This window comes from Spea bombifrons, chromosome 3 (assembly GCF_027358695.1).
Source record: "Spea bombifrons isolate aSpeBom1 chromosome 3, aSpeBom1.2.pri, whole genome shotgun sequence".
Taxonomy (NCBI): domain Eukaryota; kingdom Metazoa; phylum Chordata; class Amphibia; order Anura; family Pelobatidae; genus Spea; species Spea bombifrons.
Genome location: NC_071089.1, coordinates 122,329,918 through 122,453,939, shown reverse-complemented (window position 1 = coordinate 122,453,939; position 124,022 = coordinate 122,329,918). Strand labels below are relative to the sequence as shown.

The 124,022-nt window shown below is 48.8% G+C and overlaps 7 protein-coding genes and 1 long non-coding RNA gene across 10 annotated transcripts in view; 4 read left to right on the top strand and 4 right to left on the bottom strand.

The window, feature by feature from the left end:
* The first annotated feature begins 26,990 nt into the window (after window positions 1-26,990).
* On the top strand, window positions 26,991-41,899 carry FNDC4 (fibronectin type III domain containing 4). Its single transcript, XM_053460104.1, has 7 exons — window positions 26,991-27,527; window positions 33,237-33,541; window positions 36,505-36,620; window positions 36,904-37,108; window positions 37,357-37,446; window positions 41,215-41,345; window positions 41,435-41,899. Exons 2-7 carry the CDS (start codon window positions 33,400-33,402, stop codon window positions 41,468-41,470), a joined length of 720 nt encoding a protein of 239 aa, XP_053316079.1. The 5' UTR covers window positions 26,991-27,527; window positions 33,237-33,399; the 3' UTR covers window positions 41,471-41,899.
* A 5,155-nt stretch (window positions 41,900-47,054) lies between these two features.
* Window positions 47,055-50,840, bottom strand: LOC128483727 (low density lipoprotein receptor adapter protein 1-like). Its single transcript, XM_053460001.1, has 9 exons — window positions 50,719-50,840; window positions 50,053-50,195; window positions 49,709-49,821; window positions 49,340-49,454; window positions 49,133-49,205; window positions 49,000-49,062; window positions 48,844-48,908; window positions 48,185-48,228; window positions 47,055-47,520 (listed from the first exon to the last, which is right to left on the bottom strand). Exons 1-9 carry the CDS (start codon window positions 50,798-50,800, stop codon window positions 47,430-47,432), a joined length of 789 nt encoding a protein of 262 aa, XP_053315976.1. The 5' UTR covers window positions 50,801-50,840; the 3' UTR covers window positions 47,055-47,429.
* On the top strand, window positions 48,243-48,748 carry LOC128483728 (uncharacterized). The gene is made up of 3 exons (XR_008351099.1): window positions 48,243-48,322; window positions 48,364-48,543; window positions 48,665-48,748. It is a non-coding gene; the product is annotated as an uncharacterized LOC128483728 (long non-coding RNA).
* Window positions 50,841-51,160: 320 nt separating the features above from the next.
* Window positions 51,161-77,797, top strand: IFT172 (intraflagellar transport 172). The gene is made up of 48 exons (XM_053460608.1): window positions 51,161-51,274; window positions 51,545-51,688; window positions 52,426-52,538; window positions 52,630-52,669; window positions 53,038-53,103; window positions 53,195-53,274; window positions 56,543-56,630; window positions 56,850-57,064; window positions 57,684-57,807; window positions 58,444-58,539; window positions 59,144-59,305; window positions 59,475-59,528; window positions 60,418-60,521; window positions 60,599-60,675; window positions 61,162-61,274; window positions 61,980-62,147; window positions 62,334-62,470; window positions 62,754-62,861; window positions 63,314-63,398; window positions 63,786-63,878; window positions 64,577-64,654; window positions 64,750-64,998; window positions 66,447-66,525; window positions 66,603-66,723; window positions 67,214-67,358; window positions 67,547-67,636; window positions 67,927-68,024; window positions 68,164-68,299; window positions 68,757-68,873; window positions 68,961-69,103; window positions 70,438-70,531; window positions 70,862-70,926; window positions 71,019-71,199; window positions 71,291-71,400; window positions 71,487-71,616; window positions 72,540-72,638; window positions 72,859-72,968; window positions 73,393-73,456; window positions 73,557-73,643; window positions 73,758-73,874; window positions 74,338-74,448; window positions 74,841-74,960; window positions 75,053-75,148; window positions 75,309-75,368; window positions 75,911-76,009; window positions 76,790-76,943; window positions 77,287-77,378; window positions 77,642-77,797. Exons 1-48 carry the CDS (start codon window positions 51,236-51,238, stop codon window positions 77,729-77,731), a joined length of 5,241 nt encoding a protein of 1,746 aa, XP_053316583.1. The 5' UTR covers window positions 51,161-51,235; the 3' UTR covers window positions 77,732-77,797.
* A 963-nt stretch (window positions 77,798-78,760) lies between these two features.
* Window positions 78,761-85,384, bottom strand: KRTCAP3 (keratinocyte associated protein 3). Of its 2 annotated transcripts, none has more exons than XM_053459562.1 (7): window positions 85,275-85,384; window positions 83,296-83,480; window positions 82,457-82,516; window positions 81,551-81,751; window positions 81,174-81,308; window positions 80,605-80,690; window positions 78,761-79,043 (listed from the first exon to the last, which is right to left on the bottom strand). In XM_053459562.1, the coding sequence occupies exons 1-6, from the start codon at window positions 85,357-85,359 to the stop codon at window positions 80,607-80,609; spliced, it is 750 nt and encodes a 249-aa protein (XP_053315537.1). In that variant the 5' UTR covers window positions 85,360-85,384; the 3' UTR covers window positions 78,761-79,043; window positions 80,605-80,606. The 2 variants fall into 2 exon arrangements, with proteins under 2 accessions (XP_053315537.1, XP_053315538.1); XM_053459563.1 differs by having other exon boundaries at window positions 80,605-80,684.
* An 828-nt stretch (window positions 85,385-86,212) lies between these two features.
* LOC128484229 (coiled-coil domain-containing protein 166-like) lies at window positions 86,213-87,049 on the bottom strand. The gene has a single exon (XM_053460552.1). The coding sequence runs from the start codon at window positions 87,047-87,049 to the stop codon at window positions 86,213-86,215; it is 837 nt and encodes a 278-aa protein (XP_053316527.1).
* A 4,002-nt stretch (window positions 87,050-91,051) lies between these two features.
* Window positions 91,052-101,819, bottom strand: NRBP1 (nuclear receptor binding protein 1). Of its 2 annotated transcripts, none has more exons than XM_053459052.1 (18): window positions 101,716-101,819; window positions 99,925-100,146; window positions 99,056-99,178; window positions 98,879-98,980; window positions 98,658-98,747; window positions 98,500-98,540; window positions 97,752-97,846; window positions 93,793-93,876; window positions 93,659-93,717; window positions 93,411-93,509; window positions 93,198-93,330; window positions 92,958-93,060; window positions 92,623-92,673; window positions 92,389-92,524; window positions 92,206-92,259; window positions 91,715-91,778; window positions 91,530-91,585; window positions 91,052-91,389 (listed from the first exon to the last, which is right to left on the bottom strand). In XM_053459052.1, exons 2-18 carry the CDS (start codon window positions 100,114-100,116, stop codon window positions 91,291-91,293), a joined length of 1,581 nt encoding a protein of 526 aa, XP_053315027.1. In that variant the 5' UTR covers window positions 100,117-100,146; window positions 101,716-101,819; the 3' UTR covers window positions 91,052-91,290. The 2 variants fall into 2 exon arrangements, with proteins under 2 accessions (XP_053315027.1, XP_053315026.1); XM_053459051.1 differs by having other exon boundaries at window positions 101,676-101,802.
* A 14,289-nt stretch (window positions 101,820-116,108) lies between these two features.
* PPM1G (protein phosphatase, Mg2+/Mn2+ dependent 1G) overlaps window positions 116,109-124,022 on the top strand; it is a 12,430-nt gene continuing 4,516 nt past the window's right edge. Inside the window, exons 1-5 of the mRNA XM_053459434.1 lie at window positions 116,109-116,279; window positions 117,031-117,100; window positions 117,401-117,486; window positions 117,614-117,749; window positions 118,310-118,758. Of these exons, the coding sequence (XP_053315409.1) occupies window positions 116,169-116,279; window positions 117,031-117,100; window positions 117,401-117,486; window positions 117,614-117,749; window positions 118,310-118,758 (852 nt within the window). The 5' untranslated portion in view covers window positions 116,109-116,168. The remainder of the gene's footprint in view (window positions 116,280-117,030; window positions 117,101-117,400; window positions 117,487-117,613; window positions 117,750-118,309; window positions 118,759-124,022) is intronic.

Below are 124,022 nucleotides of genomic sequence, written 5' to 3'. Positions count from 1 at the left end.
CTGAGCGTACTGAGCCAAAAGACTGGGGCTAGCACATACAAAAATAAAAAGTGCATGGAGGGATCCAAGGTGCAAAAGGTGCTTACCGGTAGCACCAAGGCTTACTCCAATTTTTTTTCTATTTAAGTTTATTGATACAAAACTGTTTATGGTAAAACAAACATTTTGTGCCTTTTTTGACAAAATTTCGTTAGTTCAGACAGTCGATAAGCAGCACTGCGGCGCGGCGCAGGGCAATACACGTTACAGCAGGGCTTGACAAATTTGTTGTGAATCTCGGCGCCAGGTAAAAAAGTTAGGAGCCAGGATTTTTTTAAACTAACAGTTGGTCGGGAGTGATCCGATCATCATCAGCCCACTTACTAAACTCACAGCATTTGACCTGGAAGCACCTTGGACTTTCAGGTCAGTGCTGGTTTTTGTTTTTTTTATTTTTTTTTTTAACCCTTTCAATGCTGATGTTCCATTGGAGCACAGCATTGACTGATATTTAGTCCCCACAAGCTTGTGGGGACAAATGTTAACCCCTGCAATGCCACGAATGCTCTCATGGAGCGATCAGGCAGCAGGAGGGGGGTTGTGTCAGGTCCCCACACTCATGTGGAGACCAAAGAACCCTCTCCCCCTGTCCCTGAAGCTGCCTCTGGCAGCTGGGACGCAATTGCTGGTCTATAGACCAGCCATTGCAGGGGGGAGTCTTTGATGACTGCTGTAGGCTTCCATGCCTACAGGAATCATCAAAGGGCTTGCGGGGGCTCGTTTTTGCTGTTGCTGGTGGTCTGCCTGGGCTTCCAGGCAGACCACCAGCAGCAGAGCCCCGTAAAAACGGGAATTAACCCCTAAATGCCGCGATCGCGGCATTGAAGGGGTTAACGCTGCACTGTCGCTCTCATGGAGCGATCAGGCAGCTGGGGGGGTGTTGTGTCAGGTAACCACACTTGTGTGGGGACCCAATCAACACACAACTCCCTTCCCTGAAGCTGCCTGTGGCAGCTGAAAACGCGATTGCTGGTTTTGCAGCAACCGCGTTTTCAGCCTACATGCTCACTCCGTGGGAGTAATCTCAGGCTCGGGGGCGGGCTCGGAGTGGCTGTGCTGTCTGCCCAGACTCCTGGGAAGACAGCAGCAGCAGCAGCGCCCCCCGTGTGGTGACTCAGCCTCTAACATCCACAATTTTTTCTGGATGTAAGAGGCTGACAAAACCTAGGCGCCAGGACAAAATTCTCTGTCGCCATGGCGACCTGGCGCCTGGGATTTGTCGAGCCCTGCGTTACAGTAGGACTTCAGTTACGGAAAGCTCAGTAATATGCAGAAGAAGCAGAGTACAATTACATTCCCAGCTATGGCACATATGGTTAGCACATTAATGGAAACAGCCTGGAGAAATGAGGGAATGGAGTGGTCGGGGTGGGTGAGGGGGAGAGTAAAGGGGGCCGAGGAGAGTGGGGCTAGTCTTCAGCCTCTAGACTGTCCTTGAGAGAGTAGTCTCTCAGCAGGCTGTGGATAAGCCTGTGGCAGTCACGGACTGTGACCTGCTCCCTCCTCAGCACCAGGCGGTTCCTGGCAAACCATAGAGCATCCTTTACACAGCACATGAGACACTAAGCATCCTCAATGGCACTCTCCGTGTGTGTCCCTGGGAAAAGTCCGTAAAGTACAGAGTGGTAGGACAGGTACTTTCTCTCGATAGAGTCCTTGAGATCCAGCTCCAGGGCTCTGAGCAAAGCCTGTGCAAACAGGCACTGCCAGAACAAGTCAAGGAAAGTCTCCTCCTCCACAATGCACTGTGGGCAGTGTCTATATCTGCACAGCCCCCTGGCATGCATAAATGTCCTTAGGTGGAGGCCTCACTGAATGGCAATCCATGCAATGTCTTTATGGCTGCTGGTTAGCCTGCTCAATGCCACATAAGCCCAAACAGTCCTGGCTGTGGAAGCAGGGAGCTCTGGCTCACTCCAATAACAAAACAAAACTCACAGTGAGATAAAACAGGAACTGACTTTATAGAGGAAACAATGACCACCAGTCTCCAAGAGCCTTTCAACAGACTGGCGGTGAGTTATGACCAGCATGCATCACACCATATGTAACACAATATGCAGATCATATGCAAATTATACAACCAACACCAACTAACACAACCCTGCCATCAGAACCAATAATATTGGTCAGACAGGCAGGAGAAAAGGGGAAAACTGGGATCTAGAGAACTCTGGCTCTTTTACTGTTGCCCCCCCCCCTTTAGTTACCCCTAGTCAGGTACAGGGTGACTTAAACATAAACCCAAGCAAAGGGAACCATATAATGCGCTGTAATTAACGTCCGCTGTCGTCTGCTGGAAGTATGTAATTGCCACGGAAGCCTCTGTGCTATGGGCTCCTGGAGGGGACTGAGTGCCAGCCTCCTTTCTACAGTGTATGGGCCTTGGTACGGAGTGCCACGTTTCTCAAAGTACAAGAGACTCTAAAGACTGTGGAGCTTGGACAGATTTGGGGTTGCTGCATTTTGGGAGGGGGATTTAATAGCTACCTAACTTTCCCGGACAGCCCCAGGCCGACCTGCTGAGGATCTAGCCAGGTCTGCCGGACAGTGGGTCAGGGGGGTAGTTGTCACAACCCTTGGTTGCAGCGATCCGTTTGTTTTAATTGTTGATTTATGGTTCTTGTTTGCCCTGTTGTATCACATGCCCTTTTGCCTGACTGGGTCCTGGCCATAATCCTTCCAGGAGAGCGGGGGTCAGCCGGTGCGGTTACAGAACACATGCCCGGCTATGTCGCACTCCGTCCCAGGGAAACTTTAAAATGCTACCGCTCGGCGTCCCCACAGTGGGTCGTGTCTCTTTTTGGACAGAATATTCTAAGGACCTCAAGCTATCCATCGGTACCCCGGGATCCCCCCCCCGAGAACATCGGTTTGGGGTTATGCTGACATTGCGGGGCTTGGTGGCCTGAGTGTGGCGCCGGGCTGTCTGGGCAGGGAGTGGATATGTTAATGTGATTTATGACCCTTTCGTTGTTGGACTGTATATAAGGCTGTGTGTTTTCCCAATAAACTGAGTCCTGTTTTCACCTCAACATGAGTGTTGTCTGATGCTTGGGGTGGGCTGCTATGATCCTTTATTGTCCTTTTCATGACAATAGCCACACTGTGTAGCTAAGCTTCGGATAGCCACAGTGCCAACGCAGCTCCGGTGCAGCGACGTCCCTTCTATTTACAATACTGGTTCTACCTGGCACTGAAGGGGTTAATTGTTGGTGTCCCGGCAGGAAGAAGCAATGTTTGGTCGGTCCCATCACAGTAATGCAATCTAGGGGTCCACCGTCTATAATGGGAAATACAGCCTCCAGGCACCCCCCAAGTCCAAAAGGCTTCTGTGATATGCCCCTCCTCCATATATAGGAACCTCTCACCCTGTAATTCCCTCAACAGTCACATAAAACAAGACCCAGCACCCGGAATATGCCCCTTTTCCTGTAAATAGGAACCACTCACCCTGTAATTCTCTCAACAGTCACGTGAAACTCATCCAGTACTAAATACTTTGGCCTTTGTAGGGGCACATACCTTGTTGCAGGTATCTGAGGTGAAGACATAGAGACTTTGTGACAAGAAACTACTCTGCCGTTCTAACCAGGCCCTGGGCCCAGACTGCTGCATGAATCTCCCCCTACATACAGGCAGGGCAGATCCTGACAGGGTTACATACAGGCAGGGCAGATCCTGACAGGGCTACATACAGGCAGGGCAGATCCTAACAGGGTTACATACAGGCAGGGCAGATCCTGACAGGGTTACATACAGGCAGGGCAGATCCTGGCAGGGCTACATACAGGCAGGGCAGATCCTGACAGGGTTACATACAGGCAGGGTAGATACTAACAGGGCCAGACACGGCAGATCCTGACAGGGTTACATACAGACAGGGCAGATCCTGACAGGGTTACATACAGGCAGGGTAGATCCTGACAGGGTTACATACAGGCAGGGTAGATACTAACAGGGCCAGACACGGCAGATCCTGACAGGGTTACATACAGACAGGGCAGATCCTGACAGGGTTACATACAGGCAGTGCAGATCCTGACAGGTAAATGCCTTAAACACAGAGCTCCCTGCAGGAACCGGGCCCCGGGGCCACACACAGACAGTTCACTCTGTTCCCGCTTAGAAAACTATTGAGCTCTGATTGGCTGGAGTTGTCTCCTTGGGAACAGTCCTCCAAGGGGCAAAGAGTTCCCTTGGATGAGAATATATTCCAACTACACAAGGTAAGTCACAAGGTGTGGGTCTGCCTGATGGGCACTACAGGGGCGGCCCTTTTGTGTGTTCAGATGCCGAGGAGTGCGAAGGGAAGAAGGGGGGTTAATACTGGGGAAAATGTCCAAGGGCCCCTGATGGTAAAGGGCCCCCACTTGCTGCAGTTCGTGTGTGTGTCTGCTCAGCATGCATACAGTGCTGGGTGATGCGGAGCCCGGGTGAGGACCAACTTCCCCGGCCACAGGACTGTTTGCAGAGACAGACTCCATTATAGACATCAGTGATGGCACAGTCAGCGTCTTACTAACTGTCATGTGACATAATCAGCCTGTAAGCGCTAGGGGGTAACAGTATCCTGCCCTGGAGGTTATTATTGTATACAGCGCTGGGGGCTTTTACTGTATACAGCACTAGGGGGGTATATTACTGTATACAGCGCTGGGGGTTATATTACTGTATACAGCGCTAGGGGTTATTACTGTATACAGCGCCAGGGGGTTATATTACTGTATACAGTCCTAGGGGGTTATATTACTGTATACAGTGCTGGGCTGGGCAGGGGGGCAATTGCCCGAAATCGAATCTAAACGGCTGCCGGGTGCTGATGCCGCCGGCCGGCGCTACTTTAATACTTTTTTTTTTAAATTTAATATGGCAAGCCGGATCGGCTATTAAATGAAAAAAAAAGTATTAAAGCAGCGCCGGCCGGCGGCATCAGCACCCAGCGGCCGTATGCGATGGCCGCCAAGTGATTGGAGCAGCGTGAGGGGTGAAAGCTCCGCCCCCTCGCACTCACCTTTCACCCCTCACGCTGCTCCCATCACTATGCGGCCATCAGACTGCTGGAAATCTAATCTAAACGGCCGCTGGGTGCTGATGCTGCCGGCCGGCGCTACTTTAATACTTTATTTATTTTTAATATTGCAAGCCGATCCGGCGTATTAAATAAATAAAAAAAGGATTAAAGTAGCTCCGGCCGGTGGCATCAGCACCCAGCGGCCGTTCAGATAAGTTTTCCAGCAGTCTGATGGCCGCATAGTGATGGGAGCAGCGTGAGGGGTGAAAGGTGAGTGCGAGGGAGCGGAGCCACTTCACTTGACTTGCCCCCCAGGCCTTAGGCTGCCAGCCCTCCCCTGGTGCTGGGGGCTATTACTGTATACAGCGCTGGGGCTTATATTACTGTATACAGCACTGGGGTTATATTACTGTATACAGCACTGGGGGGTTATATTACTGTATATAGCGCTGAGGGGTCTATTACTGTATACAGTGCCAGGGGGTTATATTACTGTATACAGCGCTGGGGTTATATTACTGTATACAGCACTGGGGGGTTATATTACTGTATATAGCGCTGAGGGGTCTATTACTGTATACAGTGCCAGGGGGTTATATTACTGTATGCAGTGCTGGGGGCTATTACTGTATACAGCGCTGGGTGTTATATTACTGTATACAGCGCTGGGGTTATATTACTGTATACAGCACTGGGGGGTTATATTACTGTATATAGCGCTGAGGGGTCTATTACTGTATACAGTGCCAGGGGGTTATATTACTGTATGCAGTGCTGGGGGCTATTACTGTATACAGCGCTGGGTGTTATATTACTGTATACAGCGCTGGGGGGGTTGTATTACTGTATACAGCGCTGGGGGTGATATTACTGTATACAGCGCTGGGGGTTATATTACTGTATACAGCACTGTGGGTATATTACTGTATACAGCGCTGGGGGTTATATTACTGTATACAGCGCTGGGGAGTTATATTACTGAATACAGCGCTGGGGGTTATATTACTGTATACAGCGATGGGGGTTATATTACTGTATACAGCGCTGGGGGTTATATTACTGTATACAGTGCTGGGGGTTATATTACTGTATACAGCGCTGGGGGGGTTATATTACTGTATACAGCGCTGGGGGTTATATTACTGTATACAGCGCTGGGGGTTATATTACTGTATACAGCGATGGGGGTTATATTACTGTATACAGCGATGGGGGTTATATTACTGTATACAGCGATGGGGGTTATATTACTGTATACAGCGCTGGGGGTTATATTACTGTATACAGCGCTGGGGGTTATATTACTGTATACAGCGCTGGGGGTTATATTACTGTATACAGCGCTGGGGGTTATATTACTGTATACAGCGCTGGGGGTTATATTACTGTATACAGCGCTGGGGGATATATTACTGTATACAGCACTGGGGGTTATATTACTGTATACAGCGCTGGGGGTTATATTACTGTATACAGCGCTGGGGGGTTATATTACTGTATACAGCGCTGGGGGTTATATTACTGTATACAGCGCTGGGGGTATATTACTGTATACAGCGCTGGGGGTTATATTACTGTATACAGCGCTGGGGGTTATATTACTGTATACAGCGCTGGGGGTTATATTACTGTATACAGCACTGGGGGTATATTACTGTATACAGCGCTGGGGGGTTATATTACTGTATACAGCGATGGGGGTTATATTACTGTATACAGCGCTGGGGGTTATATTACTGTATACAGCGCTGGGGGATACATTACTGTATACCAAAGAATGTGTTGTTGGAGAGTGGAGAAGGGCTGAATGTGTGGCTGGCCATGGGTAGAATATGCGCCCAGTGCGGGGCAGAATGTATGGCCGGCAGGGTTTGGGGTTATTTGAGTGGAAACGTGAATATGATGACGATGTCTGCGATTAGCGGGGGATGGGAGGAGCTGCAATCAGAGCATTGAAAGTAACAGGACACGCAGGGGCAAGCGTGGGAGGAAGAAAGCGCGTGGAACCTACGCAGAGTCCCGGGGAGCGATCAAGTGCCTGGGCAGGAGCCGCAACGTTTAACCCTTTACTGTGCGGCATGCCTGGCACTACCACCAAACACAGGGGCAGCATGCCTGACGCTTTCACCCCACACAGGGGCAGCATGCCTGACGCTTTCACCCCACACGGGGGCAGCATGCCTGGCACTAACACCCCACACAGGGGCAGCATGCCTGACGCTTTCACCCCGCACAGGGGCAGCATGCCTGACGCTTTCACTCCGCACAGGGGCAGCATGCCTGACACTTTCACCCCGCACAGGGGCAGCATGCCTGACGCTTTCACCCCGCACAGGGGCAGCATGCCTGATGCTTTCCCCCCGCACAGGGGCAGCATGCCTGGCGCTGTCACCCCGCACAGGGGCAGCATGCCTGGCGTTTTCACTAATTTAACTGCTTACATTTTTTGAAGAGGCTTTTTGCCCCTGTGCTGAGATTTGGCTGATAAAACACAACTGCCCTTAATACCCCTTCCTACACGCAGGAGCATTTCATTAAAGGAGCTGCAGCCGTTATTCACTGTAAAGCATGCAATGGCTGAGAGGTGGATTTTCCGGAAACACCTTTGTAAATGTATGAGGGGTTAATTCAGAAACAGCCCCCCATGTGCATTTGGCCTTTCCCCACCCACCAAATCAGCGATTTGTTCAGACCCCTGAACACCTGTGTGGGGCATTTTCCTGCTAGTGAGGAGCCCACGGAGGAGGAGGGCAGCTTCAGGGTCAGGTAACTGTCTACTACTTACTTTTGAAGCATACATATTGCAGTCACTCACAGAGACTTTAATATATAGTTGGGTCTCGGGGGCATTAGACTGTCTCTTTAATACACATTGTGCTATAGTGGGGTGTGGGGGGCATTAGACTGTCTCATTAGTACGCATTGTGCTATAGTGGGAGGCATTAGACTGTTTCATTAGTATGCATTGTGCTGTAGTAGGGTGTCAGGGGCATTAGACTCTCTTTAGTAAGCATTATGATATAGTGGATAGTTGGGGCATTAGACTGTCTCTTTAGTATGCATTGTGCTATAGTGGGGTGTCGGGGGCATTAGACTGTCATTAGTATGCGTTGTGCTATAGTGGGGTGTTGGGGGGGCATTAGACTGTCTCATTAGTATCCATTGGGCTATAGTGGGGTGTCGGGGCATTAGACTGTCTCTTTAGTATGCATTGTGCTATAGTGGGGTTTCGGGGGCATTAGACTGTCATTAGTATGCGTTGTGCTATAGTGGGGTGTCGGGGGCATTAGACTGTCATTAGTATGCGTTGTGCTATAGTGGGGTGTCGGGGCATTAGACTGTCTCATTAGTACGCATTGTGCTATAGTGGTGTGTCTGGGCATTAGACTGTCTCATTAGTACGTATTGTGCTATAGTGGTGTGTCTGGGCATTAGACTGTCTCTTTAGTATGCATTGTGCTATAGTGGGGTGTCGGGGGCATTAGACTGTCATTAGTATGCGTTGTGCTATAGTGGGGTGTCGGGGCATTAGACTGTCTCATTAGTACGTATTGTGCTATAGTGGGGTGTCGGGGCATTAGACTGTCTCTTTAGTATGCATTGTGCTATAGTGGTGTGTCGGGGCATTAGACTGTCTCTTTAGTATGCATTGTGCTATAGTGGTGTGTCGGGGCATTAGACTGTCTCATTAGTACGTATTGTGCTATAGTGGGGTGTCGGGGGATTAGACTGTCTCTTTAGTATGCATTGTGCTATAGTGGGGTGTCGGGGGCATTAGACTGTCATTAGTATGCGTTGTGCTATAGTGGGGTGTCGGGGCATTAGACTGTCTCTTTAGTATGCATTGTGCTATAGTGGTGTGTCGGGGCATTAGACTGTCTCTTTAGTATGCATTGTGCTATAGTGGTGTGTCGGGGCATTAGACTGTCTCATTAGTACGTATTGTGCTATAGTGGGGTGTCGGGGGATTAGACTGTCTCTTTAGTATGCATTGTGCTATACTTGGGTGTCGGGGCATTAGACTGTCTCATTAAAAGCTAACCATCTCCCCCGGCTTGTTCATATTTTACTTTATTGTTATCTTTCTGAATTACCGAAGGAGAAACCGTCGGGGCCCCAAATGCCTCCCAAGAAACGCTGTCATGCACAGACACACCACACAAATGAGGATTTCTTACTGCCCTTCCCTTAGATCCAGATAGGCGATATATTACCCCTTCCTGGCATATTATTTGTTTATGGATATTCAGATAGGCGATATCTACTGTCCTTCACTGGGGTATTATTTTAGTTACCCCGTAAAATAAATAAAGTTTGTTTGGTGCGATCTCCTGCAGTAAACCCAGAGCTGCTTCTGATCTTACAAACCATTTCCATCCAGATATTTAACAATCCTCTCCTTTAACTCAGTTTCCATTAACTTCCCAGGTTACTTACTGGTCTGTAGTAACTGGGATAAGACTTACTGGTCTGTAGTAACTGTGGTAAGACTTACTGGTATGTGCTTACAGTTATTGTTGTTATTAGTAGCAGTATTATTACAGTTATTGTTCTTCTTAGTAGGAGGATTATTACAGTTATTGTTAGTAGTATTACAATTATTGTTATTATTAGTAGCAGTATTGTTATTAGTAGTAGTAGTATTACAATGATTGTTAGTAGTAGTATTATTAGTAGCAGTATTATTACAGTTAGTAGTAGTATTATTACACTTATTGTTATTATTACTAGTAGTAGCAGTATTGTTATTGTTAGTAGTAGTAGCAGTATTATTAAAGTTATTGTTATTATTAGCAGTAGTAATAGTAGCAGTATTATTACAGTTATTGTTATTATTAGTAGTAATAGTGGCAGTATTACAGTTATTATTATTATTAATAGTAGTAGCAGCAGTATTATTACAGTTATTGTTATTATTATTATTAGTAGTAATAGTAGCAGTATTACAGTTAGTAATAGTAGTAGCAGTATTATTACAGTCAATGTTAGTAGCAATATTATTATTGTTAGCAGTAGTTGCAGTATTTTTAGTTATTAGTAGTAATAGTAGAAACAGCAGTATTTTTACAGTTATTGTTATTATTAGTAGTAGCAGCATTATTACTGTTATTGTTAGTAGTAGTAGCAGTATTACAGTTATTGTTATTATTAGTAGTAGTAGTATTAGTAGCAATATAATTAGTTATTATTAATATTATTAGTAGTAGCGGTATTATTACAGTTATTGTTACTAGTAGTAGTAGCAATATTATTGCAGTTATTGTTAGCAGAAGTTGCAGTATTTTTACAGTTATTAGTAGCAATAGTAGTAGCAGCAGTATTATCACAGTTCTTATTAGTAGTAGTATTAGTAGCAGTATTATTACAGTTATTGTTAGTAGTAGTATTAGTAGCAGTATTATTACAGTTATTGTTAGTAGTAGTAGTAGCAGTATTACAGTTATTATTATTATTAGTAGCAATATTATTACAGTTATTGTTAGTAGTAGTAGTAGCAGTATTATTACAGTTATTGTTAGTAGTAGCAGTATTACAGTTATTATTATTATTAGTAGCAATATTATTACAGTTATTGTTAGTAGTAGTAGTAGTAGCAGTATTATTACAGTTATTGTTAGTAGAAGTAGCAGTATTATTACAGTTGTTGTTGTTATTATTAGTAGTAGCAGTATTATTAGTTATTGTTAGTAGTAATATTAGTAGCAGTATTATTATTAGTAGTAGTAGTAGTAATAGTGCCTTTTTTCTACAGTTATTGTTAGTAGTTGCAGTATTATTAGTTATTGTTATTAGTAGTAGTAGCAGTATTATTATTGTTATTAGTAGTAATGTTAGTAGCAGTATTATTACTGTTATTATTAGTAGTAGTAGTAGTAGTACCTTTTTTCTACAGTTATTGTTAGTAGTTGCAGTATTATTAGTTATTGTTATTAGTAGTAGTAGCAGTATTATTATTGTTATTAGTAGTAATGTTAGTAGCAGTATTATTACTGTTATTATTATTAGTAGTAGTAGTAGTACCTTTTTTCTACAGTTATTGTTAGTAGTTGCAGTATTAGTTATTGTTATTATTAGTAGTAGCAGTATTACAGTTATTAGTAGTTGCAGCATTATTGGTTATTATTAGTAGTAGTAGCAATATTAGAGTAATTGTTATTAGTAACAGTATTATTACAGTTGTTATTATTATTAGTAGTAGTAGCAGCAGTATTATTACAGTTATTGTTAGTAGTAGTAATAGTAGCAGCATTATTACTGTTATTATTAGTAGTACCTTTTTATTAGTTAGTAGTTGCAGTATTATTAGTTATTATTAGTAATTGTTATTAGAGTAATTGTTATTAGTGACAGTATTATTAGTTATTAGTAACAGTATTATTACAGTTATTAGTAACAGTATTATTACAATTATTATTAGTAGTATTATTACAGTTATTGTTAGTAGTTGCAGTACTATTGTTATTATTAGCAGTAGCAGTATTAGAGTAATTGTTATTAGTAATAGTATTATTACAGTTATTATTAGTAACAGTATTATTACAGTTATTGTTATTAGTAGTAGTATTATTACAGTTATTATTAGTAACAGTGTTATTATAGTTATTGTTATTAGTAGTAGTATAATTATAGTTATTATTAGTAACAGTGTTATTACAGTTATTGTTATTAGTAGTAGTATTATTACAGTTATTATTAGTAACAGTGTTATTACAGTTATTGTTATTAGTAGTAGTATTACAGTTGTTATTAGTAGTAGTATTATTACAGTTATTATTAGTAACAGTGTTATTACAGTTATTGTTATTAGTAGTAGTATTATTACAGTTATTATTAGTAACAGTGTTATTACAGTTATTATTAGTAGTAGTATTACAGTTGTTATTAGTAGTAGTATTATTACAGTTATTATTAGTAACAGTGTTATTACAGTTATTGTTATTAGTAGTAGTATTATTACAGTTATTATTAGTAACAGTGTTATTACAGTTATTGTTATTAGTAGTAGTATTACAGTTGTTATTAGTAGTAGTATTATTACAGTTATTAGTAACAGTGTTATTACAGTTATTGTTATTAGTAGTATTATTACAGTTATTAGTAACAGTGTTATTACAGTTATTGTTATTAGTAGTAGTATTATTACAGTTATTATTAGTAACAGTGTTATTACAGTTATTGTTATTAGTAGTAGTATTACAGTTGTTATTAGTAGTAGTATTATTACAGTTATTATTAGTAACAGTGTTATTACAGTTATTGTTATTAGTAGTAGTATTACAGTTGTTATTAGTAGTAGTATTATTACAGTTATTATTAGTAACAGTGTTATTACAGTTATTGTTATTAGTAGTAGTATTATTACAGTTATTATTAGTAACAGTGTTATTATAGTTATTGTTATTAGTAGTAGTATTATTGTAGTTATTAGTAACAGTGTTATTACAGTTATTGTTATTAGTAGTAGTATTATTACAGTTATTATTAGTAACAGTATTATTACAGTTATTAGTAGTAGTATTATTACAGTTATTATTAGTAACAGTGTTATTACAGTTATTGTTATTAGTAGTAGTATTATTACAGTTATTATTAGTAACAGTGTTATTATAGTTATTGTTATTAGTAGTAGTATTATTGTAGCTATTAGTAACAGTGTTATTACAGTTATTGTTATTAGTAGTAGTATTACAGTTGTTATTAGTAGTAGTATTACAGTTATTATTAGTAACAGTATTATTACAGTTATTGTTATTAGTAGTAGTATTATTACAGTTATTAGTAACAGTGTTATTACAGTTATTGTTATTAGTAGTAGTATTATTACAGTTATTAGTAACAGTGTTATTACAGTTATTGTTATTAGTAGTAGTATTATTACAGTTATTAGTAACAGTGTTATTATAGTTATTGTTATTAGTAGTAGTATTATTATAGTTATTATTAGTAACAGTGTTATTACAGTTATTGTTATTAGTAGTAGTATTATTATAGTTATTATTAGTAACAGTGTTATTACAGTTATTGTTATTAGTAGTAGTATTATTACAGTTATTAGTAACAGTGTTATTACAGTTATTGTTATTAGTAGTAGTATTATTACAGTTATTATTAGTAACAGTGTTATTACAGTTATTGTTATTAGTAGTAGTATTACAGTTGTTATTAGTAGTAGTATTATTACAGTTATTATTAGTAACAGTGTTATTATAGTTGTTATTAGTAGTAGTATAATTATAGTTATTATTAGTAACAGTGTTATTACAGTTATTGTTATTAGTAATAGTATTATTACAGTTGTTATTAGTAACAGTGTTATTACAGTTATTGTTATTAGTAGTAGTATTACAGTTGTTACTAGTAGTAGTATTATTACAGTTATTAGTAACAGTGTTATTATAGTTATTGTTATTAGTAGTAGTATTATTATAGTTATTATTAGTAACAGTGTTATTACAGTTATTGTTATTAGTAGTAGTATTATTATAGTTATTAGTAACAGTGTTATTACAGTTATTGTTATTAGTAGTAGTATTACAGTTGTTATTAGTAGTAGTATTATTACAGTTATTATTAGTAACAGTGTTATTACAGTTATTGTTATTAGTAGTAGTATTATTATAGTTATTATTAGTAACAGTGTTATTATAGTTATTGTTATTAGTAGTAGTATTACAGTTGTTATTAGTAGTAGTATTATTACAGTTATTATTAGTAACAGTGTTATTACAGTTATTGTTATTAGTAGTAGTATTATTATAGTTATTATTAGTAACAGTGTTATTATAGTTATTGTTACTAGTAGTAGTATTATTACAGTTATTATTAGTAACAGTGTTATTACAGTTATTGTTATTAGTAGTAGTATTATTACAGTTATTATTAGTAACAGTGTTATTACAGTTATTGTTATTAGTAGTAGTATTATTACAGTTATTAGTAACAGTGTTATTACAGTTATTGTTATTAGTAGTAGTATTACAGTTGTTATTAGTAGTAGTATTATTACAGTTGTTATTAGTAACAGTGTTATTACAGTTATTGTTATTAGTAGTAGTATTATTACAGTTATTATTAGTAACAGTATTATTACAGTTATTGTTATTAGTAGTAGTATTATTACAGTTGTTATTAGTAAGTGTTATTACAGTTATTGTTATTAGTAGTAGTATTACAGTTGTTACTAGTAGTAGTATTATTACAGTTATTAGTAACAGTGTTATTACAGTTATTGTTATTAGTAGTAGTATTATTACAGTTATTATTAGTAACAGTGTTATTATAGTTATTGTTATTAGTAGTAGTATTATTACAGTTATTATTAGTAACAGTGTTATTATAGTTATTGTTATTAGTAGTAGTATTATTACAGTTATTAGTAACAGTGTTATTACAGTTATTGTTATTAGTAGTAGTATTATTACAGTTATTATTAGTAACAGTGTTATTACAGTTATTGTTATTAGTAGTAGTATTACAGTTGTTATTAGTAGTAGTATTATTACAGTTATTATTAGTAACAGTGTTATTACAGTTATTGTTATTAGTAGTAGTATTATTACAGTTATTATTAGTAACAGTGTTATTACAGTTATTATTAGTAGTAGTATTACAGTTGTTATTAGTAGTAGTATTATTACAGTTATTATTAGTAACAGTGTTATTACAGTTATTGTTATTAGTAGTAGTATTATTACAGTTATTATTAGTAACAGTGTTATTACCGTTATTGTTATTAGTAGTAGTATTACAGTTGTTATTAGTAGTAGTATTATTACAGTTATTAGTAACAGTGTTATTACAGTTATTGTTATTAGTAGTATTATTACAGTTATTAGTAACAGTGTTATTACAGTTATTGTTATTAGTAGTAGTATTATTACAGTTATTAGTAACAGTGTTATTACAGTTATTGTTATTAGTAGTAGTATTACAGTTGTTATTAGTAGTAGTATTATTACAGTTGTTATTAGTAACAGTGTTATTACAGTTATTGTTATTAGTAGTAGTATTATTACAGTTATTATTAGTAACAGTATTATTACAGTTATTGTTATTAGTAGTAGTATTATTACAGTTGTTATTAGTAAGTGTTATTACAGTTATTGTTATTAGTAGTAGTATTACAGAAGTTGCAGTATTTTTACAGTTATTAGTAGCAATAGTAGTAGCAGCAGTATTATCACAGTTCTTATTAGTAGTAGTATTAGTAGCAGTATTATTACAGTTATTGTTAGTAGTAGTATTAGTAGCAGTATTATTACAGTTATTGTTAGTAGTAGTAGTAGCAGTATTACAGTTATTATTATTATTAGTAGCAATATTATTACAGTTATTGTTAGTAGTAGTAGTAGCAGTATTATTACAGTTATTGTTAGTAGTAGCAGTATTACAGTTATTATTATTATTAGTAGCAATATTATTACAGTTATTGTTAGTAGTAGTAGTAGTAGCAGTATTATTACAGTTATTGTTAGTAGAAGTAGCAGTATTATTACAGTTGTTGTTGTTATTATTAGTAGTAGCAGTATTATTAGTTATTGTTAGTAGTAATATTAGTAGCAGTATTATTATTAGTAGTAGTAGTAGTAATAGTGCCTTTTTTCTACAGTTATTGTTAGTAGTTGCAGTATTATTAGTTATTGTTATTAGTAGTAGTAGCAGTATTATTATTGTTATTAGTAGTAATGTTAGTAGCAGTATTATTACTGTTATTATTAGTAGTAGTAGTAGTAGTACCTTTTTTCTACAGTTATTGTTAGTAGTTGCAGTATTATTAGTTATTGTTATTAGTAGTAGTAGCAGTATTATTATTGTTATTAGTAGTAATGTTAGTAGCAGTATTATTACTGTTATTATTATTAGTAGTAGTAGTAGTACCTTTTTTCTACAGTTATTGTTAGTAGTTGCAGTATTAGTTATTGTTATTATTAGTAGTAGCAGTATTACAGTTATTAGTAGTTGCAGCATTATTGGTTATTATTAGTAGTAGTAGCAATATTAGAGTAATTGTTATTAGTAACAGTATTATTACAGTTGTTATTATTATTAGTAGTAGTAGCAGCAGTATTATTACAGTTATTGTTAGTAGTAGTAATAGTAGCAGCATTATTACTGTTATTATTAGTAGTACCTTTTTATTAGTTAGTAGTTGCAGTATTATTAGTTATTATTAGTAATTGTTATTAGAGTAATTGTTATTAGTGACAGTATTATTAGTTATTAGTAACAGTATTATTACAGTTATTAGTAACAGTATTATTACAATTATTATTAGTAGTATTATTACAGTTATTGTTAGTAGTTGCAGTACTATTGTTATTATTAGCAGTAGCAGTATTAGAGTAATTGTTATTAGTAATAGTATTATTACAGTTATTATTAGTAACAGTATTATTACAGTTATTGTTATTAGTAGTAGTATTATTACAGTTATTATTAGTAACAGTGTTATTATAGTTATTGTTATTAGTAGTAGTATAATTATAGTTATTATTAGTAACAGTGTTATTACAGTTATTGTTATTAGTAGTAGTATTATTACAGTTATTATTAGTAACAGTGTTATTACAGTTATTGTTATTAGTAGTAGTATTACAGTTGTTATTAGTAGTAGTATTATTACAGTTATTATTAGTAACAGTGTTATTACAGTTATTGTTATTAGTAGTAGTATTATTACAGTTATTATTAGTAACAGTGTTATTACAGTTATTATTAGTAGTAGTATTACAGTTGTTATTAGTAGTAGTATTATTACAGTTATTATTAGTAACAGTGTTATTACAGTTATTGTTATTAGTAGTAGTATTATTACAGTTATTATTAGTAACAGTGTTATTACAGTTATTGTTATTAGTAGTAGTATTACAGTTGTTATTAGTAGTAGTATTATTACAGTTATTAGTAACAGTGTTATTACAGTTATTGTTATTAGTAGTATTATTACAGTTATTAGTAACAGTGTTATTACAGTTATTGTTATTAGTAGTAGTATTATTACAGTTATTATTAGTAACAGTGTTATTACAGTTATTGTTATTAGTAGTAGTATTACAGTTGTTATTAGTAGTAGTATTATTACAGTTATTATTAGTAACAGTGTTATTACAGTTATTGTTATTAGTAGTAGTATTACAGTTGTTATTAGTAGTAGTATTATTACAGTTATTATTAGTAACAGTGTTATTACAGTTATTGTTATTAGTAGTAGTATTATTACAGTTATTATTAGTAACAGTGTTATTATAGTTATTGTTATTAGTAGTAGTATTATTGTAGTTATTAGTAACAGTGTTATTACAGTTATTGTTATTAGTAGTAGTATTATTACAGTTATTATTAGTAACAGTATTATTACAGTTATTAGTAGTAGTATTATTACAGTTATTATTAGTAACAGTGTTATTACAGTTATTGTTATTAGTAGTAGTATTATTACAGTTATTATTAGTAACAGTGTTATTATAGTTATTGTTATTAGTAGTAGTATTATTGTAGCTATTAGTAACAGTGTTATTACAGTTATTGTTATTAGTAGTAGTATTACAGTTGTTATTAGTAGTAGTATTACAGTTATTATTAGTAACAGTATTATTACAGTTATTGTTATTAGTAGTAGTATTATTACAGTTATTAGTAACAGTGTTATTACAGTTATTGTTATTAGTAGTAGTATTATTACAGTTATTAGTAACAGTGTTATTACAGTTATTGTTATTAGTAGTAGTATTATTACAGTTATTAGTAACAGTGTTATTATAGTTATTGTTATTAGTAGTAGTATTATTATAGTTATTATTAGTAACAGTGTTATTACAGTTATTGTTATTAGTAGTAGTATTATTATAGTTATTATTAGTAACAGTGTTATTACAGTTATTGTTATTAGTAGTAGTATTATTACAGTTATTAGTAACAGTGTTATTACAGTTATTGTTATTAGTAGTAGTATTATTACAGTTATTATTAGTAACAGTGTTATTACAGTTATTGTTATTAGTAGTAGTATTACAGTTGTTATTAGTAGTAGTATTATTACAGTTATTATTAGTAACAGTGTTATTATAGTTGTTATTAGTAGTAGTATAATTATAGTTATTATTAGTAACAGTGTTATTACAGTTATTGTTATTAGTAATAGTATTATTACAGTTGTTATTAGTAACAGTGTTATTACAGTTATTGTTATTAGTAGTAGTATTACAGTTGTTACTAGTAGTAGTATTATTACAGTTATTAGTAACAGTGTTATTATAGTTATTGTTATTAGTAGTAGTATTATTATAGTTATTATTAGTAACAGTGTTATTACAGTTATTGTTATTAGTAGTAGTATTATTATAGTTATTAGTAACAGTGTTATTACAGTTATTGTTATTAGTAGTAGTATTACAGTTGTTATTAGTAGTAGTATTATTACAGTTATTATTAGTAACAGTGTTATTACAGTTATTGTTATTAGTAGTAGTATTATTATAGTTATTATTAGTAACAGTGTTATTATAGTTATTGTTATTAGTAGTAGTATTACAGTTGTTATTAGTAGTAGTATTATTACAGTTATTATTAGTAACAGTGTTATTACAGTTATTGTTATTAGTAGTAGTATTATTATAGTTATTATTAGTAACAGTGTTATTATAGTTATTGTTACTAGTAGTAGTATTATTACAGTTATTATTAGTAACAGTGTTATTACAGTTATTGTTATTAGTAGTAGTATTATTACAGTTATTATTAGTAACAGTGTTATTACAGTTATTGTTATTAGTAGTAGTATTATTACAGTTATTAGTAACAGTGTTATTACAGTTATTGTTATTAGTAGTAGTATTACAGTTGTTATTAGTAGTAGTATTATTACAGTTGTTATTAGTAACAGTGTTATTACAGTTATTGTTATTAGTAGTAGTATTATTACAGTTATTATTAGTAACAGTATTATTACAGTTATTGTTATTAGTAGTAGTATTATTACAGTTGTTATTAGTAAGTGTTATTACAGTTATTGTTATTAGTAGTAGTATTACAGTTGTTACTAGTAGTAGTATTATTACAGTTATTAGTAACAGTGTTATTACAGTTATTGTTATTAGTAGTAGTATTATTACAGTTATTATTAGTAACAGTGTTATTATAGTTATTGTTATTAGTAGTAGTATTATTACAGTTATTATTAGTAACAGTGTTATTATAGTTATTGTTATTAGTAGTAGTATTATTACAGTTATTAGTAACAGTGTTATTACAGTTATTGTTATTAGTAGTAGTATTATTACAGTTATTATTAGTAACAGTGTTATTACAGTTATTGTTATTAGTAGTAGTATTACAGTTGTTATTAGTAGTAGTATTATTACAGTTATTATTAGTAACAGTGTTATTACAGTTATTGTTATTAGTAGTAGTATTATTACAGTTATTATTAGTAACAGTGTTATTACAGTTATTATTAGTAGTAGTATTACAGTTGTTATTAGTAGTAGTATTATTACAGTTATTATTAGTAACAGTGTTATTACAGTTATTGTTATTAGTAGTAGTATTATTACAGTTATTATTAGTAACAGTGTTATTACCGTTATTGTTATTAGTAGTAGTATTACAGTTGTTATTAGTAGTAGTATTATTACAGTTATTAGTAACAGTGTTATTACAGTTATTGTTATTAGTAGTATTATTACAGTTATTAGTAACAGTGTTATTACAGTTATTGTTATTAGTAGTAGTATTATTACAGTTATTAGTAACAGTGTTATTACAGTTATTGTTATTAGTAGTAGTATTACAGTTGTTATTAGTAGTAGTATTATTACAGTTGTTATTAGTAACAGTGTTATTACAGTTATTGTTATTAGTAGTAGTATTATTACAGTTATTATTAGTAACAGTATTATTACAGTTATTGTTATTAGTAGTAGTATTATTACAGTTGTTATTAGTAAGTGTTATTACAGTTATTGTTATTAGTAGTAGTATTACAGTTGTTACTAGTAGTAGTATTATTACAGTTATTAGTAACAGTGTTATTACAGTTATTGTTATTAGTAGTAGTATTATTACAGTTATTATTAGTAACAGTGTTATTATAGTTATTGTTATTAGTAGTAGTATTATTACAGTTATTATTAGTAACAGTGTTATTATAGTTATTGTTATTAGTAGTAGTATTATTACAGTTATTAGTAACAGTGTTATTACAGTTATTGTTATTAGTAGTAGTATTATTATAGTTATTAGTAACAGTGTTATTACAGTTATTGTTATTAGTAGTAGTAGTATTATTACAGTTATTATTAGTAACAGTGTTATTACAGTTATTGTTATTAGTAGTAGTATTATTACAGTTATTAGTAACAGTGTTATTATAGTTATTGTTATTAGTAGTAGTATTATTATAGTTGTTATTAGTAACAGTGTTATTACAGTTATTGTTATTAGTAGTAGTATTATTACAGTTATTATTAGTAACAGTGTTATTACAGTTATTGTTATTAGTAGTAGTATTATTACAGTTATTATTAGTAACAGTGTTATTACAGTTATTGTTATTAGTAGTAGTATTATTACAGTTATTATTAGTAACAGTGTTATTACAGTTATTGTTATTAGTAGTAGTATTATTACAGTTATTATTAGTAACAGTGTTATTACAGTTATTGTTATTAGTAGTAGTATTATTACAGTTATTATTAGTAACAGTGTTATTACAGTTATTGTTATTAGTAGTAGTATTATTACAGTTATTATTAGTAACAGTGTTATTACAGTTATTGTTATTAGTAGTAGTATTATTATAGTTATTATTAGTAACAGTGTTATTATAGTTATTGTTATTAGTAGTAGTATTATTACAGTTATTATTAGTAACAGTGTTATTACAGTTATTGTTATTAGTAGTAGTATTACAGTTGTTATTAGTAGTAGTATTATTACAGTTATTATTAGTAACAGTGTTATTACAGTTATTGTTATTAGTAGTAGTATTATTACAGTTATTATTAGTAACAGTGTTATTACAGTTATTGTTATTAGTAGTAGTATTATTACAGTTATTATTAGTAACAGTGTTATTACAGTTATTGTTATTAGTAGTAGTATTATTACAGTTATTATTAGTAACAGTGTTATTACAGTTATTGTTATTAGTAGTAGTATTATTATAGTTATTGTTGTTAACAACTCTAGATAGGGGCAAAGAAGGGGTGACTTTTCTGGTGGGAGGGGTAAGTGCTGTTTGGGCCACAATTTATTTTTATTATTATGAATCTTTTTTTGACTGGAGATCCCTGTGAGCTCTTTAAATACCTACATGATCTCTCTTGGAATGGGATGGTACCGCTTGCGATGTCATGGTGACATCATTGCAGTTGGTTTAATTCATTTTATTTTTATTTTGCTTAACTGTTTCATTTTATCAAGAAATGTTTTAAAATATTTTTTACTTGGATCTGTACTGCCGCTGATCACACGGTGAACCGCACTGCCGCTGATCACACGGTGAACCGCACTGCCGCTGATTTGTATAGCGCCAGCAGAATCCGTAGCGTTCCGTAGTGTCTGATGGTTGGAGAAACTGTATAAGATTTATTTTCGTGAAGACGCTCGGCCCACAATTCAGCTGCTAATTAATGAGATTTCCTCCCCGACTCCCACAGAATAATTACTGATCCAGACCCTCAATTACTGAAAAAACCTGCTAAGGCTGGTGTTAACCCTGCGCGGGGCCGTGGGCTGCTTATACGGCTGGTGCCAACCCTGCGTGGGGCCGTGGGCTGCTTATACGGCCGGTGTTAACCCTGTGTGGGGCCGCAGGCTGCTTATACGGCCGGTGTTAACCCTGCGTGGGGCCGTGGGCTGCTTATACGGCCGGTGTTAACCCTGTGTGGGGCCGCAGGCTGCTTATACGGCCGGTGTTAACCCTGCGTGGGGCCGTGGGCTGCTTATACGGCCGGTGTTAACCCTGTGTGGGGCCGCAGGCTGCTTATACGGCCGGTGTTAACCCTGTGTGGGGCCGCAGGCTGCTTATACGGCCGATGTTGACCCTGTGTGGGGCCGCAGGCTGCTTATATGACTGATGTTAACCCTGCGTGGGCCCGGTAGCTGAAAATCAGTGACAGGCCTCTCCTGGTTTGGCTCTACTCACCCTGGGGTAACCCAGTCAGGTGGGAAACCCATCAACCATTTCTAGATGAACATTTCTTTGGCCAAGAGTGATAGGAGTGTGTGCAGAATTAATCACATTCATTTTGCTTAAACAGAACCGGCAGAGATGGCAACATCCTCCAGACTACCTCTAGGACATGTGCCCAGATGCCCAGTCAATCAGGGAAAACTTTTAGAGGGCCCCGTTCTGGTAGAGGGAATACCTGAGAATAAAATGCCCCTTACGGGCCGGGACATCGCCACGTCCCCAATACGACAGTATCGCTGCGCATGCCAAAGGGCCACACATGGGGAGCCGCGATATCATTCACCACTTTTCAAGCCTTATCCCCCCGGGGCCGCCTTATCCCCCCGGGCCGCGTTATCCTGAGAGGTTCTAGGGATGCAGCCGCAGAGTGTATCACCTGCCTTTGTTTATTAGACTTTGGGGGGCGCGCAATGGAGCACGGCTGCTTCTTGGGGAAGAAATCGGGGGCCCTTAAGGGGCCGCTGTTTTATGTGGGCGTATAGGGCATTGTATTAGGGATTCGCACAGGATGCCAGACGGCCCCAGGGCCAGCCCAGATAGCAGGACTGAAAGAGAGGGAGAAGAAATGAATGAGACAGAGAGAGAGCGCGTTAGAGATCGGCCAAGATCTATATCTGCATTATGAGATCATCAGTTTATTCAATGGTGAGAGGGATCCTGGCATGAGCACAAACTGCAGGAAAGGGCCACGGTGCCAGCGTTATCTGCAAATGGCACCAAATATTACGTGCGTAAACACAACGTTTCTCCGAGACTCACTTCCTCATCCAGCAGCCCCCCAAAACACAAGGTGCCACTTAAACACCACCCAGGAGAGAGCCAGACCCCCAAAACACAATGCAGGAGAGATCCAGACCCCTAAAACACCACCCGGGAGAGGAATGCACCACCCAGGAGAGAGCCAGACCCCCAAACACCACCCAGGAGAGAGCCAAAACACAATGCAGGAGAGAAACGCACCACCCAGGAGAGAGAGCCAGACCCCCGAAACACCACCCAGGAGAGAGCCAGACCCCCAAACACCACCCAGGAGAGAGCCAAAACACAATGCAGGAGAGAAACGCACCACCCAGGAGAGAGAGCCAGACCCCCGAAACACCACCCAGGAGAGAGCCAGACCCCCGAAACACCACCCAGGAGAGAGCCAGACCCCCAAACACCACCCAGGAGAGAGCCAAAACACAATGCAGGAGAGAAACGCACCACCCAGGAGTGAGCCAGACCCCAAACACCGCCCAGGAGAGAGCCAGACCCCCAAAACACAATGCAGGAGATAAACGCACCACCCAGGAGAGAGAGCCAGACCCCCGAAACACCACCCAGGAGAGAGCCAGACCCCCGAAACACAATGCAGGAGAGAAATGCACCACCCAGGAAAGAGCCAGACCCCCGAAACACAATGCAGGAGATAAACGCACCACCCAGGAAAGAGCCAGACCCCCGAAACACCATCCGGGAGAGAAATGCTCCGGCCCCAGGAGAGAAACACGCCATTCAGATGATTTACGCGTCATCTTGCGGCCCTGCTGGCAGCACCCCCTGAGAGGTGGTCTCGGTACGCATGGCTTTGCCTGAATCCAGACATGAGGAGGGTTTGGCTGATTGCGGGGCTCGCTGGGACATACATCTTGCCGGGGGGGTCCCTCATGTCCCTTGTTGGTTGATTATTCCGATAATTGGACGTTATGACAGCAAACCGTGTTCATTATTGATTTGCTGCCAATATTATGAATCCCTCCAGATTGTAAGCTTGCGAGCCGGGCCCTCTCCACCTAATGTATTGGTTTACAAAGCTGACTTTGCTCCCAGAGCAGAGCTTTGCGGGGGTTAAACACGCCTGGTAAGCCGTCCACGTGTTGCCTCACGGATGACGGCGGCCGCTCGCTGTTTGCCTGCACTGCTGGTGCTTTGATGAGCCGCAAGACGGATCAATGACGCACTCCGGCATTCATAAGGTGCAGCGCTGTACAGCACTACAGCGTCTGCTGGTGCCATAGAGATGAAAGTGGCGCTTCTCCTGCGTGATGAGGAGCCATCGCATGCTAAAAGAACAACTCAACCAGGCAGCCGCTTAATACCCTGCCCCACGGTGTGCACCCAAAAGGCAAGACAAATTACCCCCGCACGAGGGAACCAACAACCCGGAACATACGTTTCAGCCTCCGTGGGCCTCGTCCGCGGGGTCCGGTTGGGATCCCTCCACGCACATCTGGACTCTCCCTTACACTTGTGAACTCTGAGAGATTGCCGAAGATCAACTCAACTGAGAACAGACAGCAGCCTCCTACTGACGAGGCCCATGGAGGCCAAAACGTACGACCCTCTGTAACAGCTGTGCTGTAGGCGAGCGGCCTAGGTGGGTCCCGCCACCCTCACCTGCGGCCTCCTGGGAAATGACGAGGCTTCTCAAGCTACATTAACCAGCCAATTGTGAAAATGATGGCCTATCGTTACAGCTCAATATGTTCAATAGTAATAATTAATCTCAGTGCCCCATCGCGTCAGCAGATCAATAAGCCACTGGGCCAAACCATCAATCACCCGCTGCGGCCGGAACACAGGCAGAAAAAGTTTCTATATATAGGCCTGGTTCAGATTAGTTTCATGTTCTATGACTCTTTGGTGTGATGTCATTAACTGCATCGGTAGCATTATGATGATGTCATTGGCATGAGTTTCAGATGTTATCATACCCCTTTCTGCACGTGGTTCATAACTGATAAAGCCTGGTGGGTCATACGTGGGTAAGACCCCCATCTGCTTCCTCTCACCTCCCAGCGTCTCCGACGGCTTGTATAAACCCTTATGGCAATGCTTGGCCCTCTTCAGTCTGGGCTCCGCTCTGGACCCTCTTACTAAACCCGCGGAGCACGAGCTTCACACTCTTAGGCTCCGTGACTCGCTCTCTCCTGGTTCTCATCCCCTCTCCCTTCCCAGTAACGCTCCCTCTCCCCGCTCAGTCTGGTTACCCCAAGGGCCCTGTCTGTTCTCTCTTTATGTGACCTCCCTCATCCTTTGGATTTCAGTACCAACTGGCTGCCGATGGCAGCCATCACCCCGTCCCCACGAGCTCACTGCCTCAGTGTCACCCCTTAACCCCCCCCCATTCAGACTGTTTCCAAAAATCTTATTGTTCATGGATAGGGCCGCTGGGTAGACTGGGGTTGGGCCAGTGGGTAGACTGTGGATGGGTAAATGGCAGACTAGGGGTGTGGTTGTTGGTTAAACTGGGGATGGGTAGATTGCAGACTGGGGGTGGTGGGTAGATGGCAGACTGGGGGTGGGGTGGTGTGCAGACTGGGAATGGGTAGAAGGCAGACTGGGGGTGGGTAGACTTGGGGTGGGTAGATGGCAGACTGGTGGTGGGTAGACTGGGAATGGGTAGAAGGCAGACTGGGGGTGGGCAGACTAGATGGGTCTAATGTTTATTATCTGCCGTCAAATTGATGTTGAGTGCTGTGATGCGCTACTTGTTATATCTTGCCACCCTTTGTACAGCGCCACAGAATATGATGGCGCTCCTAGAAAGGAGAGACATCAGAAATGAAAGAGAGACACATAGATATGGGGCCATAGAGGGACTGGTCAAATTAAACAGGGACACTTGGAAGTCATGAAACATTAGATACCCGTTGATTAGTTAGGCTTTTTTTATTCATATTTTTAGCTTTTGATGCAGTTTTGGGGATTAGAAGATAAATGTTGTGAATTGTAAAGCGATTTGGGGCGTCGGACCAGCAGGAAGCGTTTTAAGTGGATACAATGTGTCCGGCTTTTGGATTTTTGGCGCATGTCCCGAGCCGCAGCGCCCGGAGTAGGTGCAGCAACTTCAGAAACTGGAGGAAGAGCTGCGAACAATCTGTGGTCCTTAATGTGCGAGAAACCCCAAAAAGGAACTGGCCCTAATCCCGGCCACCATGGCAAACCACGGGGAGCAATGCCCTATAAATTATGTCCATGTTCCCCGCAGTGGTCCGGGTCCGCTTTCCCAGAAGTGATCCACGTTCCCGGCAGTGGTCCGAATCCACGTTCCCGGCAGTGGTCCGAATCCACGTTCCCGGCAGTGGTCCGAATCCACGTTCCCGGCAGTGGTCCGAATCCACGTTCCCGGCAGTGGTCCGAATCCACTTTCCCGGCAGTGGTCCGAATCCAGGTTCCTGGCAGTGGTCCATATTTCTTGCAGTGGCCCGGGTCCACATTCCCTGTAGTGGTCCATGTTCCACATTCCCTGCAGTGGTCCATGTTCCACACTTCCGGCAGTGGTCCATGTTCCCCGGCTGTGGTCCATGTTCCCGGCTGTGGTCCATGTTCCCGGCTGTGGTCCATGTTCCCAGCAGTGGTCCAGGTCCACGTTCCCGGCAGTGCTCCGGGTCCATGTTCCTGGCACTGGCCTGGGATGTGGATCTCGGGAACAGGCGCGTCAACAACTTCAGGGGCTTTAGTCTCCCCCAAACACGCCAGCCCCATGCATGTGCGCCTCTGGGGCCCTCAGGTGGTTGGGGGTCCCCACGCAGGAAAAGTCACAGCAAAAGCTGCAGCGAGCCGGAATCTCTCACGTTATAGCAGAGGATTTAATTCCCCGGTGTGTCAGGCTACAGACAGTAAAGGGTTAAGGATTCCATAGTCCCGCCCACTCCAGGTAGTGACATCAGACTGACTGGCAGAGCATTGTATGCGCTGATAGCAGCTGCAGAGCATCCACGCTGCACGGGGATACGGGCTGCAGAGCATCTACACTGCACTGGGATACAGGCTGCAGAGCATCCACACTGCACAGGAATACAGGCTGCAGAGCATCCACACTGCACAGGAATACAGGCTGCAGAGCATCCACACTGCACAGGAATACAGGCTGCAGAGCATCTACACTGCACGGGAATACAGGCTGCAGAGCATCTACACTGCACAGGGATACAGGCGGCAGAGCGTCTACACTGCACAGGGATACAGGCTGCAGAGCATCCACACTGCACAGGGATACAGGCTGCAGAGCATCAACACTGCACAGGGATACAGGCGGCAGAGCATCCACACTGCACAGGGATACAGGCTGCAGAGCATCCACACTGCACAGGGTACAGAGCATCCCATCAGCCTCAGGAGCAGAGCATCCACCCCCAGGGAGCAAACCACCCGCATCCAGGAGCAGAGCGTGTGTCTGGACCAGCTGGCTCTGCACAGAGGATGCTGAGTTTGTTCCTGCCCTCCATAGCTGGGGGGGTCCTGTCAGCACATGGGATGCAGCCCTGGGGGGCTGTGTGACCCCCAAACACAACACAGGTCAGTGCTTAGAGACAGACTGGGAGCTGTGTGTTTAACTGGGTGAACTGGACAGAATCCATCCAGGAAACAGGGGGTGTCTATCTACATCCCCTAGTGTTTGTATTGGAGAATGTACTGGGGAGGGTTTGCAAAGGTGGCTTTAGGGTAGGGGGTAATTGCACTCCAGGGCATTTAAAGATTTCAGGCCACGACCTACAGCGTTTTCATGTGTTTTACTTGAAGTTCCACTTGTATCCACAGGGGGCAGAGCGTAACATTGGCTCCAGGCAACATTTGCTCGATCACTGGATCCTTTCTGGGCTCATGTCATGGCTGTGCTGTCTCTTTTTGTAAATGTGTCTTCTATGCTCCTGGACCATGTGCGTGCAGCTTGTTCTCTGACAGATGAGTCGTGCGTCCCCACTGGTTCGCCGACCTTTGTGTGTAGGAGACCCAGTATAACAAATGTTTCCTGGGCTGCTGGGCGATTTTCTCCCCCCCTCCCCCATAGCAGTCGCACTCACAGTATATAACCCAGTAACATAGTAACTTATGTTCAAAAAAGCCCAGTCCCAATATGTCCCTCTGTGGGGCAGCTAATACAGAGGAGGCAAAACCCCCAAATTCCTTCTCACCGAATCAACAACCTGTAACTAATCCTGTCCTTATAACCCGTTATATTCCTCATATTGTATATTATATACTCTCCGACCCGTATAACTTATCCCGTCCTTATAACCCGTTATATCCTGTATATTCATCATATTACATATTATATACTCTCCCACCGTATAACTAATCCCGTCCTTATAACCCGTTATATCCTGTATATTCCTCATATTATATATTATATACTCTCCCCCGTATAACTAATCCCGTCCTTATATCCCGTTATATCCTGTATATTCATCATATTACATATTATATACTCTCCGGCCGTATAACTAATCCCGTCCTTATAACCCGTTATATCCTGTATATTCCTCATATTATATATTATATACTCTCCGGCCGTATAACTAATCCTGTCCTTATAACCCGTTATATCCTGTATATTCCTCATATTATATATTATATACTCTCCGGCCGTATAACTAATCCCGTCCTTATAACCCGTTATATCCGTGTATATTCCTCATATTATATATTATATACTCTCCCCCCCGTATAACTAATCCCGTCCTTATAACCCGTTATATCCTGTATATTCCTCATATTATATATTGTATACTCTCCGACCCGTATGACTAATCCCGTCCATATAACTCGTTATATCCTGTATATTCCTCATATTATATATTATATACTCTCCGGCCGTATAACTAATCCCGTCCTTATAACCCGTTATATCCTGTATATTCCTCATATTATATATTATATACTCTCTGGCCATATAACTAATCCCGTCCTTATATCCCGTTATATCCCTGTATATTCCTCATATTATATATTGTATACTCTCCGACCCGTATGACTAATCCCGTCCATATAACTCGTTATATCCTGTATATTCCTCATATTATATATTATATACTCTCCGGCCGTATAACTAATCCCGTCCTTATAACCCGTTATATCCTGTATATTCCTCATATTATATATTATATACTCTCTGGCCATATAACTAATCCCGTCCTTATATCCCGTTATATCCCTGTATATTCCTCATATTATATATTATATACTCTCCGACCGTATAACTAATCCCGTCCTTATAACCCGTTATATCCTGTATATTCCTCATATTATATATTATATGTTCTCCGGCCGTATAACTAATCCCGTCCTTATAACCCGTTATATCCCTGTATATTCCTCATATTATATATTATATACTCTCCCCCGTATAACTAATCCCGTCCTTATAACCCGTTATATCCTGTATATTCCTCATATTATATATTATATACTCTCCGGCCATATAACTAACCCCGTCCTTATAACCCGTTATATCCCTGTATATTCCTCATATTATATATTATATACTCTCCGGCCGTATAACTAGTCCCGTCCTCATAACCCGTTATATCCCTGTATATTCCTCATATTACATATTATACACTCTCCCCCCGTATAACTAACCCCGTCCTTATAACCCGTTATACCCTGTACATTCCTCATATTATATATTATATACTCTCCCCCCGTATAACTAACCCCGTCCTTATAACCCGTTATACCCTGTATATTCCTTATATTATATATTATATACTCTCCGGCCGTATAACTAATCCCGTCCTTATAACCCGTTATGTCCTGTATATTTCTCATATTATATATTATATACTCTCCGGCCATATAACTAACCCCGTCCTTATAACCTGTTATATTCTGTATATTCCTCATATTATATATTATATACTCTCTGGCCGTATAACTAATCCCATCCTTATAACCCGTTACATCCCTGTATATTCCTCATATTATATATTATATACTCTCCCCCCGTATAACTAATCCCGTCCTTATAACCCGTTATATCCTGTATATTCCTCATATTATATATTATATACTCTCCGTCCCGTATAACTAATCCTGTCCTTATAACCCGTTATATCCTGTATATTCCTCATATTATATATTATATACTCTCCGGCCGTATAACTAATCCCGTCCTTATAACCCGTTATATCCCTGTATATTCCTCATATTATATATTATATACTCTCCGACCGTATAACTAATCCCTTCCATATAACCCGTTATATCCCTGTATATTCCTCATATTATATATTATATACTCTCCGGCCGTATAACTAATCCCTTCCATATAACCCGTTATATCCTGTATATTCCTCATATTATATATTATATACTCTCCGGCCGTATAACTAATCCCGTCCTTATAACCCGTTATATCCTGTATATTCCTCATATTATATATTATATACTCTCCGGCCGTATAACTAATCCCATCCTTATAACCCGTTATATATCCCTGTATATTCCTCATATTATATATTATATACTCTCCGGCCGTATAACTAATCCCGTCCTTATAACCCGTTCTATCCCTGTATATTCCTCATATTATATATTATATACTCTCCGGCCGTATAACTAATCCCGTCCTTATAACCCGTTATATCCTGTATATTCCTCATATTATATATTATATACTCTTCGGCCGTATAACTAATCCCGTCCTTATAACCCGTTAAAACCATGTATATTCCTCATATTATATATTATATACTCTCCGGCCGTATAACTAATCCCATCCTTATAACCCGTTATATATCCCTGTATATTCCTCATATTATATATTATATACTCTCCGGCCGTATAACTAATCCCGTCCTTATAACCGGTTATATCCTGTATATTCCTCATATTATATATTATATACTCTCCCCCTGTATAACTAATCCCGTCCTTATAACCCGTTATATCCCTGTATATTCCTCATATTATATATTATATACTCTCCGGCTGTATAACTAATCCCGTCCTTATAACCCATTATATCCTGTATATTACTCATATTATATATTATATACTCTCCCCCGTATAACTAATCCCGTCCTTATAACCCGTTATATCCAGTATATTCCTCATATTATATATTATATACTCTACAGCCCATCATTAAGGCACCTGTTGGATATGATAGCACAGTTTCTGTGAGAAGTGGATTACACATTTTTACTGATCGTACTGCAAAGAACAATTTTTGCTGCTTTAGGTGAAAATTTGTTTCTATGAGTCTGAACGGAAGGCGTCTTGTCCTATCAATGAACAGATCATCAGAAAGAGTCTGGTGTTGTCCCCCACACGCAGTCCTATAAAGACATCATAGTTTCTTCAAAACCTTCATTTTGTTTCCTCTGAGTTCAGACGTGGACTCGCTTGTTTGCTTCAGATCATCGTCCTGCTCTAGAACCATCTGCACGGGAGCTTTAGATCACAAACTGAGGGCCGGACGTTCTCCTCCATGATTTTCTGGTGGATCAGACTTCATGATTCCATCAGCTATGGCGTTGCCAGGTCCAGAAGCAGCAAAGCCTCCTCCGCGTGTGAGTGTGAGTGTGTGCGATGATGATGTTATTTGGAACGCTGCGTTATCTTTACCCCAGATGTAACGGGACCCACTACTTCCACAAAGTTCCACTTCTGACTCATCAGTCCACAGATTATTATCCCAAAAGTTTTGGGGCTCATCAAGATGTTTTTGGGTAAATGCGAGAGGAGGCTTTGTGTGCTTTTTGGTCAGCGGTGGTCCTCGGCTTGGAACTCAGCCATGGATGAGATTTTTGCGCAGTCTTCCTTATCGTGGAATCGAGAACACAGGTTTTACCTGAGGAAGTGAGACCGGCCGTTCTTTACGTGTTAGTCCGGGTCCTTCTATGGCCTCCTGGATGAGCGGTCGAGGAGGTCTTGGGGGAATTTTTGTGTTTAGATCCGACAGGGCCGGCAGTAATCACGCCTGGGTGGGTCTAGTGAAACCGAAACCAATTATCAATTCATTTTGGTTAATTGGTTGAATTAGTAACAAAGCGGGCAATTACTTTTTCACACAGGGGCAGGAAGGGTGGGAAGTTTTTTCCTCCCATACATAAAACAGCATTGTGTGTTACTCGGGTTATCTTTGTCTAATATTAAAATGACTCGTATGATCCGAAACATTTAAATGTGACAAATATGCAAATATAGAAGAAATCGGGAAGGGGCCAAATACTTTTCACAGCGCTGTATTTATCTATAGATACATATACAATATATATATATATATATACACAGAGGCGTGTCTACTGAAAATAGCGCCTATGGCAAGCACTGAAATTGCGCCCCTGTCCAAATATCTAAAACCCATTTATCAGCCCCTGTGATCTCAGCACTGAAGGTATATATCAAATAAACAGAATCAGACATACAATAATAATATATGAAACGTAGCATCGCAGGTATAGATCAAATAAATACATGGAAACCGCATTGCAGGTATTAATCAACTGAATAAGACATATTAACCCTGTATTTGCAGGTGTACATAGCAGATATGGATCTACAGAATAACACAAAAACTCAGCTTTGCAGGTATAGATCAATTGGAATTCACATAAAAACTCTGCATTAAAGGTATATTTAAAACCCCCTAAATTACAGGCATAGATCACAGGTTGCACACCCCAACCACACTGCCCACATAGAACCTGGCCAGCACTCAGATAACACACATAAGATTTGCCATCTTTGTCCCCAAATAGCCCAGCACAATTCAACTTTGTCCCCAAACAGTCCGGCCTGTGCCATCTTTGTCTCATATGCACCCTGCCTGTGCCATCTTGGTCCCCAAGGCTCAAATCTCCTGATAGTGCCATCTTTGCCCTTCCACAATTATACATCTATGATACACACACACACTTTTACAGTCACTCACTAATTGCTAGGCGCCCCTCTCTCTCCTCCGCATAAAAAAAAAAAGACAGCGTTTGAAAGCCGCTCACTGGCGCCCCCCTTTCAAATGGCGCCTATGGCATGAGCCATAGGTGCCATACCCTAGATACGCCTCTGTATATATATATAGCGCTGTATTTATCTATAGATACATATACAATATATATAGAGTCTGCCTTTAGTCTGTGGGGTGTCAGACACCAGCTGCTGCGCGGTCACTTGATGCACATCGGCGTGTGACGTTACGGCGTCACAGTGACCAGGGTGAGGCTGCATCTTACATATAACGTGAGAGCGTCACGGAGTAATGTCTGTCTCTTCCTCCTGCAGGATCCATCAGCGCGGAGCCAGGGTCACAGGAGACGTCACCGGTGGGCTGGGATTTTGGGTCTTCTCCGCTGCCAGGAATGGACGCTCATGCTAAGCTGCCTAACGTCACACTTTGGGGGCATTAAGGAACCCGTGGTGGAGTTTCTCCAGACTCGACGTGCCAATGACTTGTGCCTCTTTTCTGATCCTGCGATCCAGAGGCGCTGTGTGGGCCCTGAGCGCGGCGGAAATGGCTCATATCCCCATGTACCTCAACCCGGCGATGCTGGTCCTGTTCAGCTGTGACCTCTGCCTGGTGAGAGGAAGTAAGTGCCAGGGATACGTGTATCACGGGGAGGGCGGGGATTCTGGGATACGGGCATCATGGGGTGGGCGGGGATTCTGGGATACGGGCATCACGGGTTGGGTGAGGATTCTGGATACAGGCATCACGGGGGGGCGGGGATTCTGGATACAGGCATCACGGGGGGCGGGGATTCTGGATACAGGCATCACGGGGGGGCGGGGATTCTGGATACAGGCATCACGGGGGGGGGCGGGGATTCGGGATACAGACTAGACGGGCCGGATGGGGCCGATTTGCTGCCGGGTTCTGGGTTTTTAAGGATATCCTCAAATTATCCTGGTCTGGTCCAGAGTACTGGGTGCCGTGTAATCCCTGGAACAGTGTGTTCGGCGCTGTGCTGAGTGTCTGGGACACAGCTATAAGGGCAGTGTTTTCAGCGACAAGAAGTGAGGGGTGACGCTCTAACTCCGCAGCCAGGAACACCCCGGTAGTCCCCCATCAGAAGCCCCATGATGTGACGTGTTAATGGGACAGTCCCATGTAAAGTGACCTAATGACCGTGACGTGTTAATGGGACAGTCCCATGTAAAGTGACCTAATGACCGTGACGTGTTAATGGGACAGTCCCGTGTAAAGTGACCTAATGACCGTGACGTGTTAATGGGACAGTTCCGTGTAGCATAATATGTGTGTAAACCCCATACTCTGGGCATTTAATTCCTGGGCCTGGTGTCTGCGAGGCTTGTAGCTCTTGTGGTATACATGTACCAGGGCTGTGGGCCCTGTGTGCTGTGTTTACCCCCCATGGGGCATTTCATTGTTGCACTTTTAACCCTTTCAGTACACTGAAGGAATGGCTCTATGTCTTGCCTAATGCCCGTTTATCATTTGGTGTGAAATCTCCCTGAATAGGTTAAAGTCATCCCTTGGGTTCCAGCTTCCTGCTGACGTCCCCACTCACGCTCAAGGTCACTCCCCCCCCATCTCACCATCTCTTCAAGGCCTGTTTCCCGTGACGTGGGTTTCTGTCACGTGCTCTGCATTGCGATGGCATCCGCAGTATATGCGGCCTGCTGCAGCAATTTATAGACAGAGCGCATCCGGGGACTGTCCCTCCACACGCATGTCTCATAACCTGTGTGCTGCGGCTGTCTCTGCAGTCCCTCCACACGCATGTCTCGTAACCTGTGTGCTGCGGCTGTCTCTGCAGTCCCTCCACACGCATGTCTCGTAACCTGTGTGCTGCGGCTGTCTCTGCAGTCCCTCCACACGCATGTCTCGTAACCTGTGTGCTGGAGCTGTCTCTGCAGTCCCTCCACGCATCTGTCTCGTAACCTGTGTGCTGGAGCTGTCTCTGCAGTCCCTCCACGCGTCTGTCTCATAATCTGTGTGCTGGAGTCGTCTCTGCGGTCCCTCCACGAGTCTGTCTCATAACCTGTGTGCTGGGGCTGTCTCTGCAGTCCCTCTGATGTGCAGATTCTGTAGCGCTATACAATGATATCATACATGAAACAGCAGGGTGTGTGACCTCTAGAGCTTACAATCTACCCCAGCAGGATGTCCCGTCTCTCGTACGCTAATCCGAGGGTCTGTCGAGGAGCAGAAACTGCCTCCCGTATATTATCACTGTACAGCGCGGTGATGTCACCCGTATATTATCACTGTACAGCGCGGTGATGTCACCGGTATATTATCACTGTACAGCGCGGTGATGTCACCGGTATATTATCACTGTACAGCGCGGTGATGTCACCGGTATATTATCACTGTACAGCGCGGTGATGTCACCGGTATATTATCACTGTACAGCGCGGTGATGTCACCGGTATATTATCACTGTACTGCGCGGTGATGTCATCGGTATATTATCACTGTACTGTGCGGTGATGTCACCAGTATATTATCACTGTACAGCGCGGTGATGTCACCGGTATATTATCACTGTACTGCGCGGTGATGTCATCGGTATATTATCACTTTACTGCGCGGTGATGTCACCGGTATTATCATTGTACAGCGCTGTGATGTCACCGGTATATTATCACTGTACAGCGCGGTGATGTCACCGGTATATTATCACTGTACTGTGCGGTGATGTCACCGGTATATTATCACTGTACAGCGCGGTGATGTCACCGGTATATTATCACTGTACTGTGCGGTGATGTCACCGGTATATTATCACTGTACAGCGCGGTGATGTCACCGGTATATTATCACTGTACTGCGCGGTGATGTCATCGGTATATTATCACTGTACTGTGCGGTGATGTCACCAGTATATTATCACTGTACAGCGCGGTGATGTCACCGGTATATTATCACTGTACTGCGCGGTGATGTCATCGGTATATTATCACTTTACTGCGCGGTGATGTCACCGGTATTATCATTGTACAGCGCTGTGATGTCACCCGTATTATCACCACGCGGTGTCAAATTGCTGTCATCTGCTTGTTGCGTGTAACCTGCCGGCAGATGGCGGCGTCCTCGCCAAGGTCTCCCACGTCTCTGCTGCCGTTCTGGGATCTTGCCAGCTGAGAGCAGCCATCTGTCAGAGCGAAGCACCGGGGGCCGCAGGACACGCTAGTACATGCTAAATCCCCCACCTCAGGGGCCGCAGGACACGCTAGTACATGCTAAATCCCTCACCTCAGGGGCCGCAGGACACGCTAGTACATGCTAAATCCCCCACCTCAGATACTGCAGGACACGCTAGCACATGGTAATCCTCCACCTCAGGGGCCGCAGGACACACCAGCACATGCTAATTCCTCCCTGGGGGCCGCAGGATACGCCGGCGGATGCTAATCCCCTCCCCACGCCGAGCCCGTGCAGCTGGTCTCTGGCAATACATGTGACAAACATGAGATGGCTGTGAATGGTGTGAGTGCCCCGGAGCTGGCGTTACTCCCCCGTGGGGTGCGGGGGCCGAGACATCGCCCCGTTTCCTCACTCGGATTCTGTGTTCTGTCTCCTCAGACCGACCACCATCTCCAGTCAATGTGACGGTGACTCAACTCAAAGCCAACTCTGCCACGGTGTCCTGGGACGTCCCCGAAGGAGATGTCATCATTGGATATGCAATATCCCAACAGGTACTGTCGCCCTGCACTGGGAGGGGCAGACTGTCCTACAGCTCCCTCCTGTCTGTGTCGCCCTGCAGGGGTCAACTTCGTGTCCCATATCTCCCTCCTGTCTGTGTTGCCCCGCAGTGGGAGGGGCAGACTCCGTCTCCCATATCTCCCTCCTGTCTGTGTTGCCCCGCAGTGGGAGGGGCAGACTCCGTCTCCCATATCTCCCTCCTGTCTGTGTTGCCCCGCAGTGGGAGGGGCAGAATGGTCTTTACCCCCGTGTGAGGTGGGTTCTCTTTCTCTCCAGAGGCAGGATGGGCAGATCCACAGGTTTATCCGGGAAGTTAACACCACGAACCGCGCCTGCGTCCTCTGGGACCTGGAGGAAGACACGGACTACATCATCCAGGTCCAGTCCATCGGCCTTTACAGCGAGAGTCAGGCAAGCAAGAGAATCCATTTCCGCACCTTAAAGGAGACCGACCGGCTGCCATCCAACAGCTCCAACCAAGGTACTGGCTACCCCTGCATCACATGCGCTGCTGCTGCTGGGGAACATGCGCTGCTGCTGCTGGGGAACATGCGCTGCTGGGGAACATGCGCTGCTGCTCTGGAACATGCGCTGCTGCTCTGGAACATGCGCTGCTCAAGACATGCGCTGCCGGGAAACATGCACTGCTTGGGACAGGCGCTGCTCGGTACATACGCTGCCGCCTGCGTTGCTCTCCTCGGTGGCTGTTAGCAGCTGTTTTCCCTGCAGGAGAGATCACGGTGCAGGGAGTGGACAAGGAGCGCCAGCTGGAGACCGGAGAGATCATCATCATAGTCGCGGTCCTGCTAATGTGGGCAGGTGAGTGAAGAGAGGGGGTCCGCGAACATTGCACCCCGCAACCAGCATGCCACATACACAGAGACGGGGTCCCCAAACACTGCACCCCGCAACCAGCATGCCACATATACATAAGGATGGGATGAGTTATACGACCTGAGAGTATATAATTTGAGGAATATACAGGATATAACGGGTTATAAGGACGGGATTAGTTATACGGGGGGAGAGTATATAATATATAATATGAGGAATATACAGGATATAACGGGTTATAAGGACGGGATTAGTTATACGGCCAGAGAGTATATAATATATAATATGAGGAATATACCGGATATAACGGGTTATAAGGACGGGATTAGTTATACGGGGGGAGAGTATATAACATATAATATGAGGAATATACAGGATATAACGGGTTATAAGGACGGGATTAGTTATACGGTATGGAGAGTATATAATATATAATATGAGGAATATACAGGATATAACGGGTTATAAGGACGGATTAGTTATATGGCCGGAGAGTATATAATATATAATATGAGGAATATACAGGATATAACGGGTTATAAGGACGGGATTAGTTATACGGCCGGAGAGTATATAATATATAATATGAGGATATACAGGGATATAACGGGTTATAAGGACGGGATTAGTTATACGGCCGGAGAGTATATAATATATAATATGAGGAATATACAGGATATAACGGGTTATAAGGACGGGATTAGTTATACGGTATGGAGAGTATATAATATATAATATGAGGAATATACAGGGATATAACGGGTTATAAGGACGGGATTAGTTATACGGCCAGAGAGTATATAATATATAATATGAGGAATATACAGGATATAACGGGTTATAAGGACGGGATTAGTTATACGGGGGGGAGAGTATATAATATATAATTTGAGGAATATACAGGATATAATGGGTTATAAGGACGGGATTAGTTATACGGGGGGAGAGTATATAATATGAGGAATATACAGGGATATAACGGGTTATAAGGATGGGATTAGTTATACGGGGGAGAGTATATGATATATAATATGAGGAATATACAGGGATATAACGGGTTATAAGGACGGGATTAGTTATACGGCCGGGGAGTATATAATATATAATATGAGGAATATACAGGGATATAACGGGATATAAGGACGGGGTTAGTTATATGGCCGGAGAGTGTATAATATATAATATGAGGAATATACAGGATATAACGGGTTATAAGGATGGGATTAGTTATGCGGGGGGAGAGTATATAATATATAATATGAGGAATATACAGGGATATAACGGGTTATAAGGACGGGATTAGTTATACGGGGGGGAGAGTATATAATATATAATATGAGGAATATACAGGATATAACGGGTTATAAGGACGGGATTAGTTATACGGCCGGAGAGTATATAATATATAATATGAGGAATATACAGGGATATAACGGGTTATAAGGACGGGATTAGTTATACGGGGGAGAGTATATAATATATAAAATGAGGAATATACAGGATATAACGGGTTATAAGGATGGGATTAGTTATACGGCCGGAGAGTATATAATATGAGGAATATACAGGATATAACGGGTTATAAGGACGGGATTAGTTATACGGCCGGAGAGTATATAATATATAATATGAGGAATATACAGGATATAACGGGTTATAAGGACGGATTAGTTATACGGCCGGAGAGTATATGATATATAATATGAGGAATATACAGGGATATAACGGGTTATAAGGACGGATTAGTTATACGGCCGGAGAGTATATAATATATGATATGAGGAATATACAGGGATATAACGGGTTATAAGGACGGGATTAGTTATACGGGGGGAGAGTATATAATATATAATATGAGGAATATACAGGGATATAACGGGTTATAAGGACGGGATTAGTTATACGGGGGGAGAGTATATAATATATAAAATGAGGAATATACAGGATATAACGGGTTATAAGGATGGGATTAGTTATACGGCCGGAGAGTATATAATATGAGGAATATACAGGATATAACGGGTTATAAGGACGGGATTAGTTATACGGCCGGAGAGTATATAATATATAATATGAGGAATATACAGGATATAACGGGTTATAAGGACGGATTAGTTATACGGCCGGAGAGTATATGATATATAATATGAGGAATATACAGGGATATAACGGGTTATAAGGACGGATTAGTTATACGGCCGGAGAGTATATAATATATGATATGAGGAATATACAGGGATATAACGGGTTATAAGGACGGATTAGTTATACGGCCGGAGAGTATATGATATATAATATGAGGAATATACAGGGATATAACGGGTTATAAGGACGGATTAGTTATACGGCCGGAGAGTATATAATATATAATATGAGGAATATACAGGGATATATTGGGTTATAAGGACGGGATTAGTTATACGGCCAGAGAGTATGTAATATATAATATGAGGAATATACAGGGATATAACGGGTTATAAGGACGGGATTAGTTATACGGGGGTAGAGTATATAATATATAATATGAGGAATATACAGGGATATAACGGGTTATAAGGACGGGATTAGTTATACGGGGGTAGAGTATATAATATATAATATGAGGAATATACAGGGATATAACGGGTTATAAGGACGGGATTAGTTATACGGGGGTAGAGTATATAATATATAATATGAGGAATATACAGGATATAACGGGTTATAAGGACGGGATTAGTTATACGGGGGGAGAGTATATAATATATAATATGAGGAATATACAGGATATAACGGGTTATAAGGACAGGATTAGTTATACGGGGGGAGAGTATATAATATGAGGAATATACATGGATATAACGGGTTATAAGGACGGGATTAGTTATACGGCCGGGGAGTATATAATATATAATATGAGGAATATACAGGGATATAACGGGATATAAGGACGGGGTTAGTTATATGGCCGGAGAGTATATAATATATAATATGAGGAATATACAGGATATAACGGGTTATAAGGACGGGATTAGTTATACGGCCGGAGAGTATGTAATATATAATATGAGGAATATACAGGATATACCGGGTTATAAGGACGGGATTAGTTATACAGGGGGAGAGTATATAATATATAATATGAGGAATATACAGGATATAACGGGATATAAGGACGGGATTAGTTATACGGGGGGAGAGTATATAATATATAATATGAGGAATATACAGGATATAACGGGTTATAAGGATGGGATTAGTTATGCGGGGGGAGAGTATATAATATATAATATGAGGAATATACAGGGATATAACGGGTTATAAGGACGGGATTAGTTATACGGGCCGGCGAGTATATAATATATAATATGAGGAATATACAGGATATAACGGGTTATAAGGACGGGGTTAGTTATACGGGGGGAGAGTATATAATATATAATATGAGGAATATACAGGATATAACGGGTTATAAAGATGGGGTTAGAGTATATAATAGATAATTGTTTCCATTTTTGACGCACAGTTGGAAATCACTTCATTGTGGGGTTTTTGCTTCTTCTGGATCTGGGGGGAATGTGATGGATTCGATTCATTCGATGAGAAATGAGTACCCACTCCATGCCACAGAGAGCCCCCAAACATCCCATGGCTAGGATTGCAGCCCTTTCTCTCCATATCTGGTTTTCATGTTTCCCTCCGTACGTTTTTTCTTTCTTCCATGAATTTCACCCGATTCCGATGTGTTTTTTCTGAACTATCTTTTTCCAACAGCGGTCATCGCCCTATTCTGCCGACAGTATGACATCATCAAGGACAATGACTCCAATAACAATAAGGAGAAAGTGAAAGCGTCTTCGGAGCAGAGCACGCCGGAGCGGCAGACGGGCGGGTTGCTGCGCAAGGTGAGGGCAAGAAGTTCCGTGGATTTGAGATGCAGGTTACAGGGTTGTGAATAATTCTACCTTTTAATATTGTTCTCTTTTCTGCCTAGAAGAAGACACCGTCTGTCAACATCATAGAAGTGTAAGGCAGGGGTGTCCACGGCCACGAGGCCACGTTCACAAAATACCAAGGAGCACCAAGGACTGGAGACTTCTTATAGCAATACCACAAAGAACTCTGCCGCCGGCGGAGGACGTTCAAGGGCTCACCCTGTCCACTGTAACCACCACAGAGACCGTGCCAGCTGTGGCAATACTGTGGACTCCCAACCCACCCCAAGGCGGAGGCATCATTCATTCCACGAGAACGCACGGCACCTGCCCGGGGGCGATGGACTTGGCCGTCCTGCCGGTGTGCGGTGTTCCTTTGCTTCACCACCTCACCCAAATAATCCCGCGCTGTATGGGGTTAGTGTGCCTGCGCGTGTTAGGGCCACGGGGAAGCTCCCCCGCTGAATGTTCTTCACATGTTTTCAGGGCTTAAGTGTCATAGAAACACGTTCATGCTTCTGGTATAGGATGCACCTGTTTTTGACTCTCTTTGAGTTACTCATTTAGCCGATAGGACCGGCGTCGGAAAGATCCTCCGGGCCTCGTCAGAGTTTCTCTTCTTTGAGGCAGTTTGGGTTAAACATCAAGGGCAGCTTTAAAAATAACCATTTCTATACTTTGTAGTGTTTTTGGTCTTTACCACCACTGCTGGGGGGCAGTAAATATACCAGACAAATGGACTTCTGAGTGGAGACCCAAGGGAAGGAACTTGGGGTGGGTGAGGAGTCTGTGTGTGTGGGGGGGGGGAGTCTGTGTGCGGGGGGGGTGAGGAGTCTGTGTGCGGGGGGGGTGAGGAGTCTGTGTGCGGGGGGGGGTGAGGAGTCTGTGTGCGGGGGGGGGTGAGGAGTCTGTGTGCGGGGGGGGCGGGTGAGGAGTCTGTGTGCGGGGGGGGAGGGTGAGGAGTCTGTGTGCGGGGGGGGGTGAGGAGTCTGTGTGCGGGGGGGGGTGAGGAGTCTGGGTGCGGGGGGGCGGGGTGAGGAGTCTGTGTGCGGGGGGGGGTGAGGAGCTTGTGTGCGGGGGGGGGGGTGAGGAGCCTGTGTGCGGGGGGGGGTGAGGGGCCTGTGTGAGGGGGGGGTGAGGAGTCTGTGTGCGGTGGGGGGGTGAGGAGTCTGTGTGCAGGGGGGGTGAGGAGCCTGTCTGCAGGGGTTTCCGCTTGAGCCGCCAGTGAACCGCTGATAAAGGAACATAAATGTGTTAGGGATTCCAGTGCAAAGTTTGCCAAGTCGCATAATCACCGTAGAAACCAATGAAATGGCCTGCTAATTGGACCAACCTTTCTATTGGTTTCTATAGCAATAAGAAAGCATTTCAAACTTTGAGCCAGAATCAGAACACGCCGTCCGCCCTTTTACCCCCAGTCTCTGCCCCCCCCTGCAGGAGCGGTCGTGTATTACACGCCGCCCGCCCTTTTACCCCCAGTCTCTGCCCCCCCTGCAGGAGCGGTCGTGTATTACACGCCGTCCGCCCTTTTACCCCCAGTCTCTGCCCCCCCTGCAGGAGCGGTCGTGTATTACACGCTGTCCGCCCTTTTACCCCCAGTCTCTGCCCCCCCCTGCAGGAGCGGTCGTGTATTACACGCCGTCAGCCCTTTTACCCCCAGTCTCTGCCCCCCCCTGCAGGAGCGGTCGTGTATTACACGACGTCAGCCCTTTTACCCCCAGTCTCTGCCCCCCCCTGCAGGAGCGGTCGTGTATTACACACCGTCAGCCCTTTTACCCCCAGTCTCTGGCCCCCCCCCTGCAGGAGCGGTCGTGTATTACACGACGTCAGCCCTTTTACCCCCAGTCTCTGCCCCCCCCTGCAGGAGCGGTCGTGTATTACACGCCGTCAGCCCTTTTACCCCCAGTCTCTCCCCCCCTTCAGGAGCGGTCGTGTTTTACACACCGTCCGCCCTTTTACCCCCAGTCTCTGCCCCCCCCTGCAGGAGCAGTCGTGTATTACACGCCGTCCGCCCTTTTACCCCCAGTCTCTGCCCCCCCCTGCAGGAGCGGTCGTGTATTACACGCCGCCCGCCCTTTTACCCCCAGTCTCTGCCCCCCCCTGCAGGAGCGGTCGTGTATTACACCCCGTCAGCCCTTTTACCCCTAGTCTCTCCCCCCCCTCCAGGAGCGGTCGTGTATTACACACCGTCCGCCCTTTTACCCCCAGTCTCTGCCCTCCCTGCAGGAGCGGTCGTGTATTACACGCCGTCCGCCCTTTTACCCCCAGTCTCTGCCCCCCCTGCAGGAGCAGTCGTGTATTACACGCCGTCCGCCCTTTTACCCCCAGTCTCTGCCCCCCCCTGCAGGAGCGGTCGGGTATTACACGCCGTCAGCCCTTTTACCCCCAGTCTCTGCCCCCCCCTGCAGGAGCGGTCGTGTTTTACACGCCGTCAGCCCTTTTACCAGATTACGCCTCAAATTGTCCACATTTTGGCTTCTTGCCGATAGATTGTGTGTGGCGGGAAGTCAGGGTCGTTCTGGGAGTTGTAGGAGTTGCTCGCAGAAGATCCACGTGGACTCGCTTTAAAACTCGCTTGTGGCCTCGTCCTGTGTTTACAAAACCGCCGCTTCGTGATAATAAACCAGGAGTTTCACCCCGTTTTTCCGATGCAGTTAATGCCGGACTTCGGCGCTCCCTGAACCGCTGGGTGCCGAATCCTGCCGGCGATCAACCGATGTAACTAATCTGCCGTTTACCGCGCGGCGCCCCCTGTGCCGTGATTACACGCCGCGCCACGTCGTGCATCTGTAAATAACATACATGTCCTCCGTTAACCCCTTCAGTGCCAGCGAGGCATTGCTCTGCTGCGCCACAGGGTGTGATCTGCACGTCTATGTAAATGAGAAGCATGTGACTGCGCTGTACATACTGTGTATGCTGTATATTCCTGTATAGCCACGTGTGACACTGTATATAGGGGACTCCTATATCCTATACTATTGCACCATAACAATCGCAAGTCTTCCAATCACTGAGCAGAGTGCCGGGGTACTCGAAATCCCTGTGTAAGCGTGTGCTGGTGTACCCCCGGCTGCGTGTGAGCACGTGTGCCGGTGTACCCCCCCCAGCTGCGTGTAGGCACGTGTGTCTGTGTACCCTTCCAGGCCGCGTGTAGGCACGTGTACCCCGGCCGCGTGTAGGCATGATGCTAATCTCATTGGTAGTGAAATGTTCTTATCGTGTCACATGGTACTCTGTCCCCTCTGCTCTCAGCCTGATCTCTCTACGCTTCCCACTTATTCTTATAACCCCAGTGGTCCTCTGACACCACGTCCAGTCCTTCGCTGCACCTTCATAACCCTCCTAATTCCCGGACCTTCTCACCCCCGACCATGACTATGATGTCCCCTCCACTTCCCTTCTCAGTCCTGTTCCATCGTACACCGGGCCTTTCTCACCCCTGACCTTGGGCCCCAAGTCCTCTCCGCTCTCCCTTTATTCTCGCTCTTCTCGCCCTTGACCGTGGGTGTGAAGTCCCGTCCACAGAGCTCTCCACTAACATCGATACTCTGCTGTCATGGATATCCAACAATCGCAACACAACACAGGTTCGTCCAAAAAAAAAAAACGGTGAAATATATGCGTGGGGCACGATAACTGGGGTCCTTTTAGTGGATAGTTTGTGTTTTCTCCCTTTTCTGAGGTAACGTACCCTGTAATGCCTGATGAGGTTGGAGAATCTGAGACGGTTCCTCCACCTCTCCAGATCCTTCACATTTCGAGGTCGACGCTGGTGGACTCTCCCCACAGGTTTTCTATGGGGTTCAGTCAGGGGACTGGGTGGCCACGGCAGGACCTCGATTTTATGGTCAGTTCACCATTTTTGTGTTGATTTTGATGTATGTTTTGGATCATTGTCCTGCTGGAAGATCCGAGGCCTGTTCTGCTTTCTCGCAGAGGCGGTGCGGGTTTCAGTTAATATCGGTTGAGATTCGGTAGAGTCCATGATGCCGTGTATCCTAACAGTATATCCCCTGTCAGAAAAACAGCCCCAAAACATTAAAGAGCCACCACCATATTTATCTGTGGGCATGAGGTAAATCTCCATATGGCTTCCTCTCTGTGCGCCAAACCCACCTCTGCTGTTTGTTCCCAAAAAACTCTATTGTGGTTTCATCTGACCGTAGAACCAGAACCCAATCCGACGTCACCTTCATCATCACTCGTGGGGATGTAGGTGATGTCCGATTGTAGTTTTGGGGACTTTCTCACCCGAAGACGCAACCAACGTCTGCGATTCTCCAGCTGCGGTCCTCGGAGATTTGTTTGGCCTCTTTGCAGTGCATTGAGACAATATAGACACACTATGGACACGCTATGGACACACTATGGACACGCGTCCTCTCCCAGGTTCCTTCATGACGTGGGATCTTCTTAATTATCGCTCTCATGGTGGAAATGGGCATTTTGTGAAGCTCCACAGCCGTTTGCCGCTCGTCCCAGCGATATTCCTTGGGTGAATGACTAAGGGAATGCGGCCCATGTGACACGGTCAAACTATTTCCTGTTCCTAGTCACCCAGTGTACTAAAAAAAAAAAAAAAAGTAAAATATTACTGGGGATAAACTTCAAATATATTTTCCCGAACCCAGATATATTGCACAGCTTTTACTTTTGCGCTGCGATTGTTGGATATCCACGAGATCCGAGTATTTTGTTTATTGTTTGAAGAAAATATCAAAAGGTTAAACAATAAAGACAATTTTTCACAGCCTTCTTTCCTCGTGTTTACCGAGGGGGCCGATATGAGGGGGGGCTCTGTAATATCACCCCCCCTCTCCCCTCATTCATGGACCTGGACCTGGTGCTCCTCACCACCGACCGACTCGACTGACCTTCATCGCTGTTTGTTAATTTCAGGTTATTCGCTTTTCACCGTCTCCTGACGGCTGTCACCGTCTCCTGCCAGCTGTCACCGCCGGGCCCCGGCTGTCACCGTCTCCTGCCGGCTGTCACCATCTCCTGCCGGCTGTCACCTCCCCATCGGCCTCGTCTCATTCTCAGGTTCTTTTTCCACCTCCGAGGTCTCGTGGCCGAATACTCAGCCGGATCTGGGTGGAAAGTGTCTTTTTATTTGTCATTGTTGGTTGTTTTCTGTGCGGTAAGTGTTGTCTCGTGTCCGGCAGGGAAGTCCTGCCGGTGCCACAGAGCCGCCGCTGTTTCCCGTTTAACCCAAATCTGTCTGTTTCTTTGTATTCCGCTTCTTGTTTTCTGCATCGTTACCCTGTCTGTCGGTTTTATATAAATACAGATATAAGCAGCACTCGCCCGTCTCTGTGTCATCTACGGCCACGAGCGGCAGCCACCGCCGATTCTCACGAGCAGGGGGTGGTTCGCACATTACCCCACCGCCCCTACACAAACTAAGCTACAAGCGAGGCATGCGCAACTCGCAAGGAGCCCGAATGCTGATACAAGAGCCACGGCCACCCTGCGGGTATAGAGCGCCAACAGCTACCGACGCATTCCCGCCCGACACCAATCACCAAACAGCCCCGCTTAACAAATACCAGCAAAACCATTTCTTTATTAGTGATACAAAGCAGCCTCGTGGAGGGGGAGGGAAACGCGGCCGCTGGTCCGCGGCGGGGGAAGGGAACGTGGCCGCTGGTCTGCGGCGGGGGAAGGGAACGTGGCCGCTGGTCCGCGGCGGGGGAAGGGAACGTGGCCGCTGGCCCGTGGTGGGCCTGGGAAGACATTGGCCCAAGCCGGGCGTAAGAGGTTGAACGGTCCGTGGCCCCGATTTGCTGGATGTTCAGATCTTTCGTGGGGCTGAACTTTAAAGGTCCAAAAGCACATCAGGCGCCCTCAGTGCAGGGCAGTCCACCTTCAACAAAGTACCCCAGTAGGGTCAATATGGAAGCGGCCATCCGTGGAGCGCGGTGGCCCCAGCTCCAATGAAGGAGCGAAGCGGAGCGTCTACGGCGGTGACCACAGGCCACGTCCCAGGAGACCCTTTAAAGGCAGCTTCTCCCCAGCGCAGGATCATCACCGGGAATCCAGGTAAACCATTCATCCACCACGGCTCCGGGGCCCCGCGCACCACCGCAGGAGATCTGATGTCACTTCCGTGCGTGGCACGTACCGGCCAGACTCAACGACCCTGAAAACCAGAAATCACAGAATTATCTGAATTCAAGCAAAAAAAACCCCAGGGCGGCACGGCATGGCACGACACTCTACAGCACAGCACGGCGGTACTCTACAGGGTGGCACGGCACAGTGCGACACTCTACAGCACTGGGCGACGCGGCACAGCTCGACCCGGCACTCTACAGCACGACACAGCCGGACCCGGCACTCTACAGCACAATGCGACACAGCTGGACCCGGCACTCTACAGCACGGAACGCGTCACAGCGCGGCACCGAGGAGCCTCGCACACCAGCGATAAGATCTCACCCGCGGCATCGCCTCCTTCAGGAGCAAAGCAGCTTGGAGGGGAGAAAAGCCATTAGAAATAATCAGAGGCACACAGGAGAGGAGAGCGGCCACAAAGAGGAGAGGGTGAGGGGGAGGAGAGCGGCCACAAAGAGGAGAGGGCGACGGGGAGGAGAGCAGCCACAAAGAGGAGAGGGCGACGGGGAGGAGAGCAGCCACAAAGTGGGTGAGAGACATGTGTGACGGGGAGGAGAGGAGCTACAAAGTGGGAGAGGGACACGGGAGAGGGACACGGGGAAGGGAAGAGCCACAAAGTGGGAGAGGTATATGGGCCATTAGAAATAATCAGAGGAGAGGAGCGGAGGGTGTGATCCCCCGACACTCACCTGGAAAAGGCTTCATCCAAATCCTCGAACTCGTCCTCTTCTTCCTGCCAGAAACAGACCCTGACCCAATCAGTGTCCAGAACCAGAACCACACGCTGACCCAATCAGTGTCCAGAACCACACGCTGACCCAATCAGTGTCCAGAACCAGAACCACACGCTGATCCAATCAGTGTCCAGAACCAGAACCACACGCTGACCCAATCAGTGTCCAGAACCACACGCTGAACCAATCAGTGTCCAGAACCACACCCTGACCCAATCAGTGTCCAGAACCAGAACCACACGCTGACCCAATCAGTGTCCAGGACCACACGCTGACCCAATCAGTGTCCAGAACCACACACTGACCCAATCAGTGTCCAGAACCAGAACCACACGCTGACCCAATCAGTGTCCAGAACCACAGGCTGACCCAATCAGTGTCCAGAACTGACCCAATCAGTGTCCAGAACCACACGCTGACCAAATCAGTGTCCAGAACCAGAACCACACGCTGACCCAATCAGTGTCCAGGACCACATGCCGACCCAATCAGTGTCCAGAACCACACCCTGACCCAATCATAGTCCAGAACCACACCCTGACATCATCACCCACAAGATCATTACCTGTAAGAGGTAATAGAAGTAATAACAGCCCCAGCCGCTGCATACTTACAGCCACGTGACGTACGTGTCCTGCAGCCCCCGCGCAGCCGTCAGTCACCTGATCGCCGACACAACCTGGAGGGGAAGCACCGAACGGCGGCAATCATCTGGATCCGGCCAGGGGCAGCAACCCTACAGCCCCACGGAGGCGTTAAATCCTGCTTACCTGCCGGGGAGTCAGATGTGGGAGCCAGACGTGTCCCGCTGCATGCGCACGGCTCCGTTTTACCTGCGGGGACACGGATCGGTGAGCTGGGGGTCCTCCACGGAGCGGCCGTGGCCCCTGAAACCGCTCTTACCTTCCTTGGCAGATTCCCACAAATCCAGAGCTACTTGAAACGCCTGCGCGACCGTCAGCGTCACCGCCCGAGCCTGAAAGGCAAGCAAACGGTCTGAGATCCCGCGTCTGATCCGGGATGTACCATAACCACCCAGAGAGGGGAACGTGTCCCTCCAGCCCCCCCCCCGGTTAGAAGTGCCAGCCTCCTTCCCGCCCCGGCGATTACCATCTTCTTCTTGGGAGACAGGAACGCGTGGCACTCGAGGGCCTCGTTGGTCTGGTTCTGGGCCACGTAGGCAAACACTTTATTCTGGACTTTATCGGTGGAGCAGTAAGAAATCCTACGAGAACAACACGGGAGCGTTAGAGAGAGCGGGGACGGGTCCGCAGGGGCGGGTCCATGGGGCAGGGGCGGGGTAGTCTTTATCAGCCCCCTTTCTGAGGTAGTACGAGTCAATACAATCCAATACCCAGCCTGACCACCACCCCCGGCCGCCCCTGGCCCATACACCACTGCCCCCGGCCGCCCCGTACACCACTGCCCCCGGCCCGTAGGCTCCCGTTATGCTCCCGTTTCAGAGGGGCTCGTACCGACCTGTAAATGGACACGAATTCGATGAGATGGCCGTCCTCCGAGTCCTGCAACGAGATCCCGCGTGGCGTCACCGTCAGCGTCACCTTCTGGAACTTCTTCGCACCGACGCGGGCCTGGGGGGCGAGAGACACGGAGACCAAAACGAGATTATCGGGGTGGAATAACAGAACCGGCTCCTGTCGCCAGGTAACCCTAACGCGATGTAACGTCACAGGATAAAGCTGCCTGGGCCCTCAACGAGTCAAACAATCTCCAGCGACAGACCAATCGGAAGAAACCACGAGCGGCAGCCCCGGCCGTGGACCCACGCGCCCATACGTTACCGCGGTATAAAGCGCCGTTACCATGGTAATAATCCTGCGGATGGCGGCGGCGGCCATATCCTCTCCTTTCGGCTTCTCCACCAAAGTCATTCCCAGATACTTGAGGCGGAAAACCATCCCGTCCAGCAGACTCTCCTTCACGTCGCTCCAGCTCTCCGCCAGCTCTACAAGACACACAGTCACAACGCGGGGCGGGGCCACGGGAGGTACCGCAGGGGCCAGAACTAACTGGGAGGTACAACAGGGACCAGGGCCACTGGGAGGTACCGGAGGGGCCGGGGCACACACTGGGAGGTACCGAGGTACCGCAGGGGCCGGGACACACACCAGGAGGTAACGCAGGAGCCAGAACTAGCCGGGAGATACCGCAGGGGCCGGGACACACACCGAGAGGTACCGCAGGGGCTGGGACGCACACCGGGAGGTACCGCAGGGGCCGGAACTAACAGGCGGTACCGCAGGGGTGGGGGGCCTCACTTACTGGGGCGTTACACAGGGGTGGGGGCGTCACTAACCGGGACGTTGCCCAGGGGGGCGGAACTAAACGGGATGTACTGCGGGGTGGGGGGGGTATGGAGCCGAGCTAACCTGCCTGTACCTGTATATACCCCCCGTACCTGCCTATACCCCCCAACGTACCTGCCCCATAAACCCCGTACCGCCCCTAGCTGCATTCCCTGCACTCACTCTGGTGCCGGGGGTCCCGCGGGGGTCTCCCGAGGCTCGGGCTCCTTAGAATCGCTTTACCGGCAGATCTCAGAGCGTCCATGACACCGAAGGCGGAGACACTGTGGACACACCCACCGGGGAGGGACACTGTCTGTAAAAGCGTCAAACCGAGGGAAACACCCCGAGGAAAGATCCGCCCACGGAGAGAGGAACCATCTGCCCACATTAAACATGGCGACCAGCGAACTTACTAGATACGTTACCTTGGATTCCGCGCGATGACGTCATTTTCCAGCGCCGCCTTCGTTGTCAAAGTTGTTGCCAGAGCAACCAGAAGAGTGCGTCTGCCGAGTGTGTTGGCGACGGCAAGCATCAAGCGGAGAATAAACCCGGTTCTACGGGACACCGGGGAGAGAATAAACCCGGATCTACGGGGCACCGGGGACATTATACCCGAATTTACGGGGCACCTGTTGGCAGAGACCCTTCCTGGGGACACCTCCCAGCCAGAAGAAGATCACCTGAAGCCTCCATCATGCAGCTGAAACATATGAGAAGTCTGCTGACCCCTCAGGTAATCAGCGTTACAGCTTCCCCAGTGTGCGGGGGGGGGGGCTACCGGATCCCCAGTGTGCCGGGGGGGGGGCTACCGGATCCCCAGTGTGCCGGGGGGGGCTACCGGATCCCCAGCGTGCGGGGGGCACACTTATTGATTTGCTCAATTCCAGTAGATTCTGTTTCGTGTGGGCTGGCCTCTGGTGGATCCCCTCTTTTCTTGGGTTGATCACCGGGTATTGCCGGTGGGTACGGTGATCCCGTAACGGTCCGTGTTTTGCCGTTACAGGAAGGGGCTGCGAAAGTCACCTGCATGACCTGGTCTCAGAACAACGCCAAATTTGCCGTGTGCACCGTGGACCGCGTGGTCCTTTTATACGATGAACACGGGGAGAGGCGGGACAAGTTCTCCACCAAACCGGCAGACGCCAAGGTAAGCGAGACCCTGCGGGGAATCTACCCTCAGATCCCCGGCCCGGGCATGATCTTCTCTGACGTCACGTTCCCCTCTAATAGATCTCCGATCCAGCCCGGGCATGATCTTCTCTGACGTCACGTTCCCCTCTAATAGATCCCTGATCCAGCCCAGGCATGATCTTCTCTGATGTCACGTTCCCCTCTAATAGATCCCTGATCCAGCCCGGGCATGATCTTCTCTGATGTCACGTTCCCCTCTAATAGATCCCTGATCCAGCCCGGGCATGATCTTCTCTGACGTCACGTTCCCCTCTAATAGATCCCTGATCCGGCCTGGGCATGATCTTCTCTGATGTCACGTTCCCCTCTAATAGATCCCTGATCCGGCCCGGGCATGATCTTCTCTGACGTCACGTTACCCTCTAATAGATCCCCGGCCCGGGCATGATCTTGTCTGACGTCACGTTTACGTTCCCCTCTAATAGATCCCCGGCCCGGGCATGATCTTCTCTGACGTCACGTTTACGTTCCCAATAGATCACATCCATAGTAGATCCATAAACTACCTAGAGCACATCCACAGTAGATCCCAAGCCTGTGAGAACATCAGATTCCGCAGGGGTGCTGTTCTTCTAGATCCCAGGTGTCTGGCTGTGATGGGGTTAATATCTGGTGATGGGGGGGCGCGGGGGGACGCAGGTGGAAGAGGATCTCGTGTATCCCCGTTAACCCTTCATGTGCCGCACTACTCAGTACGGAAAGAAGAGCTACGCGGTGAAAGGGCTGGCGTTCTCCCCGGACTCCTCGAAGATCGCGGTCGGACAGACGGACAACATCATCTACGTCTACAGGATCGGCGACGATTGGTGAGCGAGCGCAGGCTCCGCCTCCCGGACGCCGCTTTAACCCCGTGAGGCCCCCGGCACTCACTGCGGCTCTTCTTTCTTCTCTCCGCAGGGGTGATAAGAAGGTGATCTGCAACAAGTTTATCCAGACGGTGAGTGCGGGGCTGGGGGGTGCAGGGGCTGGGGGTGCAGGAGCTGGGGGCCCCGGCTGGGTAAATTTACGGAGCCGCATTCACGACATTAAAATGACTTCTGCCCCAATTCTATAGAACCCCATCGTACTCCCCAGAGGGTGGTGGATGCATGGAAATGCCTTCCAGCAGTAGGACAGAGCAGCCTCACGTTACCCCCCCACACCTCACCACTGACCCCCTGATACCTCCGCTGCCTCTTATTCTGCCCGCGTTATCTCGTGCCCCCGACCCGCATTCTGCCCGCGTTATCTCGGGTCCCCGACCCGCATTCTGCCCGGTATTATCTCAGTAAGCCCCTTTTACCTTTTGCCTCTTGTGCCCCGCAGAGCGCCGTGACGTGTCTGCTGTGGCCTGCAGAGAATGCCATCGTGTTTGGCCTGGCGGAGGGGAAGGTACAGTATGACCCCCGGGGGGCGCAGTACCCGAGGCGCAGTACCGTATACACTGCTTACTGCTTATGGTCTTCTTTTTTTTGCTTTCCAGGTTCGTTTGGCAAATACCAAAACCAACAAGTCGTCCACCATCTACAACACGGACTCGTACGTCGTCTCGCTGACCTCCAAGTGAGTGAGCGGGTGAATGTGCTGCGCATGGAGCGGAGTAGGGCTTTTGCCCCCGCCCCACTTAGATGCCCCCTCGTTAGTCACGGTGTTGGGTGAATTAATGGTTGAATTCTCCTCAGAAAGAGTTGTTTATTCAGATCATGCGCAGAATCGAGACGAGGCACACAACACACATCGACGCGTTGTCTGAATATATGTTAATATTATATGGTTTATCCAGCATAGGATACGGTTTATACAGCATAGTATACGGTTTATATAGCATAGTATACGGTTTATATAGCATAGGATACGGTTTATATAGCATAGGATACGGTTTATAGAGCATAGGATACGGTTTATATAGCATAGGATAAGGTTTATAGAGCATAGTATACGGTTTATACAGCATAGGATACGGTTTATACAGCATAGTATACGGTTTATACAGCATAGTATACGGTTTATATAGCATAGGATACGGTTTATATAGCATAGGATAAGGTTTATAGAGCATAGTATACGGTTTATACAGCATAGGATACGGTTTATACAGCATAGGATACGGTTTATATAGCATAGTATACGGTTTATACAGCATAGTATACGATTTATATAGCATAGGATACGGTTTATATAGCATAGGATACGGTTTATATAGCATAGGATACGGTTGATATAGCATAGGATAAGGTTTATAGAGCATAGGATACGGTTTATATAGCATAGTATACGGTTTATACAGCGTAGTATACGGTTTATACAGCGTAGTATACGGTTTATACAGCATAGTATACGGTTTATACAGCGTAGTATACGGTTTATACAGCATAGGATACGGTTTATACAGCGTAGTATACGGTTTATATAGCATAGGATAAGGTTTATAGAGCATAGGATACGGTTTATATAGCATAGGATAAGGTTTATACAGCATAGGATACGGTTTATACAGCATAGGATACGGTTTATACAGCGTAGTATACGGTTTATACAGCGTAGTATACGGTTTATATAGCATAGGATACGGTTTATACAGCATAGGATACGGTTTATACAGCATAGGATACGGTTTATACAGCATAGGATACGGTTTATACAGCATAGGATACGGTTTATACAGCATAGGATACGGTTTATACAGCATAGGATACGGTTTATACAGCATAGTATACGGTTTATACAGCATAGGATACGGTTTATACAGCATAGGATACGGTTTATACAGCATAGGATACTGTTTATATAGCATAGTATACGGTTTATACAGCATAGTATACGGTTTATATAGCATAGGATACGGTTTATATAGCATAGGATACGGTTTATATAGCATAGGATAAGGTTTATACAGCATAGGATACGGTTTATACAGCATAGTATACGGTTTATACAGCATAGTATACGGTTTATACAGCGTAGTATACGGTTTATATAGCATAGGATACGGTTTATACAGCATAGGATACGGTTTATACAGCATAGTATACGGTTTATACAGCATAGGATACGGTTTATATAGCATAGGATACGGTTTATATAGCATAGTATACGGTTTATATAGCATAGGATACGGTTTATACAGCGTAGGATACGGTTTATACAGCGTAGGATACGGTTTATACAGCGTAGGATACGGTTTATACAGCATAGGATACGGTTTATATAGCATAGTATACGGTTTATACAGCATAGTATACGGTTTATACAGCATAGTATACGGTTTATACAGCATAGGATACGGTTTATACAGCATAGGATACGGTTTATACAGCATAGGATACGGTTTATACAGCATAGGATACGGTTTATACAGCATAGGATACGGTTTATATAGCATAGTATACGGTTTATACAGCATAGTATACGGTTTATATAGCATAGGATACGGTTTATATAGCATAGGATACGGTTGATATAGCATAGGATAAGGTTTATAGAGCATAGGATACGGTTTATATAGCATAGGATAAGGTTTATAGAGCATAGTATACAGTTTATAGAGCATAGGATACGGTTTATACAGCATAGTATACGGTTTATACAGCATAGTATACGGTTTATATAGCATAGGATACGGTTTATATAGCATAGTATACGGTTTATACAGCATAGGATACGGTTTATACAGCATAGTATACGGTTTATATAGCATAGGATAAGGTTTATATAGCATAGGATACGGTTTATACAGCATAGGATACGGTTTATACAGCATAGGATACGGTTTATACAGCATAGTATACGGTTTATACAGCATAGTATACGGTTTATACAGCATAGGATACGGTTTATACAGCATAGGATACGGTTTATATAGCATAGGATACGGTTTATATAGCATAGGATACGGTTTATATAGCATAGGATAAGGTTTATAGAGCATAGTATACGGTTTATACAGCATAGGATACGGTTTATACAGCATAGTATACGGTTTATACAGCATAGTATACGGTTTATATAGCATAGTATACGGTTTATACAGCATAGTATACGGTTTATACAGCATAGGATACGGTTTATACAGCATAGTATACGGTTTATACAGCATAGGATACGGTTTATACAGCATAGGATACGGTTTATACAGCATAGGATACGGTTTATACAGCATAGTATACGGTTTATATAGCATAGGATACGGTTTATATAGCATAGGATACGGTTTATACAGCATAGGATACGGTTTATACAGCATAGGATACGGTTTATATAGCATAGTATACGGTTTATACAGCATAGTATACGGTTTATACAGCATAGTATACGGTTTATACAGCATAGTATACGGTTTATACAGCATAGTATACGGTTTATACAGCATAGGATACGGTTTATACAGCATAGTATACGGTTTATACAGCATAGTATACGGTTTATGCAGCATAGTATACGGTTTATATAGCATATTATCTATTCCTAGCGATATATTCTGATTGGTCCATTTCAAGCACCTCTTGGCACAACCTCAGGAAAAGCAGGGTCCTGACCTCGCACAGTTTGAGAGAAGCAGGTTTTGGACGTTTTGGCGCGATTTCTGATAACATAAGCATTTCTAACACACAGTATAGGACCTATAGAACCCCCCCCCCCCGCGTCCTTGGCCGCCAGTCTCATCCTGTCCATGTTTTTGAGAAGCACCCATCAGGGGTAAATCCCGCATGGAGACGCCAGTTGTTGCCCCGGTGTTTATTTAATGTTGTGGGGCAGTTCCCGGTGGGCTGCTCTGCGTGGGGGGGCTTCGCTCCTCCCGCGCCCCTTTACACATCGTGTGACTTCTTTGCAGCGTCTCTGGGAAGGGAATCCTCTCCGGTCACGCCGACGGCACCATCGTTAGATATTTCTTCGATGACGAAGGCTCTGGGGAATCCCAGGTATAGGGGTGCATGTGACTGCGGGGGGCCGTGTGCTGGGGTATAGGGGTGCATGTGACTGTGTGTGGGGTGTAGGGGTACATGTGACGTTGTGTAGGGGTACACGTGACTATGTTTGAGGGTACACGTGACGGTGTGTGGGGGTACACGTGACGTTGTGTAGGGGTACACGTGACGGTGTGTGGGGGTTGACATTTTGCCCCCTCTCTGTGCCCGCAGGGTAAGTTAGTCACACACCCGTGCCCCCCGTACGCCCTGGCGTGGGCTGCCGGCGGTATTGTTGCCGGGGGCTGTGATAAGAAGCTGGTGGCGTACGGCAGGGAGGGGCTCGTCGTCCAGACGTTCGACTTCAGCCGGGACCCCAGTGAGAAGGAGCTGTCCACGGCGGCCACCAGTCCCAGCGGGCAGTCTGTGGTGATTGGCAGCTATGACCGGTACTGTACCCCGACGATGCCTTACCTGCGCGTTATCTGCCCCGCGCTTCTGGCTCGTTTTCTGCCCCCCCCCGCCCCACGCTTCTGGCTCGTTTTCTGCCCCCCGCCCCGTGCTTCTGGCTCGTTTTCTGCCCCACGCCCCATGCTTCTGGCTCGTTTTCTGCCCCACGCCCCATGCTTCTGGCTCGTTTTCTGCCCCCCGCCCCGTGCTTCTGGCTCGTTTTCTGCCCCCCGCCCCGTGCTTCTGGCTCGTTTTCTGCCCCACGCCCCATGCTTCTGGCTCGTTTTCTGCCCCACGCCCCATGCTTCTGGCTCGTTTTCTGCCCCCCGCCCCATGCTTCTGGCTCGTTTTCTGCCCCGCGTCCTGTAACTTGTCTTGTAATATGTAACACGTTATCTGCCCTGCGTCCTGTAACGTGTAATATGTAACGTGTTATTTGCCCCTCTTACTGCAACATGTGTAATATGTAACATGTTATCTGCCCCACGTCCTGTAACATGTTGTGTAATGTTTAACACGTTATCTGCCCTGCGTCCTGTAACATGTGTAATATGTAGCGTGTTATCTGCCCTGCGTCCTTTAACATGTTGTGTAATACGTAACGTGTTATCTGTCCAGGCTGCGGGTCCTGAACTGGAGTTCACGGAAATCTGCGTGGGAGGAATCCCGGCCCAAAGACATCCCCAACCTGTACATGATCACAGCGTTGGCATGGAAACGCGACGGCTCCCGGCTGTGTGCGGTGAGCCTGACTAACCTTTATATGGGGCAGGTCCCCGCCGACGACTGGCCGGAACCACCGATCAATCACAGGCCGGTGTGTGGGCGGGCACTAACCTTTATATGGGGCAGGTCCCCGCCGACGACTGGCCGCAACCACCGATGAATCACAGGCCGGTGTGTGGGCGGGCACTAACCTTTATATGGGGCAGGTCCCCGCCGGCAACTGGCCGCAACCACTGATCAATCACAGGCCGGTGTGGGCGGGCGCTAACCTTTATATGGGGCAGGCCCTCGCCGGCGACTGGCCGGAACCACTGATCAATCACAGGCCGGTGGGGGCGGGCACTAGCCTTTATATGGGGCAGATCCTCGTCGGCGACTGGCCGCAACCACTGATCAATCACAGGCCGGTGGGGGCGGGCACTAGCCTTTATATGGGGGCGGGCACTAGCCTTTATATGGGGCGGGCACTAGCCTTTATATGGGGCGGGCACTAGCCTTTATATGGGGGCGGGCACTAGCCTTTAAATAGGGGCAGCTTCTCACTGCGATCAGAACGCGCAGTGCTAAGCGGACGATTCGGTCAGTGTCGGCACCTCTTATAATGCGCATGCACATGGCGTTTATGGGGAGGAATAATGTGTATTTCTCGCAGGGCACGCTCTGCGGAGGGGTGGAGCTGTTTGATTGCTGTCTGCGCAGGATGATATATAAGAATAAGTTTGAGATGACGTACGTCGGGCCGAGTCAGGTGAGGCACAAGTCACAGCACAGGATCATCACGTGTGTCCGTGTATGTACTCGCGTGTGTGTGTGTAGCCAGGTGTGAGAGTAGGGGATCATCGTGTGTGTGTGCGCGTGTATGTACCCGCATGTATGTGTGTAGCCACGTGTGAGAGCAGAGGATCATCACGTGTGTCCGTGTATGTACCCGCGTGTATGTGTGTAGCCAGGTGTGAGAGCAGGGGATCATCACGTGTGTGCGTGTATGTACCCGCGTGTATGTGTGCAGCCAGGTGTGAGAGCAGGGGATCATCGTGTATGTGTGCGCGTGTATGTACCCGCATGTATGTGTGTAGCCACGTGTGAGAGCAGAGGATCATCACGTGTGTGCGTGTATGTAGCCGCATGTATGTGTGTAGCCACGTGTGAGAGCAGGGGATCATCACGTGTCTGCGGTGAGATTTTATCGGGGGCGGGGAGGGCAGACTAAGAGCTGCGCATGTACACGAGAGAGCCCACAGAGCCGCCTGTAAAAAATCAGAAAGGACCTTGTGTCTTGTGTGCGTGTCTCAGACACACATGTCCTACTTTGCCCGCCGCACACATGAGTGATCCGTGTAATTCCCGTCCAGGTCATTGTGAAGAACCTGTCCACCGGGACACGCGTGGTGCTGAAGTCCCACTACGGGTACGAAGTGGACGAAGTGAAGATTATGGGCAAGGAGCGCTTCCTGGTGGCTCACACCTCGGACACGCTCTTACTGGGAGACCTGAGGACCAACCGGCTGAGCGAGGTACGGTCACATGACGGGCGCCTGTCCAATCACATGGCGGAGGTGCGACAGGGAGCTATGTGGCAGAATCACACCGTAGCCACAGAGCGTTCCTCGGCGAGCGGCCCCTTTGTAGGGATAATAAAGATGGCCGCTCGGCCTGGGGCTTCACACTGTGACTGCTTTTCAGGTGGCCTGGCAGGGATCCGGAGGGAACGAGAAATTCTTCTTCGAGAACGAGAATGTAAGTTCCTCGCGCCCCCTCTCTCGCCGCGTGCCTCCCTCTCTCGCCGCGTGCCTCCCTCTCGCCCCCTCTCTCGCCGCGTGCCTCCCTCTCGCCCCCTCTCTCGCCGCGTGCCTCCCTCTCGCCCCCTCTCTCGCCGCGTGCCTCCCTCGCGCCCCCTCTCTCGCCGCGTGCCTCCCTCGCGCCCCCTCTCTCGCCGCGTGCCTCCCTCGCGCCCCCTCTCTCGCCGCGTGCCTCCCTCGCGCCCCCTCTCTCGCCGCGTGCCTCTGTTAGAAAAATGTTTATGTTATCGTAAATATTATTGCTGACAAAGACATCAGAAAGCAGGGAATGTCTAGTCTATGATATATGCACGAGTTCCCGCCAACACGCCTACTCTATGTTGTTCTATATATATGTGCAAAGGGTCAAGTCTAGGCCATTCTTAATTATGCAGCTTAAAGAGGTGTAACCTGCTTGAAAAGTAACCAATCAGAATGATGCATGCTATTAGAAGTAGATAAGAGGTTATATAAACCATGTAATCCAAACATGTAATCAGACAACGCGTCGATGTATGTGTGTTGTGTGCCTTGTCTCGATTCTGCGCATGATCTAAATAAAGGAAAACTCCTTCTGAGGAGAATTCGACCATTAATTCAACCAACAGCCTCCCTCGCGCCCCCTCTCTCGCCGCGTGCCTCCCTCGCGCCCCCTCTCTCGCCGCGTGCCTCCCTCGCGCCCCCTCTCTCGCCGCGTGCCTCCCTCGCGCCCCCTCTCTCGCCGCGTGCCTCCCTCGCGCCCCCTCTCTCGCCGCGTGCCTCCCTCGCGCCCCCTCTCTCGCCGCGTGCCTCCCGCGCGTCCCCTCTCTCGCCGCGTGTCTCTGTGCTGAGTTGTGTTCTTGGGGCAGGTGTGCATGATCTTCAACGCGGGGGAGCTGACGCTCGTGGAGTACGGAAGCAACGAGATTCTGGGCACGGTGCGCACCGAATTTATGAACCCGCATCTAATCAGGTGAGAACCCCGTCCGGTACACAGAGTGAGCCGACGCAGGGTTAATCCCGGCCTCACCGAGTCTGTATCCGTTACAGCGTCCGACTCAACGAGAGGAGGGATGCAGACGGCAAGAAGCTGGCCTACCTCGTGGACAGGAAGACCATCGCTATAGGTGTCCTCACATTATCCAGACAGCCCCCAGTACCTGCCGGGTCCCTGCCGAACCCGCGCCGTGTGCCCCGCCCCGGTCCCTGCCGAACCCGCGCCGTGTGCCCCGCCCCGGTCCCTGCCGAACCCGCGCCGTGTGCCAATCCCCCTCCCGGTCCCTGCCGAACCCGCGCCGTGTGCCCCGCCCCGGTCCCTGCCGAACCAGCGCCGTGTGCCAATCCCCCCCGGTCCCTGCCGAACCCGCGCCGTGTGCCAATCCCCCCCGGTCCCTGACGAACCAGCGCCGTGTGCCAATCCCCCCCGGTCCCTGACGAACCAGCGCCGTGTGCCAATCCCCCCTGGTCCCTGCTGAATTTGTGGCGTGTGTCCCCTGGTCCCTGCCGAACTCACGCCGCGTGCCTCCCTGGTCCCAGCCAATCCCATTCCGTGTGCCCCCGGTACCTGCCAAAGCCCTCCCCACGGTAAATGAATCATTTTCTCCCCTCCGCAGTGGATCTCGTGGCCGGTTACAATGTGGGGACGGTTGTCCATGACGCCAAGATTGACTGGATCGAAATGAATGAAACCGGCCATAAAATGCTGTTTAGAGACAAGAAGCTGCGGGTGAGTGTCCACTCCACGCTGCCCAAACACCAGGCTCTGCACTAACTACTATTACAAAAATAACACACCGTGCGGTCCACGGTCTGCGCTCACTGGTCGGCAGATTAATGCGACAAACACGTGATTGGCTGACACAGGACAAAGCCCTAGGGCCGGCTTAGGTGGGGCAAAGACTTTAGGGCATCGCATTACATCCCATCGAGCATCCAGCACGTGATCCGTAGGAGCTTAGTCTGCGTTACCTGCGCTCTATGAAGTGTGGCCCCTGAGGGGCCTGTCCTGGCCCCTGCATTAATGATCTCGCAGCGGGCATTAAAAGCCGGGTATCGGTGTTTGCAGATGACTGAAATCAGGTGTATTCACCCTGCGAGGAGATTCGCTCGGATGGGGGGGACGAGGATTTAATGCTGATAAATGTAAAGTTATGCATTTGGGGGAAATAAATGTGTCAATTAACCCTTTGGGGGGCTGTGTTGGGAAATCGTTACACCACAAAGAATTGGGGATTATTGTAGACAATGAACTTAGCGATAGAGCTCAATGTCAGGCAGCTGCCGCGAGGGCCGGCAATAAAAAGGGGACTCACGGGGAGGAAATTATAATATTGCCCCTGTGTAAGTCAGTGGTAGTCCACGCGTGGCTGAGGTTCGGTGGCGCTGCCGTCCCTCCCGTCTCCTTACCTCTCCCACCTCTTCTCACCCCCAGCTCGTCCTTTATGACATTGCAAGCGCTCAGAAGACGTCCATCTTGAACTACTGTTCATACGTGCAGTGGGTGCCCGGCAGCGACGTGGTGGTGGCACAAAACCGCAACAACCTGTGCGTCTGGTACAACATCGATTCCCCCGAAAGGGTCACCATGTTTCCGCTGAAGGTACCGTCTCTATAGACAGCCGGCAGGAGACGGCCACCACCTTTACTCGGCCGCACGCTGCACTCCTTCCCTCCTGAGAAGGGCCCCCGGCCGTGGCCCCCGGCGGGCACAGCAGTCACGCTTCTCTACGGGGCTGAGCGTGTTCGCTCTCCGTTAACGAGCGCTCTCTCCGTGTGGTCGCTGCAGGGGGACATTGTGGACCTCGAGAGGAGTAACGGGAGGACGGACGTGATCGTTGCCGAGGGGGTGAACACCATCTCCTACACGCTGGACGAGGGGCTCATAGAGTTCGGGACCGCCATAGACGACGGAGATTATTACAGGTGAGGGGCGGATCATGGGGGCCAGCGGGGTATAAAACCGACGGCTCGGGACCTTGTTGCCCCTTTCATAAGAGACGCTCTGAAGCCGAGAGCTCGACCTCTAATCCGTAGCTCCACGAAGGAAGGGGGCCTTTCTGATATCTCGTGGCCCCCACGCTATCCACGTGTGGCCCCCACGCTATCCGCGTGTCTGTGTTTTGAAGGGCGATTCACCTCCGGGCACTTTTCTGGCTCCTGGTGGCAGTTCCCGGGTGCTTTTAATACAATGTACCCCTTCCCGCAGGGCAACTGCTTTCCTGGAGACCCTGGAGATGTCCCCGGAGACCGAAGCCATGTGGAGGAGCCTCAGCAGAATGGCGCTGGAGGGCGGACGTCTCCGCGTGGCAGAGAGGTACGGGCCAGTGGCCGGCGTGCCGAGATTGGAAGCCGCCTCGGTTCTGGAGCAGGGGGATCTTATCTAGGAAACGAGGCTCTGAAATGAGTGTGCTCGATGCCCAGCGGTAGGAAGAAGGCGGGCGAGGAGGGCCGCTACACCCTATTTTTTAATACTTTGGGGCTGTGAGCAGCGAAGGGTTTTCTACGAGTGACAGGAGGGTCCTCACGGTTCCCGTACAGACCCCCGCGTGGTGTCGGTGCCGACGCGCATTACATGGAGCGGAGCGGCCCGTCTGTGGTCTCCACGTCAGACATGCCTTTGGCTCTAGAACCAGAGGGTTCCGCTTTGATAGCTCTGTCTTTCCGGCCCGGGCTCCTCGTCTGTCTGTCGCTGGCTGTTTATCGTCAGCGCGGAGCGCCTCGTTCTGTTCAGGGTCTCACCCGTGTCTGGTGTTTCTCTACCCGCAGGTGTTTCTCAGCCCTCGGAGACGTGGCAAAGGCCAAATTCCTACGTGAGACGAATGAGCTGGCCGACCGGGCCGCCCTGGACCATGTGAGTGTCCCGTGAGGCTGGTGGCGCTGCCCGCTGTGAAATGCCACCGCTGCTGCTCCTTTTGGGGCTCATTCTTTCATTCTTCCATCTCCATGCCGGCCCCCTCTCTATGCGCTGCCCGGGGGGGGGGTCCCCTCTCTATGCACTGCCCGGGGGGGGGGTCCCCTCTCTATGCACTGCCCGGGGGGGGGTCCCCTCTCTATGCACTGCCCGGGGGGGGGTCCCCTCTCTATGCACTGCTTGGGGCGGTGCCCTCTCTATGCACTGCTCGGGGGGTCCCCCTCTCTATGTACTTCCGGGGGGTCCCCGCTCTATGCACGGCCCGGGGGGTTCCTTTGTTCTGGATCGTTGGTGTAAGAGACGCCTGTTCTCGTTCTCTTCTGACAGGGCGGGGAGGGCACAGATCACTACACGGTGCGCGCTCGCCTGGCTATGCTGGAGAAGAACTACAAGCTCGCTGAGATGATCTACCTGGAGCAGGTGAGACGTTCGGCGCATGGGTGGCGGTTTGATGGACTTTGGTCAACTACGCGTTCCCTGCCCATGGCTGCTTACAGCTCCTTGTGTCTGCGCATGCCCAGAGCTCCCACCTCTTTCTAATAATGTCAGTCTGGCTGCGGGTTTTCCTCCGCGGTGTCTGCCGCCTGACGGGGTTTTTCTCCGCGTGTCTGCCGCCTGGCAGGTTTTCTTCTCCGCGGTGTCTGCCGCCTGACGGGTTTTCTTCTCCGCGGTGTCTGCCGCCTGACGGGTTTTCTTCTCCGCGGTGCTTGCCGCCTGACGGGTTTTCTTCTCCGCGTGTCTGCCGCCTGACGAGTTTTTTCTCCACGGTGTCTGCCGCCTGACGGGTTTTTTCTCCGCGGTGTCTGCCGCCTGACGGGTTTTTTCTCCGCGGTGTCTGCCGCCTGGCAGGTTTTTTCTCCGCGGTGTCTGCCGCCTGACGGGTTTTTTCTCCGCGGTGTCTGCCGCCTGGCAGGTTTTTTCTCCGCGGTGTCTGCCACCTGGCGGGTTTTTTCTCTGCTGTGTCTGCGGCCTGGCGGGTTTTTTCTCTGCCGTGTCTGCCGCCTGACGGGTTTTCTTCTCCGCGGTGCTTGCCGCCTGACGGGTTTTTCTCTGCGGTGTCTGCCGCCTGATGGGTGCCGTGTTCTCCGCCTGACGTGTTCTCTTCCATGTCTCTGTAGAACGCTGTTGTGGAAGCCATGCAGATGTACCAGGAGCTGCACATGTGGGAAGAATGCATCGCCGTGGCCAAGGCCAAGGTAAAGAGAAGGGGCCGCGTGCGTCGGGAGATGGGGGGGCTGTGGCCGTCTTCTTGCTCTCGGCGGGGGGTGATTCTCTGGCCTTTATTCTCTAGGGTCACCCAGAGCTGGAAAACCTGACACGTGGCTACCTGCAGTACCTGGCCGACAGCGGGCAGGAGGAGCGAGCGGGAGAAGTGCGCGAGTCGGAGGGAGACTACATCTCAGCCGTCAACCTGTACCTCCGAGCCGGACTCCCGGCCAAGGCTGCCAGATTGTGCCTGAATCAGGACGGGTTGATGGCCGACTCTGACCTGGTCGCGAGGGTCACCGCTGCTCTCGTGAAGGGAGAATTCTATGAAAGGGTATCGGCCATTGTCAGCAGAGTGGCTTTCACTGTGCGGCATAATCGTGTTCTCTGCACTCGCTGTGTATGCCCTGATTATGATGTGTGCGTTCTGATCGTGTTCTCTGCACTCGCTGTGTATGCCCTGATTATGATGTGTGTGTTCTGATCGCGTTCTCTGCACTCGCTGTGTATGCCCTGATTATGATGTGTGTGTTCTGATCGTGTTCTCTGCACTCGCTGTGTATGCCCTGATTATGATGTGTGTGTGCTTTCTGATCATGTTCTCTGCACTCGCTGTGTATGCCCTGATTATGATGTGTGTGTGCTTTCTGATCGTGTTCTCTGCACTCGCTGTTTATGCCCTGATTATGTGTGTGTACTGATCGTGTTCTCTGCACTCGCTGTGTATGCCCTGATTATGATGTGTGCGTTCTGATCGTGTTCTCTGCACTCGCTGTGTATGCCCTGATTATGATGTGTGCTTTCTGATCGTGTTCTCTGCACTCGCTGTGTATGCCCTGATTATGATGTGTGTGTGCTTTCTGATCGTGTTCTCTGCACTCGCTGTGTATGCCCTGATTATGTGTGTGTACTGATCGTGTTCTCTGCATTCGCTGTGTATGCCCTGATTATGATGTGTGCTTTCTGATCGTGTTCTCTGCATTCGCTGTGTATGCCCTGATTATGTGTGTGTACTGATCGTGTTCTCTGCACTCGCTGTGTATGCCCTGATTATGATGTGTGCGTTCTGATCATGTTCTCTGCACTCGCTGTGTATGCCCTGATTATGATGTGTGCTTTCTGATCGTGTTCTCTACACTCGCTGTGTATGCCCTGATTATGATGTGTGTGTGCTTTCTGATCGTGTTCTCTGCACTCGCTGTGTATGCCCTGATTATGATGTGTGTGTGCTTTCTGATCGTGTTCTCTGCACTCGCTGTGTATGCCCTGATTATGATGTGTGCTTTCTGATCGTGTTCTCTGCACTCGCTGTGTATGCCCTGATTATGTGTGTGTACTGATCGTGTTCTCTGCACTCGCTGTGTATGCCCTGATTATGATGTGTGCGTTCTGATCATGTTCTCTGCACTCGCTGTGTATGCCCTGATTATGATGTGTGCTTTCTGATCGTGTTCTCTGCACTCGCTGTGTATGCCCTGATTATGATGTGTGTGTGCTTTCTGATCGTGTTCTCTGCACTCGCTGTGTATGCCCTGATTATGATGTGTGTGTGCTTTCTGATCGTGTTCTCTGCACTCGCTGTGTATGCCCTGATTATGTGTGTGTACTGATCGTGTTCTCTGCATTCGCTGTGTATGCCCTGATTATGATGTGTGCGTTCTGATCGTGTTCTCTGCACTCGCTGTGTATGCCCTGATTATGTGTGTACTGATCGTGTTCTCTGCACTCGCTGTGTATGCCCTGACCCATGTTCTCACACCAGGTTGACTCTTTCCCTCCCAGGCTGGAGATTTGCTCGAAAGGGTTAACAATGGCCGCCGTGCGCTGGAGTGTTACTGCCGGGGGAAAGCGTTCAGGAAAGGTAAATGAAGCTCCTGCGTGCTTTTTGCCCCTGTTTCCCTGTTTGAAGCGTAACCAGCGTGTTCTCTGTGTTTGCAGCCATCGAGCTGGCGCGCGCCGCCTTCCCCTCCGAGGTGGTGAAGTTGGAGGAGTTGTGGGGAGATCACCTGGTGGAGCAGAAACAGCAGGACGCGGCCATCAACCACTACATCGAGGCGGGGTGAGGAGAGCCGCGGGATGGGGAGAGCCGCGGGATGGGGAGAGCTGCGGGATGGGGAGAGCTGCGGGATGGGGAGAGCTGCGGGATGGGGAGAGCCGCGGGATGGGGAGAGCCGCGGGATGGGGAGAGCCGCGGGATGGGGAGAGCCGCGGGATGGGGGGGTGGAGCTCGAGCCGAATCGGACTTTCCACTAAATAGCCCTGTGTAATGTATGTGTTATAACCCCCCCCTTAACTTCCTGTTCTTTGTAAGGATGGGGAGGTGCAGAAGGGAGAGTTAATGCTGGTTCTGCCACAGGCTGCCGCCGATCTCAGCTTAAATGAGGTGCACCCCCTTTCTTTTAACCCAAACGTCTCCGGTTGGTGGAAGCCGTGGCGGCCGCCGCTCCCCATTAAGTTTATAGCAGGGGTCTGGTAGCCATGTTTAATCCGGTGTAAAACGCGCGGGGCGGCTTTGGCGAGGGGGCGCTCAGCGTGTGGTCCCCCTGCAGGTGCACGACCAAGGCCATCGAAGCTGCTCTGGGCGCTCGGCAGTGGAAGAAAGCCGTCCACATCCTGGAGCTTCAGGAGCCAAAGGAGGCCGGAGGCTACTACCTGAGAATAGCCCAGCACTACTCGGCCCTGCAGGAGTACGAGGTGAGAGATGCCCCCGCTCGCCCAGACCCCACCACTGAGCGTGCCTAGCTGTGACTGGCCCGGCGTCAGACCGTTCCGGGCTCTGATTGGCCCAATGCGGCACCGCGGGCCCCGTCGACACGCGTTTGTCTCTGGCTTTCTGTGTTTTCCTAATCTGAGCGTCCTTCTTCTGCCGCGTCCTCCGACAGGTGGCCGAACGCCTCTATGTCAAAGCTGGCAGACCCAAGGACGCCATAGACATGTACACGCAAGCCGGACACTGGGAGCCAGCTCACGCGGTACGTGTTACCACCGGGGAGCAGCCGCCGGGACAGGGTATCACCGGGGAGCAGCCGACGGGACAGGGTATCACCGGGGAGCGGCTGCCGGGGCGGGGTATTTTGGGGTATCGCTGGCCTTTGTATTCTTGTCAAGCCTCGTTGTCTTTCAGCTGGTGGTAAAGGCGATGTATTAAGGGGTATCACTGGGGAGCAGCCGCCGGGGCGGGTTATTGAGGGGTATCACTTGGGGAGCAGCCGCCGGGGCGGGGTATTTTGAGGTGTTATTGTTGAGCCTCGTTGTCTTTCAGCTGGCGGTAAAGTGCATGGAGCCCGATGAGGTCTCCGTCCTGTACGTCTCACAGGCCAAGGAACTGGAGAAGCAGGGCAGATTTAAAGAGGCTGAGAGGTAAAAGGGCTTTCAGACACTCCGGCCCCGGACACACGGATCCTGTGTAGTAACACACATAGCAGCACACGGGTCTGGGCACATACATGTTCCCGGGCAGCCTCTGGCCAAGCGTCACGCGTCTCTCTCCTTCTCCCAGACTCTGGATCACGGTGGATGAACCGGACCTTGCGATAGCGATGTACAAGAAGCATAAGATGTACGAGGACATGATTCGACTGGTAGCCAGATATCACCCGGATCTGCTGCTCGATACCCACCTGCATCTGGGCAAAGTAAGTACTGCCCGTGTTCTCTCCTCCGTCGGCCCGGTGCCCGCGTTCTTCCCCTCTTCTGCCTGGCAGCGTTGTTCTCTGCTCCATCGGCCCGGTGCCCGCGTTCTTCCCCTCTTCTGCCCGGCACCGGTGTTCTCTCCTCCGTCGGCCCGGTGCCCGCGTTCTTCCCCTCTTCTGCCTGGCACCGGTGTTCTCTCCTCCGTCGGCCCGGTGCCCGCGTTCTTCCCCTCTTCTGCCTGGCACCGGTGTTCTCTCCTCCATTGGCCTGGTGCCCGCGTTCTTCCCCTCTTGTGCCCGCGTTCTTCCCCTCTTCTGCCTGGCACCGGTGTTCTCTCCTCCATCGGCCCGGTGCCCGCGTTCTTCCCCTCTTCGGCCCGGCACCGGTGTTCTCTCCATGGGCAGGCGCCGTTGTTCTCCTAGGCGTTCTGTCTCTGATGATGTTCTGTGTGGCCCTCAGGAGCTGGAGGCTGAAGGGCGACTCCGCGAGGCCGAGTATCACTACCTGAAAGGGAAGGACTGGAAGGCGGCCGTGAACATGTACCGGGTGGCAGACATGTGGGAGGAAGCTCACAGGGTAAGCTCCACTTAGTGCTTCCATCCTCTCTGTGTCCCCAATGGCTTCCTCACCCGTGTTCACGTGTACTCTGTCTCTCCGTGTTAGGTGGCTAAAGCTCACGGGGGAGCCGGTGCTCATAAGCACGTGTCCTATTTGTGGGCAAAGAGCCTGGGGGGTGAGGCGGCCGTGAAGCTCCTCACGCGGTTTGGGCTCTTGGAGACCGCCATAGATTACGCGACTGAGAACTGGTGAGTGTGAGTGATTGGCGGTGTCGGGGGTTATATGCGTGTATCTTTGTGCATATGATAGGGGTATATCTGTGTGTATATGGGGGTATTAGGGGGCATATGTGTATGTATCAGGCGATATCTATCTGTGTATGATATGGGGGTATCAGGCGTGGTATATCTGTGTGTGTGTATGATATGGGGGTATCAGGCGTGGTATATCTGTGTGTGTGTATGATATGGGGGTATCAGGCGTGGTATATCTGTGTGTGTGTATGATATGGGGGTATCAGGCGTGGTATATCTGTGTGTGTATGATATGGGGGTATCAGGCGTGGTATATCTGTGTGTGTATGATATGGGGGTATCAGGCGTGGTATATCTGTGTGTATGATATGGGGGTATCAGGCGTGGTATATCTGTGTGTATGATATGGGGGTATCAGGCGTGGTATATCTGTGTGTATGATATGGGGGTATCAGGCGTGGTATATCTGTGTGTGTATGATATGGGGGTATCAGGCGTGGTATATCTGTGTGTATATGATATGGGGGTATCAGGCGTGGTATATCTGTGTGTATATGATATGGGGGTATCAGGCGTGGTATATCTGTGTGTGTATGATATGGGGGTATCAGGCGTAGTATATCTGTGTGTATATGATATGGGGGTATCAGGCGTGGTATATCTGTGTGTATGATATGGGGGTATCAGGCGTGGTATATCTGTGTGTATGATATGGGGGTATCAGGCGTGGTATATCTGTGTGTGTATGATATGGGGGTATCAGGCGTGGTATATCTGTGTGTATGATATGGGGGTATCAGGCGTGGTATATCTGTGTGTGTATGATATGGGGGTATCAGGCGTGGTATATCTGTGTGTATGATATGGGGGTATCATGCGTGGTATATCTGTGTGTATGATATGGGGGTATCAGGCGTGGTATATCTGTGTGTATGATATGGGGGTATCAGGCGTGGTATATCTGTGTGTATATGATATGGGGGTATCAGGCGTGGTATATCTGTGTGTATATGATATGGGGGTATCAGGCGTGGTATATCTGTGTGTGTATGATATGGGGGTATCAGGCGTGGTATATCTGTGTGTGTGTATGATATGGGGGTATCAGGCGTGGTATATCTGTGTGTGTATGATATGGGGGTATCAGGCGTGGTATATCTGTGTGTATGATATGGGGGTATCAGGCGTGGTATATCTGTGTGTATGACATGGGGGTATCAGGCGTGGTATATCTGTGTGTATGACATGGGGGTATCAGGCGTGGTATATCTGTGTGTATGACATGTTAGAGCGGGGCAGATCTGTACTCTGTTACCCCTCTGTTTCAGCACCTTTGACTTCGCCTTTGAGTTGTCCCGTCTGGCCATGAAGGAGAAGCTGCCTGAGATTCACCTGAAATATGCCATGTTCTTAGAGGATGAGGTGAGAACCTCGTACACGGTGACCTAGAACCCTGTGACCCGCATTATTCCGTCACCTACATCCCAGTGTCACGTTACACACAATAACCTAGAACCTGATCCTAGTGTTCTATACGGTGACCTAGAACATAATCTAGAACCCTGTTTTCTCCTCCACGTTGTTGTCCAGAACCTTTTGTGTTGCTCCTCTCCGTGACCCAGACCCCGTACACGTTCCCTTCGGTGGTTTATGTCTCTTTGACGTCACCCTCGTTCTGCCTGTGGTTTTGCCCCCTCGCCTGGTGGTGATTATTTTGCTCTTGTTTCTTTTTGCCCCGTGTCTGGGTTTTAGGGGAAGTTCGCAGAAGCCGAGTCGGAGTTTGTTAAAGCGGAAAAGCCCAAGGAAGCCGTTCTCATGTGAGTTCCGCGTCCATCGAAGGGCCCCTCTCTCCACGTGGGACAGGCGTGGGGAGGGCAGCTCTCACCCCTGTCTCCTCTTTCTCCTTTAGGTACGTCCACAACCAGGACTGGTCTTCTGCCCAGAGGGTGGCCGAGCTGTATGACACGGACAGCGTTGGCGACGTTCTCGATGGCCAGGCGCGTTCCGCTTTCGAGCAGAAGGATTATCAGAAGGCCGAGGCGTTGTTTCTCCGAGCGCAGCGGCCGGAGCGTGCCGTCCAGTACTACAAGGTACCTCGGGGTGGGTGCCGCGTTGGGGGCCACCGTGCGTGTGACCGGTCGCGGCACACGGTAACTCTGGAGCTTTGTGCCCCTGTCTCAGGAGTCCGGCATGTGGAGCGACGCCATCCGGATCTGCAAGGAGTACCTCCCGGCCCGGCTGGAGCAGCTGCAGCAGGAGTACGAGCTGGACGTGGCCAAGAAGGGGGCCAGGTGAGAGCCGCTCGCCGGAGAGGAACGCCGGCCCGCCCGCTCTATGATGTCACGTAACTGCCATTGTTGGTAATTCTCCCCCCCAGGGGTACGGAGGCCCTGGTGGCGCAGGCTCGCGAGTGGGAGCAGGCCGGAGAGTACAGCCGAGCCGTGGACTGCTACCTCAAAGTGAAGGACGCCACCAACGTGGCTCTGATGGAGAAGTGCTGGATGAAGGTATCTATGCCGTCTCCCTCCACTGTGATTGGATGTAACCGGCTCGCTTACTGCCGGCCGACAGACCCCAGCAGATACGTGACCCCCAAACAGACACGGGGGCCGAGACCTTCGTTTTAATCTTTATACAGACAGTCCCTGGGGATCCTGTAATAACCCCTGCCGGGGCAAATTAATGTTTCTTTCAGAGCTGTAGCAGATATGTAGAGGCACAATACAAAATGGAGGTTGAGGTCATGTGACTGTCCTAGTGGGTGGGGCTAGAAGGATAAAACAAACTTTAATGTAACTCACAGACACTGGGGCAACAGCAGCGGGCGCAGATACTACTCGGGTTCCTGGTGTCTGAGCCTGTTATTGGTAACTCATGGCTGGGTGTCTGAGGCTGTGATTGGTTCCTCATGGGTGGGTGTCTGAGGCTGTGATTGGTTCCTCATGGCTGAGCGTGAGGCGGTTACAGGTTCCCGATGATTGGGTATTTAGTGCTGATTGGTTCCTGATGGCTGAGTGTCTGAGCCTGTGATTGGTTCCTGATGGCTGAGTGTCTGAGCCTGTGATTGGTTCCTCATGGCGTGGTGTCTGAGCCTGTGATTGGTTCCTCATGGCTGGGTGTCTGAGCCTGTGATTGGTTCCTCATGGCTGGGTGTCTGAGCCTGTGATTTGTTCCTCATGGCTGGGTGTCTGAGCCTGTGATTGGTTCCTCATGGCTGGGTGTCTGAGCCTGTGATTGGTTCCTCATGGTTGGGTGTCTGAGGCTGTGATTGGTTCCTGACTGCGGGGGAACCAATGTCCCGGACACGGCGGGGGGGGATAATGACACGTGCGGGGGATGGGGGGGATAATGACACGTGCGGGGGATGGGGGGATAATGACGAGGTCCGGCGGCTTCCTCGTTCTGAGTGCTTCTCTCTCTCTGTTTACAGGCAGCTGAACTCTCCATTAAGTTTTTGCCCCCGGGCAGAAGTCTGGAGGTGGTTGGGATTTTGGGCCCCTTGCTGGTGTCTGCTGGAAGGCACAGCACGGTAAGTGAGACCTCGGCGTGGCCCCGGGAGTAACAATGCGTTCCCGGGTGGGACGTTCTCGCTGGATGCAGCCACGGTTCCTCCGCGTGGTGCGACCCCCACGGCCGATCCAGAAGCGAATGAAGCGGACAAAGCGAGTTTATGCCGCCCGGGAATGGTCCGCGTGGCAGAACGTGGCTGCGAGGCGTCACCGCGCTCATCCTTTCCTGTCGCTTCGCAGGCCGCGGAGCTCTTCCTCAGCGTGGATCTTATTAAGGAGGCCATCGATGCCTTCATAGACGGGGAGGAGTGGAATAAAGCCAAGAGGGTGGCCAAGGAGCTCGCCCCCAGGTGTGTGACACTCCACAGTCAGTCCACGAGCTGATGGTCACCCCTCCACACGCACACATCTACACACACACACACCCCCATACACATGCATCTACACGCACACACACATCCATGCATCTATACACACACATATACACACACACTTATACATACACACACACACACACACATACATACACACATATACATACATCCGCACATCTACACACCTATACACACACACACCCATACATATGCACACATATGCACACTTATACTCATATACAAATGCACACACACACACCTATACACATGCATCTACACGCACACACACACACCTATAGACACATACATACGCTCCTACAAACATACATATATACACACCTACACACCTATACACACCCCACGCACACAGTAACCTGCTTGTCGCTCTGGGCTGTCACAGGTACGAGGAGTACGTGGACGAGCAATACAAGAAATATCTGAAGACTCAGGGCAAGGTGGACTCGGTAAGATTCTTATACCCGATGTATAACCCCTCCCATTACTCACAAACCCCACCCTTTTACCCCACCCTGCCTGTAACCCCTCCTATTAATTGCTTCCCAGCTGGTAGGTGTTGATGTCATGGCGGCTTTGGATATGTATGCTGAGCGTGGACAGTGGGAGAAGTGCCTGGAGACGGCATCCAAGCAGGTGAGCCATTAGCGCGCAGGCCCCGCCCACGGCTCCGCCCACGGCCACGTGTGTTATGACAGAGCCGCAGAAACGCGTCATCGCGACATCATTCTCTTCACGCTTCTCTTGTAGAATTACAAGGTTCTTCACAAGTACGTGGCTCTGTGTGCCACGCGCCTAATAAAAGAGGGCAACTGGGGCAAAGCTCTGAGCCTGTATGTGCAGCACGGGGCCCCGGCCAACGCTCAGGTACCACCCTCACACCACGTCTTACCACCTGCCCTCCCCGCCTGAATCTAACCTCTGCGGAATCTTCTCTCACATTCTGTCACTCTCCGTTTTATGCACTCTCCGTGGCCTCCGTTTTATGCTCTCTCTCGCTCTCCGTGGCCTCCGTTTTATGCATCTCTCTCGCTCTCCGTGGCCTCCGTTTTATGCTCTCTCTCGCTCTCCGTGGCCTCCGTTTTATGCTCTCTCTCGCTCTCCGTGGCATCCGTTTTATGCTCTCTCGCTGTTTGTGGCCTCCATTTATGTTCTCTCGCCCTCCGTGGCCTCCGTTTATGTTCTCCGCACCCTCTGTGGCCTCCGTTTTATGCTCTCTCGCCCTCCGTTTTACGCTCTCTTGCCCTCCGCGCCCTCCGTGGCCTCTGTTCTCTCGGTCTTTGATGTTTGCGCTGCCGCCTCTCGTGTCTGAACGTGTCTCTTCCTGCAGAATTTTAACATCTATAAACACATTTTTGTGGCGATGGTGAACGCGGAGAACATGAACCACGCAGAAGTTTACCACTCGTGGGCAGACCTCCGGGACATGCTGTACAACCTGGTGAGGCCACGAGAACAGCCCACGCTGCTGATTGCGCATGTTAGGTTTAGCACAGGGCCACGCTGACAGCTCTCAGGAACCTGATGGGGCATTGGGGGCCACGCTGACAGCTCTCAGGAACCTGATGGGGCATTGGGGGCCACGCTGACAGCTCTCAGGAACCTGATGGGGCATTGGGGGCCACGCTGACAGCTCTCAGGAACCTCATGGGGCATTGGTGGCCACGCTGACAGCTCTCAGGAACCCGACGTGGCAGCTGCTTTACTTGTTTTTATCCACAAAGTAGTCTTGGTGTTAGATGTGTGGTTTGGGGTGGCGTGCCGGCCGTTGCTCCGTGTTAGGGGCCACGCGTGTTTATTTCCGTACGTGTAACTCGCTGTTCTTGTGGACAGTGTGAAAACGTGGTGAAATCCAGCGAAGTGAATTCTCGCGCCCATCAGGAGTTTGAGCAGATGCTGCTGATCGCTCATTACTACGCCACGCGCTCCGCGGCTCTGGGGGTCCCGCAGCTGGTGAGTGTCTGGGCCACGGGGCCGACGTCCGTGCCACGAGCTGCGCCGCGGGATGTTGTTGAGATGCGATGCGCTTTCGTTTTGTTCCGCAGGAGGTTCTGGCTGCCAAACTCTGCGTCTCTCTGCTGCGCCACGTGGACCTCATCCCCGCGGACAAGGCCTTCTACGAGGCTGGAATGGCTGCCAAGGTACACGCGTGTGTCCCCCCCCAGTATATCGTAGACACTCAGCCCCGCCCCCGCTCAGCCTCACTCCCACTCAGCCTCACCCCTGCATCCGGACTCCTGTGGCAGGTCAGCCACGCCTTCTTCGTGGTTGAGTCGGTCTCCATGTTCTTTGTCTCTGCAGGTGATGGGCTGGGAGAACTCGGCCTTCATATTTCTCAACAGATTCCTGGACCTTGTTGATGTGAGTAAAGCGCCTGCCACTCACGGCGTCCACGCACATGCCACGCGGCGTCCACGCACATGCCACGCGGCGTCCACGCACATGCCACGCGGCGTCCACGCACATTCCACACGCCCGCCACGCGGCGTCCACGCACATTCCACACGCCCTCCCCACATATTCCACATGCACCATCCACACGCACCATCCACACGCACCATCCACACGCACCATCCACACGCACCATCCACACGCACCTGCCACACATATTCCACGCACCATCCACACGCCCTCCCCACATATTCCACGCACCTTCCACGTACGCTCCATGCACTATTTATGTGGACAATGTGCAATAAAAACAAGAGATAAACAATTGCATGTGAGAGGATCGGCGTCTAACAGCTACCCCCCTGCCACCTCTGCTGGAAAGCTGTTCAATGCATGTACCACCTCCTATGTGCCACTTTATTGTGACCTGTGTTTCTCCTCGGTGGAGACACGTGGCGTGGACATTGGTGGGACCGCAGTAACGCTGTGAGCGCTCTCTTGCTGTGTTGCAGGCCGTGGAGGAAGGCAGTCTCGATGCTCTCGATCACTCTGACTTCCAGGACACCGACATCCCGTTTGAGGTTCCTTTACCAGCAAAACAGCACGTTCCGGTGAGCTGGGCCACGGCGCTCGTGCCAATCCTGCGCTGGGCCACCCTCTCTCTCTCTCCTATCCCCCTCCTCTCCATCTCTCTCTCGGATCCTCTCGTCTGTCTCTCTCTCTCTCTCTCTCGGATCCTCTCGTCTGTCTCTCTCTCTCTCGTCTCTCGGATCCTCTCGTCTGTCTCTCTCGGATCCTCTCGTCTGTCTGTCTCTCTCTCTCTCGGATCCTCTCGTCTGTCTCTCTCTCTCGTCTCTCGGATCCTCACGTCTGTCTCTCTCTCTCTCGTCTCTCGGATCCTCACGTCTGTCTCTCTCTCTCTCTCTCGTCTCTCGGATCCTCACGTCTGTCTCTCTCTCTCTCGTCTCTCGGATCCTCACGTCTGTCTCTCTCTCGTCTCTCGGATCCTCACGTCTGTCTCTCGTCTCTCGGATCCTCACGTCTGTCTCTCTCTCGTCTCCTCTCGTCTGTCTCTCTCTCTCGTCTCTCGGATCCTCTCGTCTGTCTCTCTCTCTCGTCTCTCGGATCCTCACGTCTGTCTCTCTCTCGTCTCGGATCCTCACGTCTGTCTCTCTCTCTCTCTCTCTCTCATCTCTCGGATCCTCACGTCTGTCTCTCTCTCTCTCATCTCTCGGATCCTCTCGTCTGTCTCTCTCTCTCGTCTCTCGGATCCTCTCGTCTGTCTCTCTCTCTCTCTCTCGTCTCTCGGATCCTCACGTCTGTCTCTCTCTCTCTCTCTCTCTCTCTCTCTCGGATCCTCACGTCTGTCTCTTTTTGTTGCCGCGCTCCAGGCTGAGAAGCGGGAGGAGGTCCGGGAATGGGTCCTGGCCGTGTCGATGGACCAGCGCGTGGATCAGGTCCTCCCCAAAGACGAGCGCGGCTCGTACGAAGCTTCGTTACTAGCCGTCAGCACCGGCGTCCGCTCGCTGCCCTGCATGATCACAGGTGAGAAGGACTCGTCCGCTTCCACATTTCCGCCCCCCCCCCCCCCCCCAGGCCGTAGTGAGTTGCCGGGCTGCGCGTTCCCTTATTTCTATTTAACCCTTAAATCACAGCTCTGCTATTTCTTAACCCTTCGTTGGCCCGCGGGAGGCAGCATCTCCCCCGTTGGCACATCCGGGGCCAGGTAGTAGCTGCCCCTCCTTTCGCCTGTGTCTCTTGTTACCCCCCAGCTCTGGCTAGTTGTGATGAGAGTCAGGGTGAGCCGGCCATTGTAACGGCCATTTATTGCCCCTGTCTGTGGGGTAATTGGGGGTTTACTAACCATGGCCTCCGCCCCCTCCTGCAGGATACCCCGTCCTCAGAAACAAGATCGAGTTCAAGCTGCCGGGGAAGGCGGCAAACAAGGAGGACTGGAACAAGTTCCTGATGGCCGTCAAGGTGAGGCTGCGGTCATTCCCGGTCCGTCTCCCTCTTCCGCTGAACTCTGGTCCCCTCCTCTCTCTGCCTCCGTCCTCCCCTCTCTCTCTCTCTGCCTCCGACCTCCCCCTCCCCCCCCCCCTCTCTCTCTCTCTGGCCTCCCCCTCTCTCTCTCTCTGCCTCCGGCCTCCCCTCTCTCTCTCGCGTGCTTTCTGCCTCCGGCCTCCCCTCTCTCTCTCTCACTCACTCACTCTCTCTCTCTCTCTTATGTACCCTGTTTGTAGACCAATCACAGCTCTGAGTGCCAGGACGTCCTGAAGTTCATCAGCCGGTGGTGCGGAGGTCTCCCGAACACCAGCTTCTCCTTCCAGTGAGGGAATCCCGGCTGCGGGACGAGCGCCATTCTATGTTTTTCTAATAAAATGATTGTAAAACCCAAACCATGAGTTTTTCCAGCACGGAGCACCACGGATTCCCCCGCGATCCCACCTCTGGTGTCACCCGTCGCTTAAATGGTAATTTAACCCATTTGCGCCCCTCATGACATAATAGTATGTCCTGACTATTGCAAAACAGAACTGATGAAAGTGTAGTGTCACGGATCTCGATAGTCTGACAGACTACCTCCGCTGTCTTGTGCTCCCTCAGCCTGGGACTCTTCCCCCGGTGTCCCAGCCTCCACTATCTATTGACTGATTTACACAACATAATAATGCGCCATGGGGTGGGGGGGTCTGATATTAGAGTAAAACAATGGTGGTCTCTCCCTGGTGGCGGATCCTGGCTGTCTGCCGGAGATAATCCCCTCAGCCGGTGATGAGATGATACTGCTGGGGGGTGACACAGAAGTCTCTACAAACCCAGGGCCCGTAGGCAGTAGGCAGTAGGCCGGCAGTCAGGGCGCCATTGTTCAGCGGCTCACGGGCCTTCTCCCCGGGCCGTCAGGGTATCCGTTACGGAGCCGCGGCATCAACGCCGATTTCTGTGTCTTTACCATAAATTCCCAAGAAGCTGAATAACAAAAGAAAGCACAAGAAAGGTGATGGAGCCCGGCGGGTCCTGGTCCTGATCCGCTGTCATGCTTGTGAGCGTCAGGGAAGGAGACACCGTCCGCTCGATGCCGGTGTCAGCCGGCGGGGGCCGCTGCTCAAAGTAATAACCTTTTTATTATTATCATCGTTATTGGTTTGTATAGCGCCTTCAAACTCCGTAGCGCTGTACAATGGGTAGACATAAATTGACTAACAGAGACAGCAGGTGGGGAGGGCCCGGCGCGCAGGAGCTTACCTCCCCCGATCAATGAGCAGTTTTCATGCAGATTTCCTCATTTTATTTATTATTTAGCCGCCTGTAAAGATTATATTATTGGGGAGGGGTAAAAAAAAAAAGGAAACGGCGCCATATTTTGGAAAACGTATCTTTAATGTGACATCAGGTATAAGATTTGGGGAAAGTTCCCGCTAAAACAGCTTTTCATTATCAAACAATCTCAACGTCCCGCGAGAGGCGGCTCCGACCCCCGGCAGAGTCCAGCGGTAACCCAAACCCCGCAGCGCCTCTTCACACAAAAGGCAGAGAGTCCCGGAGAGTCCGCGATCAGGCCCTGGAGCGGCCCCCGGCGGCGCATGTTCTGGAGTGTAGCGGTTACAGCAGCCGAGGGAAGGCAGAATTACTACAATCCCAAACCTGCATCAAAACAGAGAGCAGCGTTTACAAACTGCCCCATCTGCCCCGGCCAGTCCCTGCAACGGCTCGGACCTTAACCAGCCGCCGGTCTCGCCTTCAGGAGCCGTATGTCTATCCCACGCATGTTTAATCCCCTCACTGTATTACCCTCTACCGCTTCCATATCCTTCTGGGGTGGGATCTCCAGATCTGTGCCCACTACTCTAGGTGAGATCTGAACAGAGATCTGTAAAAGGGAAGAACCTCCTCCCTCTTTCTGCCACTAATGCCCCTCGCTTTACATCCAGCACCCTGCTTGGTGTTTCTGCCCCTCAGTTTCATTGCCTGCTGCACGTTAAGAAACAATAACTACATTCCCCAAGTGCTTTATTTTACATTTATTAACATTAAACTGCAGCCGCCGCGCTCTCCCCCATTCCTCTAACATTAAACTGCAGCCGCCGCGCTCTCCCTCATTCTCCTAACATTAAACTGCAGCCGCCGCGGTCTCCCCCATTCTTCTAACATTAAACTGCAGCTGCCGCGCTCTCCCCCATTCCTCTAACATTAAACTGCAGCCGCCGCGGTCTCCCCCATTCTTCTAACATTAAACTGCAGCCGCCGCGCTCTCCCCCATTCTTCTAACATTAAACTGCAGCCGCCGCGCTCTCCCTCATTCTCCTAACATTAAACTGCAGCCGCCACGCTCTCCCCCATTCTTCTAACATTAAACTGCAGCCGCCGTGCTCTCCCTCATTCTTCTAACATTAAACTGCAGCCGCCGTGCTCTCCCCCATTCTTCTAACATTAAACTGCAGCCGCCGCGCTCTCCCCCATTCTCCTAACATTAAACTGCAGCCGCCACGCTCTCCCCCATTCCTCTAACATCAAACTGCAGCCGCCGCGCTCTCCCTCATTCTCCTAACATTAAACTGCAGCCGCCACGCTCTCCCCCATTCTACTAACATTAAACTGCAGCCGCCGCGCTCTCCCCCATTCCACTAACATTAAACTGCAGCCGCCGCACTCTCCCCCATTCCACTAACATTAAACTGCAGCCGCAGCGCTCTCCCCCATTTTTCTAACATTAAACTGCAGCCGCCGCACTCTCCCCCATTCTACTAACATTAAACTGCAGCCGCCGCGGTCTCCCCCATTCTACTAACATTAAACTGTAGCCGCCGCGGTCTCCCCCATTCTCCTAACATTAAACTGCAGCAGCCGCGCTCTCCCCCATTCTTATAACATTAAACTGCAGCCGCCGCGCTCTCCCCATCACTCGCTCTTTCACTTGTTGCCCAGGAATGGCCGCCCTGCTGCAGACGTTTATATCATCTGCGGAGACAGATCTCATCGTTAACAGCTTCTGTAATATTACAAAGTCTGGGCCCCCGGTACCGACCGCCGAGGGGCCCGACGAGTAACAACTCCTTCCTCTGAATATTCTCCGTGTGTTCATGGGGTTAAACTCTTACGGAGAGTACATAATACGTGGACAGCGTTTTCTCGTCTGGCTGCCCTGAAGAGCTGACGCTCCATTACAGTGAACGAGAATGGCGTCTGCCGGCAGCAGGACACTCACCCCTAGGCCGTGGCCTCGATCAGCTGATGCGTTTCTGGTTTCAGGGCTTCATCCAACTTCTCCCTCTCAACCTCCTCCTCCTGCAGCTGACAGAGTAAAACCACGTAAGACAAAAGCCTTATCGCCCTCCGCGCCAGATGCGCACCCCCCCGCGCCACAGCTGTGCGCACCCCCCCCCACGCCGGTGACCCCGCACACTCCCCCCCTCCCCGCGCCGGTGACACCCCACACTCCCCCCCCTCCCCGCGCTTGTGACACCGCACACTCCCCCCCTCCCCGCGCTGGTGACACCGCACACTCCCACTCCCCGCGCCAGTGACACCGCACACTCCCACTCCCCGCGCCGGTGACACCGCACACTCCCACTCCCCCCGCCGGTGACACCGCACACTCCCCCCTCCCCGCGCCGGTGACACCGCACACTCCCACTCCCCACGCCGGTGACACCGCACACTCCCCCCTCCCCGCGCCAGTGACACCGCACACTCCCCGCGCCAGTGACACCGCACACTCCCCGCGCCAGTGACACCTCACACTCCCGGTCTCCCCTCCCCCATTTTAATACACACCCTTTCCCTCAGGTACGTCTCTCCGCAGGGCCCGAATCCTCGCAGTATGAAGGCCACTACACAGCAGCGCACAGACAGCGCGGCCTCCACCGCAGACAGGAACATCGACGGAAACCACAACGCAAGAGTCGTGTCCTGCAGGGAGATGACAGACAGAGGTAAGACACGGACAGCCAATCACCTCTCCCGATACCGGCACGCAGGATGTGCTCACGATCCGCTCCACGGTACAATAGCTTCCCAATAACTCAGTCTGTGTACCCAGACAAACCCACCCTGCGGAGACCCACGTATCGCGTCCACGGGCAAAACCCAACGTCTGCACTAAACAGCCGCGGGGGCCGGGCGCGTCGCGCAGGCATCGCTCTCTGACTCACATATATCCGAGTCGTATCGAACGGGCATTCGTTGCTCATGATGACGGAGCGAGTGTCGGCCGGCAGGACCGTCGTGTTGCAGCCGGAGATCAGGTTCTTCCCCCCGTTAGAGATGGTGAGAGAGATGGAGGCGACCAGACCCAGGAAACACGCTGTGGAGAGCGCCGAGTTCAGCAGAGAGAGGACCAGGAGCGCCCAGTGCTGCCACAATGAGAGACCGCATTAAAAACCGGCGAGCCGGCCCCCTGTATAATGTATAGATAAATCAGCGAGCCACCCCCCCCCCCCGTATAAGGTATAGATAAGCGAGCCGGCCCCCTGTATAATGTATAGATAAATCAGCGAGCCGCCCCCCCCCCTGTATAAGGTATAGATAAATAAGCGAGCCGGCCCCCTGTATAACGTATAGATAAATCAGTGACCGGCCCCCTGTAGAACGTATAGATAAATCAGTGATCGGCCCCCTGTATAACGTATAGATAAATCAGCGAGCCGGCCCCCTGTATAATGTATAGATAAATCAGTGACCGCCCCCTGTATAACGTATAGATAAATAAGCGAGCCGGCCCCCTGTATAATGTAGAGTTAAATCAGCGAGCCGGCCCCCTGTATAATGTATAGATAAATCAGCGAGCCGGCCCCCCTGTATAAAGTATAGATAAATCAGCGAGCCGGCCCCCTGTATGACGTATAGTCATAGGAGGCGGCCCCCTGTATGACGTATAGTCATAGGAGGCGGCCCCCTGTATGACGTATAGTCATAGGAGGCGGCCCCCTGTATGACGTATAGTCATAGGAGGCGGCCCCCTGTATGACGTATAGTCATAGGAGGCGGCCCCCTGTATGACGTATAGTTATAGGAAGCGGTACCCTGTATAATGTATAGTTATATATAGCTGTACTTACGAGGTTGGCTCTGCCGAGGTTCCTGGAGGCCAGAATCGCGCAGATCCCGGTCGTGATGCTCTGCGATAAAAAATAGTGAAGGCCAAACGGTAAAGCAGCTCCCCACACCCACCGGCAACCGTCCAAACCCTACCGGCTAACCCCCCCCCCATACACACACCATACCGGCTAAACACCCCCCCCACACACACACACACACCGGGCTAAACCCCCCCACACACACACACCATACCGGCTAACCCCCCCCACACACACACACCATACCGGCTAAACCCCCCCCCCTCACACACACACACCATACCGGCTAAACCCCCCCCCTCACACACACACACCATACCGGCTAACCCCCCCTACACACACACACACCATACCGGCTAACCCCCCCTACACACACACACACACACCATACCAGCTAACTCCCACACACCATACCGGCTAAACCCCCCCATACACACCATACCGGCTAACCCCATACACACACCATACGGGCTAACAGCCCCCCCCATACACACACCATACCGGCTAACCCCCCCCCCCTCACACACACACACACCATACCGGCTAAACCCCCCCCATACACACACCATACCGGCTAACCCCATACACACACCATACGGGCTAACAGCCCCCCCATACACACACCATACCGGCTAATCCCCCCTTACACACACACCATACCAGCTAACTCCCACCCACCATACCGGCTAAACCCCCCCCCCCACCCACACCCACCCACCATACCGGCTAACCCCCCCCCCCCACACACACACCATACCGGCTAAACCCCCCCACACACACACACACACCATACCGGCTAACCCCATACACACCATACCCACCAGCAGCCCCGACACCACGGAGATGATGTTGGCGGTGCAGTACTCCGGGCTCACCCTCTTCTCCGGGTTTGCCACATGCCGGAGTACAGTGCCGTGGACGATGGCACCGAGGATAAAATTCACGTGACCAATAAAGATCAGCGCGATGCCGGCTCTCATCAGCCGCCGGGGGCCCTTCTCCAAGCCTACAAAACACAGAGGAGCCTAATGGGGGCCGCCAGCCAAACGTACCCCTGGTGTTACCAGAACTGCCCCTGTGTAAAGCCCTATTCGGGGGTCACTTCGGGTGTCATGTAGTGACGGGGGTCTCAGTGTTTGGGGTCTCAGTATTACAGGGGAGTCTCTCTGTGTGTGTTTGGGGTCTCTGTATTACAGGGGGGGTCTTGGGGCATGTTTGGGGTCTCGGTATTACGGGGGGAGTCTTGGCATGTGTTTGGGGTCTCGGTATTACAGGGGGGTCTCGGTATTACAGGGGGGGTCTCGGTATTACAGGGGGGGGTCTCGGTATTACAGGGGGGGGTCTCGGTATTACAGGGGGGGGTCTCGGTATGTGTTTGGGGTCTGTGTATTGCAGGGGAGAGTCTCTGTGTGTGTGTTTGGGGTCTCTGTATTACAGGGGGGGTCTTGGCGTGTGTTTGGGGTCTCTGTATTACAGGGGGGGTCTCGGCATGTGTTTGGGGTCTGTGTATTGCAGGGGAGAGTCTCTGTGTGTGTGTTTGGGGTCTCGGTATTACAGGGGGGTCTCGGCATGTGTTTGTGGTCTGTGTATTGCAGGGGAGAGTCTCTGTGTGTGTTTGGGGTGTCGGTATTACAGGGGGGGGTCTCGGCATGTGTTTGGGGTCTGTGTATTGCAGGGGAGAGTCTCTGTGTGTGTTTGGGGTCTCGGTATTACAGGGGGGGAGTCTCGGCATGTGTTTGGGGTCTGTGTATTGCAGGGGAGAGTCTCTCTGTGTGTGTTTGGGGTCTCGGTATTACAGGGGGGGTCTCGGCATGTGTTTGGGGTCTGTGTATTGCAGGGGAGAGTCTCTCTGTGCGTGTTTGGGGTGTCGTTATTACAGGGGGGGAGTCTCGGCATGTGTTTGGGGTCTGTGTATTGCAGGGGAGAGTCTCTCTGTGTGTTTGGGGTCCCGGTATTACAGGGGGGGTCTCGGCATGTGTTTGGGGTCTGTGTATTGCAGGGGAGAGTCTCTGTGTGTGTTTGGGGTCTCGGTATTACAGGGGGGTCTCGGCATGTGTTTGGGGTCTGTGTATTGCAGGGGAGAGTCTCTCTGTGTGTGTTTGGGGTGTCGGTATTACAGGGGGGTCTCGGCATGTGTTTGGGGTCTGTGTATTGCAGGGGAGAGTCTCTGTGTGTGTTTGGGGTCTCGGTATTACAGGGGGGGAGTCTCGGCATGTGTTTGGGGTCTGTGTATTGCAGGGGAGAGTCTCTCTGTGTGTTTGGGGTGTCGGTATTACAGGGGGGGTGTCGGTATTACAGGGGGGGGTCTCGGCATGTGTTTGGGGTCTGTGTATTGCAGGGGAGAGTCTCTCTGTGTGTTTGGGGTGTCGGTATTACAGGGGGGTCTCGGCATGTGTTTGGGGTCTGTGTATTGCAGGGGAGAGTCTCTCTGTGCGTGTTTGGGGTCTCTGTATTACAGGGGGGGTCTCGGCATGTGTTTGGGGTCTGTGTATTGCAGGGGAGAGTCTCTCTGTGTGTGTTTGGGGTCTCGGTATTACAGGGGGGAGTCTCGGCATGTGTTTGGGGTCTCGGTATTACGGGGGGAGTCTCCCGGCACGTGTTTGGGGTCCCGGTATTACGGGGGGAGTCTCCCGGTACGTGTTTGGGGTCCCGGTATTACGGGGGGAGTCTCCCGGCACGTGTTTGGGGTCCCGGTATTACGGGGGGAGTCTCCCGGTACGTGTTTGGGGTCCCGGTATTACGGGGGGAGTCTCCCGGCACGTGTTTGGGGTCCCGGTATTACGGGGGGAGTCTCACTCACCGAACCCGCACACTCCTCGCTCCGAACTCCTCCCGCCGGCCATTACTCCGGTTACCTGAGCCCCGCCTCGTGACGTCATCAGCATCGGACCCAGCCCAGTATGATCGGCGCACCTGGACCCCGCCCCCTTCGTGGAAGGCGGAGCATCCGTAGCTCCTCCCCGCTCAATATGAACTGCGTGCGACCGGCCGAGTGAACCTTCCCCCAATATACCCAGGTATAACCCGGTATATTCCAATATATCCCAGTATAACCCGGTATATTCCAATATATCCCAGTATAACCTGGTATATTCCAATATATCCCAGTATATCCCAGTATATTCCAATATATCCCAGTATAACCCAATATAACCCAGTCTGTCCCAGTATACCCCAACACATCCCAGTCAGTCCCAGTATATCCCAGCATACCCCAGTCGGTGCCAGTGTACCCCCAGTATATCCAAGTATACCCCACTCTGTCCCAGTATTTCCCAGTCATTCCCAATATATCCCAGCCTGTCCCAATATACACCAACACGTCCCAGCCTTTCCCAGTGTATCCCAGTCTTCCCCATTATACCCCACCCTGTCCCAGTATTTGCCTGTCTGTTCCAGTATGTACCAGTAGATCACGGTATACCCCAGTCTGCCCCAGTATACCCCAGTCTGTCCCACCGTACGATTGGCTTCATTACGTCCTTGCACAATAATCGAAGATCGGCGCAGTAAATACACTCGCGGAGCACGATTTTTGGGTAAAAACGATCATTCATATTTTGTTTTTATTGTATTCTCGTAGTGCTGGGGAGGATCAGTGACGGGGGTGTGGGGGTGATCAGTGGCGGGGGGGGTGCAGGGGTGATCAGTGACGGGGTGTGGGGGTGATCAGTGACGGGGGGGGGATCAGTGACAGGGGTATCTCTGGGACAGGTGGGAGACTCGAGGAGGAGGTTTTTAGGCCCGTTGTAGCGGGAGCCCGGCTTCTCCTGGCTCCTCGCGGCTCTCCCTCCGCAGCCGCTGGTTCTGATCCGTCACTTTCTGCTTCCGCTCCTGCAGGAGGCGCGCATGGCCGATCAGACGGAGCAGTTCCTGCCGGAGCTGCCGGTTCTCCTCCTCGGTCTTGGCGCTGACCTCCAGCAGGGCTCGCGTGGCCTCCGCCTGGGCCTCCTCCGACAGCTGCTGCAGCTGGAGCTCGCAGTCCTGGTGACATCGGGCCCTCTCCTGCAGAAACGCAGCCTGCACCGCCAGCAGCGCTTGCGCATGTCTTCCTCGAGCGGCCATCACCTGGTCCTGTAGCTCCTTTATGAGGGAGATCTGCTCCGTCTGCAGCTCCCTCGCCGGACGCAGCTCTCCGATCTCCCGTGTCAGCCGGGCCAGCTCACGCTCTCTCTGGAGAAGCTGCTCCCGCAGCTCGGCTTCTTCTGCGTCGAGGCGGGACTGCAGCTCTCCCTTCTGCTGCTGAATGTCCTGCAGCTCCCGCTGGTTCTGGTCGCTCAGGCTGACGATGGCGTCCTGACGCCGCTGGCTCCTCTTCTTCATGTACGACAAATACTCCTGGCTCTCCACGCGGACCCTCTCGGCCTCCTCCTGGAGGAACTCGTTCTCCCGGCGCAGCTGCTCCAAGCGGCCCCTTAGCGCCTCCTGCTCGGCCGTCAGCTTGTCGTGTTCCTGCTGCAGGAGGGCCTCTCGCTCGCTCACTTCTCTCTTCCCTCCATCACCGGCCGCGTCCGGAGGAACATCCCGTCCAGCGTCCTCCTCGGCTTTACCCCCAGACTTAATTTTGGGTGGCATCTGGGGACAACATCGCTCATACTAGTTAGCTGACGGGATACAACTCTCACGCTAGTTAGCTGACGGGATACAACTCTCACGCTAGTTAGCTGACGGGAAACAACTCTCACGCTAGTTAGCTGACGGGAAACAACTCTCACGCTAGTTAGCTGACGGGAAACATCTCTCACGCTAGTTAGCTGACGGGAAACATCTCTCACGCTAGTTAGCTGACGGGAAACATCTCTCACGCTAGTTAGCTGACGGGAAACATCTCTCACGCTAGTTAGCTGACGGGAAACATCTCTCACGCTAGTTAGCTGACGGGAAACATCTCTCACGCTAGTTAGCTGACGGGAAACATCTCTCACGCTAGTTAGCTGACGGGAAACATCTCTCACGCTAGTTAGCTGACGGGAAACATCTCTCACGCTAGTTAGCTGACGGGAAACATCTCTCACGCTAGTTAGCTGACGGGAAACATCTCTCACGCTAGTTAGCTGACGGGAAACATCTCTCACGCTAGTTAGCTGACGGGAAACATCTCTCACGCTAGTTAGCTGACGGGAAACATCGCTCATACCAGTTAGATGACGGGAAACATCTCTCATACTAGTTAGCTGACGGGAAACATCTCTCATACTAGTTAGCTGACGGGAAACATCTCTCATACTAGTTAGCTGACGGGAACATCGCTCATACCAGTTAGCTGACGGGAAACATCTCTCATACTAGTTAGCTGACGGGAACATCGCTCATACCAGTTAGCTGACGGGAAACATCGCTCATACCAGTTAGCTGACGGGAAACATCTCTCATACTAGTTAGCTGACGGGAAACATCTCTCATACTGGTTAGTTGACGGGAAACATCTCTCATACTGGTTAGCTGACGGGAAACATCTCTCATACCAGTTAGCTGACGGGAAACATCTCTCATACCAGTTAGCTGACGGGAAACATCTCTCATACCAGTTAGCTGACGGGAAACATCTCTCATACTAGTTAGCTGACGGGAAACATATCTCATACTAGTTAGCTGACGGGAACATCGCACATACCAGTTAGCTGACGGGAAACATCGCTCATACCAGTTAGCTGACGGGAACATCGCTCATACCAGTTAGCTGACGGGAAACATCGCTCATACTAGTTAGCTGACGGGAACATCGCTCATACTAGTTAGCTGACGGGAACATCGCTCATACTAGTTAGCTGACGGGAACATCGCTCATACTAGTTAGCTGACGGGAACATCGCTCATACCAGTTAGCTGACGGGAAACATCGCTCATACTAGTTAGCTGACGGGAAACATCGCTCATACTAGTTAGCTGACGGGAAACATCTCTCATACTAGTTAGCTGACGGGAACATCGCTCATACTAGTTAGCTGACGGGAAACATCTCTCATACTAGTTAGCTGACGGGAAACATCTCTCATACTAGTTAGCTGACGGGAAACATCGCTCATACTAGTTAGCTGACGGGAAACATCTCTCATACTAGTTAGCTGACGGGAAACATCTCTCATACTAGTTAGCTGACGGGAAACATGCACGAACCATCGCCCTGCCGACAGTCTGACTCCCGGCCCTGCGGGGAGCTGTAAGAGCTCTGACCTCCGCCTCTCACATCCAGGAGTCTCTCCCGAGAAAAGTACCGACAGGGAGCAGGTTTATACATCTCTGCCTCACTGCACAGAGTAGTGGGTACAGTGCTGGGGTACCCATCCCCAGGATATTGACACTCTGGAGAGAGTTCAGAGGAGGCGACTAAAACGGGGAACGGTTTACAGAGGGAGACGGGTGAGAGAGAGAGGGGGGGGGCATTTAAATACATAAAGAAGGAGAAAAGTTACAAGAGACCAGAATCTAGAACTAAAACGTCAGAGACTGAGATAGAATGGAAGGAAGTTTTACTTTACTGAGAGAGTCGTGGATAAGTGGAACAGCCTCCCAGCACAAGTGGTAGAAGGTAATACAGTGAGGGTATTAAACACGCATGGGATAGACATACGGCTCCTGAATCTAAGACGAGACCAACGACTGATTAAGGTTTGAGTCTTTGGCTCATCTGCCCGCGGCCGGGGGATGGCAGACAGAGTCCCCCTCGGGGTTGTAAATCCCCCTGAAAGCACGTCGGGTCGGCAGGCAGCACTTCTCACCTACAAACGGAAACCAACAGAGCCAGAGATGCAAACTGCCGGCCGCCGGGAGCGAGACACTCGTGGGGTCTGACAGCAGAGAGACGTCACGTAAGAGACAGAACGAGGGTCCCAGCCACAAAGACAGATCCCTGCTGACGAAGGGCCACATACAGCCAGGGGGTCATTTCCAAGCTCTGCCCCAACCAGGACACGGCCCCCGCACCATTTACCCACAGAACATTTACGCCCCGTAACTCCCACCAATCAGAGCCGCACGCAGACCCCCGATAACTCACAGACAGGGGTCCCGGTGCAAAAAGATTCCTAGCACAAACTCACCGGTTCCCTGCGTGGACGGCACTGGGAGTTAATGGGAGGCGAGACCTACCGGCTGTCGCTTAGCAACCGTACACAAAACCACGAGCTACATTCAAAAACGTGGCCGCTCCCACAGTACCTCCCCTCTGACTGCAGTTCATTGGTTGTCCATTTTAATGTCGCCATGCGGACCCTTTTTCTAAATCGGTCACTCCTGCAGTAAACCCCCCCCCCGCATTTATCGCCCATTTTGAGTAAATGCCTTTTACCAGTCCTGATTGGTTAATGTTCTGCACTGTTTGTTTAATCTGATTGGTTGTCGTGCCCCAGGTACTTAGCACCCATTGGCTAGATACCGGTGGGCGAATCACTTTCTCTGGTTGTTCTGCTTCCCCAATAAAGCGCATCCGGAGCGTGGGGCAAGCGGCCAAGACGCACAGGGGCCCTTCCGGCCTACCCGGTTCCCGTTACACGGCCCATATGATGGTCCTTGGGCCCATTCCCCGTGTCCCATGATGGCCGCATCGGCCCACGTGCAGCGTGTCACGGTGAAAGAATCGAACTCCGTGGCTCCGACACCAAAACCGGGAAAAAACGAAGTGAGACGGTGAATAAATACAACAAACCGAGATTTATTTACAGAAAAAAAAAAACATTCCTTACAAATAAAAAATAATGGACGACGTGAAGATCCGAGATTCCACGGACAGGTCCTGCTGACAACGTGTCAGGCGAAGGGCAGAGCCAGGGGCCCCACGGAGCCGACGCGCGCCCACTCAGCCAGCCAGGGGCCCCACGGAGCCGACGCGCGCCCACTCAGCCAGCCAGGGGCCCCACGGAGCCGACGCGTGCCCACTCAGCCAGCCAGGGGCCCCTTCAACGTGAGCCCAGGCCACGCACATAGTGGAGAGCAGCTGCCCCAATCAGAACAAACCATCTAGAGTGTAGGAGCCCACCAAGGTCACCCCCCCCGCCCGAATGGTAGCCATACCGCATGGAGTGCCACGGCCTGTAACGCAAACACTACGTCCCACCACATCCCTCACCCCAAAATACACTGACCTCCCCGACCTCCCCCCAAAGAATCAACCACCAGCGTGGCTCCAGTCTGCACTGGGAGGGCCACTTCTGCTCCCCCGAGTGAAACGAGCGATACATGTAAACAATACAGAGACGTTCAGAATAACGGGACACGAGTCCACACGCTACAAGCGAGCAGCACACGGCTTTCACAGCAGGCTACATGTGGCATGAAAAGGGGCAGCAGACCCCGCGGCAAGCGTTAGCCACGGGCACAAACCGTCACGATGGGGGAGGATCTGGGCCCTGGACCTCACCCGCTTCCCTGGAGCCATGACGCACGGTAAGTAACAAGAATGCGGCAGCGGGGGGGGGGGGGAGAGACACATCCAGGGCACTCTGGGGGGCCGTTCACAAGCCACAGTATTAACATTATACAGAGCCCGCCGGACACGTTCAATGCGTAAACACAGCAACGTGGCCACCCCCAACACACCAAGCAGACGTGTGCAGGAAGGGCCGGGAGGGCCACTAAAGACAGTATCTGAGCAGCTAAACGGCTGCCTCTGTACAGATGAAACGGGACGTGGCCCTCTTACAGCCCACGTGCGGCCCCTGAGAGGCAGAAGCACAACTACAGCATATAGAAACAGGAGGCCCGAGATGCACGGCTGGCATCTGTGTAACAAGGCATCAAACCCCAGCCAAGGGGGCCAACGCCGCTGCAGAAGACGAGACCCCAGGCCATGCGCGGACGGGCCCTCGGCGGTGTCCCTGCTACGACGAAACCGTTACGGCCGTCAGACTTCCGTTACGGGCAAAGTAAAACTTGCTGAAAGCGTCTTCTAGGGTGCAGGCCAGTCTGGTCTGGTCAGCCTGCGGAGAGAGAACCACGGTTACCGATCAGACGAGCCCCCACCACAGATCACACCGGGGGGCTACAGAAGTGCCATACACCGGCACTTACCCCAGAGAACATCCAGCCGCCCCTCCACGGGGCACAAACTGGAACTTACCTCGCTGACAAAACCCAGCTGGACCAGCTCTGCGGCCAGATCCTGAATGTTTTCATCTGAAACAAAAGTGTGAACGATAAAGTTTTACTGTATAAAAAAAACAAAAAAAACGTATTTTACTGACAAACCGGCACAGCACGCGGCGGCACACCACGGGCTCACACGGTAAGGACACGGTGACTCACTGGGGAGCAGGTCACAGCTCAGGTGTCTGTTCAGCTTGTCCTCCAGTTTTAACAGCAAAGTGAGCTGCAGAGAGATTGGGAGAAGAGACATTAAGATGGAGGGGAGGGAGCGAGGGGCCCACCAACACCGAGGGAGGGGGAGCGAGGGGGGCCCACCAACACCGAGGGAGGGGGAGCGAGGGGGGCCCACCAACGCCGAGGGAGGGGGAGCGAGGGGGGCCCACCAACGCCGAGGGAGGGGGAGCGAGGGGCGCCACCAACACCGAGGGAGGGGGAGCGAGGGGGGCCACCAACACCGAGAGGCATTAAAACAGTGGCAGGACTGTCAAGGGCCACCCTGCTGAATGCAGGCCCCGTGAGTTACTCTTATGCTAGCTGTACATGGGGGGGCGCAGCATTAATCTACCCCACCCCGGGGTAATATCAGCCGAGAGCCGTGCCGGCCGCAGGGCCTCGCTTCTCATTAACCCGGGAAACCCAAAATCGCTCACGTGGTGCTTGGCGCCCTCATCCACGGACTCGATGTTGCACTGCATCTGCACCACCTAAAGGGCAAAACACACGCCATCAGCATCACACGCCATCAGCATCACACGCCATCAGCATCACACGCCATCAGCATCACACGCCTTCCACACGCGAAGCCGGAACCCCGTCTGTACAATGTGGCCTACCTTACGGGTCTCTAACTCCGCAGGCTCCGGAGTGGGGGTCTTCACCGAAGGGGGCACGACAGGAGAAGTTACCTCTTCCTGCTGGGGCTGCTGGGGTCTGGGTATCCCGAAGGCGGTCAGGGGGTAAATCCCATTCCTGCCAGAAACCAACAGTCACTGCAAAACCCGTCCCGGAGAGCTGCGCGCTCCTCAGAGGCTCCCCGTGGGAGGGTCACTCACACAACGCACACTCACCTGACATCCTCCAGAAACTTGTCCAGCTCCAGGGCGGGGGATTGAGAGAACCTAAGAGAGAGAGACACGAGTTCAGTCTCTTCCCCTCCATACCATTACTGCGAGGTAAGGAGCTGGGGCCGGTGGCAGCCCGTGGCACAGCCAGCATCATCTGATTGCTTTGTGGTCCTGAAAGTCCCTCCCCTCCCCAGAATTAAAATGGCGGCAACAACAAGGAATACGAGGCGGGATAATTAGAGGAAGTGAAGACGGCTGTTCTTGTGGTATATACATAAGCCGCGTTTCTCGTGGCCGCCCCGCGGTGACGGCGTTGCCGGTGGACCCCGCGCACTCACATCAAGTGAACTCCTTCGCGGTTGGGGTGAGTGATCTCGGCGAACACCGCGGTCATGTCAAGGTTCTTGGTCATCTCCTCCAAAGCATTCTCTGCGATCATATCTGGGGGAAGAACATCAACATTCACTGTAACCGCGGGCAACGACAGGCAGCGATGCGGCGCCAATAATAACCCAGCCAAATAAAAAGGTCCCGGGTATTAACCCTTTGACCTACCCTCCCATCCCCCACAGACTTACGCTGGTGTCCCACGATGCAGTGCGCTGCCAGCAGCTTGAGAGACGGGACCTCAAACAGGGCCTGGTGGAAGAGCAGCTCACGGGCCGTAGGCCGCTTACTGGGATCGGCCTCGAGGCACTTCTGGATAAACTCCTGCAGGGAACGAGAGAATTACCCCACGGCACAGCGCCCACCCCAAAACATATGACATCATTCCATCGTGACATCATTACCCTCTGCAGCGGATCCTCCAGGAACTGAATGGCGTTATTTATAGCCTCCTGGGGGACGTACGACGACTCCCCGTTCCCCTGGATCTCCAGCACGGCCATCTACAGAGCGGAGAGCGCAGGGGGTTAATGCCACCCGGGTTGGAGGGGGCAGCCATTTATACACCCAGAACCCACTGTCACCACCCCGCGGGCGCACTCACACCGCTACCACCCTCACAGGCGACATCCCACCCGCACAGCAGTCTCACCTCCAACGCGCACATCCCGAACGAGTAGATGTCAACCGCCGTGGTAACGCTGGTGACCTCTGCAACAAGACACAGCGATCAGACGTCTGCCGCACGCGCAGACACACTCACACTCACACTCACTCCCCTCTTACCGCCATACTCTGGGGCAAAGAAGTGCAAATTCTTCTGCTCCTCCCGACAGGTCTTCACGTGATTATTAATGGTGTCAGGAGCCACTGAGGGAGAGAATGACAGAGTGAGAATGGCCTCGACAGCAGAGCTGACACTCAGGTAAATACCTCTGAAGCCTCTCCCCACTAACTCTTAAACCTTAAAACCCGTCGTGCAGCGCTGCATAACTGTGTCCCACACACAGAAACAGACTCCCCGGGGACCCCCGCAGGAAGACCTCCCCACATGACCACCCACAACCCCCCGCCCAGCCTGAACACACATCCCAACCGCAGCGGTGGCGCTCCTTAACCGGTTCCACACGCCTCGAGAACCCAGCACTAAACGCTCCCACAGGCGAGCGCGGCCGGTTCCGCGCGCCTCGAGAACCCAGTACTAAACGCTCCCACAGGCGAGAGCGGCCGGTTCCACGCGTCTCGAGAACCCAGCACTAAACGCTCCCACAGGCGAGCGCTGCCGGTTCCACGCGTCTCGAGAACCCAGCACTAAACGCTCCCACAGGCGAGCGCTGCCGGTTCCGCGCGCCTCGAGAACCCAGCACTAAACGCTCCCACAAGCGAGAGCGGCCGGTTCCTCGCGCCTCGAGAACCCAGCACTAAACGCTCCCACAAGCGAGAGCGGCCGGTTCCTCGCGCCTCGAGAACCCAGTACTAAACGCTCCCACAGACGAGAGCGGCCGGTTCCACGCGTCTCGAGAACCCAGTACTAAACGCTCCCACAGGCGAGCGCTGCCGGTTCCGCGCGCCTCGAGAACCCAGTACTAAACGCTCCCACAGGGCGAGCGCGGCCGGTTCCGCACGCCTCGAGAACCCAGTACTAAACGCTCCCACAGGGCGAGCGCGGCCGGTTCCGCGCGCCTCGAGAACCCAGTACTAAACGCTCCCACAGGCGAGAGCGGCCGGTTCCACGCGTCTCGAGAACCCAGTACTAAACGCTCCCACAGGCGAGCGCGGCCGGTTCCGCGCGCCTCGAGAACCCAGTACTAAACGTTCCCACAGGCGAGAGCGGCCGGTTCAGCGCGTCTCGAGAACCCAGTACTAAACGTTCCCACAGGCGAGAGCGGCCGGTTCAGCGCGTCTCAAGAACCCAGTACTAAACGCTCCCACAGGCGAGAGCGGCCGGTTCCGCGCGCCTCGAGAACCCAGTACTAAACGCTCCCACAGGCGAGCGCTGCCGGTTCCACGCGTCTCGAGAACCCAGTACTAAACACTCCCAGTTGCAACAGCGTTTCTTTAAGGGGCTTCCTTTGCCTGAACACGAGAGTGGAGTGAAGCCAAACAGATGCCGCTGGCCCCGCCACAGCCTGCCGCCGGACCCGCCACAGCCTGCCGCCGGCCCCGCCACAGCCTGCCGCCGGCCCCAGTGTCTCTGGGGTAAGACTGTCCGGTACGTTTAAGTAAAAAGATATTTGCCTTCAGAGCGCCGCCGGCTTCCCTCACACATAACGGCACGAGGAGCCACCACGCCGGACTGACACGCGAGACCATACGCCACGACACCGGCCGCCAATAAACTCCCATCAAAGAGACATCCGGCCAACGAGAGGCCACCTTACATCGGCACGGGACCCCCTTGGCAAATGTATGGAGTGATTCTGAAGATCCCCCCACATAAATGCGCCACTTTCACTATTACATACGTGTATATTATATACGGAGACGCGTGCGGCCACGAGATTTACTCACCGTCCAGTGCCGGCTCGAAGAAACGTGTCGGGGGTGGGGTTTAACTAATACGCATTATGCTACACTGGGGGTGTCGGGGGCATTAGACTGTCATTAGTACGCATTGTGCTATAGTGGGGTGTTGGGGGGGCATTAGACTGTCTCATTAATACGCATTGTGCTATAGTGGGGTGTTGGGGGGCATCAGACCGTCTCATTAGTACGCATTGTGCTATAGTGGGGTGTTGGGGGGGCATCAGACCATCTCATTAGTACGCATTGTGCTATAGTGGGGTGTTGGGGGCATTAGACCGTCTCATTAGTACGCATTGTGCTATAGTGGGGTGTTGGGGGGGCATTAGACGGTCTCATTAGTACGCATTGTGCTATAGTGGGGTGTTGGGGGGCATTAGACCGTCTCATTAGTACGCATTGTGCTACAGCTGGGTGTTGGGGGGCATTAGACCGTCTCATTAGTACGCATTGTGCTATAGTGGGGTGTTGGGGGGGCATTAGACCGTCTCATTAGTACGCATTGTGCTATAGTGGGGTGTTGGGGGGGCATTAGACCGTCTCATTAGTATGCATTGTGCTATAGTGGGGTGTTGGGGGGGCATTAGACCGTCTCATTAGTATGCATTGTGCTATAGTGGGGTGTTGGGCATTAAACCGTCTCATTTGTATGCGTTGTGCTATAGTGGGGAGTCAGACATTTCCACCGCGTTTCTAAACGTCCCCCCACAGAATCCTAAAGGCAGCAGAGAGCCCTGAAGAGCCCATTCTAAGCGCAGTACATAAATCCCACCACAAGGGCAGCGCAGAGACCCCCACAGAGGCAGCTCTAAGGGAAGCAATGCAATGAGGATGAGAGGGGCTCAGACAAAAAGCACTCTACAGAAGAGACATGCAGCGGGTCGGGTTCCTACATGCAGGGGAGCAGAGAGCAGCCTACAGCCAGAAAGCAGGTACCCCCCCCCTCTGCAAGGCCAGACTGGGGCAACAAAGCCCACAGCAGGGACACAAACTGCCCCTCCAGAAACTCACCCCGGTGATCCGCTACACGCATTGGACTCGCGGGGCAGGGGGAAAGCAGAATGGCGGTGAACGTTTCCATGCGCACAAATTAAACTAACCCCCCCAGCTACGCACGCCATCTGTATGTGGGGCAATTACGTGAGTGAGGGGGCAACCAGGAAGCCTTGCAGAGAAGCCAGCGAGGATCTACAGAACATGGCAATAAACGGCACATCACAGGAGCTGGAAATGTATCTCACCATTAGCAAAAATCCTATGAAAGACTGGTGGGCAACAGAACAGCCGAAGCAGGAGATAAAACAGACAGGTATATGAGTGGATGGAACAGCTGGGGGGCAACGTCACACACACGGGGGGGGGGGCAAAACCAAAATACCCATCAGTGCGTACACTGGCAGGGGTTACCAGACATGCAGACACATCCAAACCCATGGAAACCCCCCTTTCCTGTTGGTATGACCCATCGCAGAAGGTGTACCTCTGGCTGTTTACTGTTGGTATAACCCGCACTGGGTATTGTATCCAGGTCCTTTGCACCCCTTGCTGTTTACTGTTGGTATGATCCTCACCATGTCCCCCGTCCTGCTTTGTGGCACTCTTGGCTTTACACAAAGGGTGTCTCATCATACCGTCCTTCAGCCTCTGATGCTTAATGTTGGTAAAAGCCGCATTGGGTGCTGTATTCTGGCTCCTTATACCCCCCTCCAGTTACTATCAGTATACCCTGACTCCTCGTATGGCTTCCATGTTTGCTGTTGTCTCCTTGTGCCCCCCCCCCATTTACTATTGGTATACCCGGCGCTGAGTGCTGTATCCTGACTCCTCGTATGGCCTCCATGTTTGCTGTTGTCTCCTTGTGTCCACCCCACTCCATTTACTATTGGTATACCCGGCGCTGAGTGCTGTATACTGGCTCTGTGTTTAGGGAGTTTTAGGGAATTAGCTCAAATGGTAGCGCACTCTTTACATGCCAGACATCATAGGATTGGCACCGGAATCCTAAACGTGGGTCTTATCCACGGGCCCTGCTTACCGTATCCTGACCACCCCATTCTCGGAACGCGCTATTTACTGTGTGTGTCTTGGCGAGCGTTAGCCGGGGGAGGTTGGCAGTCAGCGCTCCACACGGTGCAGGTTAATACAAGCCTGCAAGCCCAGCAAACATTCAGTTAAAGCAGCTGGAAAAAAAAAAATCTACAGCCGAAAAAGCCATGATTTACCAGATCCGATCTTTATGAGCCCGTTGTGCTGGATGAATATGGTGTCGCAGGTCAAGTTTCCGTGGATAATCGGGGGATCACAGGAGTGCAGATAACTGTGCGACAGAGAGACGGCAGCATGAGGTGGGCTCCCCCCGCAGCTCACAAACGCCAAAAATCACAGATACAGACCCACAACCCCCCAAGAACCGAGGAAGGCAGCACCAAGCACAGCGTCTACCATATTCACCTCATCATATATACACACCCCTCCCATGAACGTGTTTTACCACCTCCTCCGGTCAATTGATTTATTGCTACCCCCTCCCGTCAGCCTCCCTAATATATACACAGACACTTGAAATTTCTAACCCCGTAGACGCTCACAAATAACCCTGTCAGTAAGGTACACAAAAGGCAACACCCAGAGCTGGCTGCGGGAAGAGTTTGAGGAGCACCGATACACGGTGACGGGTGACTTCCTGCGAGGGGAACGTAAGGGACAGGAGTCTGAGCCCCTTCACAAAAGAACGAGAAGATCTGAACAGGAAGTGACCCAGAGACACGTGACAGACGGCTCTAAAACTTGAGAGGCAGCCATTGGCTGCTTATAAGATCATGTCTTCAGGAGTCCCACGCAGGGTTAAGTTCTCTCACCCTCTACCCCGGGGCAGTTCCATGCAAACAACTCTCTCAGCGAAGAAATACCGCTAGTCTGGATGTCTCTCCTCCTCAGAAAAGAGATCAGCAAACCGAATGAGTGAATTACCTGAGTGCCGACAGGATCTGGGTGCACCACCTCTTCCACGCCTGCAATCAAAAAGAAAGAAGTCACAAGGACTGCCCACCACGGCCGCGCAACAAGCAAAGGCTGGAGGGCGTCGGTACGGGGGCACGAGGGGGCACGAGGTCGACATGGCAAGATACCTTCTCGTTCATAGTCTTGTGGTTCTTCTTTGTCTTCTTCAGGAACTGTTTCAGGCTCCCGGAGGACATGTACTCTGTGATGAAGATCACCTGTGAGGACCAAACATACAATTCATAGAGGAGCCTCTGCACCATCCCAGTGCACAAACCGTGCCCCCATCCAGTAATCACTCCCCGTCTCCTGCCCGCCCTCCCCCCCCCGTCAGTGCCCCCCCCTGTACCCTGGCTCTGTTCTCCTTCACATCAGCCCAGTACTTGTGGAACTTGACTATGTTGAGATGCTCCAGCTGGATGAGGTTATCGAACACGGCTTTCACCTTTTCCTGCAGACAGACGCAGAAGGTAAGGAGTCGTTCTCAGCGGCCGGCGGACTTAAAGCTTCCGAGTCTCCAACTTACCTCTTGGAGTTTGAAATTCTTGCGTTCAGAGAACTGCACTTCGTTCCAGACGACCTCGACGCCTTCCTCCGTGTCCATAGCCAGGTAGGCGCTATCGATGCCAGGAACATTGCGCTGGTTTACCTGCAGAGGCAAGATACAAAATCATGCAGAGCACAGATACCCCTTCACACTGCCTCCAACAAGGGGGCAGAGGTGCCCCCTTCACAGTGCCCTCAAACAGGAGAGCAGAGGCCGCCCTCATCCTGTTGCCAGAAGGGTACAAGCCTCGACCCCCACAACCACCAAGACATCCAAAACCAGCTACAGTAACGTGGCAGGGAAGACACCGGTAAAAACTCAATAAGGGAACGTATCACCTACATGATGTAACTTCCCGTATACCGACAGCCACAGGAACGGCAACCGGCAGCAGGAGGGCAGCAGGGAGCAGAGAAGTCTCTGCATTAACCTGACGGGGGCCATTCCAAAACACCCGTGGGGTGTAGGCGAGATGGGCCTGAATTAACCAAAACAGATGACTAAGTACAGTGAGACAGAGGAGGCAGGTGGAGAATGGGGTGGAATAAGGGGCAGAGGGAGAAGAGCCAGGGATAAGGAAGCGCAAAACAGACAGGGGCCGACACTGAAGAGCTGATGACTCAGGATAGGCGGTCAGAGAACGTGAGTGGCGAGCAGCCAAAAAGTGATGCAGGAGGCTGGACACGTGGCAGGGAGAGCGGCCCACGCCAGGAGAATGTTCCGGGAGAACTCACAAGCACCTTGTAGCGACTGAGGGGCCCGGTCAGCACCAAGTTACCAAAATGAAGATGAAACTGCCACACCGGGCCACAAGCCACAGCACGGGGAACCCAGTAACCCCACCCTACCTCCTCACGCCTCTTCTGCCAACGTCCACAGGGAGACTCCTCGAGGATCTCAGACTCATCTTCGCTTTCCTCCTCTTCCTCTTCCTGCGCAGGCACGGCGGGGGCGCTCACCGGTGGAGACACGGAGGACACGCTATCAGACTTCGCATCAGAACCGGTGCCCGGAGCCACCTTTCCTTCACCTTCAGACATTCTACTGGATCAAGTCGGAGATAAACAGCTCTGAAAACAGAGGGGGCCTCATATTAACAAAGGAGACCCTCAAACCATGGAAACCCCCCGAAAGCCACAGACCCTGACCCCCCCCAACCACACCCTCTCAAACCACAGAGCCCGGCCCCCCAACCAAACCTTCTCAAACCAAAAAGCCGCACCCCCCCAACCAACACAAACCCTCCGAAGAGCCAACCATAGCAACCTAAACTTCCTGGACCCCAACAAAACCCTCAAACCGAGTCCCTCCCTCTAAAAACCTCAATGAACCCCAAAATTTAAACCAAGTTATACCCCCCAAGACTCCTCAATGGACCCCAACACAAAAAAAGTAGCTTAAACGGCGCCCCCCCAAACCAAGGCGTGACACCCTGCCCCCCCTAAAAAATCCCCTCGGACCACGCAGTGCCCCTCTCCCAAATAACCCCCTCAAACCATGGTGTGCCCCTCTCCGCAATAAACCCCTCAAACCACGGAGTGCCCCACCTCCCCCCAAAAAATCCCCTCAAGCCACAGTGTGCCCCCCCTCCCCCCAAAAAATCCTCTCAAGCCACGGCGCCCCCCCTCCCAAATAACCCCCTCAAGCCACAGCATGCCCCCCTTCCAAATAACCCCGCTACCAAATAACCCCCTCAAACCACGGCATGCCCCCTCCCAAATAACCCCTCACACGACAGCATGCCCCCCCCAAATAACCCCCCTCAAGCCACGGCATGCCCCCTCCCAAACAACCCCCTCAAGCCACAGCATGCCCCCCCCAAATAACCACCTCAAACCATGGTGTGCCCCTCTCCGAAATAAACCCCTCAAACCACGGTGTGCCCCCCTCCCCCAAAAAAGCCTCTCAAGCCACGGCATGCCGACCTCCCCCCCCAAAAAAAAATCCCCTCAAACCACGGCGTGCCCCCCTCCCAGATAACCCCTGCTGCCAAATAACCCCCTCAAACCACAGCATGCCCCCTCTCAAATAACCCCTCAAACAACAGCGTGCCCCCTCCCAAATAACCCCCTCAAGCCACGGCACGCCCCTCCTTCCCAAATAACCCCCTCAAGCCACGGCATGCCCCCCTTCCCAAATAACCCCCTCAAGCCACGGCATACCCCCCTTCCCAAATAACCCCTCAAACCACAGCGTGGACTCAAGAAAAACCACAAAAAAGACTTTGTGGACCCAAGAAAAATCTAAACGTGCCCCAACACAAAACCCCCTAAAACTATGGACCACCCAAACAACTGACAACTCTGCCCCCACTAACTGCCCCAAACCAAAAAGCGCTCAATAAGTAATTACCCCCTTACCCCAAACATCACCTCCAGAAAAGCTCTGCATTCCAGACCCCACATACCCCCGACCTTCCCTGGCTACAACCCCATACTTCATACCCCCTTAGAATACCCCGTCGCCCCACCCTTCTCTCACTTGCCCCAGTGTATGTCCAAGCCTTCGTATGGGCCAGAATAACCTGCTTCCCCACTGCCACCTACTCAACAATAGCCCGTTGCCCAGCCCACTGCCGACCCAGGGTATTTCCAGTTACCCCAGGGGATCGTCAGCGCCAACCCTGGCTCCACTTTCACCTTGCCGGGAGCCCAAGCCGCTGTGTGGGGTCGGTGCTGGGTGGAGGCTCTGCTTGCTCACCGCTAGGCCCTAATCCCACTACCCGGATGTGACGCCGCCGACAGCCTAATGACGACTGACGGCCTAACGCCGTTCGGGAACTGGCTCCACCCACTCAACTAAACGTGATCGCTTATGCTGCGACCAATCCAAGACGAGTCTAGTTGCTGCCCGACTTCCCTATTGGCTAATGCAGATAATCAGGTTTGACTGAGAGGAACAAGTGACAACTCGGCACATCCTGGGAACGCCGGACGGCAAAGTGTCTCCGCGAGCCGCCATCTTTTTGGTTTCTTTGTAGAAGAACTCAGAACACCGTAACTTTTCCGGTTCGCCAGCTCACGTTTTTATAGCGGAACCCATTTTCTGCTACATTAACCCCTTCGTGACAATGACTGGTTTTATTTTTTGGATACAGTTCTACACAAGTTATATATTGTTGCTTTCTTTAGATGGCATTGGTTTGATTGTATCATATTATTTACTATTAAAAACGTATAGAATATGGTGAAAAATGTAGAAAAAAGGACTTTTTCTAACTTGAAACATGTTTTACTCATCTATAAAAGCTAATGAAAAAACCTGCTAGACAGATTCTACTATTCGTCCTGAGTTTAGAAATACCCAATGTTTTTATGTTTTTTTGCCTTTTTCTGCACGTTTTGCTATTTCAAAACCATTTTTTCCAAATCTGGTAAATCTTCCCCGATGTGCTATTTCGGGTATCTTTGAAGCCGTCCAATGCAATTTACCCCATCAAACCATATATTTTTGAAAACTAGACACCCCGAGGTATTTCATATGCTGGAATTTTAACCCTTTCTATGCACTAATTCTACTACCAGCCTTTGTCAAACTTTGTGGTAGTCATTTGTTTGCGTTTTTTTTTTTTCCAGAAATATTTGACTTCAGGTATGAATTAAAAGGTTCTCGTATATGTCGCTGTCACACAACACCCAATATGTGTTCAGCAACATCTCCCGAGTACAGCGATACCCCACATGCATGGGTCTGCCTGGCTGTTTGGGGGAAAAATGGCCACATTAGGGGCATGAGCATTTCTCAATGTTGAACTTTGAAATTTGGTGATCCACTGCCCGTGCCCTATTTGGTACATCTTTGAGCCGGGCCATTTCAGTGTGCCCAATAAATCCATAGATTTTTGAAAACTTGACACCCCAGGGTATTTTAAATGCTGGTATTTTAACTCTTTGCATGCACACATTTTGTTTGCAGTAGTATTTTTTTGTGTATTTTTCCCCACGCACCTCCTTTATGTATGAATTTACAGCTCCTGGTATATGTCGCAGTCACACGACACCCCAATATGTGTTCAGTAACATCTCCTGAGTGCAGTGATACCCCCCATGCATGGGTTTGTCGGGTTTTTGGGAACTAAAAGGCCACATTTGGGACATGTGCATTTTTCTAATGGGAAATTAGACGTGTGGCCCCCCCGGTGTGAATTGGAACGTTGTTGAACCCGGCCAATTCAATTTACCCCGTCAAATCATACATTTTTTAAAAGTAGACACCGCATGGGCATTTAACATGCCAATATTTTAACTCTTTCCATGCGAGAATCGTTTTAAGCTAAAGCGCTAATTTTAGGACTTGCTCATAAAAATCACTTTCTGCACCTGTTCGAAGTCATGACAGTCCTGGCACGTCAATTGTCGTTAACCCTTTGTTTTTAGGTGACATGCCCAGACCGTCAATTGTCATTAAGGGGTTAAACAAAGTTTGTAAAAGTATTCCACCAACACCAACAATGTGTATGTGCCGCTTAATCACCCAGCCGGACTCTTAACTAATGAAAGTCTATAACGGATTTCATTAGTACTGCCATAAAACATAACCACTGGGGGGGGGTATATTACTGTATTCAGCATGGGGGTATATTACTGTATACAGCACTGGGGGTTATATTACTGTATACAGCGCTGGGGGTTATATTACTGTATTCAGCATGGGGGTATATTACTGTATACAGCACTGGGGGGGTTATATTACTGTATACAGCGCTGGGGGGTTATATTACTGTATACAGCGCTGGGGGAGTTATATTACTGTATACAGCACTGGGGGGTTATATTACTGTATACAGCACTGGGGGGGTATATTACTGTATACAGCACTGGGGGGTTATATTACTGTATACAGCGCTGGGGGGTTATATTACTGTATACAGTGCTGGGGGGGTTATATTACTGTATACAGCGCTGGGGGGTTATATTACTGTATACAGCACTAGGGGGGTATATTACTGTATACAGCGCTGGGGGTTATATTACTGTATACAGCGCTGGGGGGGGTTATATTACTGTATACAGCGCTGGGGGGGTTATATTACTGTATACAGCACTAGGGGGGTATATTACTGTATACAGCGCTGGGGGTTATATTACTGTATACAGCACTGGGGGGTTATATTACTGTATACAGCGCTGGGGGTTATATTACTGTATACAGCGCTGGGGGGTTATATTACTGTATACAGCGCTGGGGGTTATATTACTGTATACAGCGCTGGGGTTATTACTGTATACAGCGCTGGGGGTTATATTACTGTATACAGCGCTGGGGGTTATATTACTGTATACAGCGCTGGGGGGTTATATTACTGTATACAGCGCTGGGGGGTTATATTACTGTATACAGCTCTGGGGGTTATATTACTGTATACAGCACTAGGGGGTTATATTACTGTATACAGCGCTGGGGGGTTATATTACTGTATACAGCGCTGGGGGTTATATTACTGTATACAGCACTAGGGGGGTATATTACTGTACACAGCGCTGGGGGTTATATTACTGTATACAGCGCTGGGGGGTTATATTACTGTATACAGCGCTGGGGGTTATATTACTGTATACAGCACTGGGGGTTATATTACTGTATACAGCGCTGGGGGGGTATATTACTGTATACAGCGCTGGGGGTTATATTACTGTATACAGCGCTGGGGGTTATATTACTGTATACAGTGCTGGGGGGTTATATTACTGTATACAGCGCTGGGGGTTATATTACTGTATACAGCACTGGGGGGGTTATATTACTGTATACAGCACTGGGGGGTTATATTACTGTATACAGCGCTGGGGGGTTATATTATTGTATACAGCACTGGGGGGTATATTACTGTATACAGCGCTGGGGGTTATATTACTGTATACAGTGCGGGGGGTTATATTACTGTATACAGCACTGGGGGGTTATATTACTGTATACAGCACTGGGGGGTTATATTACTCTATACAGCGCTGGGGGCTATTACTGTGTACACCGCTGGGGGTTATTACTGTATACAGCGCTGGGGGTTATATTACTGAATACAGCACTGGGGGGTATATTACTGTATACAGCGCTGGGGGTTATATTACTGTATACAGCGCTGGGGGGGTTATATTACTGTATACAGCACTGGGGGCTATTACTGTATACAGCGCTGGGGGTTATATTACTGTATACAGTGCTGGGGGGGTTATATTACTGTATACAGCGCTGGGGGTTATATTACTGTATACACCGCTGGGGGTTATATTACTGTATACACCGCTGGGGGTTATTACTGTATACAGCGCTGGGGGTTATTACTGTATACAGCGGAACTGCCGTGCGGCCCAATTGCTTATAGGGGACCCCTGTATTAATTTTGGTGGCTGAATTAATGGTCGAATTCTCCTCAGAAAGAGTTTTCCTTTATTTAGATCATGCGCAGAATCGAGACAAGGCACACAACACACATACATCGACGCGTTGTCTGATTACATGTTTGGATTACATGGTTTATATAACCTCTTATCTACTTCTAATAGCATGCATCATTCTGATTGGTTACTTTTCAAGCAGGTTACGCCTCTTAAGCTGTATAATTAAGAATGGCCTAGACTTGACCCTTTGCACATATATATATATATATAGAATAACATAGAGTAGGCGTGTTGGCGGGAACTCGTGCATATATCATAGACTAGACATTTTCTGCTTTCTGATGTCTTTGTCAGCAATAATATTTACGATAACGCAAGCATTTTTCTAACAAATTTATACAGCGCTGGGGGTTATATTACTGCATACAGAGCTGGGGGTTATAGTACTGTATACAGTGTGGGGGGGTTATATTACTGTATACAGCGCTGGGGGTTATATTACTGTATTCAGCGCTGGGGGGTTATATTACTGTATACAGTGCTGGGGGTTATATTACTGCATACAGAGCTGGGGGTTATAGTACTGTATACAGCGCTGGGGGGTATATTACTGTATACAGTGTGGGGGGGTTATATTACTGTATACAGCGCTGGGGGTTATATTACTGTATTCAGCGCTGGGGGGTTATATTACTGTATACAGCGCTGGGGGTTATATTACTGTATACAGCGCTGGGGGGTTATATTACTGTATACAGTGCTGGGGGTTATATTACTGTATACAGTGCTGGGGGTTATATTACTGTATACAGCGCTGGGGGTTATATTACTGTATACAGCGCTGGGGGGGTTATATTACTGTATACAGCGCTGGGGGGTTATATTACTGTATTCAGCGCTGGGGGTTATATTACTGTATACAGCGCTGGGGGGTTATATTACTGTATACAGTGCTGGGGGTTATATTACTGTATACAGTGCTGGGGGTTATATTACTGTATACAGAGCTGGGGGTTATAGTACTGTATACAGCGCTGGGGGGTTATATTACTGTATACAGTGCTGGGGGTTATATTACTGTATACAGTGCTGGGGGTTATATTACTGTATACAGCGCTGGGGGTTATATTACTGTATACAGCGCTGGGGGTTATATTACTGTATACAGCGCTGGGGGGTTATATTACTGTATACAGCGCTGGGGGTTATATTACTGTATACAGCGCTGGGGGTTATATTACTGTATACAGAGCTGGGGGTTATAGTACTGTATACAGCGCTGGGGGGTTATATTACTGTATTCAGCGCTGGGGGTTATATTACTGTATACAGCGCTGGGGGGTTATATTACTGTATACAGTGCTGGGGGTTATATTACTGTATACAGTGCTGGGGGGTTATATTACTGTATACAGCGCTGGGGGTTATATTACTGTATACAGCGCTGGGGGTTATATTACTGTATACGGCGCTGGGGGGTATATTACTGTATACGGCGCTGGGGGGTTTATATTACTGTATACAGCGCTGGGGGTTATATTACTGTATACAGCGCTGGGGGAGTTATATTACTGTATACAGCGCTGGGGGGTTATATTACTGTATACAGCGCTGGGGGGTTATATTACTGTATACAGCGCTGGGGGTTATATTACTGTATACAGCGCTGGGGTTATATTACTGTATACAGCGCTGGGGGGTTATATTACTGTATACAGCGCTGGGGGTTATATTACTGTATACAGCGCTGGGGGGTTATATTACTGTATACAGCGCTGGGGGGTTATATTACTGTATACAGCGCTGGGGGTTATATTACTGTATACGGCGCTGGGGGGTTATATTACTGTATACGGCGCTGGGGGGTTATATTACTGTATACGGCGCTGGGGGGTTATATTACTGTATACGGCGCTGGGGGTTATATTACTGTATACAGCGCTGGGGAGTTATATTACTGTATACAGCGCTGGGGGGTTATATTACTGTATACAGCGCTGGGGGTTATATTACTGTATACAGCGCTGGGGGTTATATTACTGTATACAGCGCTGGGGGGTTATATTACTGTATACAGCGCTGGGGAGTTATATTACTGTATACAGCGCTGGGGGGTTATATTACTGTATACAGCGCTGGGGGGTTATATTACTGTATACAGCGCTGGGAGTTATATTACTGTATACAGCGCTGGGGGTTATATTACTGTATACAGCGCTGGGGGGTTATATTACTGTATACAGCGCTGGGGGGTTATATTACTGTATACAGCGCTGGGGGTTATATTACTGTATACAGCGCTGGGGGGTATTACTGTATACAGCGCTGGGGGTTATATTACTGTATACAGCGCTGGGGGTTATATTACTGTATACAGCGCTGGGGAGTTATATTACTGTATACAGCGCTGGGGGTTATATTACTGTATACAGCGCTGGGGGTATATTACTGTATACAGCGCTGGGGGGTTATATTACTGTATACAGTGCTGGGGGTTATATTACTGTATACGGTGCTGGGGGTTATATTACTGTATACGGCACTGGGGGGTTATATTACTGTATACAGCGCTGGGGGGATTATATTACAGTATACAGCGCTGGGGTTATATTACTGTATACAGCGCTGGGGGGATTATATTACAGTATACAGCGCTGGGGTTATATTACTGTATACAGCGCTGGGGTTATATTACTGTATACAGCGCTGGGGGGTTATTACTGTATACGGCGCTGGGGGGTTATATTACTGTATACGGCGCTGGGGGGTTATATTACTGTATACGGCGCTGGGGGGTTATATTACTGTATACAGCGCTGGGGGTTATATTACTGTATACAGCGCTGGGGGGTTATATTACTGTATACGACGCTGGGGGGTTATATTACTGTATACGGCGCTGGGGGTTATATTACTGTATACGACGCTGGGGGGTTATATTACTGTATACGGCGCTGGGGGTTATATTACTGTATACGGCGCTGGGGAGTTATATTACTGTATACAGCGCTGGGGGTTATATTACTGTATACAGCTCTGGGGAGTTATATTACTGTATACAGCGCTGGGGGGTTATATTACTATATACAGCGCTGGGGGTTATATTACTGTATACAGCGCTGGGGGGTTATATTACTGTATACAGCGCTGGGGAGTTATATTACTGTATACAGCGCTGGGGGTTATATTACTGTATACAGCGCTGGGGGGTTATATTACTGTATACAGCGCTGGGGGGTTATATTACTGTATACAGCGCTGGGAGTTATATTACTGTATACAGCGCTGGGGGTTATATTACTGTATACAGCGCTGGGGGGTTATATTACTGTATACAGCGCTGGGGGGTTATATTACTGTATACAGCGCTGGGGGTTATATTACTGTATACAGCGCTGGGGGGTATTACTGTATACAGCGCTGGGGGGTATTACTGTATACAGCGCTGGGGGTTATATTACTGTATACAGCGCTGGGGGTTATATTACTGTATACAGCGCTGGGGAGTTATATTACTGTATACAGCGCTGGGGGTTATATTACTGTATACAGCGCTGGGGGTATATTACTGTATACAGCGCTGGGGGGTTATATTACTGTATACAGTGCTGGGGGTTATATTACTGTATACGGTGCTGGGGGTTATATTACTGTATACGGCACTGGGGGTTATAATACTGTATACAGCGCTGGGGGGATTATATTACAGTATACAGCGCTGGGGTTATATTACTGTATACAGCGCTGGGGGGATTATATTACAGTATACAGCGCTGGGGTTATATTACTGTATACAGCGCTGGGGGTTATATTACTGTATACAGCGCTGGGGGTTATATTACTGTATACAGCGCTGGGGGTTATATTACTGTATACAGCGCTGGGGGTTATATTACTGTATAGAGCACTGGGGGTTATATTACAGTATACAGCGCTGGGGGTTATATTACTGTATATAGCGCTGGGGGGGTTATATTACTGTATACAGTGCTGGGGGTTATATTACTGTATACAGCACTGGGGGGTTATATTACTGTATACAGTGCTGGGGGTTATAATACTGTATACAGCGCCGGGGGTTATATTACTGTATACAGCGCCGGGGGTTATATTACTGTATACAGCGCTGGGGGGTTATATTACTGTATACAGCGCTGGGGGGTTATATTACTGTATACAGCGCTGGGGAGTTATATTACTGTATACAGCGCTGGGGGTTATATTACTGTATACAGCGCTGGGGGTATATTACTGTATACAGCGCTGGGGGGTTATATTACTGTATACAGTGCTGGGGGTTATATTACTGTATACGGTGCTGGGGGTTATATTACTGTATACGGCACTGGGGGGTTATATTACTGTATACAGCGCTGGGGGGATTATATTACAGTATACAGCGCTGGGGTTATATTACTGTATACAGCGCTGGGGGGATTATATTACAGTATACAGCGCTGGGGTTATATTACTGTATACAGCGCTGGGGTTATATTACTGTATACAGCGCTGGGGGGTTATTACTGTATACGGCGCTGGGGGGTTATATTACTGTATACGGCGCTGGGGGGTTATATTACTGTATACGGCGCTGGGGGGTTATATTACTGTATACAGCGCTGGGGGTTATATTACTGTATACAGCGCTGGGGGGTTATATTACTGTATACGACGCTGGGGGGTTATATTACTGTATACGGCGCTGGGGGTTATATTACTGTATACGACGCTGGGGGGTTATATTACTGTATACGGCGCTGGGGGTTATATTACTGTATACAGCGCTGGGGAGTTATATTACTGTATACAGCGCTGGGGGTTATATTACTGTATACAGCTCTGGGGAGTTATATTACTGTATACAGCGCTGGGGGGTTATATTACTATATACAGCGCTGGGGGTTATATTACTGTATACAGCGCTGGGGGGTTATATTACTGTATACAGCGCTGGGGAGTTATATTACTGTATACAGCGCTGGGGGTTATATTACTGTATACAGCGCTGGGGGGTTATATTACTGTATACAGCGCTGGGAGTTATATTACTGTATACAGCGCTGGGGGTTATATTACTGTATACAGCGCTGGGGGGTTATATTACTGTATACAGCGCTGGGGGGTTATATTACTGTATACAGCGCTGGGGGTTATATTACTGTATACAGCGCTGGGGGGTATTACTGTATACAGCGCTGGGGGGTATTACTGTATACAGCGCTGGGGGTTATATTACTGTATACAGCGCTGGGGGTTATATTACTGTATACAGCGCTGGGGAGTTATATTACTGTATACAGCGCTGGGGGTTATATTACTGTATACAGCGCTGGGGGTATATTACTGTATACAGCGCTGGGGGGTTATATTACTGTATACAGTGCTGGGGGTTATATTACTGTATACGGTGCTGGGGGTTATATTACTGTATACGGCACTGGGGGTTATAATACTGTATACAGCGCTGGGGGGATTATATTACAGTATACAGCGCTGGGGTTATATTACTGTATACAGCGCTGGGGGGATTATATTACAGTATACAGCGCTGGGGTTATATTACTGTATACAGCGCTGGGGGTTATATTACTGTATACAGCGCTGGGGGTTATATTACTGTATACAGCGCTGGGGGTTATATTACTGTATACAGCGCTGGGGGTTATATTACTGTATAGAGCACTGGGGGTTATATTACAGTATACAGCGCTGGGGGTTATATTACTGTATACAGCGCTGGGGGGTTATATTACTGTATACAGCACTGGGGGTTATATTACTGTATGCAGCGCTGGGGGTTTATATTACTGTATACAGCGCTGGGGGTTATATTACTGTATACAGCGCCGGGGGTTATATTACTGTATACAGCGCTGGGGGGTTATATTACTGTATACAGCGCTGGGGGGTTATATTACTGTATACGGTGCTGGGGGGTTATATTACTGTATACAGTGCTGGGGGTTATATTACTGTATACAACGCTGGGGGTTATATTACTGTATACAGCGCTGGGGGGTTATATTACTATATACAGCGCTGGGGAGGTTATATTACTGTATACAGGGCTGGGGGGGTTATATTACTGTATACAGCGCCGGGGGGTTATATTACTGTATACAGCGCTTGGGTTATATTGCTGTATACAGCGCTGGGGGGTTATATTACTGTATACAGCGCCGGGGGTTATATTACTGTATACAGCGCTGGGGGGGTTATATTACTGTATACAGCGCTGGGGGGTATATTACTGTATACAGAGCTGGGGGGTTATTACTATATACATCGCTGGGGAGGTTATATTACTGTATACAGCGCTGGGGGTTATATTACTGTATACAGCGCTGGGGGGTTATATTACTGTATACAGCGCTGGGGGGTTATATTACTGTATACAGCGCTGGGGGGTTATATTACTGTATACAGCGCTGGGGAGTTTATATTACTGTATACAGGGCTAGGGGGTTGTTACTGTATACAGCGCTGGGGAGGTTATATTACTGTATACAGGGCTAGGGGGTTATAGTACTTGTAACGGGTTCACCAAGAGAGCTGTAGTAACTCCCAGAGATCACCCACATGTATCCTCCTGTTGTCCCCGGAATCACTTCCAGCACCAGTCAGCATGCGCACCTTGGAACCCTGCTATGTGTACCCAATAAGTAGACACAACTACCTTGAACTGAGTACAGCAGGAATGAACAGTTTATTGATGTAAAACATAGAGTGATATAGCCACAGAACTTCATTAACATAAATCAACATTGATAAACAGGTAGACAACCCCACCTTTAATCCCCTTTAGCTACTGAATATCCCCCTGGCAGTCATCCTGTTAATGGGATTCGTTTACACAATGGAGTTCCTGCCTGTGCAATCTCTGTTTGGCAGCCAGGCTGGAGCCATCTCTGACTACCTTGGGGCCTGTATGACAGCTCATTCTGTCACAGTACTGTATACAGCACTGGGGGGGTTATATTACTGTATACAGTGCTGGGGTTATATTACTGGATACAGTGCTGGGGGGTTATATTACTGGATACAGTGCTGGGGGGTTATATTACTGGATACAGCGCTGGGGTTATATTACTGTATACAGTGCTGGGGTTATATTACTGTATACAGCGCTGGGGGGTATATTACTGTATACAGCGCTGGGGGTTATATTACTGTATACAGCGCTGGGGGGTATATTACTGTAGAGTGTGGGGGGGGGGGCGACAGGGCCATGTTAATGGGAGTTGCCCCAGACCTCCTGTCCCCGGTTAGAGACAGACATTTTCGTGGGACTCTGGGTCGGGGTGTCTGGGGGCAGTTTGCACAAAGTGTTTGGTTGGGTGAGGGTGTTTCGGGGTCTTTGTTGGGGATTGGTGTGTGGTTTAGCCGGGTCATGGAGCGTCTGTGTCCTGTTTCTGATCACATGACCCGGTGATATTTTATATTGTATTTTATTTTATAACCAGCCCAGGGACTGAATGTGGCTGCAGCTCCGGCCTTCAAAGAGACGATCAGGTAACCTGGCTGGAGCTGTAATTCGGCTGTATACGGGCGCACGCCAACGCACCGACTCTCCCGCCACCCAAATCACTAGCCGAGGAGTAACGCGGGGCACAAGAGCTGTATACGGGCGCACGTCAACGCACCGACTCTCCCGCCACCCAAATCACTAGCCGAGGAGTAACGCGGGGCACAAGAGGTGTATACGGGCGCACGTCAACGCACCGACTCTCCCGTCACCCAAATCACTAGCCGAGGAGCAACGCGGGGCACAAGAGCTGTATACGGGCGCACGTCAACGCACCGACTCTCCCGTCACCTAAATCACTAGCCGAGGAGTAACGCGGGGCACAAGAGTTGTATACGGGCGCACGTCAACGCACCGACTCTCCCGCCACCCAAATCACTAGCCGAGGAGTAACGCGGGGCACAAGAGCTGTATACGGGCGCACGTCAACGCACCGACTCTCCCGTCACCCAAATCACTAGCCGAGGAGTAACGCGGGGCACAAGAGCTGTATACGGGCGCACGTCAACGCACCGACTCTCCCGCCACCCAAATCACTAGCCGAGGAGTAACGCGGGGCACAAGAACTGTATACGGGCGCACGTCAACGCACCGACTCTCCCGTCACCCAAATCACTAGCCGAGGAGTAACGCGGGGCACAAGAGCTGTATACGGGCGCACGTCAACGCACCGACTCTCCCGTCACCCAAATCACTAGCCGAGGAGTAACGCGGGGCACAAGAGCTGTATACGGGCGCACGTCAACGCACCGACTCTCCCGTCACCCAAATCACTAGCCGAGGAGCAACGCGGGGCACAAGAGGTGTATACGGGCGCACGTCAACGCACCGACTCTCCCGCCACCCAAATTACTAGCCGAGGAGTAACGCGGGGCACAAGAGCTGTATACGGGCGCACGTCAACGCACCGACTCTCCCGTCACCTAAATCACTAGCCGAGGAGTAACGCGGGGCACAAGAGCTGTATACGGGCGCACGTCAACGCACCGACTCTCCCGTCACCCAAATCACTAGCCGAGGAGTAACGCGGGGCACAAGAGGTGTATACGGGCGCACGTCAACGCACCGACTCTCCCGTCACCCAAATCACTAGCCGAGGAGCAACGCGGGGCACAAGAGGTGTATACGGGCGCACGTCAACGCACCGACTCTCCCATCACCCAAATCACTAGCCAAGGAGCAACGCGGGTCACAAGAGCTGTATACGGGCGCACGTCAACGCACCGACTCTCCCGTCACCCAAATCACTAGCCGAGGAGTAACGCGGGGCACAAGAGCTGTATACGGGCGCACGTCAACGCACCGACTCTCCCGTCACCCAAATCACTAGCCGAGGAGTAACGCGGGGCACAAGAGCTGTATACGGGCGCACGTCAACGCACCGACTCTCCCGTCACCCAAATCACTAGCCGAGGAGTAACGCGGGGCACAAGAGCTGTATACGGGCGCACGTCAACGCACCGACTCTCCCGCCACCCAAATCACTAGCCGAGGAGTAACGCGGGGCACAAGAGGTGTATACGGGCGCACGTCAACGCACCGACTCTCCCGTCACCTAAATCACTAGCCGAGGAGTAACGCGGGGCACAAGAGCTGTATACGGACGCACGTCAACGCACCGACTCTCCCGTCACCCAAATCACTAGCCGAGGAGTAACGCGGGGCACAAGAGCTGTATACGGGCGCACGTCAACGTACCGACTCTCCCGTCACCCAAATCACTAGCCGCGGAGTAATGCGGGGCACAAGAGCTGTATACGGGCGCACGTCAACGCACCGACTCTCCCGTCACCCAAATCACTAGCCGAGGAGTAACGCGGGGCACAAGAGCTGTATACGGGCGCACGTCAACGCACCGACTCTCCCGTCACCCAAATCACTAGCCGCGGAGTAACGCGGGGCACAAGAGCTGTATACGGGCGCACGTCAACGCACCGACTCTCCCATCACCCAAATCACTAGCCGAGGAGTAACGCGGGGCACAAGAGCTGTATACGGGCACACGTCAACGCACCGACTCTCCCGTCACCCAAATCACTAGCCGAGGAGTAACGCGGGGCACAAGAGCTGTATACGGGCGCACGTCAACGCACCGACTGTCCCGTCACCCAAATCACTAGCCGAGGAGTAACGCGGGGCACAAGAGCTGTATACGGGCACACGTCAACGCACCGACTCTCCCGTCACCCAAATCACTAGCCGAGGAGCAACGCGGGGCACAAGAGGTGTATACGGGCGCACGTCAACGCACCGACTCTCCCGTCACCCAAATCACTAGCCGAGGAGTAACGCGGGGCACAAGAGGTGTATACGGGCGAACGTCAACGCACCGACTCTCCCGTCACCCAAATCACTAGCCGAGGAGCAACGCGGGGCACAAGAGGTGTATACGGGCGCACGTCAACGCACCGACTCTCCCGCCACTGTATTCAGAGTGACACGCAGGGATTTTATACAGAAATGAATAATCAGCAGTGTGCAATACTGCGCTCCCGAAAGTCCCGCTTTGGCCAGTTATTGGTGGGTATTTCCCAGTTATTAATTAAAATTAAAATGAACCCCCCGCCCTCCATGCACCTCGTATTACTGTGAGAAGCCCAGAGCATCCGCCCGGCTCAGAACACCCGGCCTACGGCGGTTTCAATTTGTTTACAACACCCTTTCCCAGATCAGGCTTCAGTCGGAAAACCAGGTCACCAGCAAGCCGTCTCTAGGGGGCCACGTTTCTAAGGAAATTACGTCACCATCAGATTGCTGCCTCTGGTTGGATTTCAGCAATGCACAGAGCGCTAAACACTTGAGCATCCGTGTCCTGTGTGGTGGTGGTGGTGGGCGATGAAGTTTCCTGATCGCTGTGTTGTCGCCTCTGGAGCGTAGAGCTCTCGTGGCCGGGAATACGTCATTGCGCGTTAGCGTGCGGGGAATCCGGGCGGCCATATTTGTTGCGGCCAAGAAAGTGCGTTTTTTGTTTTTTTACGTTTTATGAAGACTCGCCGCGTCGCTCCTGGAGCAAGGGAGAAGCTATTTACCTCAGCAGAACTTATCTGCGTCCTACACGAACAGCCACTCTCCATAGTTTTCATACTCCTTCTTTTTTGCCAGCATCTAAGATGGCGGCATAAAAACCTGATCACGTGGGTCACGCATCCTCTTGTCTCGTTAGCAGGTTCCGCTTCCGGTCTATACTGAACCCGCCGGGAGCCGCTCGGAGTTCCGCACGTGTCTGGACATGGGAGCCTATCTGTCTCAGCCCAACACCGCCAAGAGCTCAAGTGATGGCGGCAACAGCAAGCTCAGCTTTGGCTACTCGGCCATGCAGGGCTGGCGGGTCAGCATGGAGGTAAGTGGCCCACGGCATAGTGAGGGAGGCTTCACCTAACGGCAGCGCGGGGGGAAGGCCGTCTCTGTATAACGGCAGCGCGGGGGGAAGGCCGCCTCTGTATAACGGCAGCGCGGGGGGAAGGCCGTCTCTGTATAACGGCAGGGCGCGGGAGGCTTTATTGTATCTCTCCTGAACAATATGGCGGGTGAGGATTGTGCTTCTGTGCAACATGGCGAAAGGGCGTTGTGTGTCTAACTACCCAGAAATGGAGAGGGGTGGCTAAGTGCCTCTGTGTAACTACCCGGAGATGGGGAGCGGGGGGGGCTAGGTGCCTCTGTGTAACTGCCCGGGGGGGGGGTTTAGGTGCCTCTGTGTAACTGCCCGGGGGGGGGGGTTTAGGTGCCTCTGTGTAACTGCCCGGAGAGGGGGGGAGTAGGTGCCTCTGTGTAACTGCCCGGGGGGGGGTTTAGGTGCCTCTGTGTAACTGCCCGGAGAGGGGGGGAGTAGGTGCCTCTATGTAACTGCCGGGAGAGGGGGAGCGGGGGGGGGTTTAGGTGCCTCTGTGTAACTGCCCGGAGAGGGGGAAGGGGGGGGGGCTAGGTGCCTCTGTGCCCGGAGAGGGAGTTGCTGCTGTTGGCTGTGCCTGTCGCTGCTGCGGTCTCTGCTGGCGCTCTGTGGTCAGGGCATTTATTAAAGTTGGGGGGTTTCTGGCCTCCTACCCCTGGCTGTGCCTCTTTGTCTCTCTAACTCTCTTGATCCTTCTTTGCAGGATGCTCACAACTGTATCCCGGAGCTGGACTGTGAGACGGCCATGTTCTCCGTGTACGACGGGCATGGAGGTAACGTGTCAGTCTCCCCCCCCAAGGTCCTCGAGTGTCTCGCGCCCACCCGTTACCCTTATGTGCTTTTATGGGAGGGCGGGGGTAATGTTTGACCCAGGACACTAGTCCAGTAGACCAGTGATATTACAGTACTCGATTGCCTCTTCCTAACGGCAGTCACTGAGTTAATATGGGGTGAGGGCAGAGTGAGCCCTGGTACCAGCCAGTGAAGGGCATCGTGCCACCCGGTACTGGTCCCGGTTCCGAGGTTGTAGCAGCCGGTCGTAGGGCAGGTTAATGACCCCCGGTTTGTTACAGGCGAGGAGGTGGCTCTGTACTGTGCCAAGTACCTGCCGGACATCATCAAGGAGCAGAAAACCTACAAGGAAGGGAAGCTGCAGAAGGTACGTATAGACGGTGCGTGACGGCAACGTCTATATTGTTCTCGGCATCCGTCTAATAGACTGTAAGCTTCTGGGGGCAGTACTCTCTTCTGTGTGTAAATCAAGGTAATGTCTGTCGCTCCTGCAGGCCCTGGAAGACGCCTTCCTGGCCATAGATGAAAAGTTAACCCAAGAGGACGTGATTAAGGAGCTGTCTCAGATGGCTGGACGTCTACTCAATGATCATGAGGGGGAGAAGGAGAAGGTGGCGGATGAAGATGATGGTGAGTGAAGTCGGCTTGCGTTGGTGATGCGGAGCGGGCAAAGTGGCTCGGAGGACCAGCTGTTTATCTTGCATATAGCCGCGTTCTCCTGATTGGTCTGTGACCTGCTGTAAGATCAGCTCCCAAGCATGCTGGAAGAAAACGGGTCTAATACTATGATGGAGGGGGGGTGAGGTGAAAGCTTTTTAACGTGTGTCCTTTTATGTGCGTCCTATCCCCAAAACGTGCATGCGCAGCTTCCTTCAATGGCTATTTCAGAACGCTTAATCCCGTTAGGATTCATGTCGGCTCTAACACGTCGGGCCTCGGTGTCGGTGGCAGATCAGGGGAAGGGCATCTGCAGTGCGTGTGCGCGCGCGCGCGCAGTGTCATAAACAGAAATACACGCTCCGTCTAGGAGGTTAGCGAAGCTAACGACGCCGCTGACTATTCAGTCACCCCAATGGCACCTGTTGGTTCTCTTGGGAATTTGGATCCTCCAAAGGTCCAAACCACGCGCCATATTCTGTTACTTTATTGTCTTCATTATTTGCTCTTATTCTGTGCTTTTCCCGTTTTAGTGGATAATGAGGAAGCTGCCCTTTTACATGAGGAGGCCACAATGACTATCGAAGAGCTGCTCACCCGCTACGGGCAGAATTCTGGGAAGATGCGGAATAAGACTGGTGACAAGAGCGCCCCTGTGGAGAAGCCAAAGGAGGCTACCATGAATGGGGATCTGGACTCTGACGTTCCCGGTGACGGCCAGAAAAAGAACCGGAAGAAGGAAGAGGACGTGGCTGCATCAGCTGGCATTTCCTCCTCTTCTGATGGTTCTGGAGGAAGCTGCAGCAGTGCCCAGCGAGGCTCCTCCAAAGGAGACCCTGGAGAAGAGGCTGTAACATCCTCAACTGGGGAGGCTGGACCTTCCTGTTCCTCTGCGCCTTGCCAGCCTCCATGTACAGCCAAGTCCAAGTTCTTTGAGGATAGTGAAGAGTCTGAGGCTGAGGAGGAAGAGGATGAAAGTGAGGTAGGTGCAACGGTGTGGTTGGGATAAAGGTTTGCAAAACCCGGCACTGATATCTCATGGTGTCAGACTTTCATGCCTCGGGTACATGAGGCTCTAATTACATAGTAATTTCGGTTGAAAAAAATCCATGCGGTTTTCCTTTTGTTCAGACAAAAAAAAAGCCCCAAACCCCCCACATTGCAGAAATTTCCAGCTAAAATTTCCTTTCTGCCTCTAAAATGGCCCTTCTAACCCGTTATATCCCTGTATATTCCTCATATTATATACTCTCCGGCCGTATAACTAATCCCGTCCTTATAACCTGCTATATCCTGTATATTCCTCATATTATATATTATATACTCTCCGGCCCGTATAACTAATCCCGTCCTTATAACCCGTTATATCCTGTATATTCCTCATATTATATATTATATACTCTCCGGCCGTATAACTAATCCCGTCCTTATAACCCGTTATATCCTGTATATTCCTCATATTATATATTATATACTCTCCCCCGTATAACTAATCCCGTCCTTATAACCCGTTATATCCTGTATATTCCTCATATTATATATTATATACTCTCCGGCCGTATAACTAATCCCGTCCTTATAACCCGTTATATCCTGTATATTCCTCATATTATATATTATATACTCTCCGGCCGTATAACTAATCCCGTCCTTATAACCCGTTATATCCTGTATATTCCTCATATTATATATTATATACTCTCCGGCCGTATAACTAATCCCGTCCTTATAACCCGTTATATCCCTGTATATTCCTCATATTATATATTATATACTCTCCCCCGTATAACTAATCCCGTCCTTATAACCCGTTATATCCTGTATATTCCTCATATTATATATTATATACTCTCCGGCCGTATAACTAATCCCGTCCTTATAACCTGCTATATCCTGTATATTCCTCATATTATATATTATATACTCTCCCCCGTATAACTAATCCCGTCCTTATAACCCGTTATATCCTGTATATTCCTCATATTATATATTATATACTCTCCGGCCGTATAACTAATCCCGTCCTTATAACCCGTTATATCCTGTATATTCCTCATATTATATATTATATACTCTCCCCCGTATAACTAATCCCGTCCTTATAACCCGTTGTATCCTGTATATTCCTCATATTATATATTATATACTCTCCGGCCGTATAACTAATCCCGTCCTTATAACCCGTTATATCCTGTATATTCCTCATATTATATATTATATACTCTCCGGCCGTATAACTAATCCCATCCTTATAACCCGTTATATCCCTGTATATTCCTCATATTATATATTATATACTCTCCCCCGTATAACTAATCCCGTCCTTATAACCCGTTATATCCTGTATATTCTTCATATTATATATTATATACTCTCCATCCCGTATAACTAATCTCGTCCTTATAACCCGTTATATCCTGTATATTCCTCATATTATATATTATATACTCTCCCCCCGTATAACTAATCCCGTCCTTATAACCCGTTATATACTGTATATTCCTCATATTATATATTATATACTCTCCGGCTGTATAACTAATCCCGTCCTTAAAACCAGTTATATCCCTGTATATTCCTCATATTATATATTATATACTCTCCGGCCGTGTAACTATCCCGTCCTTATAACCCGTTATATCCTGTATATTCCTCATATTATATATTATATACTCTCCGGCCGTATAACTAATCCCGTCCTTATAACCCGTTATATCCTGTATATTCCTCATATTATATATTATATACTCTCCAGCCGTATAACTAATCCCGTCCTTATAACCCGTTATATCCCTGTATATTCCTCATATTATATATTATATACTCTCCCCCGTATAACTAATCCCGTCCTTATAACCCGTTATATCCTGTATATTCCTCATATTATATATTATATACTCTCCGGCCGTATAACTAATCCCGTCCTTATAACCTGCTATATCCTGTATATTCCTCATATTATATATTATATACTCTCCCCCGTATAACTAATCCCGTCCTTATAACCCGTTATATCCTGTATATTCCTCATATTATATATTATATACTCTCCGGCCGTATAACTAATCCCGTCCTTATAACCCGTTATATCCTGTATATTCCTCATATTATATATTATATACTCTCCCCCGTATAACTAATCCCGTCCTTATAACCCGTTGTATCCTGTATATTCCTCATATTATATATTATATACTCTCCGGCCGTATAACTAATCCCGTCCTTATAACCCGTTATATCCTGTATATTCCTCATATTATATATTATATACTCTCCGGCCGTATAACTAATCCCATCCTTATAACCCGTTATATCCCTGTATATTCCTCATATTATATATTATATACTCTCCCCCGTATAACTAATCCCGTCCTTATAACCCGTTATATCCTGTATATTCTTCATATTATATATTATATACTCTCCATCCCGTATAACTAATCTCGTCCTTATAACCCGTTATATCCTGTATATTCCTCATATTATATATTATATACTCTCCCCCCGTATAACTAATCCCGTCCTTATAACCCGTTATATACTGTATATTCCTCATATTATATATTATATACTCTCCGGCTGTATAACTAATCCCGTCCTTAAAACCAGTTATATCCCTGTATATTCCTCATATTATATATTATATACTCTCCCCCCCGTATAACTAATCCCGTCCTTATAACCCGTTATATCCTGTATATTCCTCATATTATATATTATATACTCTCCGGCCGTGTAACTATCCCGTCCTTATAACCCGTTATATCCTGTATATTCCTCATATTATATATTATATACTCTCCCCCCCGTATAACTAATCCCGTCCTTATAACCCGTTATATCCTGTATATTCCTCATATTATATATTATATACTCTCCGGCCGTATAACTAATCCCGTCCTTATAACCCGTTATATCCCTGTATATTCCTCATATTATATATTATATACTCTCCCCCCCGTATAACTAATCCCGTCCTTATAACCCGTTATATCCCTGTATATTCCTCATATTATATATTATATACTTCCCCCCCCCCGTATAACTAATCACGTCCTTATAACCCGTTATATCCTGTATATTCCTCATATTATATATTATATACTCTCCGGCCGTATAACTAACCCCGTCTTTATAACCCGTTATATCCCTGTATATTCCTCATATTATATATTATATACTTCCCCCCCCCCCCCGTATAACTAATCACGTCCTTATAACCCGTTATATCCTGTATATTCCTCATATTATATATTATATATTCTCCGGCCGTATAACTAATCCCGTCCTTATAACCCGTTATATCCTGTATATTCCTCATATTATATACTCTCCCCCCGTATAACTAATCCCGTCTTTATAAACCGTTGTATCCTGTATATTCCTCATATTATATATTATATACTCTCCCCCCGTATAACTAACCCCGTCCTTATAACCCGTTATATCTCTGTATATTCCTCATATTATATATAATATACTCTCCGGCCGTATAAATAATTCCGTCCTTATAACCCGTTATATCCTGTATATTCCTCATATTATATATTATATACTCTCCCCCGTATAACTAATCCCGTCCTTATAACCCGTTATATCCTGTATATTCCTCATATTATATATTATATACTCTCCGGCCGTATAACTAATCCCGTCCTTATAACCCGTTATATCCTGTATATTCCTCATATTATATATTATATACTCTCCGGCCGTATAACTAATCCCGTCCTTATAACCCGTTATATCCTGTATATTCCTCATATTATATATTATATACTCTCCGGCCGTATAACTAATCCCGTCCTTATAACCCGTTACATCCATGTATATTCCTCATATTATATACTCTCTGGCCGTATAACTATCCCGTCCTTATAACCCGTTATATCCCTGTATATTCCTCATATTATATATTATATACTCTCCCCCGTATAACTAATCCCATCCTTATAACTCGTTATATCCTGTATATTCCTCATATTATATATTATATACTCTCCCCCGTATAACTAATCCCGTCCTTATAACCCGTTGTATCCTGTATATTCCTCATATTATATATTATATACTCTCCGGCCGTATAACTAACACCGTCTTTATAACCCGTTATATCCTGTATATTCCTCAAATTATATATTATATACTCTCCGGCCGTATAACTAATCCCGTCCTTATAACCCGTTATATCCTGTATATTCCTCATATTATATACTCTCCCCCCGTATAACTAATCCCGTCTTTATAAACCGTTGTATCCTGTATATTCCTCATATTATATATTATATACTCTCCGGCCGTATAAATAATTCCGTCCTTATAACCCGTTATATCCTGTATATTCCTCATATTATATATTATATACTCTCCCCCGTATAACTAATCCCGTCCTTATAACCCGTTATATCTCTGTATATTCCTCATATTATATATAATATACTCTCCGGCCGTATAAATAATTCCGTCCTTATAACCCGTTATATCCTGTATATTCCTCATATTATATATTATATACTCTCCCCCCGTATAACTAACCCCGTCCTTATAACCCGTTATATCTCTGTATATTCCTCATATTATATATAATATACTCTCCGGCCGTATAAATAATTCCGTCCTTATAACCCGTTATATCCTGTATATTCCTCATATTATATATTATATACTCTCCCCCGTATAACTAATCCCGTCCTTATAACCCGTTATATCCTGTATATTCCTCATATTATATATAATATACTCTCCCCCCGTATAACTAATCCCGTCCTTATAACCCGTTATATCCTGTATATTCCTCATATTATATATTATATACTCTCCGGCCGTATAACTAATCCCGTCCTTATAACCCGTTATATCCTGTATATTCCTCATATTATATATTATATACTCTCCGGCCGTATAACTAATCCCGTCCTTATAACCCGTTATATCCTGTATATTCCTCATATTATATATTATATACTCTCCGGCCGTATAACTAATCCCGTCCTTATAACCCGTTACATCCATGTATATTCCTCATATTATATACTCTCTGGCCGTATAACTATCCCGTCCTTATAACCCGTTATATCCCTGTATATTCCTCATATTATATATTATATACTCTCCCCCGTATAACTAATCCCGTCCTTATAACCCGTTATATCCCTGTATATTCCTCATATTATTTATTATATACTCTCCGGCCGTATAACTAATCCCGTCCTTATAACCCGTTATATCCCTGTATATTCCTCATAT

Bases quoted from the DNA above. Each gene is read 5' to 3' on its own strand.
- LOC128484229 (XM_053460552.1), bottom strand. From the start codon at position 87,049: ATGCCACCCAAAATTAAGTCTGGGGGTAAAGCCGAGGAGGACGCTGGA.
- LOC128483727 (XM_053460001.1), bottom strand. From the start codon at position 50,800: ATGGACGCTCTGAGATCTGCCGGTAAAGCGATTCTAAGGAGCCCGAGC. The intron at 50,196-50,718 runs GTGAGTGCAGGG...TGTGTCTTGTAG, and splicing joins GCGGGACCCCCGGCACCAGA to AGCTGGCGGAGAGCTGGAGC. The intron at 48,909-48,999 runs GTAAGCAGGATT...CTTCCCCTCCAG, and splicing joins CACATCTGACTCCCCGGCAG to GTTGTGTCGGCGATCAGGTG.
- KRTCAP3 (XM_053459562.1), bottom strand. From the start codon at position 85,359: ATGCTGATGACGTCACGAGGCGGGGCTCAGGTAACCGGAGTAATGGCC. The intron at 83,481-85,274 runs GTGAGTGAGACT...TGTGTTTTGTAG, and splicing joins GCGAGGAGTGTGCGGGTTCG to GCTTGGAGAAGGGCCCCCGG. The intron at 81,752-82,456 runs GTAAGTACAGCT...TCATTGTGGCAG, and splicing joins ACCTCGGCAGAGCCAACCTC to CACTGGGCGCTCCTGGTCCT.
- IFT172 (XM_053460608.1), top strand. From the start codon at position 51,236: ATGCAGCTGAAACATATGAGAAGTCTGCTGACCCCTCAG. The intron at 51,275-51,544 runs GTAATCAGCGTT...TTGCCGTTACAG, and splicing joins GAAGTCTGCTGACCCCTCAG to GAAGGGGCTGCGAAAGTCAC. The intron at 72,969-73,392 runs GTGTGTGACACT...GGGCTGTCACAG, and splicing joins GCCAAGGAGCTCGCCCCCAG to GTACGAGGAGTACGTGGACG.
- FNDC4 (XM_053460104.1), top strand. From the start codon at position 33,400: ATGACTTGTGCCTCTTTTCTGATCCTGCGATCCAGAGGCGCTGTGTGG. The intron at 37,109-37,356 runs GTACTGGCTACC...TTTTCCCTGCAG, and splicing joins ATCCAACAGCTCCAACCAAG to GAGAGATCACGGTGCAGGGA. The intron at 37,447-41,214 runs GTGAGTGAAGAG...TTTTTCCAACAG, and splicing joins GGTCCTGCTAATGTGGGCAG to CGGTCATCGCCCTATTCTGC.
- NRBP1 (XM_053459052.1), bottom strand. From the start codon at position 100,116: ATGTCTGAAGGTGAAGGAAAGGTGGCTCCGGGCACCGGTTCTGATGCG. The intron at 93,061-93,197 runs GTAAGTCTGTGG...TTCTTCCCCCAG, and splicing joins CTGCATCGTGGGACACCAGC to ATATGATCGCAGAGAATGCT. The intron at 92,260-92,388 runs GTAGGCCACATT...TTTGCCCTTTAG, and splicing joins CGGAGTTAGAGACCCGTAAG to GTGGTGCAGATGCAGTGCAA.